The sequence below is a fragment of the Bombina bombina genome, chromosome 2 (assembly GCF_027579735.1).
Source record: "Bombina bombina isolate aBomBom1 chromosome 2, aBomBom1.pri, whole genome shotgun sequence".
Classification (NCBI taxonomy): Eukaryota; Metazoa; Chordata; class Amphibia; order Anura; family Bombinatoridae; genus Bombina; species Bombina bombina.
Genome location: NC_069500.1, coordinates 1,220,047,634 through 1,220,191,812, shown reverse-complemented (window position 1 = coordinate 1,220,191,812; position 144,179 = coordinate 1,220,047,634). Strand labels below are relative to the sequence as shown.

Genomic DNA, 144,179 nt, shown 5'->3' with positions numbered 1-144,179 from the left:
TGCTGTGCATTTCAAATCTGACTTATATGTCCCTTTAAATATACCTCCTCACTGCACAGTGCTCTAGGATATGGAGGTGCTCTCAAAATAAATAGAGTAATAATATATTATGGAAAAACCTCATATACCATAAAGACACAGAAGAGTTGACTGTAGTTTGTGTGTGTTCATGCTGCCGCTACTATTTATAGATACACCTATACATAGTTATTTAATAGCTATGTGTAGGTCTTCCAAATTCCTAACAAGTAACACATGTTTAGAGTGCAGCAAAATAATGCTGACTGAATCACTACACTCTAATTCCTATCTGATGCACTTATATTGTTCTGTACAGTGTTATGGTCACCATAAAGGTTTCTGCACTGAGCCAGTGGTTCTTACACTGTTATACTGTACAGAAAACCTACATTGCATAAGTAGTCTATTTTTATATAACAGTTCAAGCTAAGATCAAATGGTCCTATGATTGAGGTTTTGTAAGATAAAAGGTTCCCAAGCCTGGGTGCTTATTGTGCAGGATTATAATTTACCCTCATTAGTTGTTATGTGTCTAGACCGTTTTGCAAATGAACACTAATTAATTTATACTCTTAGATGTCAGAGACAGTTGCAATACATTACAGCCCTCTCCGGCACTCATGGGGTTAGATTAGACCAGTATGATATATGTGTAGTACATATAAAACCCAATGGAACCCAATTTAAACAACAATTGGAAAATACAGACGTTGTCACACTGTACACGCCAATCAATCAACAAGTCACACAGTACATCACTATGCAAGAGCTGTGTTTGGTATAACCTTGTGTGGTTACCTTAGAATGAGTCTATTCATCTGACCTTTCTGTTGTAGGGGGAAGGGACTGCTCACAGCAGGGGAACTTATCATAGCAAACGTCCAAAGGCAGCTGTATTACACAGGGCAGAGAGGACCACTGCTCCTGGGGGCACATATGGTTCACATACTCACCAGGCTGAACCAGGCAGATGCATGGATAAGACAAAAATATACATATGCTGTAAATGTGAGGCCTTGTTCAGAATTTTCAGCAACACAAGACCACACAGTTCACAGGTTCTGTTTGACTATAACAAACCAATCAACACCTAGTGGAACAAAGAGGTTTTATGTGGGACGACTAGTGCATCACAAGGTCCAACGCCTGCAGCAATCACACATTAAAGTCATTTTTGTGTATCCACAGTATATACCAATGGGTTGCAGTATATCTGAATATATTAAAAGCTTTTAAAACATATTTCACTAGCAAAAGTCATATGTTTTGTTGTATAAATGTGCAATGAAAACGAGTTCCTGCACTGCTATCAATATGCAGAACGTTGCACGGTTAGAGTTCTAAATTGTTCAGTATATACAGTACCTCAACCTCAACTCTCTAATGGTAAAAAATGGCATACTTACAAGAAAAAAAAGCATATTTCATGATAAAAACGTGTTGTAAAATAGTTTATATGTTTAGACAGTGTTCTCCACAGAGCCTTTTTAATGTCTGTGCCACCTGGCAGATTTTACTGACAACTTGGCTAAAATTTAAGCCTATAGTAAGTAGAAATTAGCTAATATAATATTTATAAAAAAATATGCAATTTATTTGAGCTTTTGATAGCTTAAAGTGATGGTAAACTCTCCCCTTTTTAAAAAGAAATCCGGACTGTTAGTGATATTTTAGGTGGAGTTTAAGTCATTAGTTGTAAATAAGTTGCTCTATAACTTTTTAATATAGAAATTATATTAAAATACCCCGCGCTCCGCCATCCACTTCCAAAGAATATTTTTCTGTGAGCAAATGGTCTGAATTGTTATCCAATCAGTGCTCTAGCTACAACAAAAGTGCCATATGGGGAGAGTGCTGATTGGACAACAATTCAAACTGTTAGCTCACACAAAAATTTACTTTGAAGTGGATGGAGGAGCACAGGGTATTTGAATTTCATATCTATATCAAAAATTAAGTTATAGCTCATCTTTGTTACAACTGATTAATTAAACTCCATCTAAAATATCACTAACAGTCTGGATCTGATTTTAAAAATGGGAGAGTTTACCATCAATTTAAGTATAATTTATAAATATCAGAAAATGTTATAATATTATTATTTTCTGTGGAGAATACCATCTATCTATCTATCTATCTATCTATCTATCTATCTATCTATCTATCTATCTCTTGGTGCTCTACAAATAACCAATAATAATAATAATAATAATAATAATAATAATAATTATCAATCTATCTATCTATCTATCTATCTATCTATCTATCTATCTATCTATCTATCTATCATCTATCTATATAATACCAAAAAGAACTGCACTCACTGTTATTTTAAACCAGTGGTTTATTAAATGTAGAGAATGTCCTGAAATGTTACTACCTTTAATGAACCACCAATTTGAAATTCCAGTGGGCGAGGTCCTTCTTGGTATTTTACTGTTTTTTGAACCTGCACTCTGGCAGCGGTGACTTTTTGTGAAATGTGAGTGCAGACCTCACACTAAACTAAACTGTGGTTTAATATTCTTCATTTGATACATAGGAAATATATTATTATTGATACTTATTATTATTATTATTTTTTTTTATATTTTGATTACAGTCCAACAACTAGACATGTTATAATAAGAGAACTGTTTATTTATTAAATTAACATTTTTATCACAACTAATTATTAAATGAAGAAGTTAAGACTTTTTGTCTAATGACTAGAAAACCTGGTTGAAGTTAAGCCACATAAATACACAAACGACCTGCTATGCATGACATATGATTGCCCCAACTTTTTTTTCTTTTCTTATACAAACAAATATAGCAATACCACAACATAGGCCTTAACATGTGTGCCATGATATGTTTGCTTTGGCTTTGGGGTCACACTTCATTTGCTGGGCTCGTTCTCTTGAAACAAAAACTTTATATGAAGAAATGTTAAGCTGGATGTTTTTATAATGCTGTTTTTTTGTGAACACCTTATCTGTTTCTCGTTATAGCTACAGAAGGCTGTAGTAAAACACAAGTTTTCATATGTTTTTCCTATTTCCAGTAAATACTAGCTAAGAGAGAGATCTGAAAAATGATTCCACAGTCACCAGGTAATTACAACCAGGCTCGGTCGCTGTGAAGCTGCTGGGGTGGGGTTTTTTTTGCTGAGCTCTTCTGACTGCACAGTATGGCTTTGGACACCAACCTCCTGAGGTGACACACAAGTAGGGGTCTCCAGATCACATTAAATTCTGACTCTAAACCCAGATATGCTAATCTAATCATGTTAACGCTCAGTGCTTTAAACCCTTCTTGGTTACATCTATCACTCATAATTACCATAGCAATAGGAGCAGGACATTCAGTTAGGTTCTTAACCTGGGGTTGTTTCTGCAATGCCTAACTTTGTTTTACCTGATAAATATATACAAACAAATAATCTTTTTAATCAGTGACAAATAGTGATCTCTGTTGCATCTTGTGCAGCTAAGATCAGGAAGGCTTTAAAGGGACAGTAAATATCTTATGCTTTTAATATAACAAGTTTAGTTTTACTCAGTAAAAAAAATTGCAGTGTACTTTCATTATTTATTTTGTCCACTTTTCATGTATTTTAGCTCTGAATATAGTGGCTTTTCTAATTCTCAGAACGGAAAACACACACTGCAGACTTCTCATACATATCTTTCCCTGTTTTTTTTTTAAATTTCTTTATTTAAAAAAAAGATAAACAGGACAGAAACAATGTACAGATAAACAGGTTGAATAGAATTACTTTTAATAAAAATGAAAATTTAAAAAGATACAATATTCTATTTTCTTAACGTCTTTAAGATACTCCCCCCCCCCTTTTTTTCTTTCATTTGAGGTAAATTATAAGGCATACAAATATTATAAAATAATGAAATAATGCGGATATCATGTGAAATCGTGTTTACAATAAGCATTTCTAAGAAAAACAATCCATGAGTACAATAAAGTAAATAGTATGCCATATTATATAATCGTTCAAAAATAATAAATAAATCTGGAATCGCTTTATAAACCTCCTTTTCATTTCTGTATAAAAGGACCAGTCAACACAGTAGATTTGCATAAACAACAAATGCAAGATAACAAGACAATGCAATAGCACTTAGTCTGAACTTCAAATGAGTAGTAGATTTTTTTCTGACAATATTAAAAGTTATGTATTTTTCCACTCCCCCTGTACCATGTGACAGCCATCAGCCATTCACAAATACATACACGTACCATGTGACAGCCATAAGCCATTCACAAACGCATACACACTTATTCTTGCACATGCTCAGTAGGAACTGGTGACTCAAAAAGTTTAAATATAAAAAGACTGCACATTTTTTTAATGGAAGTAAATTGGAAAGTTGTTTAAAATGGAATGCTCTATCTGAATAATAAAAGTTTAATTTTGATTGAGTGTCCCTTTAAGACAACACAAACAAAAAAAAAGTTTTAACCTCCCTCCCCCTCTCTCTCTAGCCTGACCTACTAATTTCAGAAAGACTCCCCTATCCTGTCGTTTATACTTGTATAGTTCCAATAGCTCTTAATTCCCATTCAGATAATACCTTCATATTGGCAAATGGTTTTAATAGTTGTATTCGTATATTATTAGGTACTGACATTAAATAGCATTCCCATTTCCTTAAGAATCTTTGAATACGATTCTCTCTAGCCTGACCTACTAATTTCAGAAAGACTCCCCTATCCTGTCATTTATACTTGTACTAGTCCTAAAGCCCGTGTACACGGGCCATTTTTTGCAGTACAGCGGTCCCACCCTTACTCTCTCTCTATCCCCCTCTCTTTTTCTCTCTCTTCTCCCCTCTCTTTTGTGCTCTCTCCCCCCTCTCTTTTGTGCTCTCTCCCCCCTCTCTTTTGTGCTCTCTCCCTCCTCTCTTGTGTGCTCTCTTCCCCTCTCTTTTGCTGTCTCTCTCCCTCTCTTTATCCCCCCTCTTCTGCTGCTCTCTCTATCCCCCCTTTTTAGAGCTCCATCTCAGTCTCACTGACTGCAGTCGGCATCTGGCCGCATCTGGCCCCGCACGGCCCAGCCCGCTTCACGCCTAGCCCCGGCCATGCCATGCCCGGCCCGTCCACGCCCCACCCGGTCCCGTCAATGCCGCACCTGGACGGCCACGCCCACTCCACCACACGTGACGCCAGAAGGAGGTCAGTTAGATGGCCAGGTGTGTTTGTCCTCACGCGCAGTCTCTACTGCGCATGACAGCTTCGGACAAACACACTTGGCCTTTTATTATATAGGATAGTTCCAATAGCTCTTAATTCCTATTCAGATAATACCTTCATATTGGCAAATGGTTTTAATAGTTGTATTCGTATATTATTAGGTACTGACATTAAATAGCATTCCCATTTCCTTAAGAATCTTGGAATACATTAGCGTTAACATGAGATCGCGCTTCCATAGGCTCCTATGGGAGCCTCGTTCTGATGTCGTCATAGACCTCGCGCAGTGAAGGGGTAAGTAGAGCAGCAATGGGCAGCACTTATATATATATATATATATATGTGTGTGTGCTGCTATACATATATATTAATGTAAATATATATACTTATATATTTATGTGTTACTATGTGTATATATATATATATATTCCCACAGACCGCAATGCGCAATGTAAAGGCACTTTTTAATGTTTTCTAATACTCCACTCCCCCCAACTTTAAAGCCCCAAACTGCCCAGTGCAGGGTTTTTTTTATTAAAAAAAAAAAAACAACTTGTAATCTAGCTCATACTGTTCTATTATCATTTCATCTTAAATTTATTAAAAGGTGGAAATTTTTTTTTTTTTTTTTTAAATTCTTTTTATTGAAGAGACATAGGAGCAAGACAACATATTCATATGCACTCAGAGTAAGATTACAGAGAACAAGTTACAATCAGAGTTCTAGGTTAAATGCTACATTATAAGCCTCGTTATACAGTATTCGCGTACTTTTGAGAAAGATGAAAGGCACTTATGCATTTAGAGGTACATATAGCTTATTCAGGCATTTTCTTATGTTGCACCCATGGCCCTAAATTTTATAATATCATCAGAACTAAACTAAACTAAATAAAACCCAACTAAGCACTAACATAACACAACTAAACAATAATAAATTAAAATAAAGTAAACTAGTACCTTCTATCACGGGGAGTATATATATATGTCCCCCTTTGAAGCCAATGTGGAAAACCTCCACTTATTTAGAGTTTTAGGGTCACCGTGGATTGCAATACTGTGTAAGTATTAGGTTAAGGTACAATCCTGAGAGTGCTTGCAGGCCTCATACATAAACAGTTTGTAGAGATGGGCTAGTTCTTGTGGGATAAGACCTGATATAATATAGTTATTTATAAGTGAGGATTGGTATTAATAAACGCGGTTCAAAGGGGGGTAAGATGAGATCTATATAAGTATTGAGTATATGTATGTAAGCCAAGTTATATTGTGGTGGAAGTATCTTCTAATACATTAGGTGTCAGAGTACATGACATATCAAAATATTACTTACATTAGACACTTAAAGATGGTTACTCTTACTGCAGGAGAATAAGTAATAGCAAAACAAAAATTAACAGAATACTAAGGCAATACACACGTAAGAACTCCTTCAATCATGAAATTAAAACACAGAGAGTTCAGGGGTACGCCATCCCCATTATGCGTATATGAGGGGGGTCCGCATATAAGCTACCTGGTGCTGCCGGGAAAGCAACCTTATGCCTTTAAATTAATAAGACTATTGATCCTATGAGTTGATATGAGTGTTATTGTGGAGGTGTATCTGAATCTAATAGTAGGTTATACTGCCCAATAGTTTGCTTTTAATAAACAGTGGTCTGATAGTTGGTTAAGGAGGAACAGCTATGTATGACATGTGAGAGCCCAATCTATGTAGCATGAAATAGCCTATAAGAGTTAATTAAAATGGGCACTTGTAAAAACTTTTATTTGCTGGAAAATAGTTGGGAGTAGGATAGGGGACTACTTTATTAGAGATAACCAGGCCATATATGAGTTAACCAGTAGAAGAAATAGGTTGGTTTATATTATTATGTTCAAGTTGAGGCCTGAATTAGTCTTAAGCCAAGCCAGATGAGTTGATGTCAGATTTAATATAATAGGCATAAACTGAGGATAGATTAGGCAGGGATTGCCAATGTTGGCTTATTTTATATCATCAGTGTACACCCATGCATTATCGAAAAGGTCTTTCCAATATTGGTCTGGCATAAATAAGTGCAGCACATGGGGGCTACTCATTCTACAGGGCAGTTCTAGGGAAAGCTGAGCAGATCATAAAGACTCTATTGATATATGCAGAGTTAGCATAATATGAACTTTTGTCAAATAGAAATATGCACACAAATATTCACCCTAGGAGGTCTATCATGTAGGAAAAGTGTGATTGCTTTTGCCCTGTTTACTGTTAGCAGCATAGGAAGTATATTAGCTGTAAATAGTAGGTGTCATACATATTGTGATCTCAATGGTTATTGACTATATCTCATAGCAATCAGCCACGTTTAATTGACCCGATTCATGTCATGTGTAGCAGGGCATGGTGGTAAGCTTAGCAATTCTGAACAGACAGCTGATATGGCAATGAGCAAGAACTAATCTACGGCCATAATAATAACACAATGCAACATCAGTGCAAGATCAAACTCTGGGCAGCGTCTCTGTGTGTCATGGCCCCGAGTTAGAACATATATTAAAACCTCTTGTATACGTAAGTCAAGCCATGGAGTAAATCAGATCCTTCCAGCAGTTGAGTGTCCCAGCTGAATGGGGAGTAAGTGCTGGTGTATGCTTAGAGGAAGCAGAAGCATATACATTGAGAGACATAAGTAATCAAACAGAAATGCAACAAGTGGTAGTTCAGGCAGCCAGCAAGGAAACACCGGCCATTATAAGGCAGAAGGTTCTAAGTAACGTTATACAACATATATGGGGATCAAGCGGCAATAAGTCTCTTAGCAGATATATATTGGATTGTCAGTTATAAGGCAGTTATGCGCTGATTTCAATGGCAGTATGTACAGTTCAGTCCAGGCAAGAGGCACTAGCCAAGGTTCAAATACACTGGTAGGAGTGACATAAGCTAGTGAAAAAAGTTATATGAATGCAATATGGTGGATAGTTAATAAATGCGTTCAAACATGTACAAAGACTATCATCACCACGAGAGCAACAATAGAACATCTTTAAAAATAGCATACTGTTATATGTATTTTCCTTCAAAAGATTCCTCTGCATAGAGACCTCTTTATATATAAAAGCAGCTGCATAAGAAGTATGAATAACCTAGCCAACTCCCATGCGTTCAGAATCCTCTTCAGCATAGTTCAGTGCCGCCTCAGCTGTAATTGCCATTGCGATAGAGACAGAGGCCCTCTTATTATCATGCTCCTCTGCCGAAATAACGGGTAGGTCTGTGGTAGATTGTATAAGGGGACTTGCAGGCAGGTAGTTAATGTCGGCTGAGCACAATGTCGCCTTATCCATAGTTGCTACCATGGTAACATCTGAGGTAAATGCTGCTTCAGCCGTCCCCAAAATATGGTAGTGAGGGGCATTCGGCTCAAGGAGATCCGCCGTCCGTTTATTCAGACCTGACCAAGATTCGTTGTTCTCCTCTAAACAAGGTTCCTGTTCCTCCGTTTTTTCTCTGCATCGCTGAGGAGGTCTTTCCTGTACAGTATCGCAATTGTTGTCAGATAAGACCGCATCTGGTTGGCGCCATTCTGTTGGAGTACATTCAGATCCTGGGGTCTGAATCACAGTTAATAAGTGCTGCGTGGCTTCTTCGAGCCTAGTAAATGCTGGTAATAATAGGTGTTTTAAAGAGAGTACTAGTTCCGCATATTGGTGGTCCTCTGAGGGTGAACTAAACATTCCGTATGCTCAGGCCGCTTCTACATAGAACATCCACTATTTACAAACGCACTTAATATGCTTACTGACTTGCGATGGGGGTAGATGACGGTTACCAGTGCTAGAGATGCCGGATACCAAGTGTATCAAGGCTAGGGTGCACTTGGGCTCTTAGGGTGCAAAGATTTCGCTGAGGCAGTTGAAATAGCCACTTTAAAAACACTTTTTTAATGCTTTCGGCTCCAGAGCTCCTATTCCAAGCTGCTCTCTCCTTAGCCCGCCCACCGGAAGTCCAAAAGGTGGAAATTTTACTTCTTTCCAGGACTTTAGGATTACATTTCTGCCAAGTATAATACTCATCGCTAAATTCTGTTTTAGTACCAAAGTCCAGTCCCTAAGATAGAAAAATTATGTATTTGCTTGATAACTTTATTTTTAATTTGCTAATTTTACAGAGTCAATATCGTATCATAGACCAGTATTGTTTCATTTTTGGGCAACCTATACAACAGTGATTTATATCTGCCACATTCTTCCTGCATTGAGGACAGAATGACGTGCTGTTTTTAGTCAATTTATTTATTAAGATGGGTGTTACATATACCCTATGTAGCAATTTTAAGTGAGATTCTATTCTATCCATCAAGTTTTTTTTTTTAATTTTATATTTTATTTGAGTAAATCAAAATATACATTCACATTATTAATACGTTATAATGCACTAGACAAAAAAAGCAAATCTATTGTTTCTACATCTTTATAGGTACATGATTTCAATATATTAACGTAAAAATAAACTAAGATGAGAATCAACATAACTTTTACTCGCTAAACTAGGATCTCATAGTACCATATTCCTTACTTTTCCTAACTTCTTCATGATGATAAGAGTTTATAAATAACTCATCAAACTCACAACCATATTTCAATTAATCTACCAATAGACTCTAAGAATGCATCATTGACATTACCTTACTATCATCAGTCTTGTGTTATCACAGGAGAGTCCTAGACCCTCATTAAAGGGACACTGAACCCAAAAATGTTCTTACATCATTCAGATAGAGCATGACATTTTAAACAACTCCTATTATCAAATTTTCTTCATTCTTTTGGTATCTTTATTTGAAATGCAAGAATGTAAGTTTAGATGCCGGCCAATTTTTTGGTGAACAACCTGGGTTGTTCTTGCTTATTGGTGGATAAATTCATCCACCAATAAAAAATTGCTGTCCAGAGCAGTGTACCAAAAAAAAGCTTAGATGCATTCTTTTTCAAATAAAGATAGCAAGAGAACGAAGAAAAATTGATAATAAAAGTAAATTAGAAAGTTGCTTAAAATTGTATGCTCTATCTGAATCACGAAAGAAAAAAAATTTGAGTCCAGTGTCCCTTAAACTATGGGTTCTCTTTATGTTCTAATACAATTATAGCAAATCTATATATACTCAAGCTTTCTCTTCAATTAAATTTGAAACATGACATCTTTTTCATGCTTATTAACAAATTTTGTTCAAGTATCAAGTATTCCATCTTGGTACATCCGAAGGGGGGAACAAAAGGAGACGAGAGGGAGAAGAGAGAAAAAAAAATGGAGACCTCCTACCTATTTCTCCATGCCCACTAAGCTGGAAATCTGCCTCTTTCGATATTATAATACATAGTTTGTATTTTTTTAATACATTTTACATATTTGTATTTGCAGCTCTTGTGTATAGGACAATATCACACGCAGTTATTTATAAAAAAAATGCTCAATTTGTTTTTCATTATAATATTTAACGGCATTTTGATGCTGCATCATTGTTGTAAAAATACTAAAGATAGAGCCCTGTTTGTTTTTCCAGTTCCTTAGAATTAAATTCCTACTTACTAAAATCGTGGTGTTTATTAATCTATAGTTCTGTTGAGTACATGAACCTTTCTAAGGAAAATGATATTCTCTAGTGTCAGTTTTGTATTGTTTAAAAAAATCAATTTAACCAAAAATTTACCTTGTTCCAAAATTGAAAGATCTTTGGGCACGGCCAAAAGCAGTGTATTAAATCCGATTGCTCTGCACCACATTTTGCACATAATTCTTTCTTATTATACCACCTACTTAATTTGGACAGGGTGATATATAACATATTCATCAATTTGAAATGGGATTCCCTCCATGAAGAGGATATCCAGGTTTTCTCTACTAACCGGAAACTATCAGTCAGCTGTTCTCTATAAACTCCTGGCACTTTATTATCCATTTTTTGCCAAATTTGCTCATTATAAATATTCCCCTGATACTCCAGCAAGGTCTCATATAAGAATTGTATCGAGTAATTACCATTCGCATATGTTTTAATTACTATCTACTTTCCCTAGAGACCAGTTATTTGCAGAATCTTTGCCCAAACTTGTAATCAAATGTCTTACTTGTAAATATGCAAAAAAATAATAGATTTTGGCAAATCGAATTCTTCCATCACTTCAGTATATAATTTCATAGTTCTGGAACTATTTTTACACAGTTGATGTACCCCTTTAAGACCTTTATGATCCCAAATGTTAAAAAATCCATTCATCAAACCAGGGCTAAAATCTGGATTGTCCAGTAAAGGGTAAGAACTCTGATTTCCTATAATCTGTCTGAATGTCTGCAATTGAATTATATTACTGGGTAGTTTATTACTTGGATAGTGCAATAAAGCCTTCAACATAAATGGTTGGACTAACTTAGATTCTATATCAATAAAAGTAACATAATCTTTTTCTGTTAGCCAATCCACAGCAAATTTAGATAATGTAGCCCAATTATAAAATTTTACATTTGGGAGAGCAAGCCCCCATTTTTTTTAGAGACTGTTAATTTCTGAATAGCAAGCCTCGTTTTTTTCTTATACCATAAAAAATTAGAGCATATTTTATAATAAACCATTATATCCCTAATAGTCAGCAGAATAGGCACATTCTGTAATATGTATAAAAGTTTCAGAAACAGTATAGTTTTGATCAACATTACTCGAGTTGTAAGAGTTATTGGTAAAAACATCCACTTATCTCATTTATTCCTTCACTCTACAAGAAAGTTGGGAAATTTTAATTCATACCAACATTTAGGATTTTTACTTAATTTTATTCCAAGATAGTTTATATACGGAACCTCTCTAAAAGGATGTAGTATCTGTACTACACAAGATAATTTGAAAATCCATAGTAATTCTGATTTTCCAGTATTAACTTTATATCCAGAAAAGGAACTATAAAATTCTATAAGCTGTACCAATTCTGGGATACTCTGCTTTGTGTTACTTAAATATAATAAGATATCGTCTGCATATATGGACAGCACTACATTCCTTTCTCCTAGTTGTATCCCTTCTAACTTGTCACGTAACAAAATTGCTAAAGGTTCAAGAGCCAAATTAAAAAGAAGTGGCGATAGTGTGCATCCCAGTCTGGTACCCCTACCCGAAATAATTTTATCTGAACTTTCTCCATTAACTAGAATGTAAGATGTTAGGTTGGAGTAGATCATAACAATATAGTTGTAAAAATGTCCTATTAAACCAAAGCCTTTCAGTACAGTAAACATATGATCCCATGAGACATAATCAAAAACTTTCTCAGCATCAATAGTATTAGTCAATAAAGCAAGATCTATTTGATCATTTTTTTGTTTTCGATTTTACTTGCATAATAATCTAATACTAACATAGCTTTATGCAAATTTTTAATTGGGCTCTGCCATGACATAAATCCCACCTGATCTATATGTATGATTGGCTCTAAACATTTTTTAAGTCTATCAGCGATAATGGAGGATAACAGTTTGTAATCTTGATTTACAAATTATATAGTTCTGTATGAGGCACAACATTCCGGATCTTTATCTGCTTTATGTATTAAAGTGATGTTTGCAGCTGAAAAATAAGGGGAATTTAAATTGTTAGCTACATAATATTCATTAAATACTTTTGTATTAGCAAGGTCACTCTCAAAGGGAAATCAGCAAAAAAACTGGATACTGAAGATGTGGTATTCAAGCTGTTATAAATACATTTGAAGAATCAGGAGAGGTCAAGGACAAAAAAAGGACTGGAAGGCCAAGAAAACTTTCAAAATCGGATGAGAAGTTTGTCAGAGTTTCTTCTTTGAGAGACCGGAAGAAGTCCAGCAAGGACCTGGCAGCTTCATCGGGATGCCTAGTAACTTGACCCTTCTACAGTCCGAAGAAGCTTGATCAGGAATGGTCTTTGTGGAAGGGTAGCAGCCATGAAACCACTTTTTTGTAAGGGGAACAGGGTGAAAAAGGCTAAGATATGCTAAAGGTCACAAAGATTAGAATGAAGCTTAGTGGAAAGAGTATTATGGAGTTACAAATCCAAATTTGACATTTTTGGGTTTAATCGTCGACAATATGTGAGATGAAGAGTTGGAGAGATATGGAAGAATGAGTGCTTTTGGCCTTCAGTGAAACATGGTGGAGGGTCTGCCTTGGTTTGGGGCTGCATTTCTGCTAATTGTTTTGGCGATGTTGTCAGAATTGATGGGATCATGAACACATAAAAGTACAGACGGCTTTTACTTCATGCCATTCCTTCTGGAAAGTGCCTGATTGGGAATGTATTTATTTTTCAGCGTGATAATGATCCCAAGCACACTGCTAATGTAGTTAAATCATATTTGGAGAGAAAACAGCTGATAAAACACTGACACGTTATGGACTGGCCTCCACAGAGTCCTGACCTGAATATTATAGAGGCAGTATGGGATCACCTGGACAGATAAAGAAATAAAAGTCAACCTAAATCTAAAGAAGAACTCTGGGAAGTGTGAAAGAAGCCTGGTATAATGTACCAAAAGATTACTTCAGAAAACTTCAGGACAGTCTCCCCAAAAGAGTTCAAGATGTGCTTAGTGAGAAGGGAGGTCGCACTAAATAATTACTTTTGCATAAATAATCCATTTTGTTTCTGAAAATAGTTTTTTTTATATTTCGTGTATACACAGTATTTCCTACATTTTCTGTTTGTATCTTGATAAAAAAGTACCAAAAAATAAATATAGATGGTCATTAAAACTTTACTAAATCAACAAATTTAATGGTGTCCTAAGACTTTTGCACAGTTCTGTATATGTACTAAAATAGGAGTTATATATAAAAATCCCCATATACAGAATAATAACGTAAAATGTTTTAAATACACATGATTATAACTTCTATTTTTGTTCCACTTGTATTATGCACAATTAAACCTTTTGTGCTAGATCACAAGTGGAGGCCAAAAATATTTGTGCTATCGAGGCCGCAATCAGAGGGTGAAAGGGGTTACTACCACCAGAGTAGCGTACATTTGCAGGGGCGCAATCTAAGGGCAGGTCAGGTTTAGGAGCAAGTGTACTGGGACTCTGAGGGGGCTGGCACTTAAACGGTTGGATCCTGTTGGATGAATGGTGGACTTGTGGCGTGAGGACCAATCACTTTGGATGGAGCCTGGAGGTAGGTAGGCTAGCCTAGCCACTGTTTCTATATTCTAATAGTTCCACTTTCAACATGTATTCTCACCCCAGTTTATTACTGAAACATATTTTTACTAAAAGAATACATTTCTAACCTATGCCACGGATTAACCTTTTAAGAAATTAATGTTCTGTAGAAAGTATCCCCCAGACCCTCACCCCATACCACCCCAGTACTTCAAACAGCAGAAGCTTTTTTTGTCAATGTCAACTAAATATTCAGACCTGTGACCTGATACAGTTTACAATATGAGATATAATGTGACCGCACCACCCTTTTTAGAAAATATGCTCAGGCACGGGATAAAGTCCGGTCACAGACTATATAATAATAATAAAAATCAAGAATCCCAGCCAATGAGTCTTAGAATAAAGAAGTTTTTATTCTTCAACAAAATATATGATCAGAGTGATCTTTCACACTATGCAATTATAACAAACATCTGGGAAGCATCTGATGTAAGTTCATTCAGATCCACACATACCTACACATACCTACACATATTTGGTGGATGGGGTATGTGTGGATCTGAATGAACTTACATCAGATGCTTCCCCGATGTTTGTTATAATTGCATAGTGTGAAAGATCACTCGGATCATATCTTTTGTTGAAGAATAAAAACTTCTTTATTCTAAGACTCATTGGCTGGGATTCTTGATTTTTTTTTTTTTTTACAGTTTACAATATATTCAGTGTAGTCAGCAGAGCACCCTGATTTGATGTATCTTTAGAAAGGAATTTCTACAGCCTAATTGAGTGTTTCTGTATGTGTAATCTGTTTGTTTGTGTGTCTGTGTGGGTGTTTCTGTGTGAGTGTCTGTGTTTGTTTGAGTTTTTTCTGTTTATGTGTTTGTGTCTGAGTGATTGCTCCTGAGTGTGTGTCTTTGTGAGTGCTTATGTGTTTCTGTGTGTGAGTGTGTCTGGGTGAGTGCTTCTGGGTGCTTCTGTGAGTGTGTGTGAGTGTTTTTGTGTTTGTGCACGGGTGTTACTACCTTAAAGCAACAGCTTGACTGCATTTATGAATAAAGTGGCAGTTCTGAGTGCTATTGTGTGTTAACATTGCTGGAGCACAAGAAATAGAGCTTCTATATTTGCACTAATAATACAAATCCAAAATGATTTTTACTCCCTGAGTGTTAGTCTAGTGATCACTAACATATGCATGTCAGATTACCTGAGTATGCTAAATCCCACATATAATAGACTTCTATGGGTCGCAGGCTAAAATTTAATATGGGTGCGCAAATTCCACAGTGTCATTCTTTCTGTAGTTCTGTGCTAAAATATTTTAATTAAAGTTAAGCACAAAACACTTCACCCATAAATATGTACATGCAGTCAATTTCCATGTTTTCTATGTGTCTAGGGAAATTACAAAGGGCCTGTGTCACCCTTGTTTGTATCTCCATGTGTTTCGTTGAAGGCATGCATTGTGTGGCTGTAGGTTAGGGACCCAGGGAGGAAGAGACCAAATGCTGTAACTAACTCTTCCATTTTGCTTTTAATCTAGCTGTGTGCTTGCAAGAGAGTGCCAGACTTTCTATGTGTTGTGTTAATCATTTTGTTTTGTAATTTTCCCTATGAGCTTTGCACCCAGGCTTGTCTGGGGTTAACTGTCTCCGTCCCTGAAAGCCATGCAGCTATCTGTGAGTGCTGGTGAACACCCAGGGCTGTGAGCTTTGCCGGCTCAAAAGATGTGTACCCAGACCAGTGTGAGAGTGCAATCCATTTCTATTTTTGGTATGTGTCTTGGTAAATTTTGAAGGACGTCTGTCACCCTTGTTTTTATCTCAATGTGTTTGCATTGTTTGGCTCTAGGTTAGGGACCCAACGTGAAGGGCCCTTGTTGTGGTCTTGAGCCTATCAACATTTGGTCATGTATATATAATATACAGTATACAGTATCTCACAAAAGTGAGTACACCCCTCACATTTTTGTAAATATTTTATTATATCTTTTCATGTGACAACACTAAAGAAATGACACTTTGCTACAATGTAAAGTAGTGAGTGTACAGCCTGTATAACAGTGTAAATTTGCTGTCCCCTCAAAATAACTCGCTCCCCCACATTTCGTTTGAGGATGTCCCACATATGCTCAATAGAGTTTAGGTCTGGAGACATGATTGGCCTCCATCACCTTTACCCTCAGCTTCTTTAGCAAGGCAGTGGTCATCTTGGAAGTGTGTTTGGGTCGTTATTATGTTGGAATACTGCCCTGCGTCCCAGTCTCCGAAGGGAGGGGATCATGTTCTGCTTCATTATGTCACAGAACATGTTGGCATTCATGGGTCCCTTAATGAACTGTTGCTCTCCAGTGCCGGAAGCACTGATGCAGGCCCAGACCATGACACTCCCACCACCATGCTTGACTGTAGGAAAGACACACTTGTCTTTGTATTCCTCACCTGGTTGCCGCTTGACACGCTTGACACCATCTGAACCAAATAAGTTTATCTTGGTCTCATCAGACCACAGGACATAGTTCCAGTAATCCATGTCCTTAGTCTGCTTGTCTTTGGCAAACTGTTTGCAGGCTTTCTTGTGCATCATCTGTAGAAGAGGGTTCCTTCTGGGACGACAGCCATGCAGACCAATTTGATGCAGTGTGCGGCGTATGGTCTGAGCACTGACAGGCTGACCCTCCACCCCTTCAACCTCTGCAACAATGCTGGCAGCACTCATATATCTATTTCCCAAAGACAACCTCTGGATATGACGCTGAGCACGTGCACTCAGCTTCTTTGGTCGACCTTTGCGAGGCCTGTCCTGTGAAACTGCTGTATGGTCTTTTCAGATCCTCAGAGAGTACTTTGCCATGAGGTGCCATGTTAAACTTCCAGTGACCAATATGAGAGAGTGTGAGAGCGATAACACCAAATTTAACACACCTGCTCCCCATTCACTCCTGAGACCTTGTAACACTAACGAGTCACATGACACCGGGGAGGGAAAATGGCTAATTGGGCACAATTTGGACATTTCCACTTACGGGTGTACTTACTTTTGTTGCCAACAGTTTAGACATGAATGGCTATGTGTTGAGTTATTTTGAGGGGACAGCAAATGTACACTGTTATACAGGCTGTACACTCACTACTTAAATTGTGGCAAAGTATCATTTCTTCACTGTTGTCAGATGAAAAGATATAATAAAATATTTACAAAAATGTGAGGGCTTTACATCACTTTTGTGAGATACTGTGTATGTATGTGTATATATATATATATATATATATATATATATATATATATATATATATATATATATATATATATATATATATATATATATAAAAATATATATGATACATAAACACAAAGAATCCTATCTTCTATAGACAATATAAACTCAGTGTCATATTTCAGCATTGTCCTTTTAATTAGAAAGCTCTCTCTTGCATTTAAGACATATTTCCTTTCCTTTGCAATTAGGCATCAAGGTTCTGCTCCTATTTGGGTATAAACCTCTCTTTACATTAAATTTCCTAGGGAACACATTTATAATATTAATGGCAACAAATCCAATTTTCACTGTAACACTCCCCTTTTGATTTATCATAAGGGCTCCTTAAGGAACAAATTCACAATAGTAAGTGGTAGTTTATAGACACTTCCACTATTCAGAGTTCCCCTTTACTAAGCAAATCACCTCCATAGGCTACAGGGTTTCCCAGCAAAATCAGAGGGTACTCGCTCCTCAGACCTTGATCCAGTGGGGGTACTTCCAAAGTTGTAATACAACCATCTACTTGCAGGTCATACCGCTCAAGCCCACTTTTTCTAGTACCGGGATAATTATTTCTGCCACTGGTCTGGTTCCCTTTGTATTAAGAGAGGTATAGAGACACCCCCCCCCCAAAAAAAAAAATATAAGCTATTGAGGTCAGGACACAGGTAATTCCAAAAGTGCATTTTACCAGGACCAGTCAACACAGTAGATTTACATAATCAACAAATGCAAGATAACAAGACAATGCAATAGCACTTAGTTGAACTTCAAATGAGTAGCAGATTTTTTTTCTGGCAATTTTAAAAGTTATGTCTATTTCCACTCCGCCTGTACCATGTGACAGTCAATTACAAATGAATACATGCGTATTCTGTGAATTCTTGCACATGCTCAGTAGGAGCTGGTGACTCAAAAAGTTTAAATATAAAAAGACTGTGCACATTTTGTTAATGGAAGTAAATTATAAAGTTGTTTAAAATTGCTGCTCTATCTGAATAATGAAAGTTTAATTTTGACTTAAGTGTCCCTTTAACGCTAGGTGATAACACAAAGGGGGAAGTATGCGACTTCATACAAGAGGACAGACAGCATGTGACCCTAGGGGCTCGATTTTCTAAAGGTCTCTGGACTGATTATTTAAGAATGCTCACAAGTACTGTTTCCCTGGTGGAATTATCTAAAGCCACTTTTTACACTGAAAAAAGAGTCTCACTAAGGTGCGTTTACTGCATTTTAGCATGGGAAGGAGATGCATTTATTACAAAAGTGCACAATGACAATCATAATTTAATAATCATACAAAATGAATAATTGAACCATTCACACATATATACGCAGGAACAAAATGTATTGTTATGGTGCATCAAAATTCAAAACGAAATTGTTCATCAAAAATCTTATTTGCTCAAAAACGTAAAAATGTGTATGTTACGCAGAAATAAATCGTATTAAATATGCACACAGTAAATCTTAATTTATGTAAACTGGGTGTGCAGAAAACACAAAGAAATTCATACTTATAAGTACAAAATACAAAGCATAATTGTTGTTTTATCATAAAATGGGCTAAACATGGGCGTTCAATAGGCGTCTATGAAATTTTCTCTCAAATCCAAGTGTAATTATCTAAACATTTCTGACCTACAGATCTCACTGTTATTTCACACACACTTAAAGGTGGAAAGGTTGTGATAAAATAGGCAAAATACTTAATTCCCTAATAGAAAAACACATGCGTACGAAAACAGAGGCGATTGTAAGATGCTATGCGCAGAAAGTAGCACTATGTGTTAATTTTTTTATGCAGGATTTCATTTTTAATGTGTGCCCCCTGCTTACTGCTAACTTTGCTCTATACAGCGAAGTGTCCCTTTCCAGCATGTTCTATTGTTTTCTATAGGAGACATCTCGACACTCTCAGGGACTGCCCCTTTTTCAAGAAAATTTCAACAGGGCAGCCTGCGAGGGTCAGTGTGAAAAACCACATGAGAACCAGTGATGTTTAGATAATAAGCCCCAATATAAATAAGACATATGACACATGTTCCATTGCTTTCTATAGGAGACATCTTGCCCTCTTAGGGACTGCCCCTTTTTAAAGAAAATTCCACTAGGGCAGCCCCTGCCAGGGTCAGTGTGAAAAACCACGTCAGAACCAGTGATGTTTAGATAATTGGCCCCTATGTAATACGACACATGCAGACCCCAAGAACAGTGCTATTTCAATATGAGTAGCAATAATCCATGCATACTACTTACCTACCCAGGTATAAGGCTCTAGCTGTCTCAGACCAATCCTGCTCTGAATGCAAATCCATCAGAGGAGAGCTCTGCAGGGAGTCATTTAGAAGCTTACATTGCCTGGCTTTGTTATTCTGGGGGAGTGGGACCCTGTTTGAGCTGGTTTACCAAGGCCGGATTTGCCTACCAGGATACCAGGAGATTTCCCGGTGGGCTGCAGCAGCTGGGGCTGGAAAGCTACAATTTAAAGGGGTGATTAATGGATGCATTTGGGTTGTAGGGTGCCTAAATAACAACTATCTGGCACTTTTTTTTAATACAATCTAATAATATAATTCTAAAAAAATATTGGGGGAAGGAGTATCCCAGTAATTGTCTTTGAGAAAAATGGAGCGTGCACATTCTACTGACTGAACGGAAATAGGGCTGGTCTCTGGCCCTGTGGTTTACAAATTGGGGCAGAGGGTGGGACTGGCCCTGACATGGTTCCCAGACACAGCAAGGCAGTAAGAGGCAGAATAGGGCTGGCCTTGCGTCATGCACTAATAATAATGCTGGCAACTGGGCAGGGCTAAGGCAACTAGTTCTGGCCTGCAACTGGCCTTGGCCTACATGGCAAATTAAATGTCCTGTATGCCCTATGCTAAGTTCGGGCCTGCCCATTTAATTGTACGAGAAATCTTTTTTATTGATAACCTGTTTCATAAGTATTGAGTCTATATATATAACTTTAAAACCTTTATTTCCATGTTATTTTCATGTATATTTTTACACAAACTAACAAATGATAATGGTTTACTTGAGGTCTGAAAAGCATTTTACAGTGGTAAATTTGGATTGTGCTCAAGCACAACACTTAACTCATCACCAAATGCAGTGAATGCGCTTATAGAACACTTTGATCTGACTATGAAAATTATACGTGGATCTTAAAAAGATCTGGCTGCGTTAAGATGCTTGATTTAAAATATTTAACCATCCTTATGTAATGAAACTCTAGATTCTATAACGCAAAGGAGTTAAACACAAAGTAGAATTGCCACTCAGGGCCCACTGCTGATCATGAGCAGGACCCGCTGTTGATCCAAACAGCAGCACTAGTCGCACGACTCAGATGTGCAACTACCCTGGCTGACTTAATAGGTGGCAGTTTCTGCTTAGAGCAAACCACGCTCTGTGGGTTCTGAGTGGCAATTCTACTGTGTGTTTAACTCCTTTTCAGGGGATAAACACACAGTAGTGCAGGGTAGATTGTTGTAGCATGTAATGTTTCAACTATTATGGCCTTGGAGATGCCACTGGTAACAAAGCTATCTCTATTAACACTTCATATGAGTGACAACCAGAACCTCAGCATGACCATCAGAGCTCTGTCCCTAAACTGAGCATGTGTGAATACTACATTAATAATGACTTTTTAATATATATAGTATGGTAATATGGTGATTACCAAGCCCCAACTTTCCCACTATTTCCTTTAGAGAGATAAGGTGAAAACTAGATATGTGCATTCATTTTGTTAAGAATGCAAATTATACAAAACGCATATCTGAACAAATGCACCAGCTACATTTAAAGAGAACCGATAAAATGTGTCAGTATTTGTTTGTTTTCTTTACATTACCTATAGGGATGAAATACTTAACTGACTAGCAAGCTAGAGAGCCGCACTAATCTTGACCCTTCTTCTTAAAGTCCCGAGCCATGATAACAGCAGCTGGAGGCTTAGCACGGCCAGAGCGTGCATTAACCCTTTGAGTGCTAAGCACTTTCCCACCTGGGTGCTAAGCACATTTGAGGTTTTTTTTAATTTTACATTTTTAATTTTTTTTTTTTACTTTTTTTTCTTTTATTTCCAGATCCCCAATACTTATACCATTGGAAAGGTTAGGCGATTACCTTTCCAATGCTGGGTCTTGGGGGTCTGTAGCTGCTTAGATGCCTGAGATACAGGCTTCTAAGCAGCATGCCCCCTTTCCCTATAATGTCCATTGTCTTTTTTACATAAAGTTGCGCGGTGACGTCATCACGTCATTACGCGTGATGTCACCACGCAAAACGGGAAGCCCCAGCGATGCCTGTCACTCTACAGGCACGATTGCCGGGGTAGGAGTGGGTGGGAGCCCCCAGATCTCCCTCAAGGTGGGAGAGTGTTAGCGACGGCTCTGAGCCGTCGTTAGCACCTGAGTGAGAAACTCTGCGACAGCTCAGAGCCGTCGTTAGCACTCAAGGGGTTAAAAGAAAAAGTCTTTTCATCACAGGCCCTGAGACCCGCTCTGCTAAGCCTTCTGTTAGCACGTGGCTCTAAGAAGAAGGCTCGGGATAAGTGCGGCTCTCCAGCGCACTAGAACTAAGTTTATAACCCTACATGTGAACTTTTTCACCTGCAGCAAAGGAACGTTTACATTGGTTTAATGAAATCTATTTGTTTTGTATAAAATTAAGCAAATACTGAATAGCGCAGCAGGTTAATATTCAGAGAAACGAAATGAATTTTTTAGCGCTCCACATGTTTAGTGAAAACCAAACTAAATGCCTTGTGTGCTCAATGATCAAATCTGATATAGCGAACTGGATGCCAGAAACTTCCCTGAGAGCCAGCAAATTTGAGACCTGTTAGACGGCCGCCACCGGAAGTCCCTTCAAGAAAATCCATTTTCCAAAAGGAAAACAATACACTGAATTTTATATTCTGAGTAAAAATTTAACAGCATTTTTTGCATGTGAACAATTTCAACTGTGTTAATTTTCCTGTGTAAATTCAATACAAATTTAATTTTTTTCCATAAAATAGGATTTTTTGCAGGACAATTTTGTTACATTTTTTTACAAAATGCCTTTTCATTTCTAAACTTAGTTTATTTCTTTCATATGTTTTATTTTAATGTGACCCATTTTGTAATGTATGTATCTACTTCACATACAGGCAAAACCCTTTTGCAAAGCACACTCTTCTTAGGGTAAAAACTACCTATAAAGTATTTTACCCGAGGCTTCATAATACTGGTAACATTTCAACATTAGAACATTGGGCCCAAATCAGTTAAAAAATAAAAGAGATTTGAGTTTAGTAAGTTTGTAATTCAGTCACACTGGGGTGATTTTCAACTCAGTCACAGTTTGATTTCTTTTTAAACAAGTCGACTTTCAGAAAATAAGTAGACTTTTAACCAATTTGTAGAAGCCCGGTTTAAAGGGGCATAGGAGTCAAAGTTAAACTTTCAGAATTTAGACAGACCCTAACATTTTAAAAATCTTTCCAATGTACTTCTGTTATCGAATTAAAGGGACACCTAAGTCAAAGTTAAACTTTCATGATTCAGATAGAGCACACAATTTTTCCAATTCACTTCCATTATCTAAGTGTGCACAATCTTTATATTTGCATACTTTCTGAGAATTCACAATATATACTTCTATGCATTTTGTGATTGGCTGATGGCTGTCACATGATGCAGTGGGAATAAAAAAATTAAAAGGACACTGAACCCAAATTGTTTTCTTTCGTGATTCAGATAGAGCATGCAATTATAAGCAACTTTCTAATTTACTCCTATTATCAACTTTTCTTCATTCTCTTGGTATCTTTATTTGAAATGCAAGAATGTAAGTTTAGATGCCGGCTCATTTTTAGTGAACAACCTAGGTTGGTCTTGCTGATTGGTGGATAAATACATCCACCAATAAAATGTGCTGTCCAGAGTTCTGAATAAAAAAAAGCTTAGATGCAATTTTAAGCAACTTTCTAGTTTACTCCTATTATCAATTTTTCTTTATTCTCTTGCTATCTTTATTTGACAAAGAAGGCATCTAAGCTTTTTTTTTTTATTCAGAACACTGGACAGCACTTTTTTTTTATTGGTGGATGAATGTATCCACCAATCAGCAAGAGCAACCTAGGTTGTTCACCAAAAATGGGCCAGCATCTAAACTTACATTCTTGCATTTCAAATAAAGATACCAAGAGAATGAAGAAAAGTTGATAAAAGGAGTAAATTAGAAAGTTGCTTAAAATTGCATGCTCTATCTGAATCACGAAAGAAAAAAAATTGGGTTCAGTGTCCCTTTAATTTTTTTATTCCCACTGCATCATGTGACAGCCATCAATCAATCACAAAATGCATAGAATTATATATATGTCATGCTCTATCTGAATCAGGAAAGAAAAAAAAATTGGGTTCAGTGTCCCTTTAACTAACTTTAAAAATTGTCAGAAAGAAATCTGCTACTCATTTGAAAGTTGCATTGTCTTTTTCTGTTTATGCTGTTCTGTGTTTGGTGGTCCTTTATCCTCTTTTCTCTTAGTATCCTTTGTGGAACGGTGGCCTCTTTACATAACTGTATACAATAATTGACTTCTTTATTACAATTCCTACTTACATTTTCTGCCTGTACGTTTAACTCCTGATAAAAGGTTGGTCATATAGACAATTTGTATTTGGACACTTGTACACCACCCTCAGAAAAGCTTATGTGCTTGTCCAACAGTGACTGCAGAGGAACCCTTCCTTGCAGCAGTTGATTATTGGATGGTTGGCACATATGCATCTCTGTGGGCAGTACCAACACGGGGTGAGTGGGGACATAGGTGTCTAACAATTTAGCATGTGTTAAATACATATAGCAGATGGGATTCTGTTTAGAACTAAACTAACTAAGCAGAGCAGTTTATGTTTGGGGGATTTCATGTCTAATTTGTGTGATCATTAGACTACTGCTTAGTAAATTGTCACACACATAACTAGTTTAATACTATTTAATGTTGAATTATACTTTTACATTAACAAGGAATTGTACTTTTACATGGCTGTGTCTCTGCTAGTCATCTAGAAGCATTACGGTATCCTGTTAACATTCCTAACAAGAGACTGTTCATATATTAGCCTCCAATGATTTCCTGAAGGAACATATGGAAGCAATAGTGAGGCTGAGCAGTCACCCAATCTGATGTATTAGTGCAGAACAAACAAAAAGCTGCTGGCTATATTCTAGCCATGGAGAAAAATATTATAGGCTCCCTCTAAGCTGAGCTTATAGATATATCCTGATATTCTCTATGAAATAACAGAAACTTTAAAATATTTGTAGACTTCAATATTGCTCATGAAGTTTTTTTTCTCCAATAGCATCCATCACCAAGAAAGAGAGAGATGAAAGAAAGAAGAGAGAGATGAAAGAAAGAAGAGAGAGAGAGATTAAAGAAAGGAGAGAGAGATGAAAGAAGAGAGAGAGATATATGAAAGAAATAAGAGAGAGAGAGAGAGAGAGAGAGAGAGAGAGAAGAGAGAGAGAGAGATTAAAGAAAGAAGAGAGAGAGATGAAAGGAGAGAGATATATGAAATAAAGAAGAGATAGAGAGATGAAAGAAAGATGAGAGAGAGAGAGAAGAGAGAGAGAGAAGAGAGAGAGAAGAGAGAGAATAAAGAGAGAGGGGGAGAGAGAGGAGATAGAGAAGAAAGAGAGAAAGGGGGGGGGGGGAGAGAGTCTCTATTTGCAATGTCTAGAACTTCTCTTTGCTACAGTATATTGCATGTTTTTCAATTCTCTATTGTAGACAAGGGATTAAAGTTTTCAAACACAATATGTAATTCATGAATTCATTTTAAACTGCAAAACTAGGCAAAATACAGGGGAAGACATTTGCACTCAAAAGTCTTAAATCTATGTATTTCACAACACATGGATATAATCATAATAACCCATTTTCGGGGGGATGGTTTAGTTTAGAAAAGGATCTTTACTTGAGCCAACACTGCCCCCTGCTAGCAAAAGCTGGGAAATACTTGTAACAGCCATTCAAGTCTCAAGGCTGTGAAAATGCAGGACTCGTTCAAACTAGAATAATATAGCAGATTAGCATATACTGAAGAGTAATGATGTGTCTGATCATTAGAATGATGCATTACAGTTTTTCTTTAATTTATAGATTACATAATAACAATAATAATAATATAATTTTTTATTATTATTTTTAATAATAATAAATAATAATAATAATAATAATAATAATAATAATAATAATAATAATAATAATAATTAATAATAAAACATCTAACAAAAAGCATATTGTGTTCTATTAAAAAATAAGCTTTACTGTTTATCAATTCTAAATGTATAATCTGCTATAAAATGTGGTTTTTCTTTGTTGATTATGCCGGAATCTATGACCCCATGAATGTACAAGGATAAAGTGATTTAGGGTTTACAACTTTTTTTTTCATGTTTCTGGAAATATTTATCAGCTTTTTTCTGATATATAACAATCACTTTACGTTGCTTTTCTGCTATTTGGTTTAACAACATTGGAAAATACACCCCAAAAAAACTGCTTACACCACACTGAGATGTTACAGTTTTCTCTTGATTCTAAGGGGTTAAACCTAAGTCTGTGTGTATAAAAGTCTGACCATACTAGAGTTATCTGCACCAAAAAAACTGCAGTACTCTTATTATGAAAGAGTCAGAGGAGGGCTTCATTTCCTGACAGCTATTTACTTTAAGCAGATGATTACTTTTGGAAGGATGGACTACAACACTGAATCAATTACAAGACGCGGGGTTGGAGTCTATTACAGTTGAAACTAGGAGGGAGCTGAAGAGTAAAGTCTGAGGATATATTTTTCTTTTTCTCTGTATATATTTTTTTATTCCATATAACATATACTGGCAAAGGTAAGGGTAACTTATAACATATATTATAGGATCAATAAGTGAAAGTGTTACCTGGTTTATAAAGTATACATTTATTTAAAATCTATTGAATTACATTAGCAGATCATAGTCTTTCTTATATGCCTGAATACTTAGGTATAGGCTGATTATCATAGTGTTATCCTATGCGCATCAGAGCTTTAAGGGTTTATTGGAGATATTTAAAAAAAAATCAAATATATTTAGTGCCTGCATTTTTTTTTTTCCGGTAAAACTTATAACTATAAAAAAAATGTGGTGCTAAATTACAATGCACTGGTGATAGAGAAACTTTAGTAGTGTATTTAGGTCATACATTTATATTGTGGGTATAGGTTAGACTTTGCATTTGGATGGATGAGAAGTTCGAGGAACCACTTTTGCTGATGGAGGAGCCTACTGCTAGAAGATGCTGAGAGAACCGCAGATGGTCATCACCATACACCTTGGATATACAATGGGGGATTGCCTGTTTGGAGACAAGTAGACAGGGTTGGTGCTCTCAGGAAGGACTGGTTGGTTTCTGCCTGAGGGTCCCTGGGATGGGACTTGCTTATGTTTCTCCTTTGGGGCACTCAAGATTTGCCACTAATCACAACCACATTTGGAAGGGGAAGGGTCTCTCATCATTCCTGGATTTCTGGAATTCAGAATTGGAACCGAGGTCTCTCGGAATTTTTGGATTTCTTTTGAATGGATTGAAACACTTTTGCAAACCGTATGATCTTTAGATGAATTTTACTAGAGGGAAGGAATTGGGATTTCTTTTCAACTGAACAAAGGATAATATATTTGGCAAGTAAATAGTGATATTTACTTGGGGTATATTTTATATTCGAAACGGAAATGGAGGTAAGAATATATATTTGTCTTTATCTGTAGGGATGTTACTTTTGTTGTATGTGTGTGTTTATGTATATATATATATATATATATATATATATATATATATATATATATATATATATATATATATATATATATATATATATATATATATATATATATATATATATATATATATATTTACAGTCAGTATAGAACACGTGTTAGTGTAATTTCCTCGCTTTATTGACTTGTTTTCCTTGTCTGGATGAGTTTATAACCCTCATTCCTGAGTCATTTGAGGGGGATTTTATGCTTTGTACATTTCTTTGGACAATGTTGTTCTTTCTCAGCCCTTTTACTTTAACACCACATGTTTGCAACCTATTGCAATGTTGGTTGTTTATAACAATTACCAGGAGTCAAAGGAGAGAAAGGATTAGAACAAACCAGCTCATGAAATAGTCAGTAGATCTCGCGTCCCCTGCGGTGCAACAGAGGAAATCAGTTGCTAAATGGTAATTCTATCAACTCACTATAAATATGTAACAATGGAATGGAAGACCTCAGTAGATACAGCCAGACAGCTAATAGACCAGAGATCCTCCTATCTACAGTTAGAACTGGGTAATTTCTCTTTTATAGATCAACCCTAAGATTTATATTAACATTGGCAGAGGATCTACAGAAAGTAGCCAGAGTTATTGGCTTCTCTAAGATCTTCTGAACAATTTTGGATTCTCTTCCTATGGATGAAGATCCAAATACAATTACAGAACAGCTTGTTTTGTCAAGCACATAGCATAATATAATACATAATGTTACCAGGGAGGAATATGATGTATAACAAACTTATATTTTCAAACACATTTTTTGAATACTTAACTTTTAAAGCTTTATGAGGAATATTGCACTTCCAGGTGTATATGCAACAGTTTGTGCGCTAAGTGTATACGTGTTTATTTGTGTACATATAGAATGTACACACACACACACATATATATATATACACACAGACAGTATATGTATATATATATATATATATATATATATATATGCAACTGAGTGAATAGCATTGTACCACACTTAGGTACCAAGGCATAAATAAATAGATACGTCTAGATAAGGCAAATAAAGGGGTCAGTGACAGTGAGACACAGAACAGGTGTTAATAAAATCATCCTTTGCAGACCACAATGCAATCATTCTGTGTTCCTGCTTTTGGACAATAATAATTTCAGGCAAATATCCATTCACACCTCTCACCCATAGCTTTCTCCTTACACAGCACAGCCTGCCTTGTTCTGCTGCAGAGCCTTGTAGTGTTTTATGGGACTAGGAAGTAAAAACATAGCTGCCCATTGTGAGTTGTTAGCTGAATGAGAGAATAACAAGTTTAGATGAGACAGAAAGTGAAACTGTTTGTGATTAATGTAATATTTGCCAGGGTACTTGTCTCTAAATAACTGAAACCTGTAAACAACTTGTATTGTTTTAGTCTGGCTCTAGAGCTCTCGGTTGATTAAGCTGTAATTATATTCATAATAATGTCTTCATTTGTGGCATTCAGTTATTATGCAGTTCATGTATATTGTTTGCAAAAAACCCTACGAATTTCTTGCTGTTTATTGGTGCAGTTTGATGTTCACTGTAACTTCTAAATGTTTTTTTATATTGAATATTTTCTTATTGCCCCTGGTAAACAACATAACCTCTAAAGAAGTTCAGGCTTTTGTGTTCTTAATTGGAAACATTTTTTCCATATGTAAACACAGTGATACTATCAAAGTTGGCTGTGCAGATTGCCACATAGTGATAGGGTGGGGGACGCCAGAAGCCCCTTATGGAAAACATTATGCAGAAGGTATAATTCATTCCCAAGCACCCCTCCTCCATCCAGATGTGCCCAGAGGTGAGCCCAGCATAAGCACAGATACATTGGTCCTGTCCTTATAAACTCTGCTGAACACGTGTGCATATCCCAATGTTGTCATGTACAGAGGGATAATTAATCAATACATCATTATTCATGTAATCACTGGATGTTATAGATACCATTTCATATGTGTGTGCGTATATATATATATAAATATATATATATATATATATATATATATATATATATATATATATATATATATATATATATATATATATATATATATATATATATATATATATATATATATATATATATATATATAGGTAGATTGATATATATACACACACACACACACACACAACAGTGTCTGATAGAAGTAAGAAAAACAAATTGCTCAGACAGGGTTTGTGCAGTCTGACACAAAGATAAAACAGGCAGATCATTTGGGTGGTGCCTCTATTATGTATTAGATGGATAAAGTTGGAGCCAGAGCTAGGAGATTCCCAAGAGCTTTGAGTAGAAACTTTTTTCTAGTATGTATCTTTGGTGTTTTGGTGACCCCTAGTGGACAAATATATATGTAACTGCACAAAGTTACTGGTACTCCTCTGATAATGAAAGAATTGTAGTAAATGTGTAAGATAGAACCGAACACAAACAACAGTATTGGTAAATAAAAGACCCACACAGAACACCCCCCCCCCCCCAAAAAAAAAAAAACTCACAAAGTTCACCAATTGTAAATAACTTACCGTATTTTTTTTTTGCTTCAGCCATATTCTTATTTTTAATTTCAATTATTATGCAATTATTTTAAAGCTTATTTCTACAATTATGTTGTTATTATTACTATTATTATTATTTTACTAGTAGTAGCAATAATAATACCAATACTACTAATACTACTAATACTGTGAATATGCGTCTTCTATTAGAAATGTATTTTATACTTTGTTACGTGCTCTTTTGAGGTACATTTATTTATATCATGTTCAATATTAGAGGAACCTAAATCATTTAATTTGTATTATTTGTACTTTCTATTATTTTAATTGTAATTATAAATATATATATATTCAGCTTTAACGATTTGCCTGCATTGATTGCAGTTTGCAATGCCAAAATGAATATTTAAAATACTGTATTTATTTTTTTGTTACTATGAAAGTAATACTTAGTATCTCCTGATAAACTTGCTGATCAGCTGAATATAAATCTATTTTTAATTAAAATAATTAATTTACTTTAATCTGATAATGAAATAGATACTACTTTGAACACATCCTTCTATTATCTAATTAATTTGTATCTGTCTGTCTGTCTATCCATTGTATATCTCTATTAAATTGGTATGGATTTAACAATCTTTAAGTATAACTTAACATATTACATTTTTTTTTACTTGAATTACAATTTTACTTTAAAATATTAAACTGCTCTTCAAATAAAATTGAAAATAAGCACCAGGGTACAATATATTCGTTGATTTTACAAATAATTGTACCTTGTTTAATATAAAATGTACATGAGACAATAGCTACAATTTTCTGTATATATTTATTTCATGTTATTTCTTGGCTATTAGATATTTTTATGACTGTTGACTTGTTTCTACGCTAAATTTTGTCTTTACAATATTAATATATATTTTGTCGTTTGGCAACATTTATTTACTGCTCAAATTCAGTAAGTGACATGAAAGGCAATTTAAAGATGATTTATAATATTAAGATGATTTATACTATTAAGATGATTTATAATATTAAGATGATTAATAATATTTCCAGTATATTCTCATGTAAAAAGTTTATCACATTTTCAGTACAAAATCTTTGAATTGATCAGATCTGTAAGTTTTCAACTTTTATTAGTTTGGGAAATAGTTATTAATGTCTGTGTTTCAGGAACACAAATAATTCCTTAATTTTTATAAATACCAACTGGGTCTTGTATGGGGCATCTCTTACCACATTGGGGTATCAACATCGGTTTAATCTTATTTTTATATCTAAAATCTGTTGGGTTGTTTTTTGTTTTGTTTTTTTTTGTGGGGAGGGGGACCCTTTTCACGTTGATATTTTAAGATTTTTTTTCCAGAGTACAAAAAAGAAGTATGAATATGAAATAAAATTTTAAGATTTTACAAATCACTAATTGGTATAAATAAAATAAATAAAGCTGTAGTACAACAAAAAAGAGATTAAATGTAGGCTGTATCATAATATTGCTCTTTTAAATGTGCAGTGGTTTCTATAATATATAGGAAACTATATGTTAGAAAATCAGTAAAAACTGCAGAGATTGATGTGTTGCTTTAGTGTTATTATTTTGATGTAATTGTACTTAGTATGGGCTACAAGCATGTGGTTACTTAAAATGTGTTTGTATCGGAAGTTTACCTTTATTTCTGACACCTAAAGGATAAAGGTTTGAGTTTTTTTCGCTCAAGAACGGACCCTTAAAGGGACAGTCAAGTTAAAATTAAACTTTTATGATTCAGAAAGGGCATGTCATTTTAAATAACTTTCCAATTTACTTTTATTATCAAATTTGCTTTGTTCTTTTGGTATTCTTTGTTGAAATCTAAACATAGGTAGGTCATATGCTAATGTCTAAGCCCTTGAAGGCCACCTCTTATCTTAGTGCATTTTGACTGTTTTTCACAGCTAGACAGTGCTAATTCGTATGTGCCATATAGCTAATCTTGTGCTCACTACCAATGAGTTATTTATGATTCAGCACTGCTTGGTTAAAATGCAAGTCTGAAATAAGGGACATTCTGAGAGGCTTAGATACAAGGTAATCACAGACTATATTAATAAAGCAGCGTTGGTTATTCAAAATTGGGAAATATCTGTAATAAAGGGATTATCTGTTTGGTTCAACAATAACACATTTGGAGTCGACTGTATTGAAATGTTGCATCTTTCAAAGTAGGTACAGTTGTGCAGTTGAAAGGGTAACTGTGACCTCTAGTGGTGAAATAAAGATATTACTGACACGTATTTATTCTTGCTTATTTATATACGGTACTCAAAACCAAACACGAATGTTGTACGTTTAAATGGTTTCTTTATATTTACACAACTTTAAGGTAGGGAACACTATTTTTTAATATACAGAAAGTACATCAATTATAGTTTTATTTGAATGGTACCGCTGAAAGCAATGGATAAAGGATGGGGGAACAGGAGATATGTGACACGTCTACTACAAATGGCCTTGTCATCTGACAACAAACACTAACATAAAAAGATTACCACTAAAGCAGCAGTCATTTTCGTTTAAAACAACTTTTTGCCAGGTTAAATAAATATAAGCATTACAATGTTTAATACATTTGTGTTAGAATTATATTTGTATTAATGATTAACAATAAGTATTATGGCTGGTTTGCATACATAGTTATTGGTGGTGATAAAGGGCGTTATAGGTACATTTATAGATAATGGGATTAATAGTTACAAGATCCGGTTGGCAGTTGTGCATGAGGGGACCACTGAGACTGACCCCTGCCGAGAAGCTGAGTGATAAAGGAGGCAGGAGCTGGCATCCCTTTGAAGTGCATGAGACACCTCTCTCTGATAGGCAGCTATCTCACCACATGTCTGTTTTTACCAAATGTGCTAAACATAGCAATCCCTAGAGCCCTTAACATTTCCAATATGCAGAAGGTTTTCCTTTGTCCTAACCACAGACTCCCAGATATCACTAACAAAGGGACCTTCAGACACTGATAACGTGAAGTCTGGGTATCTGGGGACACAAAACCCAAAAGGCAGCATTAGGTGTCTTTTTATAGCAACTCACGTTTATATCTGTATTTATGTTATATCACATTAGTTTTTATGTTTTCTGCCCAATATCTCTGATGCTCTGATTTACAATTGCATTGCAAGTTTGTAAATGTACCTGTTTAACCAAAATCACATATTTTATAATAATAGTAATTTTAGATCTTCACTCTTACTTACAGTTATTAAACCCTGTACACTTTGCTAACTTGCTAATAATTAAATTATTTGTATCCTATATATAAACATTTCAAATACATAAACAGCTCTTATTTTCAAAGTTTTTTTTTTCTCTCAATGGTTTAACAGCAAACCAAATGCTTCAGTGTGTATTGTAAACTTTATTGTTGTTGATTATTCTGGTTTGGTCATAACTCTGTATATATATATATATATATATATATATATATATATATATATATATATATATATATATATATATATATATATATATATATATATATATATATATACATATACATATACATATACATATATATATAGTATTAGGAAGAAGAAAAACAAGGTACTGCAAACTCTGGTTCCAAAGTGGTTATTTTAATGAACAGTTAGGTGAGATACACAGTCACAGTGTGCAGGGTTGGATCTGACGCGTTTCCCGCATGCTCACATGCGCTTCATCAGAGATATATATATCACACACAAACTATCACTTTCTAGCTATAAAAAAATGTCAAAATGTCAAAAAGACAAGAGGCAGCCTTCTAGGGCTTAAACATTAGCATATGAGCCTACCTAGGTTTAGCTTTCAACAAAGAATATCAAGAGAGCAAGGCTGATTTTATGATAAAAGTAAATTGGAAAGTTATTTGAAATTACATGCCCTATCTGAATAATGAAAGTTCAATTTTGACTAGACTGTCCCTATAAACATACATGATTCAGATAGAGCACACAGTTTTAAAATCTAACTTTCAAATTTGCTTCCATTATCAAATTGTTCAAAGTATTTCTATATGTCCACTTTCTGAGACACCAGCTACTACTGGGCAAGAGTTCACAGTGTATACATATATGAGTCTATGATTGGCTGATGGCTGTCACATGATACAGGGTCAGGCAAATTGAAATACATTTTGAAATTTGTAAAAACAAACAAACAAATGCTCATTTAAAATATACTTGTGATAGCAAATCAGCTGCATTTCTAGCAGAAGCAATCTGATTCAGCTTGGGTTGTGTGAGCTGGTTGCACCCAACTTGCCTTTAATGAAATAGTCTAGTTGGGCATTTTTATCACAAAAACAGATATTTCACCCTGCTTTAAAGAAATACGTATTTGCTAGGTCCATGTGTAATACAATCCATTCAGTGTACTACTGAGACACAAAATATATTGTATTCCTTCTAAAACAAGAGATGTCACAATTTCTTTGGGTTCTTTGAGAAATGCATGTTTGTATCATGAATAAACCACCATTTTATCTTGTGGAGGTTTCTGTTTCTCCTATAGTAGTTTTGTTAGAGTTGTCATCAGGTAATTGAGCATTTATATACAAATACAAGTTTTCTACTAGGTATATAATGGAAAGCACTTACTAAAACACACATATATATACTCAACCTTTCTTCAAAAATTACCCAATTATTTATTTTGTACTATTAAATAAAGCAAAATCTGTAACCTTATTTTTTTTAAAATGCTTCAGATTAAGGTGCAAATTCAGAAATAGTTAAAAAAAAGTAGCCTGGCCTTGTGTTCATGTTTATGTGTATTCCTAAATACAGTAAGATAAAAATGGTTGACCTTTTAATAACCTCATTAATTATGCAATTAGTACTAAAGTTATCATCTGAGGTGTGAGTTTACTTTTCAGTACAAGAGAGATATAGGGGCATATTTATGATTGTGCGAGTGGACATGATCCGATATAGCGTATCATGTCCGCTGCACATCGTTAAATGCCGACAGCATACGCTCTCGGCATTTATCATTGCACCAGCAGTTCTTGTGAACTCCTGGTGCAATACCGCCCCCTGCAGATTCGCGGCCGCTAGCAAGGGGTGTCAATAAACCCGATCGTATTGGATCGGGTTGATTTCTGTCGATTTCTGTCTGCCGCCTCAGAGCAGGTTATGGAGCTGTGGCGGTCTTTAGACCGCTGCTTCATAACTTCTTTTTCCGGCGAGCCTGAAGGCTCGCGCGGAAACAGGGGCATCAAGCTCCATATGGAGCGTGATAAATAGACCCCATAGAGTGTTGTAACCTCATTTCCTCCCCTCTTTTGTTATTCCTGTGAACCCCATTACTTTTAAGCCTAGGAACCCAGCTGTTTGTAGATCACTTTTACAGGAGCTGATTTACAACAGTGCAACTCTGGGCAGGCCCTCTTGTTCCCTATAAATGTTACCTGCATATCATACCTCTGTGTACAGCGCTGCAGAATCTGTTGGCGCACTACAAATAACTTATGATGATAAAAGTGTTTTTCTGTGTTATAGCTGATTATAAAATTATGAAGATGTCTGAAATACTTTAGTGATTATTCTCTATAGAATAATTTCAGGCTAATGCATATATGATCTATGAACAACCTGAGTCAATTATCTAAGTTTACTGTGAATAAAATGGCTGGATCTCTTATAAAAACCAAACCTAAGCCGTTACAGTCAGTGACCCACGCAACTTTCATTGTTACCAGATGTATTACATTTAATTTATTCTCTGTTTTTATCTTATTGCAGGTTTCAGCAGCCATGGTGCATGTTCCAAGGACATCCCTCATTTTGGGATGTATCCTGCTTTTTGGTAAGATCATATGTTTTGATTGTAATAAGCTATATTTTAGTAAGACAATTTAGGTTATAATAAAAAATTAGTAAGAGATATTGTTACGATATTGTTATATAAATGTTTCTTTCTGTATTCACTAGTCCCTATATTATTCTAAACAGATAATTCACTGAAGTTCACTAATAAGGCATCTTAAAATTAGGCCCTGGCACCCTGGATTATAAACCAAAATACACCCCTGGATGCCCCTTCTTACTGCTGGCCACCACTATCTGTATATATATATATATATATATATATATATATATATATATATATATATATATATATATATATACATATTTCATGTTTTTTCTGAATATTCTCTCTCTCTCTTTCTCTCTCTGTATATATATATATATTTATATATATATATAAAATATATTATATATATATATATATATATATATATATATATATATATATATACACAGTATTTACCTATTTCATTTTTTTTATGAATATTCTCTCTCTCTCTCTCTCTCTCTCTCTCTCTCTCTCTCTCTCTCTCTATATATATATATATATAAATGTATATATATATATGTATATATAAATATTTACCTATTTCATGTTTTTTTATGAATATTTTCTTTCTCTCTGTGTATATATATATATATATATATATATATATATATGTATATGTATATATATATATATATATATATATATATATATATATATATATATATATATATTGTTTATCTGTACTTTATTTTCAAAAGTGTATCAGGAATGCCTTGAAAAATTATTTTAAGAATGGCTGGTATACACAATGCTGACATATTGCATATTGTTTTAATCTGTCAACATAACCATTGTTTATAAATATCTATTTGTATAATAGAGTGCAAAATTAATTAATAATGAAAATTGATTGGTAGATGATCTTCACATGAGAGGAAATCTGTAAATGTCTAATTACACATTAATTAGTGCTATACATACTAAATTAATAAATAAAACATTTCAACAAGTTCTAAAAACAAACTAATTTGTAGCTAATTTTATTTGATGTGGTCTTTTCAGTGGTGGAGAGTAGAAGGTATAATATATATAGGTACAATGACCAACTTTTATTTAAAGCCCATCAAGACAGGTTGAGGTAAGAAGCATTTAAGATGGAGAATCTTGTAGTTTTAATAATTTGGGAATTTTAAAACATTGTATAGACTGAATCAGGTCTTTTAATAAGGTAAACATTGTTTAACTAAACACTGAGGTGAGCAGGCCAGTAAACTCTTGTGGGAGTTTATAGAGCAAATCTGAGGTCTCAGTCTGCATTTTAACACTGTGAATAGACGTTTCAATTTTTTGAAATAAGTCCTCAAGTTGAAAAGTCACAAATCTTTTAACTGGGTCATTTGATTCCCTATGTGACGCTCCTGTCATTCATGTTTTTGCATATTTATACAATTAAGTGGCCTGTTAAAGAGGATCAGTTTTTATCCTAAAACTTGAATTTACCTTCCTGAAAACATTTTTCTCTCCTTCATTTGAAAGAGCCAAAGGCATTGTAGTATTCAGCACTCTTCACTGCCCCCCACATGACCACCCATATAGTATTCCTCTGCCAGTTCTGTGATGGGTTAATGTGCTGTGCAGCTGAAAGCTCTGGAGGCAGCAATGCCTTCTGTAAGTTCATACAAAGTAATAATCTAAACTTTATCTTTTGACAGGTTTCTGGAGAAGTCACGCAGAACCTCTCTTACCCGTTATATTCCCTGAACAGGATGAAATGGTTGTGTTGCTTCATTCTGCATTTGAACTTAAATGTACAGGAGAGAGTGAACTGAGCTGGCAGTTCCCAACATTTGAAGATGAAAATATAGAAATCCGAAGTGAAGAAAACAACAGTGGCCTTTTTGTGTCTGTGCTTGAGGTGAAAAATGCATCTGGTACAGACACAGGACTATACACCTGCTATTACAATCACACGCAGACTGAAGAGGATGTTCAAGGCTCTAATATATACATATATGTTCCAGGTTTGTTCATTACTGTTTTATAAGCATGTTTCTACATTCACTTTTTGGCTTTAAAATGATTAGAGTTGGAAATTATTATAATTTTTTTTTTTTTTTTTACAGAAAAACAGCCTGGTGTTTTGTTAGTAAGGGCTATATAGTTGAGTCTCTTACCCTAAATTCCCTGACTGTGACTACTAAATCATAGCTAGAGAAATCAAATAAGAACGTCATGAATCGAACAGGCAATTTGAGAAATTTTGAGCTATTCACTTTTTATATTGTCATTTGGAATAGCTATTTTATAGAAAGCTATATAAACAAGAGGCAACAGCAGTAATCAACCTTCCAGTGAGGGATGGGACAGAGAGAGAGAGTCCAACTCATTTGAAAGGGTGTTTCTGCAGCATCTTTAAATACAATTAACTCTTAGCTGCTTTCCTGAGTGGATTGTAAATTTTATTAAAGGGACATGAAATCACAAATTTTCTTTCATGAGTTAGGTAGAACATATCATTTTAAACAACTTTCCAGTTTACTTCTATGTTCACATTTGCTTCATTCTGTTGGTATCATTTGGTTGAAGGAAGCACTACCGGTTTCTAACTGAACACATGGGTAAAGCCAATGCAATCGGTATATAATATATATAGTTGCAAGAAAAAGTATGTGGAACCCTTTGGAATGATATGGATTTCTGCACAAATTGGTCATAAAATGTGATCTGATCATCATCTAAGTCACAACAATAGACAAATCACAGTCCTGCTTAAACTAATAACACACAAAGAATGAAATGTTGCCATGTTTTTATTGAACACACCATGTAAACATTCACAGTGCAGGTGGAAAAAGTATGTGAACCCTTGGATTTAATAACTGGTTGAACCTCCTTTGGCCGCAATAACTTCAACCAAACGTTTCCTGTAGTTGCAGATCAGACGTGCACAACGGCCAGGAGTATTCTTGACCATTCCTCTTTACAGAACTGTTTCAGTTCAGACAATATTCTTGGGATGTCTGGTGTGAATCGCTTTCTTGAGGGTAATGCCACAGCATCTCAATCGGGTTGAGGTCAGGACTCTGACTGGGCAACTTCAGAAGGCGTATTTTCTTCTGTTTAAGCCATTCTGTTGTTGATTTACTTCTATGATTTGGGTCATTGTTCTGTTGCAACACCCATCTTCTGTTGAGCTTCAGCTGGTAGACAGATGGCCTTAAGTTCTCCTGCAAAATGTCTTGATAAACTTGGGAATTCATTTTTCCTTAGATGATAGCAATCCGTCCAGGCCCTGACGCAGCAAAGCAGCCCCAAACCATGATGGCCCCACCACCATACAGTTGGGATGAGGTTTTGATGTTGGTGTGCTGTGCCTCTTTTTTGCCACACATAGTGTTTTGTGTTTCTTTCCAAACAACTCAACTTTGGTTTTCATCTGTCCACAGAATATTTTGCCAGTACTTGCTGTGGAACATCCAGGGTGCTCTTGTGCAAACTGTAAACGTGCAGCAATGGTTTGTTTCGACAGCAGTGGCTTCCTCTGTGGTATCCTCCCATGAAATCCATTCTTGTTAGTGTTTTACGTATTGTAGATTCGCTAACCAGGGATGTTAGCATTTGCCAGTGACTTTTGTAAGTCTTTAGCTGACACTCTAGGAATTCCTTCTCACCTCATTGAGCAGTCTGCGCTGTGGCTCTTGCAGTCATCTTTACAGGACGGGCCACTTCTAGGGAGAGTAGCAGCAGTGCTGAACTTTCTCCATTCATAGACAATTTGTCTTACCATGGACTGATGAAACAGCAAGGCTTTTGGAGATACTTTTATAACCCTTTCCAGCTTTATGCAAGTCAACAATTCTTAATCGTAGGTATTCTGGAGAGCTCTTTTGTGTGAGGCATCATTCACATCAGACAATGCTTCTTGTAAAAAGCAAACCCAGAACTGGTGTGTGTTTTTTATAGGGGCAGGGCAGCTGTAACCAACACCTCCAATCTCATCTCATTGATTGGGACTCCAGTTGGCTGCCATCTCACTCCAATTAGCTCTTGGAGATATCATTAGTCTAGGGGTTCACATACTTTTTCCACCTGCACTGTGAATGTTTACATGGTGTGTTCAATAAAAACATGGCAACATTTCATTTTTTGTGTGTTATTAGTTTTAAGCAGACTGGTGATTGTCTATTGTTGTGACTTAGATGATGATCAGATCACATGTTATGACCAATTTGTGCAGAAATCCATATCATTCCAAAGGGTTCACATACTTTTTCTTGCAACTGTATATATATTATATATATATATATATATATATATATATATATATATATATATATATATATATATATATATAAAAATATATATATATATATATAATATATATTTTTTGTTGGTGTGTGCACTCTCACCATCTGTCGCCAACCGCCAGGGTGCTGTAAAGATATTTCAGTAGTTTTAGATAGGATAAGCACTCACTGCACTTCAGCCGTCTGTGTTATAAACAATTTTATTAGTGACGTGTCGGGACAAAGGTCAGAGGAAGGGACTGTTTTTTTGTCCCGAAACGTCACTATAAAATTGTTTATAACACAGACGGCTGAAGTCCAGTGAGTGCTTATCCTATCTAAAACTACTATATATATATATATATATATATATATATATATATATATATATATATATATATGCAGCCACCAATCAGCAGCTAGAATCTAGGTTCTTTGCTGCACCTGAGCTTTCCTAGATAAATTAAATAATTAAAATGGAAAGTTGTTTAAAGGGACAGTCCTACATTAAAATTGTTATTGTGTAAAAAGATAGATAACCCCTTTACTACCCATTCCCCAGCTTTGCACAACCAACAGTGATATATTAATATACTTTATAACATTTAAACCTCTGAATGTCTGCCTGTTTCTAAGCCACTATATAACAAAGGTGTGCAGCGAGCTGCACCGGGTATATCACATAGGGGATTGAAAGGCAAATGAATTACCTTGGTTTAGGCGCAGTTGGCGTCTCGTCCCTACATGCAAACTTACCTCCTCCCAGACCTCACGTTCTCTTCTGTGAAGGTTGTGGGCTGTGTGGAGTCAAAACAAAAGAAACAGCAAATAACTCCTGAGTAAAAGTAAGAGAGTTCAACTTGGACACAACAGAGTGATCCCAAGAATTACCATGCACAGCCTATGCATCTTGCTGACCGCTATGTGAGTTTCCATATTTTACTATTTTCAAATAAATTATGAACTTTAACTGACTAGGCTGTGCATGGGTAATTCTTGGGATCCACAATGCTGTGTTTAAGTTGAACTCTCTTACTTTTACTCAGGAGTTATTTGCTTTTTCTTTTCTAAGCCACTATAGACAGCCTGTTATCACATGCTTTTTTATTTGTTTTTTACAACAGGAGACTGCTAGTTCAGTGGGCCATATATATAACACTAGTGCTCACACCCGAGGAGTTTATTTAAGTTTCAGCACAACACAGTACTAAATGCAAGTCAATAGATAATAAATGAAAAGTCATGTGATCAGGGTGCTGTCAGAAGATGCTTAGATACAAGGTAATCACTGAAAGTAAAAAGTATATTAATATAACTGTGTTGGTTATGCAAAGCTGGGGAATGGGTAAAAAGGGATTATATATATTTTAAAACAATAAAAATTCTATTGTAGACTGTCCCTTTTAAACTGAATGCCTCTTTCTAAATCATGAATGTCTAAATTATGACCTTACTAATCCCTTTAAGATTGTCACTATTATAACAAAATCATAAATAGTTTATAATCCAGACTAAAAGGAATTTACATTATTTTAGCCACTTATAGGAAAATGGGTATAACAATTTATACAGTGATTTATGTGTATCTGCATCAGAAAGTTTAGCTAATGCTGTCGAACTCGAGTTCCATATAAGATATTTTGTATTTTCTATCATATAATTGTAGCTTCCTGTCAAGGTTCCTTTAAAAATAATCTGCAGATCATTTTTGAATTATTGTGACATGATCTAGACACATTATTTTTCTATTTCACAGATTCGGCTATGGTCTTTAATCCCCTCTTCGAGGTTTGAGAACCTGATTTTTGTAGAAGAAGATGATACAGCCATTGTCCCATGTCGTACCACAGACCCTAATACCCAGGTGACTTTAAAAATGCTTACGACTCCAGGATAGTAAGTGCATCATATGACAACAAGAATGGCTTTGAAGGAAACTTGCCACCAGACACATACATTTGTGAGGCAGTGATTAACGGGATGGTGTTCGTCACACATCCATTCATCCTGCAAACAGGAAAGGTAATTTGTCTTTCTCTCCCCATGTTAAAAAAAATGTAATCTATATAGGATTAGAGTACAAGATCTAACATTACCAAAGAAGTAACATCCAAGGTCCCACTATTAGTCTGTTGGCTGCCAACTAATGCTGCATCACACTGGTTTCCAACAAAATAATGATTTCATACTTTATAGTATCCCAATTTGGTGACCTTCGGTTAAATCTTATCTCTGTGTTTAGTAACCTTTAATCATAATGTGTATTTATGAACTACAGTGATTATTTATTTTATTACATAATTTTTACACATGAAGGTATCGCTCCGTAGATAATTTTGTTACGTGACTTTGGTTCAAATATTAACCTATCAATGCTTTGTTTTTATTAGTTTTAGCTTCAAAGGAGCTATCTGTAAAAATGAAGGCTTCGAAGAACAGGTGTTAAAAGCTGGAGAAATGATTGTTGTATCCTGGTATTGTTCTGGATAATGAAGTGGTTTGACTTGCTGTGACCTATCCAGAAAACAATTATGTGCCAGTAAATAAGTCCACTGCTGTACTTGGTTTGTCACATCTAGAAGTGTAGTGCAGATCTTTCTTTCTAAATCCTTTCTTTGTATGTATAAAACTTGCACGCATGAGATTACCAAACCATGGTTTTTAAGGTTTTATTTAAAACTGAACACTTCAGGAAATTTTTTTTTTTATTATTTCCAATATATGTATGATTTACTTCTTTAAATATCTTCATTCTGGGCAAGACAAATAATAAACCTAGGTAGGCTGATAGGAACTTAGAAGTGTGCACGTGTCTATAGCAGTCAATGGCAGCAGTGTTAAGAAAGTGCACTCTTGTGAATCGTTATAACATTTCATTTTGGATTTGATGTCCCTTTATATAGTCCTGTCCAGGATGGAGATATTGAAAGAAGAGAACCATACTATGATAATTGGAGAGAAATAAAATGATTATTTCTTTCATGTAATTAACAAGAGTCCATGAGCTAGTGACGTATGGGATATACATTCCTACCAGGAGGGGGCAAAGTTTCCCAAACCTCAAAATGCCTATAAATACACCCCTCACCACACCCACAAATCAGTTTTACAAACTTTGCCTCCGATGGAGGTGGTGAAGTAAGTTTGTGCTAGATTCTACGTTGATATGCGCTCCGCAGCAAGTTGGAGCCCGGTTTTCCTCTCAGCGTGCAGTGAATGTCAGAGGGATGTGAGGAGAGTATTGCCTATTTGAATGCAGTGATCTCCTTCTACCGGGGTCTATTTCATAGGTTCTCCTGTTATCGGTCGTAGAGATTCATCTCTTACCTCCCTTTTCAGATCGACGATATACTCTTATATTTACCATTTCCTCTACTGATTTCTCGTTTCAGTACTGGTTTGGCTTTCTACAAACATGTAGATGAGTGTCCTGGGGTAAGTAAGTCTTATTTTCTGTGACACTCCAAGCTATGGTTGGGCACTTTATTTATAAAGTTCTAAATATATGTATTCAAACATTTATTTGCCTTGACTCAGAATGTTCAACTTTCCTTATTTTCCCAGACAGTCAGTTTCATATTTGGGATAATGCATTTTAATTTAACATATTTTACCTTAAAATTGACTTTTTCCCTGTGGGCTGTTAGGCTCGCGGGGGCTGAAAATGCTTCATTTTATTGCGTCATTTTTGGCGCGGGACTTTTTTGGCGCAAAAATTCTATTTCCGTTTCCGGCGTCATACGTGTCGCCGGAAGTTGCGTCATTCTTTGGACGTTATTTTGCGCCAAAAATGTCGGCGTTCCGGATGTGGCGTCATTTTGGCGCCAAAAGCATTTAGGCGCCAAATAATGTGGGCGTCTTTTTTTGGCGCTAAAAAAATTTGGGCGTCATTTTTGTCTCCACATTATTTAAGTCTCATTATTTATTGCTTCTGGTTGCTAGAAGCTTGTTCACTGGCATTTTTTTCCCATTCCTGAAACTGTCATTTAAGGAATTTGATCAATTTTGCTTTATATGTTGTTTTTTTTCTTTTACATATTGCAAGATGTTCCACGTTGCAACTGAGTCAGAAGTTACTACAGGAAAATCACTGCACAGTGCTGGAGCTACCAAGCTAAGTCTGCTATAAAACTTTTGGTATCTGTTTCTCCAGCTGTATTTGTATTGCATGTCATGTCAAACTTATTAATGCAGATAAAATTTCCTTTAGTACTGTTACATTACCTGTTGCTGTTCCGTCAACATCTATTTTTCAGAGTGTTCCTGATAACATAAGAGATTTTATTTATTTTAAATCCATTAAGAAGGCTATGTCTGTTATTTCTCCTTCTAGTATACATAAAAGTCTTTTAAAACTCTCTTTTTTTCAGATGAATTTTTAAATGAACATCATCATTTTTGATGCTGATAAATCTTTGTATTTGTCCAAGATGGAATTTATTCGTTCTTTTCTTAAAGAAGTGTTATTTGCATTAGAAATAGAGGATTCTGGTCCTCTTGATACTAAATGTAAACGTTTAAATAAGGTAGTTATTCCAGAAAGTGTTTTATCTCCCTGATGCTATTTCTGAAGTAATTTCCAGGGAATGGAATAATTTTGGGTAATTTATTTACTCCTTCTAGACGTTTAAGCAATTTATATCCTGTGCCATCTGACAGATTAGAGTTTTTTTGGGACAAAAATCCCTAAGGTTATGGGGCTGTCTCTACTCCTGCTATGTACTACTATTCCTATGGCAGGATAGTACTTCATTTAAGGATCCTTTAGATAGGAAAATTGAATCCTTTCTAAGAAAAGCTTACTTATGTTCAGGTAATCTTCTTAGACCTGCTATATTTTTAGCGGATGTTGCTGCAGCTTCAACTTTTTGGTTAGAAGCTTTAGCGCAACAAGTAACAGATCATAATTTTATAGCATTATTATTATTTTATAAACATGCTAATAATTTTATTGGTGATACCATCTTTTGATATCATTAGAGTTGATGTCAGGTATATGTCTCTAGCTATTTTAGCTAGAAAAGCTTTATGGATTAAACTTGGAATACTGACATGTCTTCTAAGTCAACTTTGCTTCCCCTTTCTTTCCAGGGTAAATAATCATTTCGTTCCTTTCCTCACAACAAGGAACAAAAGCCTGATCCTTCATCCTCAGGAGCGGTATCAGTTTGGAAACTATTTCCAGTTTGGGAATATATCCGAGCTTTATAGAAACCTATAGCCAGCCTCCTAAGTACCTATGAAGGTGCGGCCCTTATTCCAGCTCAGCTGGTATGGGGCAGATTACGTTTTCTTCAAAGAAATTTGGATCAATTCCGTTCTTAATCTCTGGTTTCAGAAACATTGTTTCAGAAAGGTACAGAATTGGCTTCAAGTTAAGGCCTCCTGCTAAGAGATTCTTTTCTTCCCCGTGTCCCAGTTAACACAGCAAGGCTCAGCATTTCTGAAAGGTGTTTCAGATCTAGAGTTGGCTGGAGTATTTATACCAGTTCCAGTTCTGGAACAGGGGCTGGGGTTTTATTTTATCTCTTCATTGTACCAAAGAAGGTCAATTCCTTCAGACCAGTTCTGGATCTATCATTATTGAATCGTTATGTTAGGATACCAACATTCAAGATGGTTACTGTAGGACTATCCTGCCTTTTGTTTAGCAAGGGCATTATATGTCTACAATAGATTTACAGGATGTGTATCTGCATATTCCGATTCATCCAGATTACTTTTAGTGTCTGAGATTCTCTTTTTAGACAAGCATTACCAGTTTTGTGGCTCTACCGTTTGGGCCTAGCCTCAGTTCCAAAGAATTTTTTTCAAAGGTTCTCGGTGCCCTTCTTTCTCTATTCAGAGAATAGAGTGTTGGTATTTCCTTATTTGGACGATATCTTGGTACTTGCTCAGTCTTCTCATTTTCGTAGAATCTCATACGAATCGACTTGTGTTGTTTCTTCCAAGTTCATGGTTGGAGGATCAATTTACCAATCAGTTCATTGATTCCTCAGACAAGGGTAACCTTTTTAGGTTTCTAGATAAATTCAGTGTCTATGACTCTGTCCTTGTCAGTCAAGAGAAGTTTATCATTGATATCAGCTTGTCAAAACCTTCAGTCACAATCATTCCCTTTGGTAGCCTTATGCATGGAATGTTGGGGTCTTAGGACTGCCGCATCACATGCGATCTCCTTTGCTCGTTTTTACATGCGATCTCTTCAGCTCTGTATGCTGAACCAATGGTGCAGGGATTACTCAAAGATATCTCAATTAATATCTTTAAACCGATTTTATGACACTCTCTGACATGGTGGACAGATCACCATCGTTTAGTTCAGGGGCTTCTTTGTTCTTCCGACCTGGACTATAATCTCAACAGATGCTAGTTTTACAGGTTGGGGAGCTGTATGGGGGTATCTGACGGCACAAGGGGTTTGGGAATCTCAGGAGGTGAGATTTCCGATCAATATTTTGGAACTCCGTGCAATTTTCAGAGCTCTTCAGTCCTTGGCCTCTTCCGAAGAGAGAGTTGTTCATATTTGTTTTCAGATAAGACAATGTCACATCTGTGGCATACATCAATCATCAAGGAGGGACTCACAGTCCTCTGGCCATGAAAGAAGTATCTCGAATTTTGGTTTGGGCGGAATCCAGCTCCTGTCTAATCTCTGCGGTTTATATCCCAGTATGGACAATTGGTAAAGCGGATTATCTCAGTCGCCAAACGTTGCATCCGGGCGAATGGTCTCTTCACCCAGAGGTATTTCTTCAGATTGTTCAAATGTGGGAACTTCCAGAAATAGATCTGATGGCTTCTCATCTAAACAAGAAACTTCCCAGGTATCTGTCCAGATACCTGGGATCCTCAGGCGGAGGCAGTGGATGCATTTTCACTTCCTTGGAAGTATCATCCTGCCTATATCTTTCCGCCTCTAGTTCTTCTTCCAAGAGTAATCTCCAAGATTCTGAAGGAATGCTCGTTTGTTCTGCTGGTAGCTCCGCATGGCCTCACAGGTTTTGGTATGAGGATCTTGTCCGGATGGCCTTTTGCCGAGCCGTGTACTCTTCCGTTAAGACCAGACCTTTTGTCTCAAGGTCCTTTTTTCCATCAGGATCTGAAATCCTTAAATTTAAAGGTATGGAGATTGAACGCTTGATTCTTGGTCAAAGAGGTTTCTCTGACTCTGTGATTAATACTATGTTACAGGCTCGTAAATCTGTATCCAGAGAGATATATTATAGAGTCTGGAAGACTTATATTTCTTGGTGTCTTTCTCATCATTTTTCTTGGCATTTTTTTTAGAATACCGAGAATATTACAATTTCCTTCAGGATGGTTTAGATAAGGGTTTGTCCGCAAGTTCCTTGAAAGGTCAAATCTCTGCTCTTTCTGTTCTTTTTCAACAGAAAGGTTGCTATTCTTCCTGATATTCATTGTTTTGTACAAGCTTTGGTTCGTATAAGCCTGTCATTAAGTCAATTTCTCCTCCTTGGAGTTTGAATTTGGTTCTGGGAGCTCTTCAAGCTCCTCCGTTTGAACCTATGCATTCATTGGACATTAAATTACTTTCTTGGAAAGTTTTGTTCCTTTTGGCCATCTCTTCTGCTAGAAGAGTTTCTGAATTTTCTGCTCTTTCGTGTGAGTCTCCTTTTCTGATTTTTCATCAGGATAAGGCGGTGTTGCGAACTTCTTTTGAATTTTTACCTAAAGTTGTGAATTCCAACAACATTAGTAGAGAAATTGTGGTTCCTTCATTATGTCCTAATCCTAAGAATTCTAAGGAGAAATCATTGCATTCTTTGGATGTTGTTAGAGCTTTGAAATATTATGTTGAAGCTACGAAATCTTTCCGTAAGACTTCTAGTCTATTTGTTATCTTTTCCGGTTCTAGGAAAGGCCAGAAAGCTTCTGCCATTTCTTTGGCATCTTGGTTGAAATCTTTAATTCATCTTGCCTATGTTGAGTCGGGTAAAATTCCGCCTCAGAGAATTACAGCTCATTCTACTAGGTCAGTATCTACTTCCTGGGCGTTTAGGAATGAAGCTTCGGTTGACCAGATCTGCAAAGCAGCAACTTGGTCCCTCTTTGCATACTTTTACTAAATTCTACCATTTTGATGTCTTTTCTTCTTCTGAAGCAGTTTTTGGTAGAACAGTTCTTCAGGCAGCGATTTCAGTTTTGAATCTTCTGCTTATGTTTTTTGTTAAACTTTATTTTGGGTGTGGATTATTTTCAGCAGGAATTGGCTGTCTTTATTTTATCCCTCCCTCTCTAGTGACTCTTGTGTGGAAAGATCCACATCTTGGGTAGTCATTATCCCATACGTCACTAGCTCATGGACTCTTGTTAATTACATGAAAGAAAAACATAATTTATGTAAGAACTTACCTGATAAATTCATTTCTTTTCATATTAACAAGAGTCCATGAGGCCCACCCTTTTTTTGTGGTGGTTATGATTTTTTTGTATAAAGCACAATTATTCCAATTCCTTATTTTATATGCTTCGCACTTTTTTTCTTATCACCCCACTTCTTGGCTATTCGTTAAACTGATTTGTGGGTGTGGTGAGGGGTGTATTTATAGGCATTTTGAGGTTTGGGAAACTTTGCCCTCCTGGTAGAATGTATATCCCATACGTCACTAGCTCATGGACTCTTGTTAATATGAAAGAAATGAATTTATCAGGTAAGTTCTTACATAAATTATGTTTTTTGTTTAATTTTCATGAAGTGTTTCAAATTGTTTAAAATTTCATGCACTATTATCCAATCCATTAAGACTATTTGTTTACGTTTATTGTCGCCTTTAATATCATTACTGTAAATCATTCTTTTAATTTAGCTATCAGTAGTTTTATCAGATTGTCTGCCTTAGATTTCTTAGTCAAATTCTTTGTAAATTTATTAACTGTCGAGCAGACATGAATCGCTATAATCGAATCATGTCCGCTCGACATCGCTAAATGCTGACAGCATATGCTATCGGCATTTGTCATTGCACAGGCATTTCTAGTTAAATGCTTGTGCAAATGCCACCCCCCCCCCCACTCACTGGTGGCCAATCAGCCGCTAGCATGGGGCTGTCAGATCATCTTGATCGATCAGAAAGATTTTAATCCTCCACCTAAAAGGAATTTCACCTTTATTGGAGAGCTACAATTATAAAACATATTTTTAAAAAATGCAACAATTCTGTAAGAATTAATTTTCAATTTGCAATCTGTATTGACGACTACTGTACAAGAATATGTCAAAAAAGGATTCTTTACCATCATTTTTTCATCTTCTCTGAAGACTTTTTTTTGCCGTAATATGATCATTTTGAAATAACATTTATTTTATTTACAGAATGGTGTTGTGAGGTACAAGTTGAGGAGTTTAAAGTACCATTCCAGAAACTTGTATATACTTTGACAATCCCCAAATTGTTACAGTGAATGACTCCGGGGATTATGAGTGTGCAGTAAAACAGCCAAACCAAGATACAAGCGATGTAAAGAGGATTACCATTACAGTTTATGGTAAGAATCACTGTCCAAAAGCTTCTTATCTTTAAAGGACAGTGAAACACAATTTTTCTCTCTTCATGATCAGACAGAGCAGTCAATTTTAAGCAACTTTTCTAATTTAGGTCCTATTATCATTTTTTCTTTGTTCTCTTCCTATCTTTATTTAAAAGCAGAATGTAAGCTTAGGACCGACCCATTTTTTGGTGCAGGTCCCTGGTTAGCCCTTTGCTGATTGATGGCTAATTGTATTTCTAACATGTTTAAATGAAGCATGACAGACATTTGTTGAGTTTAAGGTCCCTTTAATGCTTTTTTTACGTCTTGATTGAAGTTATGGTCAAGTACAGGTGGCCTTGCACTCTCTACTTGATAATGCACAGTCATGGGGTTCACGGTTATCTCACTACACTTTGGAACACAAACGGGTCTTTTCAGTTTAGCACTTTAAACTTCATGAATCATTATTCTGTAACTGTGTTTACTTTTATTATTAACTATTTATTTTACACTGTATACTGTTTTGAATACTTTATATATTTACAATTTTTAAGAGGCAATTAGTTTATTTCTCTGTAAATCTACATTAGCTTTAAGGACATGGAAACTGAAATCAAATGTTTTTCATGGTTGTAACTCGTGATTGAGCTTGCACAAATATGCCCTCTTTCATTGGCTCAACAGATGTTTTCATCTACCTCTATTAGTGCATTGCTTGTTTTGAAGGGATTTTAAAGAGGCATGATTTTTTATCCATCATTCAGACAGAAAATGCAATTTTAAATAGTGTTCCAATTTAGTTATATTATCTAATTTGTTTTGTTCACTTTGTATCCTTGTGTTGAAAAGTTATACCTAGGTAGGCTCAGAAGCTGCAGACTGATGGCTGCACATATATGCCTCTTGCCATTGCCATGACTTGTAGCTAGCTCCATATTGAATTACTGTTTCCTTCTACAAAGGAAACAAAGAGAACAAATCAAGTTAGATAATAGTAAGTAAATTGAAAGTTGTTTAAAATTGTATGTTTCTATCTGAATAATGAATTGTTGGTTTCCATGACTCTTTAGCTATGTGATCAATCCCTTTATAGAGAATAAATACATACAAATAAAAGGTAATAGCAATGTGAAATAAATGTGATAAAATAATAAAAAATGAAGACTAACAAAAGTGTACTAAATACTCATAAAAAGTTCTTTATAAGGATATGTGTGTAATTTTCGAAATCTTCGATCTTCTATTTTCCTTTGATCCTCATATAGAAAGAGAGAAAGAAATGCCACATAGCGTGATTTTCTGTGATTATTCAAGATGCAGAATGCGTGTTACAATGCTTACTCACATGAGATGGAGCTATAGCCCTAGCTCAGGTTTATGCGCACACCCGGTATTATACTGTTGGGTAAACAGTTGCTTGAGCCGGATTTAGGTAAAAAGATTTATTAAAATACAAATGTAAAAAGCGTCACAAGGGCTGCAAGAAAGCACCCAATATACATAGGGTTGGCCAATACAATTAAGTTAGTTTTGCTCACATTGAGCTTATACACAGTACTAAAACTTAGGTCAGGAGTGCAGAAACTTAACCACACAACCTTTCCATTCAGAGTCCAGCATAATGTTGCTCTCCTTACTGTGTGCAGAAATCTTGGAAAGACGCCAAGGGTAGAGAAACAATGTATCCGACGTACTTTTCGCAAAGGAGCCTTTTCAAGGAATGGTGTGCGCATGTCTGAAAGTCTTATTTAAGTGGTTTCTGATTTATTGAGCCGGATATCCGGTATTGAGTCCTCCATTTTGGAAGTGGGCATATTTCTGATTATCCCTTCTTATCCCGCCGTTACTTGTGCACAGTAATCGTAATTATTATTTCTATATATATGAGTTAAGGGCAATAGTGATTTTATCTCCAATTAACATTTATAAACATCCTAACTATAAGACAATTTTCGCTAGCAGGTCTAATACATAGCGTATCATTCTATGACATTTGAGAATTCTTGTGTGACATATCGGTTTTAGATCACATATTCATCACTTGTACTCTCATACTATTTATTCATAACAAGGATATACATGTTTTGAACTAAACATCACAACAAATTTGCCTTTAAAACATATCTACATAGTATCTATAGAGATTAAATTTCCCACAACTAGTACTATTTGGTAACTTTTCTCAGGCTATATGAAGCAGTGTGTTCTATTCAATCAGACACAGAGGTTTATATCAGGATATCGATAATTTTTATATTATCTGATTTCACTATAAAGAAATAAAATGCTGGGGGAATTTTCTGATAATAGGGACTGAGTTATATCTTTATTTTTATAAGAAGTATGTAACTCAAAAATCCTTGTTAAGGCCGTTCGGTATGAAACTATCCATAATGTGGATCCATTTCATCTCAAGCCGACCCAATGATTTTGTACATCACCTCCTCTCCAGCTATATTCTACCCTTTCTAATACCAAGGAAGTCAAGATCTTCTATTCTCCTATTGTGTAATTCTATCGAAATGTGCTGATAATGAGTGTTTTTGGAGGCCTTTTTCTATGTTGTAAATATGTTCATTTAGTCTGACTTCAGAAGCCTAGAGGGTGCGACCAATGTAAATTAAATTGTCACGAGCATCTTAGTAGATATATTATCGTTCTTACTGTTACATGTAATGAACTGATTAATATCATAAGTTTTTATTGCCATCAACAGAATGAATAAGTTACAAACTCTTGGTCCCTTTTTCATTTTCTGCAAGCATTACAAAACTGACACCTTCTGAAGGCCTGCTTGTGAGACGATAACCAGTTAACATAGGGTTTATTCTTTCCACTTTTGTAATATTATGTGAAAGTTGTAATTTTAAATTAGGTACCTTTTTAAAGATTATATTTGGTTTATCCTCTATAATTTCTGACATACTAGGTCTCTAAAGAGAATACCCCAATGTTTTGTATAATGTCTCTAACTTCTTTACTCTGAGTACTATGTTGTAGAATGAGTCTACTTGCTGTTTTTGTGTTATTTAATGCCGATATTTCTTTATCTCTTTGTTTGTAATGTAATAATTCTTTCCTATCTAGTTTTGCAACTTCCTCTATTTTTTCCTCTAAGAATGGCTTTAGGATAGTTTTTTTTCTTAAATCTATTCTTTTAACACTTTCGCTTGAGTCTGAAATACAGTGTTTCGTCTTTACAGTTTGCGTCTCAGACGAACGAATTGCCCCTTTGGTATATTCCTTAAGCCATGTTTCCTGATGACAGCTGTCAAGACTGATAGTAATTATTCCCACATCGATACTTTTAAAAAAATTTTTTGTTTTCAGTGTATTGGTCCTCTATGTAGATTCCAAATCGAGGAATTCTACCTTAGTTTTACTATGGGTCCATGTTAATACTATGTTGAACTCATTGTTTGCCAGATATTGTTTAAATTCGTCCAACTGACCTACTGTTTCCTGGACCAAATCAGGAACAGGTCGTCTATGTAACGACGATAGGACACCAGATATTGCGCCCAGGGGGAATTATGGATGTAGATGTTTTCCCAAATAGCCATATATAAATTGGCGAAGGCTGGCGCAATCTGTGCCCATCGCCGTTCCACTAATCTGAAGATAATAGTCATTGGTTAAACCAGAAAATAGTTGTCTCAAGGATAATCCTAATTCCCTCCAAAAAAAAATGTAATTGGTTTAGGGTCAAGGGTAGTGTCTTCTCTAAGATGTTTTTGTACTGATCTAATACCTAACTCTTTATCTATGATGTATAGAGAGATGTTACATCTCCAGTTACTAATAGCCAATCTTTATTCCATTTGATGTGTTCAAGATCATTTAATATACTAATTGTATCTTTTAAGTACGATTTTGTATTTTGACATATGTTTGTAAGAAACGTATCTATAAAGGCTGATAAATTGCTAGGTATGTGAATTGATCCCAGACACGATAGGGTCTTCCTGGCGGTTTTTTTGATCCTTATGGATCTTGGGGAAGTGTAAGTAGAAATTTGCAGTTTAGGGAATTTGTATATATATATTGATATTCTTTCTTATTTAGAATACTTTCTTTTAGCCCTTCTTTTAAATATTTTCAATTCTTTTCTTGAAGCTAAATGTAGGATTAGAATCTAGTTTTTTGTATGTGTTTGTGTCGTTCAAACTGTCTAAGGACATTCCTCATTATATTTTTCTTGTCCATAATGACTGTGCCTCCGCCCTTATCGGCCGGGCTTCACCACTATCTCGTTGTTACTTTTGTAATTCTTTTAATGCTACTTGTTCTTCCTTGGTTAAATTCGATGTATAATTTGTTTTTAAATGTTTAATGTCCCTGTGTACTAATTCCAAGAAGGTCTCCATTGGAGCTGATTTGTAATTATGGTGGGGTTAAACATCGATATGTTTTTAACGTCTGCATGTCTATATTTGTTAATTTCAGGTAATCTCTCTGTTATAAATGGACTGTTCAAAAAATACTTTTTAATACATAGGTTCCTTATAAACTTTTGTATTCCTATGTACGTATCGAATTTATTAATCCTGTAGGCTCGGGGCAAAGTTTAGTCCCCTATTTTAGGACTGAGGTCTGTGCTTCTGTTAATGTTATTGTAGATAAATTAAAAAATCCCTTTACACTTGTTATCATCTTATTTGTATTTTCTATAGTAGATTTTGGTTTACTGGATTTATTATTGTCAGTGTTCTACTCTTGTCCCATATTTTCTTCTCCTTTTGTTGAATAGGTCTGAATCTGTTCGATTGTATCTTCTTTTTCCTGCCTCTAAAAAAACCTCCTCATCCTCTTCTGAGGTTGTATCTATTTAGGGTGTCAAATCTGTTATGTGTAGGGGATATCCTCCTGATAGTATACCCTCTGTTTTTTGAAGGGATTTCTGGGTTGTTGCCAGTCATAATCATCCTTCTTATATTGTTCTGTCTGAAAGAAAGTTCCCTTTGTGTTGTATGTATTGCCACCCCCTATTTCATACTGGTGGTTATTGCCCTTATTACCCTGTCTTGGATCTCTCTCATTATTGTATGAGGAGTAATTTTCTCGTCTCCCTGTTTGCCACAGTGTTTTGATGTATCTATTCCTATTGCTATTATTGTACATCGCTCTATTGTTGTGTCTTGGTTTTGTTTTCATTATATTGGCTGTCTATTTAGTTCTGTTATTATCGTTAAAATTAATAGCTCGGGAGTTTTTCGTTTTAAAATTCCTTTCTTTCCTCTCTTTGTAATCATCATGATCTCTAAAGGTATTTTCTTCTCTTGTGTTTTTTATCTCTTTTTTCAGAGATTCTAAGTTTTCAGCTATTTTCTGTGACAATTCCTTCATAATTTTTATTGCTCATATGAGGAATAATTTTTTGTTCTAACATATTAATTTCTTCATTTACTGCATCCAAAAGTTTCTTTCTTTCATTGATGATTAAATTCATCAATTTCTTAGTACATTCTTCAAGAATATGATTCCATTTAGTTATAAACATCAGATTATCTTGTCCAAAGGTTGGATTTTTAAAAATCCGTAAGCCTCTAGGTGTAATTTGTTCTTTTAAATATTTTTCTAGAGTAACTATTTCTAGGTGGTATTTGATTTCTTTAGACATCTGTTTCTCTACTTCCCTTAATAGATTTTCTAAGCTCTCATTAGTAGTGTCAGAATTGTCAAAGAAATCATCGGCACCTGATGTAGTTGTGCGTCTATTAAGAAATAGAGACATCTCTGGTCTTTATTTTATCTAGATGCGAAATAAGTCTAGATCTAAAAATTTAGCAAATATAATTATTTGCTAATATTAATAGAACTTATCCTAACAGAGTGCTTCTTAAATTTCAAATTTTTTTATCTGCTCGTATTAGTATTTGTTTCAGAGTTGGTATATAAAAGACAACTTCAATTGTGTCAGTCTTCCTATCTATTCATATAGCTACGGGTGATGAGTGTTATAAACAATTTTTGTAAATAAGTGACTAAACGTGTTTTTAATTTATATATGAGTTCATATGAACTAAATATGCTAGAAAAAACCTTTATGCATATAATTAAGTGCTAAAAAACAACCTAGGATTAGGTGCTGTAAAGATATATCAACCAACTGTTCAGTTTCTAACAATAAAAGTATTGTGCACCGTGTGAACAGTATCATATAGTGAAAACAATTACCTACTATAAAACAATCCCGGAGTTCTCTACTGAGTACTAAATTATTCAAAATACATAAAGTGCTACGTAAATTAGATATGTCTTAAAACATCTATCTATACGATTTATAAAAAAGGTTCTGTGCACTGGCTAAGAAACGGTATCAAATACAAAAAATGAAAATAAATACCATGATATCACAAGAATGAAACAAAATGTGAAATAAATGTGATAAAATAATAAAAAATGAAGACTAACAAAAGTGTACTAAATACTCATAAAAAGTTCTTTATAAGGATATGTGTGTAATTTTCGAAATCTTCGATCTTCTATTTTCCTTTGATCCTCATATAGAAAGAGAGAAAGAAATGCCACATAGCGTGATTCTGTGATTATTCAAGATGCAGAATGCGTGTTTACAAATGCTTACTCACATGAGATGGAGCTATAGCCTAGCTCAGGTTTATGCGCACACCCGGTATTATACTGTTGGGTAAACAGTTGCTTGAGCCGGATTTAGGTAAAAAGATTTATTAAAATACAAATGTAAAAAGCGTCACAAGGGCGATGTCGATGTGAATAATTATATCAGTCTTGACAGCTGTCATCAGAAACATTGGTTAAGGAATATACCAAAGGGGCAATTCGTTCGTCTGAGACGCAACTGTAAAGACGAAACTGTATTTCAGACTCAAGCGAAAGTGTTAAAAGATAGATTTAAAGAAAAAAACTATCCTAAAGCCTTCTTAGAGGAAAAAATAGAGGAAGTTGCAAAACTAGATAGGAAAGAATTATTACATTACAAACAAAGAGATAAAGAAATATCGGCATTAAATAACACAAAAACAGCAAGTAGACTCATTCTACAACATAGTACTCAGAGTAAAGAAGTTAGAGACATTATACAAAAACATTGGGGTATTCTCTTTAGAGACCCTAGTATGTCAGAAATTATAGAGGATAAGCCAAATATAATCTTTAAAAAGGTACCTAATTTAAAATTACAACTTTCACATAATATTACAAAAGTGGAAAGAATAAACCCTAATGTTAACTGGTTATCGTCTCCACAAGCAGGCTTCAGAAGGTGTCAGTTTTGTAATGCTTGCAAGAAAATGAAAAAGGGACCAAGAGTTTGTAACATATTTCATTCTGTTGATGGCAATAAAACTTATGATATTAATCAGTTCATTACATGTAACAGTAAGAACGTAATATATCTACTAAGATGCTCGTGCAATTTAATTTACATTGGTCGCACCTCTAGGCTTCTGAAAGTCAGACTAAATGAACATATTTACAACATAGAAAAAGGCCTCCAAAAACACTCATTATCAGCACATTTCGATAGAATACACAATAGGAGAATAGAAGATCTTGACTTCCTTGGTATTAGGAAGGTAGAATATAGCTGGAGAGGAGGTGATGTACAAAATCAATTGGGTCGGCTTGAGATGAAATGGATCCACATTATGGATAGTTTCATACCGAACGGCCTTAACAAGGATTTTGAGTTACATCACTTCTTATAAAAATAAAGATATAACTCAGTCCCTATTATCAGAAAATTCCCCCAGCATTTTATATCTTTATAGTGAAATCAGATAATATAAAAATTATCGATATCCTGATAAAACTCTGTGTCTGATTGAATAGAACACACTGCTTCATATAGCCTGAGAAAGTTACCAAATAGTACTAGTTGTGGGAAATTTAATCTATATAGATACTATGTAGATATGTTTTAAAGGCAAATTTGTTGTGATGTTTAGTTCAAACATGTATATCCTTGTTATGAATAAATAGTATGAGAGTACAAGTGATGAATAATGTGATCTAAACCGATATGTCACACAAGAATTCTCAAATGTCATAGAATGATACGCTATGTATTAGACCTGCTAGCGAAAATTGTCTTATAGTTAGGGTGTTTATAAATGTTAATTGAGATAAAATCACTATTGCCCTTAACTCATATATATAGAAATAATAATTACGATTCCTGTGCACAAGTAACGGCGGGATAAGAAGGGATAATCAGAAATATGCCCACTTCCAAAATGGAGGACTCAATACCGGATATCCGGCTCAATAAATCAGAAACACTTAAATAAGACTTTCAGACATGCGCACACCATTCCTTGAAAAAGCTCCTTTGCGAAACGTACGTCGGATACATTGTTTCTTACCCTTGGCGTCTTTCCAAGATTCTGCACACCAGTAAGGAGAGCAACATATGCTGGACTCTGAATGGAAAGGTTGTGTGGTTAAGTTTCTGCACTCCTGACCTAAGTTTCTAGTACTGTGTATAAGCTCAATGTGAGCAACTACTTAATTGTATTGCCAACCCTATGTATATTTGGTGCTTCTTGCAGCCCTTGTGACGCTTTTTACATTTGTATTTTAATAAATCTTTTTACCTAAATCCGGCTCAAGCAACTGTTTACCCAACAGTATAATACCGGGTGTGCGCATAAACCTGAGCTAGGCTATAGCTCCATCTCATGTGAGTAAGCATTTGTAAACACGCATTCTGCATCTTGAATAATCACAGAATCACGCTATGTGGCATTTCTTTCTCTCTTTCTATATGAGGATCAAAGGAAAATAGAAGATCGAAGATTTCGAAAATTACACACATATCCTTATAAAGAACTTTTTATGAGTATTTAGTACACTTTTGTTAGTCTTCATTTTTTATTATTTTATCACATTTATTTCACATTTTGTTTCATTCTTGTGATATCATGGTATTTATTTTCAAAAGTAATAGCAATGCCCTAATGCATTTCTTTTTGCACTTTTAACCTATATAAAAGCCACATCACCTTTATTATTATTTGTAACTCTTTTAGATAAAGGATTTATTAATCTGGACCCTAAATTTGGAACAGTGGAATTTGCCACTCTCCATGAGGTGAAAAGTTTCACAGTAGACATGAATGCGTACCCAGCCCCAAAGGTTTTCTGGCTGAAAGACAACCTGACCCTCAGCGAAAACATGACCGAGATTACCACAAGCACTTCCAGAATTCACGAAGCCAAGTGAGTAAAATATCAAGAAGAAGAATTGACTATAGATATTTCTGATGTTTTTTTTTACAGAAAGACTCATTTAAAAGGAACCAGGTAATTCAGTCTATTGTATTGTATAGACATTACTAAGTAAATGTGCATTTAATGCAAAAAAATGCACTTATAGTATTCAACTGTCCATCATGCTACGCTCTCACAGTGCTACATGGGCTTTTTTGTGATCATACTTAAAAGTCAAAATTAAACTTTCACAATTCAGATAGATTACACAGTTTTAAACCACTTTTAATTAACTTCTATTATCTTAAAATGCACAATATTTTTATATACACACTTTCTGAGACACCAGCTCCTACTGAGCATGTGCAAGATTCATAGGATATACTTATATGCATTTTGTGATTGGCTGATAGCTGTCACATGATGCATTAGGAAAGAAAATGTAACTAACTTTGGCATTTGTCAGAAAGAAATCTACTACTCATTTGAGATTCAAACCAAGTTCTTTTGCATTGTCTCTTTATTATGCATTTATTTATTGTGCTATTCTATTGTGTTAAGTGGTCCTTTAAATGTATATTGTCCATGTGTAATAGGTATGTAGAGGTGAGCAGTGCATAGGCCCTGCTCACCTATACAGGGAAAAATACAATTTAAAACCGTTTTAAACAGATAAAACATATATTTATAAGCAGTATAATGAATCAGTTAAGTTCTTAATTGAACTGTGTTACTGTTTATTATTTACCTATCAATTACCAATGCCCTTTTATACAGAGCACCTTTTATTTTAGATCCCATTAAGTAATTTTGTAATATTATTAGTGCAAACATTTTTGCATGGGATTATTCCAATAGTTTGAGATATCATGTATGACCAGAGATATAGATAGGTTATGAAAAGACATGGGGCTATAGCCCCAAACAAATCTCAATGGCTCCTAATTACATTTCACCCCACTGGCTAACTGATTTGCAATAAGCGCAAAGATTTGCTTAATGGTGAATGTACAGCCTTTCTCACCATATGATTTTAGGGAAGTTACACACAATTTAATTATATAAGATATTTATTGATTTATTTAGCATTACATTTTTTTTTTTGCAGATTCCAAAGTAAACTGAATCTCATACGAGCTAAGGAAGAGGACAGCGGACTCTATACCCTTGTAGCACAAAATGACGCAGAAATAAAAACCTTCTCATTTGAACTTTACATTAAAGGTAAATCTACATTTTTACCATAACAAAATACATAATAATCTTTAATAACAAAAATCAGTATGTACTTGAATTAGCATTTATAATAGTACAGCCATATATATACACACACACACACACATATATATATTTATTGTAATGAGACTCTAAATTGCTGGAAATCAATCAGCTACCTAGCAACGTATTAACCTTTTCTGAATTTGTAGTTCCTGCTGTGATTTTGGAATTGGTTGATGATCACCACGGCTCATCGGGCAAACAGACTGTAGGCTGCTTGGCTAAAGGAATGCCAGTCCCTGATCTCGAATGGCTTGTTTGCAAGGATATTAAAAGGTGACAGTTTCAGTTGATTATTAATTCTTCAGACCATAAGAGATCTATTGTCCAGTTGTATTTTTGGTTGTGTAGTGTGATCATAATTTTAAAGGTTTCATTTGTTTTCTAGGTGTAACAATGATACTTCATGGACCATACTTGGTGCCAATGGCTCTGAAATCAATATGGGGACACACAAGTTTGAAGTAAACACAGTAGAAAGCCAAGTGACCTTCAAGAAAGTGGAAGAGACCTTAGCCATCCGATGTATTGCAAAAAATGATCTTGGCTTTGCTGCACGAGAGCTGAAACTAGTTGCACCCAGTAAGTTAAATATTAGGTTGGTCTTTAGCCAATAAATTATAATAATTATTATTTTTAATTTATGAAGTGTCTAAATTATTCTGCAGCACCACATAATAGTTATAATGAAAAAGACAATGTAGCTATAAGTACAGAAATATACAAATTATATTGTAATTTATATTATAATATGCACCTGTTACAAACACATTAGCTATAAACAAGAACAGCAATCTAGCTTAGCGTACATAACAAAAATAGTGACATGTTTAAGGCTTATGATAAACATTACTTAATGTGCCAGATTACACTTTTTTATTTTTTGCACTCTAAGTTTTTAAGTTGCTTTATATGGTATATGTTGATGCGTGTGGCATTTTATACGTTGCTCCTTTTTTGTCTTTAGCGTTACGTTCTGAGCTAACAGTGGCAGCAGCAGTTCTGGTTTTGCTGGTGATTGTCATCATATCACTCATTGTTCTTGTCATTATATGGAAGCAGGTAAATAAATTATCCCTTTGTGTACTTTATGATTGATCCATAGGGTAAATAATCATTAAATTAGCACTGTGGAACCTGTTGGTGCTCTACAAATAACTGATAATAATTCAATTGTGTGTCTTTTGCAGAAACCAAGGTATGAAATAAGATGGCGAGTCATTGAGTCCATTAGCCCAGATGGTCATGAATATATCTATGTAGACCCAATGCAATTGCCATATGATTCAAGATGGGAATTTCAAAGGGATGGATTAGTTCTTGGTAAGGAATATTTATAATTACCACTGTTTGGGTTATTAGTGCCTGTGTGTACATATTGTGTTGCTACTGCCCTCTCTGACTTCCGATGGGTAAATGTCACCTCCATCATAACATTTTATGTAGCAGCATTGTATCCTTGCTATACTGTAGCCTGGAACATGTTCTACTCTATATTTTGTTAGCTGATCTCAGCCTCAATGATTTTTATTCAAGATTTGAGCAGTATCTGGTAAATATATACAAATGATAATGTGAGAGCTCTCAGGAAAGTTACTGTTTTCTAACAGATCATGTCACTCTTGGCTTTGCCTTAATTTGTATTGGGTGTTACTATGTGGTTTTTATAATCTAATATACTATTTACAATCATTTGACCCCCTGAACAGATGTTATATTAATACCCCTAGCCTTTTCACCCTATGTAAACTCCAGGGAAGACGGGATATGCCTGTTACCATACTGTAATCAGCTGTACAGATTAGCCAAATAGGAGGAAAAAAGATCAGCACTCCTAAACATTTAATAACTAAAGAGCACTTACAACACTTTCATAAAATATCAGTGTTTTGGTTCACTAAAAAACAATGGGACACAAACAACTTTAAGATGACTATTTTAATGTTGACAAAGTTAGATGCTATCTATTGGTGCTAGACGGGAAATAACTCAATTTATAATATACAGGTCGAATACTTGGATCTGGTGCATTTGGCAAAGTAGTTGAAGGTACTGCGTATGGACTAAGTCGATCCCAGCCTGTGATGAAAGTAGCCGTAAAAATGCTCAAGCGTAAGTAAAAATATTTTATTTTTCTGCCGTTTTATTATTTAAAAATGTCAATCCTTGGTATTATCGCACATATTCAAGTAATACTCTTTGAAAGAAAATAAATTAGAGACCAACTTACAAGATATCACCAAAATAGCTACTTAGTCCATATTTGCAAATGAATGTTATGTTTGTGATTGTCTTGTCACACAACACGAAAATGATTCACAGATGCAGATGCAGTCTACTGTTACCCTGAATATAACTCAAGTGAAAGCTGAGCGAATATTATTATAGGGTAGTCATTATGTATTAGTGACATCACCCAAGTTTTTTTTTTTTTAATGATGAGAAGTTTAAGGATTGTGCGTTTATTTCTCAAAAACATTTTTTTTAATCAACAGCCACTGCTAGAACAAGTGAAAAACAAGCTTTAATGTCTGAACTAAAAATTATGACTCATCTTGGAGCTCATTTGAACATCGTGAATCTATTGGGAGCGTGTACGAAATCAGGTATGTTTGTTATGGTTACGTTCACAGGTTATTTGATCAAGGGAATGTACACTAGTTAGCTTATATATGCATTAAGTGCTCATGTTTTCTATTTAATTCATTAGGGCCTATTTACATCATTACTGAGTACTGCTTCTATGGAGACCTGGTGAATTACTTACACAAAAATAGGGATAACTTTCAGACACGGCACCCAGAGAAACCGAATAAGGACGTGGACATCTTTGGATTTAACCCTGTTGATGAGAGCACACGGAGGTAGGAAGAAAGTCTAATCTTTGGTTAAATGGAGAGTAAACCACTTGCTTGAATTTACTGCATTCCATTTTGTTAGAAAAAATCCCAACTAAGATTAAAATGTATAGATTGTGCAGCTGGAGTGTTAATCCGTATTTTCAAATATCCTTTCTGGTAGCCAAAGACTTCAAGGATACTCAACATTTTTTGTCATCCATATTATTATTATTATACTTTATTTATGAAGCGCCAACATATTCCGCAGCGCTGTCCATGGGTGCAATTCATTTAAATAAAACAATGATATAAAACTTATAAGAAACAGGGCAACATTTTACAAACACATACAGGAGGAATTGAGGGCCCTATTCCCGTGGGAACTTACAATCTAGAAGATGATCTATATGAAAGAAAAGCATAAAAACGTGATGATTTTGTTTATTATTTGTATAAAAAGAAAGAAAGAAAAAGCTCTTTAAATTGAAATTGAAATTAATAAAGATTTATCACAGTTCAAAATGTAAGAGTGTTGGTATTCTGTATTCAAATGGCCTCTCATGGGGGAAAAGTAAAATTTTCACATTTAAAGGGATAGTATACTATAATATTTGCTTTCCCTTAATTTATTTCCAAATACTTGTTATACCAGCTGCATAGTATAGAATGTATGAGAAAATGCATTTTCAGGTTTATTTGTGCATATAAAATTGCTGGTTTTGTGCTTTGAAACCACAGCCTATTGAATTGGGTTGAGCTTGGAGGTAAAATGAGATCTCATTATGTTATCACTTTGTGTACACACACTTGCTTCCTTATCTTATATCTGTATTGTAAACCAAAACCCAATACTTAGAGAGAACAATGGCAAATTAACATTTTACTAGTTATCTCTTCTACACCCCACTGGGAGTGTAATATCTTCTGCTTGCTCTATTTACATAGCCATGGCTTAAGTCCAGAAACTTTCAGTGTAGGTTGGGATCCCACAGACTAAACTAGCTATCTCAAATGTCGAAATAATCGTAAATGAGCTACTTGTAAACAATTTAATACACTCCAGCAGGTTAAAGTGGATCATTAAGAACAAATTAAAGAGAGAGAACATGTTTTGGTAAATTGTCCCTTTAACCCCTTGAGTGTTAACGATGGCTCGGAGCCGTCGCAGAGTTTCCCACTCTGGTGCTAACGGCTCAGAGCTGTCTCTAGCACTCTCCCACCATGAGGGAGATCTGGGGGCTCCCACCCTCTCCTACCCCGGCGATTGGGCCTGCATAGTGACAGGCATCACTGGGACTTCACGTTTTGCGCTGTGATGTCACGCGCAATGACGTGATAACATCACCACGCAACTTTAATAAAAATTTACAATACAAAGTATAGGGAAAGGGGGCATGTTGCTTAGATTACCTTTGGAAAGGTAATCATCTAACATTTCCAATGGCGTAAGTCTTGGGGATCTGGAAAACAAAATACAAAAGTTAAAAAAATAAATAATTAAAAAAAAAAAAAAAAACTTAAATCACCTTAGCACGCAGGTGTAAAAATGCTTAGCACTAAAAAAGGTTAAATTACAGGAAAAGGGGGCACAATAAATAATGAAAATGCTTTGCACGTCTTTTGGACTATGCATAATTATCATTTTCAGAAGTTTACATTTTGAATTAAATTCATCACTATCCATTAAAAAGTGATTAGAAAACCTGGCTATCACATGGGTTTCAAGTCACACTGCATATACACCAGTCAGTCATATTCATTGATGAAGTTTAACACCAGTATTCCAATACAACAAAAAAATCTTGAGCAGCTTTTCAGATGGTTTCTGTCATTTTCTATTTCAACAACCTTGACCAATCAGAAAACCTATATTAGCCTGTTTTTAATGTTTTTTTTTTAATATTAATAATATTAAAATGTAATGTTTAAAATCTATTTGAATGTGTAGTGAATAGTATATAATTATATATGTAATCTGGGACTGGTACATTATTAAGTGTGTAACATGCCTAATGCAGAATGTATTTTTACTGTAGCTATGTCATTCTATCATTCGAAAACAACGGTGACTACATGGATATGAAGCAAGCTGATACCACCCAATATGTCCCAATGCTTGAAATGAAAGAGGCCTCAAAATATTCTGATATTCAGAGATCTTTGTATGACAGGCCTGCATCATACAAGAAGAAGCCAATGTCAGGTAAACAGAACTATATTATGGTTTTGTAGTTTTATAACATGCTGCAATGTACCAGGCAATATGAACTTTAAAAGCTGTATAATTAGATTAGTGCATTACATTGCAATTTTTTTCCCAGCAGATTCATTTAAAGGACCAGTCAACACAGTAGATTTGCATAATCAGCAAATGCAAGATAACAAGACAATGCAATAGCACTTAGGGGCCAAATTATCAAGCTCCAAATGGAGCTTGATGCCCCTGTTTCCGCGCAAGCCTTCAGACTCGCCGGAAACAGAAGTTATGAAGCAGTGGTCTTAAGACCGCTGCTCCATTACTTGTCCGCCTGCTTTGAGGCAGCGGACAGAAATCAACCCGATCAAATACGATCTGGTTAATTGACACCCCCTGCTAGCGGCCGATTGGCCGTGAATCTGCAGGGGGCGGTATTGCACAAGCAGTTCACAAGAGCTGCTTGTGTAATGATAAATGCCGACAGCATTTGCTGTCGGTATATATCGATGTGCGGCGGACATGATACGCTACTTCGTATCATGTCTGCTCGCACTATGATAAAGTGGCCCCTTAGTCTGAACTTCAAATGAGTAGATTTTTTTCTGACAATTTTAAGTTATGTCTATTTCTACTCCCCCTGTACCATGTGACAGCCATCAGCCAATCACAAATGCATACACGTACCATGTGACAGCCATCAGCCAATCACAGATGCATACACGTACCATGTGACAGCCATCATGCATACACGCTTATTCTGTAAATATTTGCACATGCTCAGTAGGAGCTGGTAACTCGAAAAGTTTAAATATAAAAAGACTGTGCACATTTTGTTAATGGAAACAAATTGGAAAGTTGTTTAAAATTGCATGCTCTATCTAAATAATGAAACTTTAATTTTGACTTGAGTGTCCCTTTAATAAGGCTATATTACTGGATAAACTGGACTTTTTAGAGATTCCTGTAGCCAGTCTGCCAGTTAATTTGCCCAGTGTACATTTGATCCTTTTAATATCTTTTGATACACAATTTTCTAGTGCTTTTTTGTTGCTTTTACAGTAGTGTATACTGAATCTCTGAGTCTTAAACAAAAGTTAAAATAAAAAAAAAACAGATTCACAGTTCTTCCTATATTTTTTCAATGGACATGAAAGTGATGTATTAACTTTGTATGTGCTCCCTCAAGGCAAAGTGCACTTGGGGGACTGCTGTCATATGGAATAATAGCTTGAGTACTATGATGTTTTAGTTGTTGGCTGATGACTGCTAGAAAAGGGGTGCGTTTTTTAAACTATACATGCAGAACATCCATATTTTAAATGCCTGTCTGTACTGCAGTCCTTATTGACAACTGGAAGTTGTCAAATTAATGCATCACTCCAATTTACCTGTTATCTGTCTCTTCCAATTTTTGGTATTATGTAAATAAACTGTAGCTATATTTTTCAATAATTACAATTTCAGTATTTTCATCACTTTTTAAACCACTTATTATAGCCTATATTCATTAATACTTGAGATACTGGTGAAATTGCTATGTCAGAAGTAATTGTCAAACTCAGACACTGAAAATGGTGTAAATCCTACAATATGCTAATAAGATCAACATGCTTTTTGACTTGCTGGACCCTTAAATATTGTTGAACATCCTTATTTCAAATTAAGATATATTTGCTGAATTTGTATTTTAAAATGTACTTCGCTTATATTGACACTACTTTTTTTCTCTGTAAAATTTAATTTTTTTTTTCTTTTCTCAAATCTAGAAGTGAAAAATATTCTCTCTGATGATGGTTTTGAGGGCCTCACACTGCTGGATTTGCTAAGCTTCACTTACCAGGTCGCACGTGGAATGGAATTCTTAGCATCTAAGAATGTAAGCACAGACCAATAAATGAATGCGTTAGCTCTATAAATGCATCCTTCGTCAGTCTGTCACTCACTGGTGATTTATCGTCTTTCTCTATACAGTGTGTGCATCGGGATTTGGCTGCTAGAAATGTTCTTCTCGCTCAAGGCAAGATTGTGAAGATCTGTGATTTTGGTCTGGCCAGAGACATAATGCATGATTCCAACTATGTTTCAAAAGGCAGTGTACGTATCAGTTCTGCCTTATATTCTATTGAATAATTATTTAGGAAGACTAATACTTTTGTGACAGTTATTATTCATTCTAAGTTCCAAACCTTGACGTTTATAAGAACTCATCCATTCAGTTGGGGTTAAAGGTGTTCTCTGTCCATTTAAATCACCTACACTGTTCAAAAGATCAGTCTTGTTGCAAACTGCTTATGTACAGTATTGCCATAATATGATATGATAATTTAGATCAGGTAGGACCAAAAGGTAGTCTTTACTTGCTGACCAGTATCAGCAGAGGTTGATAGTATAGGCTCAAGCTAAAAGAACTGAAAACTGAGTTTTGAAATCATATTCTGCACCACTACAGTGGCCTCAATTTAAAAAAAAAAAAGAAAATAGGTGATTCAACACAATAATAATCCTTCTGTTATATGAAGCTCAATTTGGCATGCAAACCCAGATTTTCTTACACATAGCACATGTATAAGTATATCACACTGACACATTTCACAAAAGTATAGGCACCAATGATTTAGATCACCTGCTTTTTTCGTGAACCTCTTGGTCAGTACTCAATGTTGATTAGTGTGGGGCTTTTGAAAGTTTGGAGAGTTGTGTTTAAATATAATCAACTGATTTGTTTTTGGATTGTACATTAGACAACAATAATAATACTAGTTCCACTTAACTATATTTAATACTATTTAAACATTTAATAATAAGAATACTTACTATGTTCTTATTCCCCAAGTATCCTTATGTTAAACCAGAGACAACTGACTGTGTTTGTTATCTACAGACATTCCTTCCAGTGAAGTGGATGGCACCTGAGAGCATATTTGATAACCTATATACAACTCTAAGTGACGTATGGTCATTTGGTATTCTGCTCTGGGAAATCTTTTCACTTGGTAAGTGTACTTTAACTATTGAAAAAATAAAATAAAATCCAGTATTATACCAGTTGTAACCTTGTTCCTCTCTATATAACAATCTCTATTTCACAAAGGTTTGTACACCACAAAATCAACACCCTGCGCTTGTACCTGTCTAGTGCATTAGCATATGCACAAGAACATACGCATATAGAAACACAGATTTTGACACCAGATAACAGCCAAAAGTTCCTATAGTATAGTCTACTCGTATTTTATCAGCTTAATATGCTCTGAGATCAGCACCTAGTGTGTTTTAAACATCCTAATCTCCATGTTAAAGGTGTGTTACACTAGTATGCCATCTTATATTGTCCGTTCAACTGGAGATATAGGATGAATCAAGGAACTCCTTAAGTGGGGTGGGATTGGACTGTATGTATTTTTTTTACTCATTCAAATAATAAAATAAAAATGTTTCCCTTAACATTTGTTTTACTATTCCAATGTTTCTATAAAAATGTTAACATTTCAATATCAAATCTAACATTAAATAAACTTATTGTGAAGTCTATGGGAATAAGTACTTAAATGTTACATTTGACAAAGGCAGGATTAATATTCCAATGTCACATTTTACATTCTTTAAGTATGAACTAATTCAGCCAAAAGTGGTTATCTATAATTAATGTGCTGAAACATCTGCCATCCTCCTCAAAGGAACTGTAAAGTCAAAATTCAACTTAAATGGATTGAATAGAGCATGACATATTAAAAGAAATATGCAATTTACTTCTGTTATCAATTTGGCTGTTTTTATTCTATTTTAAAAATAAAATTAGTTAAAAATAGTAATCCTAGTTAAGCTCAGGAGCGTGCAAGTGTCTTTAGCCATGTGACAACAGGCTTTACAACTATGTTTATAGCAATGATATACATAGTTGCAAATATTTTTGCCATATAATTCTAGATGGTACCAGGAGAACAAAGCACATTTTACAACATAAATACATTTATAATCCATCATATATTTTAAGGAGCAAGTTTTAAATGTATAAAAAAGATATTTTTGTGGGTGTATAAAACTGTCATATGAAGTATAGAGTGCTTGCATTCATATATACAACCCAGGCATATTTTACATTACAGGGACGATAAAACAAATCCTAGTCAAGATGTACAATATTAACTTTAAAACTCCCTATTTGTTGATTCATGTATAAGAGCGTACAGGATTAAACCACATCACAGAAGAAATGTTTAAACCTGTATTCCTTTAAACATTATATATCATAAGATGTTAGTAATTCTATATCAATTTCACAAGGAATGCATCTAAAATTTGATATATCATAAACGTTTGCTCTTATTTTACTTTGTATCTGCTGTACCTAAATTGTATTAGCATTTGGGTGTAACTACTAGCAATGCGAGTATTCCGATCACTCACGTTCCTCACCAGTCTGTTCCTGTATGTTGTTGAGCTTATAAAAAGCTATAGATAATGTAGAAAGAAATCAGACCCACACAAAGCAAGAATCACATCTGACACTTACCATTCTGTCCTCAGGAGGCACACCATACCCAGGGATGGTTGTAGATTCTTCGTTTTACAACAAGATTAAGAGTGGCTACAGAATGGCAAAGCCTGACCATGCGACCCATGAAATGTAAGTAGTGGGTTTTTACAGAAACATCCTGTACCATTTTATCTTTATAATTCCGTTATTTCCTACCAACAAACAGTGGCCTAAAGTCCAATATTTCTTTTATTCCCTTTATTAAATCATATTCAAAAATATTTAGCAATCATATGGGCATCCATGTCAGTCTGCTACATATTGGCCACACATTGGTGTGGTTAGCATATTTTATAGACACTATTGATAAGTCTACCAACGTTTGCATTACTTTCACAAAAGGGTAACATCCGGAATGTTTTTTTTTTTTCTTTTTTGCAATGTAATCAATGTCCAATAAACCAATAAATGCCAGATATCATCACAGACAGGTTAAGACACAGGCTACAGCGATTTATTTTTTAGCTTTCTGGATGAAATTATATATTGATATAATGATGTACAGAGGATATGTATCAATATGTATTATAAGCAATAATGATCAACACTTTCTTTATCAAAACAGTTAATACATAAATAAATACAAATAAATGTAATAAAACATCAAAGTACAAATTTCAAACATGAGGACATTCATTTTGATGACTTAAAAAGTAATAAAAAAGGAAGCTGATAAATCTTATTCAGATAGTTTAAGTGTCAGATAAATTGTCTGGTTCCATCTGATAGGGAAAAAAACAGTGTTTAAGAGCTTGGAAAAAAGGAAAGATTTACAGGTATTCAAAATCCATTATTAACTGTTATTTATTGATTTATTTTTTTGGTGGATTCATATAAGGGTTATATCACACCACAATGTTAAACATTGACATGATCTGAAAATTGGGCATATTGTACTGGCTCTATAATGCCTTCTTGGTCCACAATAAAATGTACAAAAACATGATCGTCTAGATAAGCATAACATTTCTTGAGTAGTTATGGTGCCTTTGGAATTGACTGAGCTAAATAACAATTGTCTTTCAAAAACTTTCGGCTAGATTACGAGTCTTGCGTTAGCCTTAAAAAGCAGAGTTGAGGGGTCCCAACGCTGCTTTTTAATGCCCGCTGGTATTACGAGTCAGGCAGGAGAGGGTCTACCGCTCAATTTTTTTCTGCGGTCTTAGCTTACCGCAAATCCCCTTACGTCAATTGCGTATTCTATCTTTTTAATGGGATTTTCCTAACGCCGGTATTACGATCGCCTGAAAAAGTGAGCAGTAGACCCTCTCCTGGCAAGACTCCTACTACATATAAAAGTCAGTAGTTAAGAGTTTTATGGGCTAAAGCCGTAACATAAAACTCTTAACTAAAGTGCTAAAAAGTACACTAACACCCATAAACTACCTATTAACCCCTAAACCGAGGCCCCCCCACATCGCAAACACTTAACTAAAATGTTTAACCCCTAATCTGCCGACCGGACATCGCCGCCACTTTAATTAATGTATTAACGCCTAAACCGCCGCACTCCCGCCTCGCAAACACTAGTTAAATTTTATTAACCCCTAATCTGCCATCCCTAACATTGCCGACACCTACCTACATTTATTAACGCCTAATCTGCCGACCCCAACGTCGCCGCTACTATATTAAATTTATTAACCCCTAAATCTAAATCTAACCCTAACCTTAACCCCCCCAACTTAAATATAATTTAAATAAAACAAAATTAAATTACTACAATTAAATAAATGAATCCTATTTAAAACTAAATACTTAACTATAAAATAAACCCTAAGATAGCTACAATATAATTAATAATTGTGTAGCCATCTTAGGGTTTATTTTTATTTTACAGGCAACTTTATATTTATTTTAACTAGGTACAATAGTTATTAAATAGTTATTAACTATTTAATAACTACCTAGCTAAAATAAGTACAAAAGTACCTGTAAAATAAACCCTAACCTAAGTTACAATTACACCTAACACTACACTATAATTAAACTAATTACCTAAACTACCTACAATTAATTACAATTAAATTAAATAAACTAAATTACGAAAAAAAACTAAATTACAGAAAATAAAAAAAGAATTACACGAATTTTAAACTAATTACACCTAATCTAATCCCCCTAATAAAATAAAAAAGCCCCCCAAAATAATAAAATTCCCTGCCCTATACTAAATTACAAATAGCCCTTAACAGGGCCTTTTGCAGGGGCATTGCCCCAAAGTAATCAGCTCTTTCACCTGTAAAAAAAAAATACAATACCCCCCCAACATTAAAACCCACCACCCACACACCCAACCCTACTCTAAAACCCACCCAATCCCCCCTTAAAAAAACCTAACACTACCCCCTTGAAGATCACCCTACCTTGAGACGTCTTCACTCAGCCAGGCACAAGTGGTCCTCCAGAGGGTCTGAAGTCTTCATCCTATCCGGCCAGAAGAGGACCTCCAGACCAGCAGAAGTCTTCATCCAGGCGGCATCTTTTTCTATCTTCATCCTTCCGGAGCGGAGCGGGTCCATCTTCAAGACATCCGACGTGGAGCATCCTCTTCATCCGACGGCCGATGACTGAATGACTGGTCCTTTAAGTGACGTCATCCAAGATGGCGTCCCTTGAATTCCCTTGATCCAATCAGCCAATAGGATTGAGCTTGCATTCTATTGGCTGTTCCAATCAGCCAATAGCATGCGAGGTCAATCCTATTGGCTGATTGCATCAGACAATAGGATTTTTCCTACCTTAATTCCGATTGGCTGATAGGATTCTATCAGCCAATCGGAATTCAAGGGACACCATCTTGGATGACGTCACTTAAAGGACCAGTCATTCAGTCGTCGGCCGTCGGATGAAGAGGATGCTCCGCGTTGGATGTCTTGAAGATGGACCCGCTCCGCTCCGGAAGGATGAAGATAGAAGATGCTGCCTGGATGAAGACTTCTGCCGGTCTGGAGGTCCTCTTCTGGCCGGATAGGATGAAGACTTCAGACCCTCTGGAGGACCACTTGTGCCCAGCTGGGTGAAGACGTCTCAAGGTAGGGTGATCTTCAAGGGGGTAGTGTTAGGTTTTTTTAAGGGGGATTGGGTGGGTTTTAGAGTAGGGTTGGGTGTGTGGGTGGTGGGTTTTAATGTTGGGGGGTATTGTATTTTTTTTTTTACAGGTGAAAGAGCTGATTACTTTGGGGAAATGCCCCGCAAAAGGCCCTTTAAAGGGCTATTTGTAATTTAGTATAGGGTATGGAATTTTATTATTTTGGGGGGCTTTTTTATTTTATTAGGGGGGTTAGATTAGGTGTAATTAGTTTAAAATTCTTGTAATTCTTTTTTTATTTTCTGTAATTTAGTGGGTTTTTTTCTCGTAATTTAGTTTATTTAATTTAATTGTAATTAATTGTAGGTAGTTTAGGTAATTAGTTTAATTTAGTGTAGTGTTAGGTGTAATTGTAACTTAGGTTAGGGTTTATTTTACAGGTAAATTTGTATTTATTTTAACTAGGAAGTTATTAAATAGTTAATAACTATTTAATAACTATTGTACCTAGTTAAAATAAATACAAAGTTGCCTGTAAAATAAATATAAATCCTAAGCTAGCTACAATGTAACTATTAGTTATATTGTAGCTAGCTTAGGGTTTATTTAATAGGTAAGTATTTAGTTTTAAATAGGAATAATTTATTTAATTGTAGTAAATTTATTTAGATGTATTTAAATTATATTTAAGTTAGAGGGTGTTAGGGTTAGACTTAGGTTTAGGGGTTAATAAATTTATTATAGTGGCGGCGACGTTGGGGTTAATAACTATAATGTAGGTGTCGTCGATGTTGGGGGCAGTAGATTAGGGGTTCATAATTATAATGTAGGTGGCGGTGGTGTCCGGAGCGGCAGATTTGGGGTTAATAATATATTGTAGGTGTCAGCGATAGCGGGGGCGGCATATTAGTGGTTAATAAGTGTAAGATTAGGGGTGTTTAGACTCTGGGTTCATGTTGGGGTGTTAGATGCATACATAAAATTAATTTCCCCATAGGAAACAATGGGGCTGCGTTAGGAGCTGAACACTGCTTTTTTGCAGGTGTAAGGTTTTTTTCAGCCAGCTCAGCCCCATTGTTTCCTATGGGGAAATCGTGCACGAGCACGTTTTGCCAGTTTACCGCTATCGCAAGCAACGCTGGTATTACAGTGAGATGTGGAGCTAAATTTTGCTCAACGCTCACTTTTCTGAGGCTAACGCCGGCTTTCAGAAAACCTGTAATACCAGCGTTGGCTTAAGTGAGCAGTAAGAAAAAAAGGCTCATTAGCCCCGCACAGCCTTATTGACAAAAACTCGTAATCTAGCCGTTTATGTCCACATTTATTTTTTGTGAAATATTGTTAGACAAATTGTTTTTAATATCGTTGGTGTGGTAGTAATAATAAGAATAATTTTGTTTATTTTTTTACATATAGTTATGACATTATGGTGAAGTGCTGGAACAGTGAACCAGAAAAAAGGCCGTCATTCTACCATCTGAGTGAAATAGCTGAAAGCCTCCTTCCTGGGGAATACAAAAAGGTATAAAATATTTTATATTTTATGGCATATGTTTATGTAATTGTTAAGTATACATATTCTACATATTTTTATTGAAATCTTATTCAAGGTGAAGTAATAATAAAAAAATCTTTTAGGATGAAAATAAGTAAATGTATTATTAAAATTAAATAAAAACAGGTTTTATTCTCTAACGTAGAGAGTTTTTTTTATGCCTAGACAATCTTCAATATTCACATTTAACAACATATTTTTTTTATAAAATAAACTTTTTTAGTTTTTTTTTAATTCAATTTTAAATTTGGTGCCCCCCTTGCAGTGCTATGAGACGATTCTTCATGACTTCCTTAAAAGTGACCACCCAGCTGTCACTCGTATGAGAAGTGATAGTGACAATTCATACATCGGAGTGACTTACAAGAATGAAAACAAAATGAAGGACAGAGAGAGTGGCTTTGATGAGCAAAGACTCAGTGCTGACAGTGGTTATATTATTCCCCTTCCTGACATCGACCCTGTTTCAGATGATGAGTCGGGCAAAAGAAACAGACACAGGTAAAAATAAATAAATAATAAAATAAAAGTTTTTTTTTAAATGGAGACTTTTGACAAAATTTTTTTGACAAATTTTAAATTAAAAATTTAAACCAAACAATTAATACATTTATATTAATCTTCAGTACATATAGAGGAACTGCAGCAATAGATACATTGGTTAGTTTTTCTCTCTTGTGTATTTTGCTGTTATATTTTTTTCTCTGCCCAAAAATAAATTAATTTTAATGTTAACATATTTTGGTTTTTTTAGCTCTCAGACCTCAGAGGAAAGTGCAATTGAGACTGGTTCCAGCAGTTCCACATTCATTAAGCGAGGAGATGAGACTATTGAAGACATTGAGATGATGGATGATATTGGAATAGATTCCTCAGATCTTGTGGAAGACAGTTTCCTGTAAGACATCACAGAAGTATTTTTGCAAATAACTTCATAAAACAATAAGGGAAATTCCGGTGAAACTAAGGATTTCAATTTTTCATTTGGAAAACCACTTTTTATTGCATTAGACTAAAAGACGGTGAAATGATTGCCTTGCCAACTTAATGGTACTTTTTAGGACTTATTGAGTACCTCCATCACAACTGTCAACTGGAATTAATGGTTGTGACAAAGACCAATGTTTTAAGCTACTCCTCTCAGAACGTTTTTATCAAGCGGTACCTTGTAGCATCTCATACATGCACATTTTTTTTTATTTTTTTACATATGTGAATGAACGTCAATAGTAGCTCGTGTTTTCAAGGGCATTCATGAATACGAAGAACTGTAATCATACTGCAGCTGAATTTCATCATTGTAATTATGTAAATACAAAGAAATGATGTAAACATATTATTTGGACATACAGAGATGAGACCACTCCAGAGTTTTGTGTACGTCATAAGATTGGTTGCTGTTAAAACAATCATCAAACCCACTTAAAACCACTTTTGAAGGATTTAAGACTTATGGAAATGAAAATATTTTAATGAAACTTATAAAACAAGACTGCAAATACCTAGTTATAGGATATTGTCTCTGCTTTACTATATCATTATAAATGTTACTTTTAATGTAAGTAATTCCATATTAACATTAATACTAAACATTTTGATAACCTGGTATAGTACATTCAGATGAATTTTATGGATTATATGAACTAACAAGGATTTTTGCCGTGCATTTTTTTCCGTGGACCAATGCAGACAAGTGATTATAGTATAATACTGCTGATATTGTTCACAATCGATACATAATGACCACTGCAAGATATTTGAGATGAAACTGTGTTGTTGGAATGGATTGTGAAGAATTTTGCATAGTCAAATCTTAGTGCAAATATTCCTAATAACTAACAACTAATAGACAATTAACACAAAATACTCACAACATATTTATCAAGAACCAGTGGCTAAGTTTTTATTGATTAGTATGTCCATTTACTTTTTTTTGAAGAGTACTTGATATGGTATAAATGTGTATTGTTCTAATGATTAATTGAATTAACCACATGGAAAAAATAGTTGATGAGGTTAATTGCATAGGCAGAAACTACATGTTGTAATTTATGGCAAATGCTTCATTTTTATTTTGTACCAATTTCTGTTGGAAACAAATGTTATCACCCATGAAAAATCTGATCAATGTTTGTAACAACATTTCCAGCGACTTTTTCTGGAGTTTTGAAGTGGAAGTGGTTGATTTTACAAACAAAATAGAATTATAGTAAAATACTGGCTTAACTTGCACAACTCAAAGTCTCTATAATATGAACTGGAAAATGGTTCCATAAAGATAACCAAACCTCAGTCGATGGACCAAATCTAATAGATGCTTATATATATTTTTACATCTATAGTAGAAACACAATTTTAAAAAATTGTATAGTGGCTTTTTATTCTTTGCCACTATAATTTTAAGAATTTCTTGATTGTAAAAAAGAAAATCTCCCAGTTCTCATCTCTAAGATATAATCGGTTTTCTTAAAAAAAACCAGTATATTTTTAAACAACAATATAGTCTTTATTAATTGTGGTCTGTAAAAATAGTCCTAATACCTGATGAAGGACGTAAGCTATGATGATGTTATACATCGATTTGTATATTTTATTACTATATAGTCCTTAAATACTGCCAAACATTTATGTTACGCTGTATCACTGCCTTTGTTTATATTTGTTTTGACTGTGATGTACCCCACAGATGCGTTAACTTTTGCACTTTTAAATGTCCAAAATTATATTTTAGAATAATAAAAAAACTATGTTTCTAACATGGACTTATGACTTCCTCATGAATGTAAAGGTAAAATATATTATAGTGATCATGATTCTTATTTTATCTTAAAATTTATTTCCACTTTATGGAACAAGGAGGACTTAAACAGCCTGATACCTCAAAATAATTTAGTCTTTTTGGGGACATTTTGGTTTAGAATATAGTTCTCCATATCTCAAATCTTGGAGAACTACAACTTGGGTAAACTTAACTTTAAATGATATAAGTTTGTCACCTTTTGTTCTTCTGCAGTTTCTGTGCATATCAGATCTGTATGCCTGAGAACCAGCTGATACAACATAACATTTTTAATAATTCTACTTTTATGAAGCATTACATCAAAATATAGACTATTTGTCTGAAATATGATAATTGATCCAGTAATCATAGGGGCCTATCAATCAAGCTCCGAAAGGAGATTGACGGCCCATGTTTCTGGCAAGTCTTCAGACTCGCCAGAAACAGCAGTTATGAAGCAGCGGTCACAAAGACCGCTGCTCCATAACCCTGACCGCCTGCTCTGAGCAGGCGGACAGGAATTGCAACAATTCAACCCGATCGAGTACGATCGGGTTGATTGACACCCCCTGCTGGGGCCCCATTGGCTGCGAGTCTGCAGGGGGCGGCGTTGCACCAGCAGCTCTTGTGAGCTGCTGGTGCAATGCTGAATACGGAGAGTGTATTGCTCTCCATATTCAGCGAGGTCTGGCGGACCTGATCCGCACTGTCGGATCAGGTCCGCCAGACTTTGTTAAATAGGGGCCATAGTCTCCACTCTTCTGGGATATGATTTTTCAGGTTCTTTGAAGAACAAACTTGAACTTTGGCATTAATACTCTCTGTAGCAATCTATTAGACACGTGGCTGTTTAAAGGGATAGGAAAGTCAAAATGAAACTTGCATGATTCAGATAGACCATGTAATTTTATGACACTTTTAAATTCCCTTCTATTTTCAAATGTTCTTCATTCACTTGGTATCCCTTGTTGAAAAAGAATACACACATATCCTAGTGGGAGCTAGATGCTGATTGGTGCCTGCACACATTTGTCTATTGTGATTGGCTGACTAGATGTGTTCAGCTAGCAGCCAGTAGTGCAATGCTGTTCCTTCAGCAAATGATAACAAGAGAATGAAACAAATTTCGTAATAGAAACAAATTGGTAAGTTGTCAAAAAAATTATGGGCCAGATTACAAGTGGAGCGCTTTCATTAGGGGGACCATATTGCCACTTTAAAAAGGAACACATATGAAAATATGTCAAGGCTGTTTTCAGGGCTGTTTAAAGAAATGTTTTGTATAAGAACCCTGACATATGTATTTTTCATATGTGTCCATTTCTAAAGCGGCAATATGGTCACCCTAGGCCTTTCATAAAAGTGATATTTGCGCTCCACTTTGTAATACAAGCATGCTAATGTGACCTTGCGTTCGCATTGCTGGGAAACATTGCGCTCATGAGAGTGCGCTTCCATAGATCCTCGTTCTGATGCCATCAGAGACGGCATCAGAACTTCAGCACAGTAAAGTGGGTAAGTAGCGCAGCATGTTTAAATATATGTATATACATATATATGTATATGATTATAAGTACACACATTAACACACACGCATATATATATATATATATATATATATGTATATAAGCATATAAGCATATACATATACTGGGAACACACAGTTCCCATAGACCGCAATGTAAAGGCACTTTTCAGTGCTATTTTTTTTTTCTAACATTCTACTCCACACCAACTTTATCCCCGAAATACTGCCTAGTGCAGTAATTTTATTAAAAAATAAAGATGCTGCCACAACAGTATTTTGGGGGCATTTGGGGTAGATTTATAAAATTAACCAGAGATCTGATCTCTGGTTAATTTTATAAGTGCTAATTGCTATCGGGAGCCTGTGGTAGCAATAACCAGCTACTTGTAATGGCTGATTAATTATCGCAAACCCGCAAACGGGCAGATTTGTTATCTCCACTTGTAATCTAGCACTGTCTGTTCTATCTGAATCATAAAAGAATATTTTTGGGTTTCCTTTCTCTTTAAATCAGTTAAATATTCAATATATCTTGAATATGTGGTTGTCTTAATTTTGTGTATTTATTTATGTATTAATCATTTTTGGGGTTTCTGCAGACCTACAGCAATAATATATGATGCCAATGTTATTGAAAGATGGCAGCTAATTGTTCCACTTACTGCCTAGTGTATTAGACTGAAGGCTTTTGAAAAATATTAAATCTATCTAGATTTCTATGATTAACAATGTAAAGGGGCAGTAAACACTTTCGGCTAGATTTAGAGTTTTGTCGGTAACGACCCGCGTAGCTAAAGCTGGCTTTTTTCTGGCCGCACCTTTAAAATAACTCTGGTATTGAGAGTCCACAGAATGGCTGCGTTAGGCTGCAAAAAAGGAGCGTAGAGCATATTTAACGCAACTTCAACTCTCGATACCAGAGTTGCTTACGGACGCGGTCAGCCTCAAAAACGTGCTCGTGCACGATTCCCCCATAGAAAACAATGGGGCTGTTTGAGCTGAAAAAAAACCTAACACCTGCAAAAAAGCCGCGTTCAGCTCCTAACGCAGCCCCATTGTTTCCTATGGGGAAACACTTCCTACGTCTGCACCTAACACTCTAACATGTACCCCCGAGTCTAAACACCCCTAACCTTACACTTATTAACCCCTATTCTGCCGCCCCCGCTATCACTGACCCCTGCATATTATTACCCCTAATCTGCCGCTCCGTAAACCGCCGCTACTTACATTATCCCTATGTACCCCTAATCTGCTGTCCCTTACACCGCCGACCCCTATATTATATTTATTAACCCCTAATCTGCTGCCCACAACGTCGCCTCCACCTGCCTACACTTATTAACCCCTAATCTGCCGACCGGACCGCACTGCTATTATAATAAAGTTATTAACCCCTAATCCGCCTCACTAACCCTATAATAAATAGTATTAACCCCTAATCTGCCCTCCCTAACATCGCCGACACCTAACTTCAAACATTAACCCCTAATCTGCCGACTGGAGCTCACCGCTATTCTAATAAATGTATTAACCCCTAAAGCTAAGTCTAACCCTAACACTAACACCCCCCTAAGTTAAATATAATTTAAATCTAACAAAATTAATTAACTCTTATTAAATAAATTATTCCTATTTAAAGCTAAATACTTACCTGTAAAATAAATCCTAATATAGCTACAATATCAATTATAATTATATAATAGCTATTTTAGGATTTATATTTATTTTACAGGTAACTTTGTATTTATTTTAACCAGGTACAATAGCTATTAAATAGTTAAGAACTATTTAATAGCTAAAATAGTTAAAATAATTACAAAATTACCTGTAAAATAAATCCAAACCTAAGTTACAATTAAACCTAACACTACACTATCAATAAATTATTTAAATACAATATCTACAAATAAATACAATGAAATAAACTAACTAAAGTACAAAAAAGAAAAAAGAACTAAACAATTTTAAACTAATTACACCTACTCTAAGCCCCCTAATAAAATAACAAAGCCCCCCAAAATAAAAAAAAAGCCCTTTAAATGACGTCATCCAAGATGGCGTCCCTCGATTTCCGATTGGCTGATAGGATTCTATCAGCCAATCGGAATTAAGGTAGGAATATTCTGATTGGCTGATGGAATCAGCCAATCAGATTGAGCTCGCATTCTATTGGCTGTTCCGACCAGCCAATAGAATGCGAGCTCAATCTGATTGGCTGATCGGATCAGCCAATCGGATTGAACTTGATTCTGATTGGCTGAGTCCATCAGCCAATCAGAATTTTCCTACCTTAATTCCGATTGGCTGATAGAATCCTATCAGCCAATCGGAATTCGAGGGACGCCATCTTGGAGGACGTCCCTTAAAGGAACCGTCATTCGTCGGGAAGTCGTCGTCGGAAGAAGATGGGTCCGCGGTGGAGGTCTTCAAGATGGAGCCGGTCCTCATCGGATGAAGATAGAAGATGCCGCTTGGAAGAAGATGGTTGCCGGTCCGGATCTACTCTTCTTCCCGGATAGGATGAAGACTTTGGAGCCTCTTCTGGACTTCTTCAGCCGTCGGATGATGGATGTCTAGCCCCCGCTTGGGCTTAGATGAAGATATCGGAGCCAGGACGGATCGGTGTGATACCCGGTGAGGTGAAGACAAGTGTTAGGTTTATTTAAGGGGGGTTTGGGTTAGATTAGGGGTATGTGGGTGGTGGGTTGTAATGTTGGGGGGGGGGTATTGTATGTGTTTTTTTACAGGAAAAAGAGCTGAATTTCTTGGGGCATGCCCCGCAAAGGGCCCTATTCAGGGCTGGTAAGGTAAAAGAGCTTTGAACTTTTGTAATTTAGAATAGGATAGGGCATTTTTTTTTTTTTTTCCTTTTTCAAAAAGCTTTATTGTATAATTCAAGAATACAATTTCTTACAGCAAAATAATAGTAGCAAAGTATAACATCGATATTCAATATAAAACAATAGTCTCATACATATCTTTTCACAAAGCTGCCTTAAACCGTTCTGTCCTGCACTCATGGCATTTTTTTTTTTTTTTTTTTTTTTAATTAGCCCGCCCTTAACTATCCCTTCACTTCCCTCCCTATTCCAGGGCCTGATTACTTCTCTGTGTCTCCCAACAAACCGGGCCCTACACATTGTAATTTTGCCCATTGTTCCAGCGTTGGTATGTTGTCAACCTAGATGTATTCTGTTCCCTGTGCCCCCGGCTATGTCCGTGTCCCCTGACTTAGTTGTATTGTCCCTACTACGCTTTCTGTCTTGTCATCCTAGTGAAATCCCAGGTGACTGTCACATGTGGCTCTGTCCTTCACGCAGAGCTGGGGGGTAAGCGGGTGTTACTAGGTCCATTCATGAGGAGATTAGCGTCTATGAGCGGAGGGGGAGGGGGGGGAGGGGGGGGTGCCGTCTCTCCATTAGTGTAATTTTTAGATTACTAATGTTTGCTCCATATTTGCAGCATTATTTCATGCGTCTCTGCAGTGCCGTTCCTAATATGGTGGTATCTCTCTAGTTGTAACAGCAAGTCTACTTGCCTTACCCATTCTTGTAGGGTGGGGGATGCAGCAGTTTTCCAGCGTCTGGGAATTAGAACTTTTGCACTATTCAGCAGAGTCAATAGCAGTTTTTTCCTCGCTCTGCATTTAATTTTGGGCAGCCCTGCGTATAGAAGTATTATTTTTGGGTCTCTGGGAATAATGATCTCTAGAGTTCCGCAAATGCATGCGAGGACGTCCGTCCAGAATTGCTGGAGTTTAGGACATTCCCACCACACATGTAGAACAGTGCCCTCCATCTCGCAGCCTCTCCAACATTTACCCGAGGTATTCGGATACAATCTTTTTAATCTGCTTGGGGTGAGATACCACCTGGTGAGAAACTTGAAATTAGTTTCTTGTATCTGTGCTGATATGGAGGCGGTCTTATTATTAAGGAATGTGTTTTTCCATGTTTTTACATTTATTTCCTCTCCTAATTCCTTCTCCCAAGTTGTGGTGTATGTTGGTAGGCTTCCTGAGTCATTTTGTCGTAATTTCTTATAGATAATGGATATCAGGTGTGAGCGTGTCTGTCCGGCATAGCAAAGTTGTTCAAATTCTGTCAATTCACGGAGCAGTGAGTTTTTGTCTTTGTGTGTCGATATGAAATGGGAGATCTGGGCATAGGATAGCCAGTTTAAGTGTGTTTCCGTGTCCCTAACGTCTTCCCATTTTTTGATTTTGTGTTGTTGAGTCAGTCTTGAGATTGTGTTCTGCCCTACCTGTTTCCCCTGGGCTGTGTATTTCCTTGTTATGCCCAATGCGAGGGCTGGGTTGTCCATGTATGGGGTCATGGGGGACGTCGGTGAGGATATCCGTGAGGATATCCGTGAGGGTATTTCACCGCCAAATGCGATCAAATTAAAAAAAACGTTAATTTTTTCACAATTTTAGGTTTCTCACTGAAATTATTTACAAACAGCTTGTGCAATTATGGCACAAATGGTTGTAAATGCTTCTCTGGGATGCCCTTTGTTCAGAAATAGCAGACATATATGACTTTGGCGTTGCTTTTTGGTAATTAGAAAGTCGCTAAATGCTGCTGCGCATCACACGTGTATTATGGCTAGCAGTGAATGGGGTTAATTAGGTAGTGTGTAGGGAGCTTGCAGGGTTAATTTTAGCTTTAGTGTAGAGTTCAGCCTCCCACCTGACACATCCCACCCCCTGATCCCTCCCAAACAGCTCCCTTCCCTCCCCCACCCCACTATTGTCCCCGCCATCTTAAGTACTGGCAGAAAGTCTGCCAGTACTAAAATAAAAGATTTTTTTTTTTTTTAAAAGAAAAAAAAAAAAAAAGCATATTTACATATGCTGTGTTTAGGATCCCCCCTTAGCCCCCAACCTCCCTGATCCCCCCCAAAACAGCTCTCTAAGCCTCCCCCTCTGCCTTATTGGGGGCCATCTTGGGTACTGGCAGCTGTCTGCCAGTACCCATTTTGCACAATCAAATGTTTATTTCTTTTTTATTTTTTTTATTTTTTCTGTAGTGTAGCTTCCCCCCCCCCCCCCCACGGACCAACCCCCACCACCTAAATAACGAATAAGGTTTTTTTTTAAAAATTACTGGTCCCACTTTTATTTTGGGACACATTTTTTTCTGTAGTGCAGCGGTCCCCACCCGGTCCCTGCCCCGGCGCGCGCCCGCACGCGCCCCCCTCGTGCACGTGCGCGCGCCCCCGCGCGCCCCCGCGCGCCCCCGGACTTGCACGCCCACGATCCCGCCCCCCTCCACATGACCAGGGCCATCGATGGCCGCCACCCACCTCCCACACCGGCTCCCACCCACCAACGATACCGGCCATCGATGTCCGGTGCAGAGAGGGCCACAGAGTGGCTCTCTCTGCATCGGATGGCCATCTAAGGTTATTGCAGGATGCCTCCATATCGAGGCATCACTGCAGTAACCGGAAAGCAGCTGGAAGCGAGCAGGATCGCTTCCAGCTGCTTTCCACACCGAGGACGTGCAGGGTACGTTCTCAGGCATTAACTGCCTTTTTTCTGAGGACGTACCCTGCACGTCCTCGGTCATTAAGGGGTTAATGACTTGTTTGCTGCAATTGTTTATCAGTTGTCCAACTTTACCTACCACATTACTTATTTGGAGGAGCCAGTCTGACTCTGGACTTGTTTTTGGAAACAATCGGTTTACCATTGTCATCGTGTTAACAAAATCTCTCTAGTTTGCTTCAGCGGAAATGATACGATAATTATAACAAACTGATTTCTACAATATACCTTTTCAATTTTAGAAATGGAAAACCCATCATTTTCATAGCTGAATTAAAGGAAAAGGGGGGCATGATTAAAGTACATTACAAGGTTTTACCTAATTAAACATTTTATATTACAATATCAGTGGTTTATGTCCCTTTAAACATTTCAAACACAGTGAAAGGAGTACATAAAAGTAACCTCCTTGACCTGACTTTTTACAAACTAAACAAAAACAATAAGGGCTGATGCTGTATCTGGGAGTTCCAACCCCCTAGTAATACTTACTTAACTTACTAAGATAACAATAACCACACGGACACAGAGAGTTGGGTATAAGACCATATCATGGTCATGTTTATTAACAATTGAATAAACCTGACTTCAACGGAAGTCGACTATATATATTTAACTCGTGGCGGCATTCGAGGCCTAGTAAAAATAGTACTGTTAGCTCCATATGACCAGAGGTCGCAGCCAGATGCTATGGAATTTTGCGAAGTGCCAAAGGGGGGCTGCAAAATGTGGCTCCACCCCATTCTGGTGAGACAAAGCCTTCCAGCAATGACGCCATAACTGGTTAACCTATTAACCAACTAGTAAGAAGGGTTGGGTGGGAGGGAAACTTTCTCCTTTGAAAATCCCAGAAGAAGAGGCCAGATTCTTTCAGAACTCTCCTTATAAATGGTAAGGCTAAGACCTCCCCTTACCTTGCAACATTGTTGCCACTACACTACACTGGGATTTTCACTAGCTTGTCATGCTCATCCCTTAACTCCATTACAGGAGACTTCGCTACCCTACATTCCCCTAAGGGCTGATGCTGTATCTGGTAGTTCCAACCCCCTACTAATACTTAACTTACTAATATAACAATAACCACATGGATACAGAGAGTTGGGTATAAGACCATATCATGGTCATGTTTATTAACAATTGAATAAACCTGACTTCAATGAAAGTCGACTATATATATTTAACTCGTGGCGGCATTCAAGGCCTAGTAAAAATAGTACCGTTAGCTCCATATGACCAGAGGTCGCAGCCAGATGTTATGGAATTTTGCGAAGTGCCAAAGGGGGGCCGCAAAACGTGGCTCCACCCTATTCCGTCTAGGAGGCTCAGATGTCCTAAAGGATCTTCAGCCAGCAGACCCACGGGGCCCCCCAGGTCATGACCTGAGGACATCACCCGCCCATTAGCCCAACTGTCACCTCTGCAGACTCTGCCCTCAGATGTTTTATGGCTACCACCTCCCGCCACAAGAGACAGGCTAACTACGAAAGACGGACTCTTGCCGCCACAAGCTAGATATGGGTAACCAAGGCCCTTCTGAGGTCCGACATGAATATCACCAGCCCCTCATCAGAGAGATGGACGCCGTCTGGGCGATATAGCCCCTTCTTATCAGCTGAGATCTGATCATGCCAGACCACAAAACCGCCTACAGCCACCACTGCTCTATCCAACTCTCTGTTCACCTTCTTCCTAACCCTGTAAGCTGTCCTAGGTGTGGGGAAGAATCTCCAACGCAACCGGGGGATTATGTTGGACCAAGCCAACCTTACCCCCGGGAATGTTGTGCAAATCCAACCTACATCATTGCCCCCCATGTGGAGGAGAATAATATGGGGCTGCCCTCATCTGTGTCTGGCATCTTGAAGGAGGGCCGGCAAACCATTCCACTGTAAGCCTCTACGACCCAACCATCTACCGAGGCCTTCAACACCGATAGCCCCAATTGCTGCTCGTCAGAATGAGAGAGAGCCCTCAGGGTCGCCCAGTGCACGTATGAGTGCTCTACGATCCAAATTTGAGTAGGGCCCATGGCCACACCTAAAATGGATTACAAATGATTAAGAAACTTAAAACGTAAAACACACCAGCTGCAACGGTCAATGCGTGCAGTCAGGCGAACAGGTCCCCTCCCCCTTATGCCTCCGCAGGGGTGCGCACGTAAAGCTTATAACACTGGGACTTCCACCTACCCAATCTTTGAATGCGCTCGGCCCTCCAACCTAGCGCCGCTGCGCTGGTGGCAGCTCCTATGATTCTGCATTCCCCCATGCCCGCCAAAAGCACCACTTTTTTAAGAACTGCTGCGAACTGGTACCGGGATAAGTTAGACCCGTCAGCGTGTACCAGGAAATGCGCTGGGCCGCGCGTGCGCTACATACGCCTTAGTCAACAATACTGGGCAGGCTCCTGAGACTGAAGGGGTCAGGGTCACCCAGGCCCCCTTTCCTTCTTGGTCCATCTTGGAATGGGGAATAAATAACAGCAGGTTATCCCCAGCCCATTTGATGTGGGTCACTTATATTCCAGTCCTAACTAACTGCTTAGAGGCAGCTACCAACTCCCCCGGTCTCAGGGCATCAAAAAAATGCCAAAGAAAATGCGCACTGAAACAGCTCCCTTTCGCTAAGATTAATGCATACATCTACCAGGTCCTCGAGCAGTTTAGTTAAGCTGCACAAGGTCACCGGTTCACGGGCGTCTCCCATCCTACCTTCCTATCTGCCCCAGCCTTTAACTACCTGCCTCACCATAAAGCCTTTCGTGACATTAGGGTAGTCTAGCAGGTTGCAGAAAAATGAAATGGCTGTTATCTTATTAGCTATAGCTCCTTTAGAGATCCCTTTCCTATTCCAGCCAGCGAGCCATTCCAAGAACAGGTTTCTAGAAGCCCCCTCAACTACGGCACCGCGCTCAAGGCAATATCCTACCCACTCACCCCAGTGCTGCGAGTAGGCCTTCCAGGTGTTCGGTGCCAACAATGCCTGCACTAGGTGCCCGACAGAGTTCCATGCCCCGCCAACTGCCAAACAGAAGGGGGACAAGGTAAGCCAGATGCTGCTGCACTGGGAGCCAATCTACGGAACTGCTCCCTTTGAAACCTAGATAGTGCATCCGCCAATGTGTTATTAACCCCAGGGATGTGTCTCGCTGTAAATTGGATGTTGTATTGTAAGCATCTAAGCACCAGCTGACGCAAATACCTAACAACTACTGGCGAGGAAGCGGACAATCTATTAATTGCGAAAGCAGTGTCTATCTCAATGCCTAGGTACGTAAGCCTCATACAGGGGCCCTGCGTCTTGTCCTCGGCGAGTGGTACACCAAATCTTGCAATTAGGCCCCTCATTACTGCCATCAGGCGATCGCATTCCCGTGAATCCGCGCTGCCCACCAGCAAGAAATCGTCGAGGTAGTGTGCCACGACGCCGCCACCAGCCTCCGTCACGACCCCCCAATGCAAAAATGTGCTAAATTCTTCGAAATAGGCACATGAAAGCGAGCAACCCATGGGTAGGCATTTGTCTACATAGTAGCGCCCTTCGAATTTACACCCCATCAATCTAAACAATTTCGGGTGTATGGGAAGCAAACGAAATGTAGCCTCGATGTCCATTTTGGCCAGCAGCGCGCCCGGCCCCACTGCTGTAGCCAACTGTAAGGCCTGATCGAAGGACTGGTAAGACACCGAGCTGATCATCGGGTCAATCGCGTCATTTACTGACCCGCCCTTTGGATACGACAAATGCTGTATCAGGCGGAACTTCCCCGGGTCCTTTTTAGGGACCAACCCCAGCGGTGAAATAACCAGCTCGTGAATGGGAGGCATATCAAATGGACCCGCAAACCTCCCTAGGGCAATTTCTTTGTCCAATTTTGCCCTCACCTCCCCTGGCATCTCATAGGCCGACTTCAAATTCCTGTGTGAGGAGGACCCAACTACTGCACTCATTGTTGGAATCTGGAAGCCCTCTCCAATCCCCTCTAGAAGCCGGCCCGCGGCCTCCCTATCCGGGTAGGCCGCTAACCAGGGCCTAATTGCGTCCAGCCTCAGGGGTGTTGGAGCTCTTCTGCCCAGCGCCCCCTTTGTGGGCTCCGTGATTGGCTCCACCCACTTTCCTTTTAGGGCAGTCAGAGCCTGGATGCTGTCCACCGCAGTACATGCAGGCATGATGAAAGGAGCAGGAAAACCCTTTATCGCACTGCTTCTCATTGTAACGCCAACACTCCCTGCGACGCCGCTTGACCAGGCCCTGCGGCTTCAAGGGCCCTGATCACACTGGCAATCCCCCTCCCTTCTCGGGGACAAATAGGGACCATAAGTCCAAATCCTTCACCCCGAAATTAAGGACAGGGTTTCCTACCACTTTCCTTCTGAATTCGCTATCATATGCCTCCACATGCCTTCCCCAAACCTGTTATAAATACACTCAATAGTATCTTCGTATTTTATAACGTCTACCGCAGCCTCTAGTCTCTGTTCTATGTAGCAAGAAGAGAAAACATGGAAGCACCGCCTCCATTCATCAAAAGTATCCGGACGCTGTATCTTTTTCGGACCGGTACCATCCTCGCTACGCTCCTTATCCCGCTGTGCTTCTAGCGACAGCTCAAACATGTTCACATACTTGTGACCCCTAATCTTCTGCACAGTCTTGGCCTTCAAATGCACGTGAAGGCAGTGAATTTTGCAAGGGTATGAATCACCCTGCATAGCCACCTTTATTGCACTAACAGCAGTATCCTGCGCATGTACTCCACTCCCTGCTCCTGCAACCCTGCTCAGGGAGGGCGATGAGCCACCCTGCCCTGCTAACAGCTGTGAATGCACCTCACCTCCTAGCCTTGTACTCTGATTCCGCTCTGCGACCAATAGCTTCAGCATCCTAAACATGCGCCGCTGTCCCTTGCTATTGAGCCCTAGCTTTCTACCCCCATCAGAATCTGAATCAGTGCTGGAGTCAGTGATAAGTGTGTGTGACATTTTTAATAAAGATTTCTCACCAGCTGCAGAGGTAGAGGGAGCCACTGCTGCTCCTGATGTTCCTTCTCCTGCCAGGACTGCTGTCAATGTGCCCGCCACGCCAGACGTCTCTGCCACTGGTGCTGAAGCCATGGAGCCCTGAAAAAAAGAAGCAAACAAGAGGGGAGTATCTAGGCCTGCCACGTGCGCCCCTTGTCCGCTGCCGCGGGTGGAGTAGAAGTACTTGGGCCAGCGCTGTTATAACCCCACTCATAAGCTCAGCATCATCAGCCTCATCCCACTCATTCACTGCTCCTATCTGGCTATTCTGCGCCCCAGTACTGCGCATTGGCTCTGCGCTTATTCCCTGTGCCACCCCAGCATTCATTCTGGTTTCTGCCACATGCGCTCTTGCTTTATTCACATATGCCACATTCTGTTCACCCAGGTTTGGTCTTTGTTACCCCATTTGAGCACCACGAACACTCACATAGCTTGGCCTTCCATACTTAGCCCCTCTGAGTCTCCCCGCTGGCAAGCCACACCCCCTATGCACTACCGCTTTTCTGGCACCCATCTCTTATGTTGCAGAGTGATGAGCAGCGGAGCTGGCCTGCCCGGATACTCCCCACTCACCTGTGGTAAGTACTCGGCTTGGCCTCTTGCGTGTCCCTGCTGTCCTCCTCGCCGCTCCCTGCGTGTCACCACCGGAAGTGACGTCACACGCAGCAGACGTTAAACTAGAAGTGGGATCGGCCGACGCTAGGCTGCAACCGGAGCCCGCACTTGGAGTAGCAGGCTCCGTCTGAGCCACCAATGAATTTCTGGTCTGACTGGAGGGCGGAGGGTAGGTGGGAGTAGGCCCCACAACCATAATGACAGGAGCGGAAACCGGGGGCAAAACCGCAGCAGTGAGAGTCTTAAACAGGCCTACTACAGCTGCAGCAGCCTCCTGGGACATGCCAGAGGCCGTACGGGCCCCTAAACCAGCCTCCATTGCCCTTTCAAGATTAGCAACAGCCCCCCCCACCTGCTGCATCAGCAACCATCACAGTATCAGGCCCAGCGGATCCAGCCGCAGGAGTTGGCTGTATAGGTGGGGTAGCATGTAAGGGAGGGATGGCAGAGGATACAGGCCTGTTTTTAACCGGAGTTGGTGGCACCACATCCTCAGCTTCTTCCTCTATTGCAGGTGCAGTATTGCGCAAGGACCTCCCTGACGTCTCTCTAAAACGAAGAGGTACTGCAGCACTTCTCCTGGAACGGGACATCTTCACTAGAAGGATGGCACAGAAACTTTCTCCTTTGAAAATCCCAGAAGAAGAGGCCAGATTCTTCCAGAACTCTCCATATAAATTGCAACATTGTTGCCACTACACTACACTGGAATTTTCACTAGCCTGTCATGCTCATCCCTTAACTCCATTACAGGAGACTTCGCTACCCTACATTCCCCTTCATGAAATGTATCCAGGCAAGGAGGTGATTTGTTTATGAGCTCCTCATGGGCAATCATTTCTTGCCTTGGAAGCTTGAGAGGACAAGTTTTGTGTCAAGTGAAGTTGCCTTCAAAAACATTTCTCCAACTCCTTCAATCTCTTTGTTCCCGGACACTTGAAGGGACAGAGAACACCCTGTAATTACCAGACATTTTTGTTGTGTTGCTATAGAAAAACGTATCAGCCAAGTTAATGTTAATGTTTTTAAAACAAATTCACATCCGTTTTACTGCAGTTATTTTTCCCTTGCCAAACTCTACTCACCATTTACCTCATTTGGAAGAGCCAATCTGAGGCTAGATTACAAGTGCAATGCTAATTTATCACAAGCCCGTAAATAGGCAAATTCACCCCTTTACGGAGCGTGCGATAAATAACCAGCCTTAATAAGTGACTGGTTATGCTACCGTGAGCTTGCGGTAACAATTAGCGGTCCCAAAATCTATGGATAGTTTTCAAAATGTGCCCCAATTGCCCCCAAATTAAAGGGACAGTCTACACCAGAATTTTTTATTGTTTTAAAATATAGATAATCCCTTTATTACCCATTCCCTAGTTTTGCACAGCCAACATGGTTATATTAATATACTTTTTACCTATGTGATTACCTTGTATCTAAGCCTCTACAGACTGCCCCCTTATTTCAGTTCTTTTGACAGACTTGCATTTTATCCAATCAGTTCTTACTCCTAAGTAATTCCACGTGCACGAGCACAGTGTTAGCTATATGATTCACATGAACTAACACCCTCTAGTGGTGAAAAATTGTCAAAATGCATTTAGCTTAGAGGTGGCCTTCAAGGTCTAAGAAATTAGCATATGAACCTCCTAGGTTTAGCTTTCAACTAAGAATACCAAAAGAACAAAGCAAATTAACAAAGTAAATTGGAAAGTTGTTTAAAATCACATGTCCTATCTGAATCATGAAAGTTTATTTTGGACTAGACTGTCCCTTTAAGTGTGAAGTTTGTTTTTTAAAATAAAAAATTGTAGCATCTTTTTTTTTCTTTCTTTTTTTAAAACTGCGTGAAGAAGTTATGAGGGGTTAAAGTTTGCAGTTGTGGGGTGTTTGAAAGAAATGGCTCTGAAAAGTGCCTTTACATTGCGGTCTATGGGAACTGTGTGTTCCCTGTAAATATACTGTATATGTATATACACATATTAACGCATAAATATATATACATATATATTTACAGTATAAAGTCCTTATACTGCCCCAGTGACAGGACTCAAGTACCCAGTATATATATATATATATATATATATATATATATATATATATAGTAACTGCAGGGTGTATGTGTGTATGTGGTGCTCTTGTCTTTCAGGTTAGTTATGTACATACAACACACAGTAATACACATAACACACTGCCCTCACCTTGTACAAGAATGTGTTAAGGTAACTGGCATAGTGTGTGTGTGTGTATGTATGTATGTGTGTGTATGTATATATATATATATATATATATATATATATGTATATATATATATATATATATATATATATATATATATATATATATATATACACATACACACACAATAAAATGGGCGGGCCATCTGAGGGGCGGGGCTAGCGCTCCCCCATCTTCAAAAGTCACCAGCCGCCACTGCAGTTACCACAATGCTTCTATCATCATGGCCTAAGAGGGAAAGAAAAGATTAAATGACAAGAGAAAACAGTAAAAAAAAAAAGAATTATATAAAACCAGCAAAAGGAATGATACTCATCTGACTGCGCTGAGCAGCAAAGAAAGAGGAGGAATGTTTGGACATTTTTCACTGTATGTTGCTGTTTTGCTGAGTTCAGTAAAGAGTGTAAAAAAATATGTAGTCTCCTACATTGTAATAAAATCCCTGATCTCTCTGCAGCTTTTTACTCATTCAAAGGGACCTATATTGTCCCCACTAGCTAGATGATAACAAGCAGACACAAATAGCTTTGTGAGTTATTCAAAACCGAGTTTACTTTTGTGATTCGCTTATAAAACTGCAATGCAATCAAATAAGACTGGAATTACAATGTGCATGTACATTTGTTAGTTTGTAAATACATACAATAAGAGCTTATATCAAATCTCACAACAAATATATAGCAGTGCAATCCGCAACCTAAGAAAATATATTATAACTTTGGCAAATAATAAAGTAACTTACAAGCATATGTGTATCTATAGGAAACGCGTTGAAGAAGCAGCACTTCAATACTTCTTATCATTAAGATGACTTTCGTAGACTGAAAACAAACACTTTTTTAACAAGATGCAGACTTTATTAACAAAACGCAGGATTTCACTTCCTGCTTCACCCCGAGGAATAAACTGCAATTATAATAAACAACCACTAGATGTCTTCAACTATACTATTTCATGGCAAAACAGGAGTCATGCATTTAAAGGAATGCTAGTTAAAGGGCCAGTAAACCTAGCAAATAATGTTATATAATTCTGCACATAGTGAAGAATTATATAACATTAGCTTAGCGCCAGGTTTCTAAAGCAAATTGTTAGATAGATATTTAGCAAAGAAGACAGAACGCCGCTTCTGGCTCTACTGAACGGGTCTGTTTTCTTCTCCTAAGTGCATCTGGGCATGCTGTCTAATCACAGCCGGCCCGATTGCGCTATTAAAATCAATGTTGCTAGCTCCCGCTACCAGACCAGAGCGGGAGCGAGCTACATTGATTTTAATAGCGCGATCGGGTGCACTGTGACTAGACTTAGCAGAAGAAAACAGACCTGCTCAGTAGAGCCAGGAGCGGCATTCTGTTTCCTTTGCTAAATTTCTATCTAACAATTTGCTTTAGAAACCTGGCGCTAAGCTAATGTTATTTAATTCTGCACTATTATGTTTGCATACAAAAGATAAAGTTAATCCATTTTTAATTAAGATAAAGTGCACAAGTGGTTGTGAGATTTGAGTTTGTTAGTTAAAGGGACATAAAAAAGAAAATGATCTAATATGATAGAGCATTTTATTATTGTACTATTGCTGGCATATATTTATGTGTTTAACCGCTGCAAAGGTATTAAACATGAGGCTCTTATGATACTTTACAGCTTACATCTCGAATATTGTTTACAGTTCTACAAGGTTTAATGTCACATGGATATAAATAAACTAGAACCTGATAAAAGGAAGTCAAATAAACTTTGCACTGTGTACCCCCCACTTCTAAAACAGTGCAAGGAAAGTGTACAAATTTAATTTTACAAATATGGTGACAGGGTTTTCAAGATGGCCGTCACAGTGTGGCTCCATGGGAAAACCTGCCACCATATTTGTACAGGAAAGCTGTGCAAGTACATATCTTCTGGTGTGGACTAACCAATGGAAAGGAGGATTCACAATTACAGGATTCACAATGAAATCAGCTCTTCCTGCTGATTTCAAACAGCCATAAAAGGCACTGGGGCCCAGTTCAGTTTATTTATGCTTCTACATCCATTTTATATTACCTAAAATAAGTCTAATTATATATGAAAAAAGACTACAGTTCTATATATATTACATGCAGTGTTGAAATTACTGTATTTAAATTTTATATCTTGGGGAGAAAACAGTTGTTATTCCTCCCACCTAACAATTATAGAGACAGTAAAGTAAAAGAAGCCCCGGAAGGAATGAATTGAGAGCAGGGGCATGTGACCACACTACAGGCCAATAGCAGTGGGTTGCTAGGCAGTATTTTGAGGAGGAGGAGCGAGTATAAATATTGAGGGTTGTGAGGCGGAAGCCATCATCAGTTCCCTTGTGAAGCGGGAAAAGCTGACAGGCAGAATGGAGAGCGTGAGCCTTTTGCTGGAACAGGTAAGGACCTTGGTAGCGGAGAAGGGTGTTACCTGGCCGGTGCGGTCGGCCGGTGAGGCGGACGAAGCCGCCGGTGCGGCTTAGTCCGGATGACAGGAGGGGAGCTTTGGGTCAAGGGAGGCCTGATACGGCCAGAGGGGGAGGTAGCGGAAAGTCGGGAGGCAAGAGAAGGGCTATGGAGGAGCTGCACACCTCTCCAGTGTCAGCAGGGAGTAGGAGGGGAACACTGAGGCCTAGGTTGCTGGGGACGAGCGTAGGCAGCGGGGAGGGGGGAGTAATGGTGACGCATGAGGTTTGTTCGGGGAGCAGGGAGGATGCGGTGGCAGTCGCCAGGAGCGGTATAAGTAAACAGGGGGTTGAGAGGGGGGGGGATGGCTCGGTCTTTGAGGGGGCTAGTGTGAATAGAAGGAGAGGGGGGGAGGGGATGTGTGGGAATGTGAGAAACGGTAGGGGCGTTGGAGGAGCAGGTGTAAACTTAGGGAGCAGTGAGGGGAGGGATAGGGAAACTGTAGGTGCTGTGTGTGGCAGCGGAGGAATTGGAGGGAACATGAGGGAGAATAGTGGACGTTGTTTGGGCAGGGGAAGAGGAGGTATTGGGAAGGGGCAAGCTAAGGGGAGAGGAAAAAAGGGAAAAGAGGTAGGTGGAGGAAGGGGAGCTGAGGCGAACAGGGCTGGCAGGCATAGTGCAGGGGGAATATCAAGTGGGATTGGAGAGGCCGTTGAGGTTTTGGTACAGGATATAAGGGAAAGGGATAGGGTTACAGGGGGTAGGGGGGATGGGGAGAATAGGGGTACAGAGACAGAGAGGGGCAGGGAGAACAGGAGTGGGGGTAAAAGGACTGAGAAAAGGAATAATGTGGAAGTGAATGATTGTGTTTCAGAACCGGAGGAGTCCGACGGCGTCCCGGTGGAAAGGCCGGGGTTGCCTGCAGTGCAGTCTTCATTACAGGAGCTGGAGGAGGACGTCCTGTGGATGAATGAATCTTACAGTGACTTCGCTGGTGAAGAATTGCAATTGGGACAGCAGTCGGAACCGGAGAGTTCGGCACAGGTAGGAGAGATGGCTACTTTAATGCAGCTGCTCAATTCTCTGGTGCCTGGGGGGGACAAGTAAATCAGAGTGAGGAAAAAATTGGGGGAATGAGGGAAGAACGAGAGAGGGGCAGGGGAAGAGAGAAGGAAGACACTAGGAGGCAGAGACATCATGTTAATCATTCTCCACAGAGATCAGGTGGAGGTTCAGGTGGACAGAGCAGAAGGGACAGGAGCAGGAGCAGAGGGGCACGGCGGAGGGAGAGATCACGGACGCCAAGGATAGACTACAGGGAGCGGGAAAGGCATACGTCCCCCACATGGGGCAGGCGGGATAGAGATCGAGAACATACACGTAGAAGGGAAATCTCTATGTCTTATAACATTGATGATAGGGGGAGAAGGTCTGCAGGTGACAGGGCGGAAAGGAGAAGAGAGGATACAATAGTGGTGCAGGAGCCTGTGTCAAGGCCGCCAGGTGAGACGGTGGGTTCCCTGCAGGGGGGGACAGAAAAGGAAGAGTCGGGGGGAGTGTATGAGACGGTGATGAAAGGTCTGAAGGAGCTGGTGGCTCAATTAGAAGACAAAAGGAATGTTGGGGGTGATGTGGGGACAGCAGCGGGAGCATGGGTACCGGCAGTGAAGGGGTTAGTGTACCGGTGGTTGGAACCCCTTCGGGGAGTGGGGTAGATAAAGGAGGGTCGGTGCCGGTTAAAAGCGGTGAAGTGTTAATTGTGGCGGATCAAGCCTTGCGTAGGCCTTGCTTGTGCTCAGTTGGACCACTTGGGATCCATCTGAGTAAAGAGGTTAAAGAAAAGATATGGAAACGTGAGTTTGTAGAGATCTTTTCATTGTTGCCGTTGGACCACTTTATTGAGATAAAGGAAGATCCAAAAGGGGAACAGGGCAAAAAGGAAGAGGTGGAGAGAAAGAAAAAGTGGAGGAAATTACCAAAAACTTTTTCAAACTGGACGAGGGCCTTTTGCATACTAGCCAGCGTGATCGGGGAGAAATTCCCCGAGCAGAGCTCGACTATGTTTTGCTATTTTGATGAAATATCAGGGGCTCAGAGGACATATGGGGGTCTTGCCTGGTGGCGGTACGATGAACAGTTCCGCCAGAGGCTGGCGGTACGACCAGAGATGCGGTGGGACGACAGGGAGATGGGGGTGTGGTTGGAGTTAATGACTCCTTTGAGGGGGCAGTCCTTTCGGAGTGGAGGAATGGGGGCTAGTGGAACGACCGTGGGGGCCACATCGATGGCAATTAAAAAAGGCCTCTGCTTCCAGTTTAATGAAGGGGTGTGTAGGTTCGGAGGGGCATGCAAATACAAGCACGAGTGCTCAGGATGCGGAGGTGCGCACTCTGGGGCAAAATGTTTCCGGAAAGGAAAAGGGAATGGAAAAGGAGGTGAGGGTGCTGCTACGGGCTCGGACCCCGGTGAGGGTAAGAGAGATGGCCCCATGGCTAAGTCAATACGGTAAGACAAAGGGTAGAGCGGGGGATGCGGAGCTGTTACTGACGGGCTTCAGTTCTGGATTTCGTATCCCGTTCGAGGGTTCAATGGGATCGGGAGTCCCTGGGAATTTAAAATCGGCTGAGCAATTCCCAGAGGTGGTTCAAGTTAAATTGGAAAAGGAGGTTGCATTGGGGAGAATGGCGGGCCCCTTCAAGGACCCTCCATTCCCGAATTTGAGGGTGTCCCCACTTGGGGTGGTCCCAAAGAAGACGGAGGGTCAATTTAGAATGATTCACCACCTGTCTCATCCTAAGGGCGCGTCTGTTAACGATGGGATTGACCCGTCTTTGACGGCAGTACATTACGCTTCATTTGATAAGGCGGTGAGTGTGGTCAGGAGAGCGGGGATTGGAGCATTGTTGGCAAAGGTGGACGTGGAGGCAGCCTTTCGGCTTTTACCAGTCCATCCGGTGTGTCATCATTTATTGGGTTGCCAATTTCAAGGGGGAATTTTCACGTGATCTGTGTTTACCCATGGGATGCTCCATATCCTGTGCGTATTTTCGAAAAATTAGTACATTTGTGGAATGGGTGGTGAAGAAATAGGCGGGGCAGGTCATCGATGTTCCATTATTTGGATGATTACCCTGTTTGTGGGGGGAAGCTGGTTCCTGGAGTTGTGAAATGTTGTAGAAAACATTTGTTTGAAGTGGCTGAGCAATTCGGGGAAAGACGGAAGGGCGGTGACTAAGTTGAGTTTTCTGGGGATCCAGATTGACTCAGTCTTGATGGAGAGTGCTCGTTACCTTGGGAAAAGGTGGTAGATCTGAGAATGATCATAACTGGGATGCTTGGGAATGCGGAAAGTGTCGTTGCGAGAAGTTCAATCGCTACTGGGCAAGCTTAATTTTGCCTGTCGGGCTGATCCCAGTGGAGGGTTTTTGGAAGGCGTCTGGCATTGGCCCTACGGTTGGGGTGAAGGAACCACACCACAGGATGCCGGCTTTCAAAGGATTGAAGGAGGATCTAAGAGTGTGGTTGATTTTTCTGGAGGAGTTCAATGGGTGGTCGCTCATTCAGGAAGGGGCCGGTATCTGATGAGATGTTGCACCGTATACACAGATGCTTCAGGAGCACACTGGCTTTGGGGCATATTTTGATGGCATATGTGCGTGGATACATGGCCTGAGGAATGGAAGGAAACAAGGTCTAACAAGAACCTTGGTGTTTCTAGAATTGTTTCCGTTGGTGGTGGCTGTGATGGTTTGGAATGGTGAGCTGAGGGGACAGGAAGGTGACTTTCCACTCTGACAATCTGGGAGTGGTATTTGCGATTAATAAGTTGACAGCGAAGTCGAGGCCCGGTGATTCGGCTTCTCCCGAGTGTTTTGTCCTGGAATGCTTGAGGGGGGAATGTGTTTTTTCGGGCGGTGCATGTACCCGGGAAGCAAAATGTGATTGGCTGACTCTCTTTCCCCGGTTACAGTGGCAGAAGTTTCGGGGAAGCAGCCCCGGAGGCGAAGTTGGATGGGGAAGAATGCCCAAGGGCTTTGTGGCAGATGGACTTCCTTAAAGGATTGAAATTGGCGAGACGGGGCTTTAGCCCAGAGTACGTTAAGAGCTTACGTGCCAGTATGGAAACGGTCGGTTTGCTAGACTGCACAGGATGGGATCAGGCTGTCAAAAGAGGATTGGGTGTGGTACTACTGGTTGATTGGGTGCAGGAATGGAAAGAGGCGAAGATGTCAAAATCCATGGTGAATCGTCAGGTGGCAGCGTTAGCCTTTCTGTTTAAGCTGATGGGATGGGTGTCGATTTAACAAAGGAGTTTTTGGGTAAAATTGGCGGTGAGAGGTGTTTGTAGAGGTGGAGCTAAGGGGGACAAAAGACGTTCCACTTGTATTTGGTTTACTATTAAAGATAGTTGGGGCTTTGGAGGAGGTGGTGCAATTCTAAGTTTGAGTATTACTTGTTCCGGGTTGGCTTTTGTTCTTAGCCTTTTTCGGGGCTTTTAGAGTTGTTGGAATTGGTTGGGGCTAATAGAAAGGACAATGGCCGGTATCGGGTTTAGTGATGTGGTGATATCAAGGGAGGAAGTGTCCATTTGGCTTAGAAATCTAAAACAGATCAGGAGGGTATGGGCCGCTTAATCAAGTTATTTGCTATCGGGGGTGTTTGTTGCCCAGTAGTTCACTGGTGGATTATCTTTAGGATCAGGCCTAGTGGTGAGGGCCCTCTTTTGAGGCGCGAGGGATGGAGGAGCATTGTCAAAATATCAGTTTGTGTGGCGGTACTTAAAAAGGGCTTTGTCCGTGGCTGGGGTGAACCCAAAGACTTTGGAGGCCATTCGTTTTAGGATAGGCGCGGCAACTGAGGCGCATGAATTGGGTTTGAGTGAGGAAGTTGTGAAAAAGGTGGGGAAGGTGGAACGTCGGGGGTGTTTTAAACGTTATGTTCGTCCTAACATGATAGTATAGTTTTGTTTTTCTAAACAGGTCCAGTTCAGTGTTGGAAGTTGGACATTCTTTCATTTACTGGGCGAGAAAAGCTGCCAGCAACAAAGGAAGGAGGAATCCAGTTGGGTCTTCCTCGGGAACCAGGTTGGGGTAAAGTGGTTTGGGGTAAGAGGTCCTCAAATGGGATGGGGTAGTGAGTACAGTGAGTAAGTTTGCAGGCTGTACAAGCCTCCTGACATTTTGGTGTTACACACTGGAGGAAATGAACTTAGGTTTATGGCTCAAAAAGATTTGATTGACACAGTTGAAGGGTGGCATGCGTAGGTATGAAGGTTTTTGTTCCTGAAGGTGTTAATTGTGTGGTCTGAAATTGAGACAAGGTTGGAATGGCGCTCAGCTTGGGATGTCAGGAGGCTGGATTTATCCAGAAGAAAGGTTAACAGGACTATCTATCAGGTTTTGTTGCTCAGTTTGGGGGGTTTTGGCATTCGCCATGTTGAATTCGAAGGGGAATCAGGCAGATGCTTTTTATTAAGGATGGGGTGCATCTCCAATGAAATGGGGTTGCACTTATTTAATTTTAACCTAAAAGAAGGGGGTACAGAAGGCCTTAGCCGGTTGGTGGGTGTCCGACGGTAGGTCCGGTCTGTGGAGGGTGCTGGCCTTATCAGGCGAGTTTTATGTGGTAATGGTACCTCAATCGGACGATGGGGAGAGTTTAAGAAAAGGGGGCGTGCCTGGCAACAGCCAGTGGAAGGCACGTGTGGTGGATGATGGACAGCACCCCAGAGTTTTTTTGTAACCACATTGGTTACGTTGGTTGTGTTATTTGTAAACACTTGTTTGTTTAATAAATGCGGGCTGCGGCCTTTGTACCCAAAACTTTGTCATGTCTGGTTTATTGATTCACCAAGAAGAGTGCCGAATGTGTGTGTCAAAGAAGCCCCGGAAGGAATGAATTGAGAGCAGGGGCATGTGACCACACTCAGGCCAATAGCAGTGGGTTGCTAGGCAGTATTTTGAGAGGAGGAGCGAGTATAAATATTGAGGGTTGTGAGGGCGGAAGCCAGCATTCAGTTCCCCTTGTGAAGCGGGGAAAAGCTCCCTCCCTCCCTGTTTTAAGAATTTGGAAGTCGCAGCTAAGGGCGGGTGCTGGCCTTATCAGGCGAGTTTTATGTGGTAATGGTACCTCATCGGACGATGGGGAGAGTTAAGAAAAGGGGGGCGTGCCTGGCAACAGCCAGTGGAAGGGCACGTGTGGTGGATGATGGACAGCACCCCAGAGTTTTTTGTAACCACATTGGTTAGGTGGGTTGTGTTATTTGTAAACACTTGTTTGTTTAATAAATGCGGGCTGCGGCCTTTTGTACCCAAAACTTTGTCATGTCCTGGTTATTGATTCAACAAGAAGAGTGCCGAATGGTGTGTGTCCAATCTACATTCATTTCTTGGCTTCACCACTAGGTAGCAACATAGTAGCACACACATGCATTACTCTTCATACTCCTTCTCTTTTCTCTCTCTTGCACAAATTAACATTAAATAAATGTATGTTTAAATTATGTAATTATCGCTTTGATAGCCGAAAAATGTTATAATCTTAAAAAGTAATACACGGACAACATCCAACTACTTTATAATGACACATGGTTGTCATTTTTTTTGGGTGTGGGGACCACTGTATATACCGTATGTGTCTATTATATGTATAAAATGCAAGTGGTGTTATTATTATTACCATTATTATCTATTTGTAGATCCCCATCAGATTCTGCATTACTAGTACCAGGGGTTTTCAAAGTCTTAGGCCGTGGAACCTCCCCTCTATTGAAAGTTACAAGACAGTGCCCCCCCCCCCCATAATATGTATTCACTATATATTTTCTCTTTAAAGAAATTTGTAATATTTATTTACATTTTCATTTGGGGAATTTACATCCGATCCCAGGGTTCAAAACACAACTCTCAAGAGCTGATTCTGCCTCAACCAAAAATAGTGCTCCCTGTGCTAAATGCAAGTTACAACAAATGCAACTGCGGTTTCTGAGCAATTTAGCCCTCAGTGCCTTTCTTCCACCTTCTGTCCTTTTCCCTTATTCCACCACAAATGACAAGTGACATTATTGTCTCTTAAAAAACTATTCTATGTTTTGCCAGTTAGCTGCTTGTGGTTTCCATAGGATAATGTGAAGCATCCTTGCTCTCGTGCCTCTCCTATATACTCTTGTGCCTCCCCTTATATGCTCTCACCCCTCCCTTTATATTCTCTCTTGCCTCCCCTTATATGCTACTCACCCCTCCCCTTGTATGCTCTCAACCCCTCCCCTTATATGCTCTTGTGCCTCCCCCTTATATGCTCTCACCCCCTCCCCTTGGTATGCTCTTGTGCCTCCCCTTATATGCTCTCACCCCTCCCCCTTATATGCTCTCACCCCTCACCCTTATATGCTTTCACCCCCTCCCCTTATATGCTCTCACCCCTCCCTTTATATGCTCTCTTGCCCTCCCCTTATATGCTCTCACCCCACCCCTTGTATGCTCTCACCCCCTCCCCTTATAGGCTCTCCGTACCTCCCCCTTATATGCTCTCACCACCTTCCCCTTATATGCTCTCACCCCTCCCCCTTATATGCTCTCTTGCCTCCCCTTATATGCTCTCACCCCTCCCTTTATATGCTCTCTTGCCTCCCCTTATATGCTCTCACCCCTCCCCCTTGTATGCTCTCACCCCTCCCCTTGTATGCTCTCACACCCCTCCCCTTATATGCTCTCGTTCCTCCCCCTTATATGCTCTCCTGCCTCCCCTTTATATGCTCTCACCCCTCCCTTTATATGTCTCTCACCCCTTCCCCTTTATATGCTCTCACCCCTCCCCTTATATGCTCTCACCCCTCCCCTTATATGCTCTCGTTCCTCCCCTTATATGCTCTCCTGCCTCCCCTTATATGCTCTCACCCCTCCCTTTATATTCTCTCTTGCCTCCCCTTATATGCTCTCACCCCCTCCCCTTGTATGCTCTCACCCCTCCCCTTATATGCTCTTGTGCCTCCCCTTATATGCTCTCACCCCCTCCCCCTTGTATGCTACTTGTGCCTCCCCTTATATGCTCTCACCCCTCCCCTTATATGCTCTCACCCCTCCCCTTATATGCTTTCACCCCTCCCCTTATATGCTCTCACCCCCTCCCTTTATATGCTCTCTTGCCTCCCCCTTATATGCTCTCACCACCACCCCCTTGTATGCTCTCACCCCTCCCCTTATAGGCTCTCGTACCTCCCCTTATATGCTCTCACCCTTCCCCTTATATGCTCTCACCCCTCCCCTTATATGCTCTCTTGCCTCCCCTTATATGCTCTCACCCCTCCCCTTATATGCTCTCTTGCCTCCCCTTATATGCTCTCACCCCTCCCCTTGTATGCTCTCACCCCTCCCCTTGTATGCTCTCACCCCTCCCCTTATATGCTCTCGTTCCTCCCCTTATATGCTCTCACTGCCTCCCCTTATATGCTCTCACCCCTCCCTTTATATGCTCTCACCCCTCCCCCTTATATGCTCTCACCCCTCCCCTTATATGCTCTCACCCCTCCCCTTGTATGCTCTCACCCCTCCCCTTATATGCTCTCGTTCCTCCCCCTTATATGCTCTCACCCCCTCCCCTTATATGCTCTCGTTCCTCCCCTTATATGCTCTCACCCGTCCCCCTTATAATACTCTCGTTCCTCCCCGTATATGCTCTCACCCCTCCCCTTTATATGCTCTCACCCCTCCCCTTGTATGCTCTTGTGCCTCCCCTTATATGCTCTCACCCCTCCCCTTATATGCTTTCACCCCTCCCCTTATATGCTCTCATGCCCTCCCCTTATATGCATTCACCCCTCCCCTTATATGCTCTCGTGCCTCCCCTTATATGCTCTCACCCCTCCCCTTATATGCTCTTGTGCCTCCCCTTATATGCTCTCACCCCTCCCCCTTATATGCTCTCGTGCCTCCCCTTATATGCTTTCACCCCTCCCCTATATGCTCTCGTGCCTCCCTCTTATGTGCTCTTGTACCTCCCCCTTATATGCTCTCGTTGCCCTCCCCATTATATGCTCTCACCCCTCCCCTTATATGCTCTCATGCCTCCCCCTTATATGCCTCTCACCCCTCCCCTTATATGCTCTCGTGCTTCCCTTATATGCTCTCACCCCTCCCCTTATATGCTCTCGTGCCTCCCCCTTATATGCTCTCACCCCTCCCCCCTTATATGCTCTCGTGCCTCCCCTTATATGCTCTCACCCCTCCCCCTTATATGCTCTCACCCCTCCCCTTATATGCTCTCACCCCTCCCCTTATATGCTCTCGTGCTTCCCCTTATATGCTCTCACCCCTCCCCTTATATGCTCTCGTGCTTCCCCCTTATATGCTCTCACCCCTCCCCCTTATATGCTCTTGTGCCTCCCCTTATATGCATTTCACCCCCTGCACTTATATGCTCTTGCTCCTTCCTTATATGCTCTCACCCCCCCTTATATACTCTTGCGCTCAGCCTTATATACCTCTCGCTACACCTTGAAAACCTCTGCTATAGACATAGGTGCAATATACAATGGTAACATTTCTAAGAGGCACTAATAGACCAGATGAAATTGGAAGAGAACCTGTGAAGTTGCCAAGTGGTGTAGGTCACCTTGCATGAAGGTGATTTACAGGACAACACAAAAGTGTTTTATTTGATTTTATAGTATTATGGATTGAGGTTTATAAAACAGGGCAGAGATAACGAGAAAAAGGAATGCTGCAGGTTATAAATATTGCATTCAAATTATCAGGCATTTCAAAGGTTGCAGTGAAAATGTCAGGAATTTAATGAAGTGTCAATTGCTAATCTCACACATGCACTGATTTGCAATTAATTTTCAGCCATTTTTGATAGCCATGAAAACCCAAATGTAACCCCTCTACCTTATCCTAACCCGGGTCCTAGACCTAACCTTTAACTGAGTCAATTCAAATTAGAACATTCCATTTGCAATACTTGAAATACTGTAACATTTTAAATACATTTCAACCTGAGCCATTTGGTCCTTCAACATTTAAAAGGTTACTAGAATCATATAGTAGAACTCACCCACAGATAGTTGCTTTTCCCAAGCTATTATTTTTTTAACCTTTCAAACCCATAGAACCATGCACAAATGTCATATTTTAAACATATAATGCTACTCAAATACTCTCTGCATATGCCTGAGTCAACAAATACAACATAAGTACATTATAGATTATCTTCTTCATAAGACTCCTTTCTATATTTGCATTTTTATGGAAATCAGCTCTCTAAATGCTCCTCTCCCACATTGCCATGTACTGAATTTATGCTATCATATGTTAGCAAACAACTAAAATTACACAATACCTGTGGGGACTGAAAAAAGAACAATAATCACAATAATTAGTAAAACAGGTCTTAGAGATGATACTACAGTACAGTGAGTTTTAGTTCCACTTTTTCTGTGTAATTAAAGGGATACTAAACCCCTCATTTTTTTCTTTCATGATTCAGATAGAGCATCGCAATTTTAAGCAACTTTCTAATTTACTCCTATTATCAAATTTTCTTTGTTCTCATGTTATCTTGATTTGAAAAAGCAGTAATAAAGTTTAGGAGCGGCCCATTTTTAGTTCAGCACCTTGGTAGAGCTTGCTGATTGGTTTGCTACATTTAGCCACAAATCAGCAAGTGCTACCCATGTGCTGAACAAAAAAATGGTCTGGCTCTAAAGCTTACAGTACTGCTTTTTCAATTCAAGATAGCAAGAGTACAAAGAAAAAATTGATAATAGGAGTAAATTAGAAAGGTGATTAAAATCTCATGCTCTATTGAATCATGAAATTAAAAAAATGGGTTTAGTATCCCTTTAATACAAGTCCTGTGTGAATAAGTCAAACTGTACAACTTATAGAAGCATTTTTTAATTTGTTTGCATCTCTGTGTTTAACACCTCTATTGGAAGTTTAAGCCACCAAATCCACCATCCTTTCTGTAAAAAAACAGCTTCCTCACATTTCTCCTGAATGAATCTTCTCACCCACTAACTCAAAGGGTCAGTGTAGTGCAAATTAAACTTTCATTATTCCAGATAGGGTATACAATTTTAAAACAAATTTCCAGTTTACTTTTATCCATCAAATTGCTTTGTTTCTCTTGGTATTCTTTGTTGAAAGCTAAACCCTAGATAGGCTCACATGCTAATTTCTAAACCTTTGAAGGCCACCTCTTATCTCAGTGCACTTTGACAGTTTTCACAGCTAGACAGTACTAGTTAATGTGTGCCATATAGATAACATTGTGCTCACACCCGTGAAGTTATTTATTACTAGTCTATCAAAAGATCTGAGATAAGGGGGCTGTCTGCAGAGGCTTAGGTACAAGGTAATCACAGAGTTAAAAAGTATATTAATATAACAGTGTAGGTTATGCAAAACTGGGGAATGTCTAATAAAGGGATTAGCTATCTTTTTAAATATTAAAAAAATCCTGTAATAGACCTTTTCTTTTTAGATTGTGACCCCTTGTTTGGAATTTCTTTTTTTGTGGAAATGCTTTCACTTTCCACTTTATTAAATTCATTCATATATTTGAAAGTTTCTAGCATGTCACCTCTTTCCCGTCTCGCCACTAAACTATTCTTGATTACATATCAGAGTCTCTTTGTACATTTTGGGCTAGATTACAAGTGGAGTGCTAAATTATTGTGGGCCCACAAACGGGCAAATTACAAGTGGCGAAATAGAGGGCATTATAGTTTTTTATTTAAAAAAAAGTAATTTTTTTACAATAAAAAAACAACTGCACTGGGCAATTTTTTGAGGTCTAAAGTTGGTGGTGGGGTGTGGGGTAGGATGTTAGAAATAAAAATGGCACTGAAAAGTTGCCTTTACATTACGGTCTATGGGAACTGTGTGTTCCCAGTAAATATATATGTATATGACAATAGTCATATATATTTAAGTGTTAATATGTGTATATACACATATTAACACTTAAATCTATATTTATATAAGCATATACATTTAAAAATATGCTGCCACTCGCTGCGCTACTTATCCCCTTCGCTGCGCAACTGTTCTGATGCCGTCTTTGACTTCATCAGAACGAGGCTCCCATTGGAGCCTATGGAAAGCACGCTCTCGAGGTCGTGTTCGCATTGCACCTAACTTGTAATACCAGCTCAAATTAGCGTGTGCTGGTATTATAAAGTGGGATCGCAAATATCGCTTCAGTGTTATTGTTTAAAATGATAGATAACTCCCTTTATTACCCTTTCCCCAGTTCTGCATAACCAACATTGTAATATTAATATATGTTTTACCCTCTATGAATACCTGTACTCTAAGCCACTGCTGAGTGCCCCTTATCTCAGTGCTTTTTTACAATCTGGAATTTTAGCCAATCAGTGCTGGTTCTTGTATAACCCCTTATCATTCTCCACGGGAGTGAATCACAATGTCTTGCTGTTGTGCAATATTTTAAAAGCACTAAGGTAAGGGGTAGAATGCTGGACTTAGAAACAGGGCATACTTTAGAGGTTTTAAAGTATATTAATATAAACATGTAAATAAAAAAATCAAGTAGCCCTGTTCCTTAATAATACCATTTTAGTAGCCCTCTTTTTGAAAGTTTCTAGTGTATTTATATCCTTCTGGTGATATGGTTCTCCATAACTGTACACAATATTCCAGATGAGGCCTTAACCCCCATAACAATCAGTGCCGTACCCTGTACGACGCTAGTCATTATGCCCCTAAGGACCCAGCTGTAGTCCTGGGCTTCTCTCTGCCGCAATATCGCCTCAAAATAGCGAGATTGGGCTATTTCTGCATGCCCCATGAGTGGGGCACTGCAGAAATAGATTTGCAGAGTTATCGATGCAGAGAGGGCCACTCTGTGGTCCTCTCTGTATCGCACCAGCGGTGGTGCCGATTGTTGGTGGGTGGGAGTGTAATAAGGGAGGTGGGTGGGTGGCCCATTGCTGGAAGAGGCAGGAGAAGGGCGGAGGTGGGTGAGACCGATACGCCAAGCAACACGTTATGGAAAAAAAAAAGTACCGGTAAGTGAGGGGAAGGGGGGAGGAAGGGCAATGAGGGGGATCCTATGTGGGATCCATTGAGGGAAAGGGATCTGGGAGGGGGAGGGAGTAGGGAAATGAGGGGGGGTAGCTACACTACAGTAAAAAGGGTACTTTATTATTATTATTTTTTTTAAATTGCCCTAATTTGCTGCAAACTGTATACTGGCAGACAGCTGCCAGTACCTAAGATGGCAGCAAATAGGTAGAGGGGGGAGGGTTAGAGAGCTGTTTGTGGGGGATCAGGGAGGTTGGGGGTAAGGGGGGATAATAAACTATACTATATATATATAATATATAATTATATATATATATATATATATATATATATATATATATAAATAAATTTTAAAAACAGCCTTTTATTTTAGGTACTGCAGACTTTCTTCCAGTACTTAAGATGGTGGTGCCCTTTTGTTTTGATGCGAGAGGGAAGAGAGCTGTTTGAGAGGGGTCAGGGAGGGATCAGGGGGTGGGATGAGTCAGGTGGGAGGCTGATCTCTACACTAAATCTAAAATTAACCCTACATGCTACCCAATTAACCCCTTCACTGCTGTGCATAATAGTGTGGTGAGAGCAGCAGCATTTAGCAGCCTTCTAATTACCAAAAAGCAATGCCAAAAGCCATATATGTCTGCTATTTCTGAACAAAGGGGATCCCAGAGAAGCATTTACAGCCATCTGTGCCATAATTGCACAAGCTGTTTGTGAATCATTTCAGTGAGAAACCTAAAATTGTTAAAAAAAATTAACGATTTTTTTTATATTGATCGCATTTGGCGGTGAAATGGTGGCATGAAATATACCAAAATAAGCCTAGATCAATACTTTTGGGTTGTCTACTAATATATATATATATATATAATATTATATATATATATATATATTAATATATATATATATATATTTGATAGGTAATATAAAAAAGGCGCTATTTCTGTTTAATGGTAGTGATGGTAAAAATGCTAAAAAATGCTCTGGTCTTTTGGGGAAGTTTTTGCCTAAAATGCCCCGGTCCCTTTAAAGGGTTAAGTAGTAATCTGTAAAGTGGATTAAGAACCTTACTATTTCTGCTGCTAATACCTTTAACAATACAACCAAGTGTTCGACTGGCCTTACTGGCCGTACCAACTGCACTGCCTACCACATTTTAAATCAACTGAAATAATAATTCTTAAAGGGACAGTCAAGTCCAAAAAAAACTTTCATGTTTCAAATAGGGCATGTAATTTTAAACAACTTTCCAATTTACTTTTATCACCAATTTTGCATTGTTCTCTTGGTATTCTTAGTTGAAAGCTAAACCTACGAGGTTCATATGGTAATTTCCTTAGACCTTGAAGGCCGCCTCTAATCTAAATACATTTTGATAGTTTTTCACCACATTAGTTTTTCACCACATTAGTTCACGTGTTTCATATAGATAACATTGAGCTCATGCACGTGAATTTACCATGGAGACAGCTCTGATTGGCTAAAATGCAAGACTGTCTAAAGAACTGAAATAAGGGGGCAGTCTGCTGAGGCTTAAATACAAGGTAATTACATAAGGTAAACGTTTATAATTATAACTGTGTTGGTTATGCAAAACTGGAGAATTGGTAATTAAGGGATTATCTATCTTTAAAAACAACAACAATTCTAGTGTTGACTGTCCCTTTCCTCTTTAGTTGAGACTAATTGGCCTTTGGGTTTTTGGATCCTATATGCATATTTTGCTGTTGGTAATATTACATTTTTAGATCCCATTTATTTGCCTCAGTCCTCCAGTTTTTTTTAAGTATTAATCCTTATTTGATCCCACCCCTCCTGGAACATGAACGCTGTTACAAATTTTTTGTATCATCAGCAAACAAGCACACTTTCCCTTGGAGCCCCCTACCATAATCACTGATTAACATGTTTAAACAAAACAGGCGTAAGAACTGACCCTTGGGGAACAGCACTAGTAACTGATCCCTCATTTAAATGTACTACATTAATGAAACCCTCTGCCTTCTATCTTAAAGGGATAGGAAAATCAAAATTAAAGTTACATGATTCAGATAGAGCATGTCATTTTAAGACCCTTTTAAATTCACTTTTATTTTAAATTTACTTGGCTCCCAGTAATGCACTGTTGCTCCTTCAGCAAAGGATACCAAGAGAATGGAGCAAATTTGATACCTAGAAATAAGTTGAAAAGTTGTTTAAAATTGCATGTTCTATCTGAATTGTGAAAGTAAAAAATTGGGCTACATGCCTCTTTAAGCCAACTTAACAATCTGAGCGTGTTGTACTCCAAGTTTGTTGTGTGGGACAGTGTCAAATGCTTTGCTAAACTCTCAATATGTTACATTTACGTATGTAATATAGTATCTGGGAAATCAACGGCTAGATTACGAGTTTGTGCGTTAGGCTGAAAAAGCAGCGTTAACAGATCCTAACGCTGCTTTTTCACTACCGCTGCTATTACGAGTCTTGCAGGTTTAGGGGCACCGCACCACTTCTTTGGTCTTACGCAAAACGACTTACGTAAACTTCGTAAATTCTTTTTTCTATGGGACTTCCATAGCGCTGATATTACGAGTCTGTCCTGGGAGGCCAAAAAGGTGAGCGGTACACCCTCTACCTCCAAGATCCCTAACGCATTTAAAAGTCAGTAGTTAAGAGTTTTTACACTACAAACACCGTAGCATACAAACTCATAACTAAAGTGCCTAAAAATACACTAACACCCATAAACTACCTATTAACCCCTAAACCGAGGCCCTCCCGCATCACAAACACTAAAATACAATTTTTAACCCCTAATCTGCCGCTCCGGACATCGCCGCAACAATAATAAACATATTAACCCCCTAAACCGCACGCACTCCCACATCGCAAACACTATTTAAATATTATTAACCCCCTAATCTGCCGTCCCTAACATTGCCGCCACCTACCTACATTTATTAACCCCTAATCTGCCGCCCCCCAAACGTCGCCGCCACTATAGCTTAAATGTATTAACCCCCTAAACCTAACCCTAACACCTAACCCTAACACCCCCTAACTTAAATATAATTACAATAAATCTATAATAAAATTACTATCATTAATTAAATAATTCCTATTTTAAAACTAAATACTTACCTATAAAATAAACCCTAAGCTAGCTACAATATAACTAATAGTTACATTGTAGCTATTTTAGGATTTACTTTTTATTTTACAGGCAAGTTTGTAATTATTTTAACTAGGTACAATAGTTATTAAATAGTTATTAACTATCTTAATAACTACCTAGTTAAAAATAAATACAAAAGTACCTGTAAAAATAAAACCTAACCTAAGTTAACAATAACACCTAACCTAACCCTACAATTAAATAAATTAACTAAATTAAAAACAATTAAATAAATTAAAGGGACACTGAACCCAAATGTTTTCCTTTCGTGATTCAGCATGGAATTTTAAGCAACTTTTCTAATTTACTTCTATTATCAAAATGTTCTTAATTCTCTTGTGTATCTATATTTGAAATGCAAGAATGTAAGTTTAGACTGCCGTCACATTTTTGGTGAACACCACTGTGTTGTTCCTTGCTGATTGGTGGGTAAATTCACTACCAATAAACAAGTGCTTTCCATGGTTCTGAACCCCAAACATAGCTTAGATGCCTTCTTTTTTCAAATAAATAAAGCAAGAGAACAAAGAAAAATGATAATAGGAGTAAATTAGAAAGTTGCTTCAAATTTGCTATGCTCTATCTGAATCAAGAATAAATAAATAGGGTTCAATAGCCCTTTAAAAGGGTCTTTTGCGGGGCATAGCCTCAAAGAAATCAGCTCTTTTACCTTTAAAAAAAAATACAAACAACCCCCCCAACAGTAAAACCCACCACCCACACAACCAACCCCCCCAAATAAAATACTATCTTTAAAAACCTAAGCTCCCCAATTGCCCTAAAAAGGGCATTTGGATGGGCATTGCCCTTTAAAAGGGCAGTTAGCCCTATTGCAGGCCCAAACCCTACACCTAAAATAAACCCACCCAATAGCACCCTTAAAAAAACCTAACACTAAGCCCCTGAAGATCGATTTACAGTTCTGAAGACGGACATTCCATCCTCAAGGGAAGCGGCAGAAGTCTTCATCCAAGCCGGGCCGAAGTCCTCAACGAAGCCGGGAGAAGTCTTCATCCAAGCCAGGCGAAGTGGTCCTCCAGACGGGAAGAAGTCTTCATCCAGACCGGCATCTTCTATCTTCATCCATCCGACGCGGAGCGGGTCCATCTTCAAGACATCCGACGTAGAGCATTCTCTTCATCCGGGGTACTTCTTACTGAATGAAGGTTCCTTTAATGAACGTCATCCAAGATTGGCGTCCCTTAGATTCCGATTGGCTAATAGAATTCTATCAGCCAATCGGAATTAAGGTAGAAAAATACTATTGGCTGATGCAATCCATCCAATAGGATTGAAGTTCAAATCCTATTGCTGATCCAATCAGCCAATAGTATTGAGCTGGCATTCTATTGGCTGATTGGAACAGCCAATAGAATGCAAGCTCAATCCTATTGGCTGAATGCATCAGCCAATAGGTTTTTTTCTACCTTAATTCCGATTGGCTGATAGATTTCTATCAGCCAATCGGAATCTAAGGAACGTCATCTTGGATGACGTCACTTAAAGGTACCTTCATTCAGTAAGAAGACTCCGGATGAAGAGGATGCTCCGCGTCGAATGTCTTGAAGATGGACCCGCTCCGCGCCAGATGAATGAAGATAGAAGATGCCGTCTGGATGAAGATTTCTGCCCGTCTGGAGGACCACTTCGCCCGGCTTGGATGAAGACTTCTCCTGGCTTCATTGAGGACTTCGGCCCGGCTTGGATGAAGACTTCTGCCGCTTCCTTGAGGATGGATGTCCGGTCTTCAGAACTGTAAGTCGATCTTCAGGGGCTTAGTGTTAGGTTTTTTTAAGGGTGTATTGGGTGGGTTTTATTTTTTTAGTTAGGGTTTGGGCCTGCAATAGAGCTAACTGCCTTTTTAAGGGCAATGCCCCATTCCAAATGCCCCTTTTCAGGGCAATGGGGGAGCTTAGGCTTTATAAGATAGTATTTTATTTGGGTGGCTTGGGTTGTGGTGGGTTGTGGGGTTTTACTGCTGGCGGGTTGTTTGTATTTTTTTTAAAAGGTAAAAGAGCTTGATTTCCTTTTGGGGCAATGCCCCATCAAAAGGCCCTTTTAAGGGGCTATTGATAGTTTAGTTTAGGCTAGGGGTTTTTTTTTATTATGGGGGAGCTTTTTTATATTTTGATAGGGCTATTAGATTAGGGTGTAAATAGTTTAAATATCTTGTAATTTGTTTATTATTTTCTGTAATTTAGTGTTGTTTTTTTTTTGTACTTTAGCTCATTTATTTTAATTTATTTAATTGTTTTTAATTTAGTTAATTTATTTATTGTAGGGTTAGTTAGGGTGTTATTGTAACTTAGGGTTAGTTTTTATTTACAGGTACTTTTGCATTTATTTTAGCTAGGTAGTTATTAAATAGTTAATAACTATTGTACCTAGTTAAAATAAAATACAAACTTGCCTGTAAAATAAAAATAAACCCTAAGATTAGCCTACAATGTAACTATTAGTTATATTGTAGCTAGCTTAGGGTTTATTTTATAGGTAAGTATTTAGTTTTAAAAAGGAATAATTTAGTTTTCATGATAGTAATTTTTATTTAGATTTATTTAAATTATATTTAAGTTAGGGGGGGTTAGGGCTAGATTTAGGTTTAGGGGTTAATAAATTTAATATTGTGGCGGCGACGTTGGGGGGTGGCAGATTAGGGGTTAATAAGTGTAGTTAGGTTGCGGCGACATTGGGGAGGGAGATTAGGGGGTTAATAAATATAATGTAGGTGTCGGCGATGCAGGGGGCAGCAGATTCGGGGTTCATAAGTATAATGTAGGTGGGCCGGCGGTGTCCGGAGCGGCATATTAGGGGTTAATAAGAATAATGTAGGTGGCGGCGATGTCGGGCAGCAGATTAGTGGGTTAATAAGTGTAGTTAGGATGTGGCGACATTGGGGGAGTGAGATTAGGGGTTAATAAATCATAAGTAAGGTGTCGGTGGTGTTGGGGGCAGCGATTAGGGGTTCATAAGTATAAGCTGTAGGTGGCGGCGGTGTCCGGAGCGGCATATTAGGGGTTAATAAGAATAATGTAGGGTAGTCAGTGAATGTCGGGGCAGCAGATTAGGGGTTAATAAGTGTAGTTAGGTTGCAGCGACATTGGGGGAGTGAGATTAGGGGTTAATAAATATAATGTAGGTGGTTGGCGATGTTGGGGGGCAGCAGATTAGGGGTTCATAAGTATAATGTAGGTGGGTGGCGGTGTCTGGAGCTGCAGATTAGGGGTTAATAAGAATAATGTAGGCTGTTGGCGATGTCGGGGACGGCAGATTAGGGGTTACTAAGTGTAAGATTAGGGGGTTTTTAGACTCCCCCCCCCAGGTGTTCATGGTGTAGAGTGTTAGGTGTAGACATAAAATGTAATTTCCCATAGGAATCAATGGGGCTGCGTTACTGAGTTTTACGCTGCTTTTTTTGCAGGTGTTAGACTTTTTCTCAGCCGGCTCTCCCCATTGATTCCTATGGGGAAATTGTGCACAAGCACGTGCGACCAGCTCACCGCTGACTTAAGCAGCGCTGGTATTGGAGTGCGGTAAGGAGCAGAATTTTGCTCAACGCTCACTTCTTGTCTTTTAACGCCGGGTTTGTAAAAACCTGTAATACCAGCACTGTAGGTAAGTGAGCGGTGACACAAAACTGGTCGTAAGCACTGCATAGCCTCTAACGCAAAACTCGTAATCTAGCCGCAAGTTTGCCAAAAAAAGGACCTTTTAAAAATGGTTTCACAGCAGATCATCGCTTGGAATTCCACAAATCAACGTGCAAGCAAATACTATGTGGCCATTTAAGTTAGGGGCCCAATCCTCTAAAGCTCTCTGCTCTAAGAAGTCTCTTCCGTACTGTAAGCTTCCTCAAGAATTTTAGAAGGTCACATTTTAGCTAGAGAGCTGTTTATCTAGATATGTAGGTTCTGCGTTGTGAGAGACGCATACATTACAAAATAATGCTGAAGAAAGCCCTGAAAGACTCTGTGTGATTTGCTGGGGAGTTGTTTTTAACATCAAGCCCTCGTTATTTTTCATCAATCACAAAAAAATAGCTAATGGGGAAGTAAGCTGTACAAAATAAGTATTCTGCTCATGTTAATAGATAACAAGCTTTAATGCTAATAATAAGTATATGGGATTTCTCTCCATGCTGAAATGTTTGATAATTGGACCATTAGATTCAATTATAATACTATTTTTTTTTTTTTTTTTTAAATACTAAAAATATTTTATTTTTAATAGGCAGCATTCTCACTTAATAGTCTCAGACCTTCTTAACCATTACACAATGTCACAGTTTGGGAGCCATGGCTGATATTCTTCCTGTAGCTCCCTAAGATCCAGTTTGCTATGGGTCACAAAGCATAACTCAGCTTTGACTTTTACTTGCCCAATCCCAGTCAAGTCCCCACACAGCTTTGTCCACTCCCCGGTGCAACTTTGCCCCTTAAGTAATGTGATTTTGCTCCCAGCTTGCAGTTATTTCACTTCCAGATCTCCCTGACTAAGCCCATAGCTTCCCCATGTCAGGTAGCCTAGGGTAAATGTTGGGACGTATGTAGTCATGTAAATTTATGACATTCACATTAACTCTGCTTAACTATGTAAATAACACTTACAATTTTATATTATATATAGGTTGTGTAGAAGTTTTTATAGTTTACAATTTGAAATATTTGTAGTAAAAGCAGTTTGCTGAAAAGCTGAAGAGCGGTACAAGAATGAGTGTCTGCAGGCAACAGGGAAGGATGGTAGAGGTTCCTTGCGAGTTAAGGCTGCGTTTCTACAAATGGAGTTAAGGAATTTGGTCAAAATTAATGGTATCCTCTATGCTGACCATCCATCATGCAATACCATCAGGGAGGCACCTGCTTGTGCAATGCCGCCCCCTACAGATTCGTGGCCAATCGGCCGCTAGCAGGGGGTGTCAATCAACCCAATCATATAGAATCGTGCAGAGTGAAGGCCGCAGCCTCAGAGGCAGCAGACAAATTATGGAGCAGCGGTCTTAAGACTGCTGCTTCATAACTGTTATTCCCGCGAGCCCGAAGGTTCGCGTGGAAACAAGGGGTTGTTAAATCTAGCCCTATATTTATTTCTATATATATTCATATAGATATATAGCTATATATATATACATTTTACAAAAAAAAAAAAATATATATATAGAAGTATATATTTTCAAATAAAAATAACATGAAGAAAATAGGTATTTCAAGTATTTCTAAGACACCTTTGCTTTAGTACGTTTGGCTAGTGCACCTTCAGGTTATCTCTCGAGTAACCTTTTTACTTTCAAACTTGTAATTCCAGCGCTATTGATTTACCTTGAACGCAGTTGGCACTCAAAAGCGCTAAAAATCTATTGCTCCCCTTCTAGGCCAAAATTTTGAAAAACAAAAAACAAAACAAAAAAAACAGTTTGTCAGTTCTTTTAAAAAAACAAAAGTGAGAAGTCAAAAACATAGATTACAAAACAGACCACAGTGTTTTTTCTTAAGAAAAATGCTGTTAAATTAACTAACGGCACAACCTGGTTTACTGGTTAATTGATGGCTGTCACTGTAAAGTATGTGATGGATTTTTATGCTTTTAAGCAAAAAAAAAAAAAACTTTCTGCAATGAACCAAAAAAATATTCATTGTTCAAAGAGTAAACCTTCATCATATTTAATTACGTTATTTTTGAAACTGAAATAAAATAATAGTAAAACTGAATACACTTTTTGCATGCAACTTCAAAAGTACCTTTTATTGCCACCAGGTGGGGGTATAACATTACACAACTGTATTTGAATCACGCCATACAAAATATAAAAACAATATTCCTTGTCACACAGAGAAAACTAATCCTTTGTAACTAAAATAAAAATAGTAAATGTAACAATGGTAATGGCTGACTTTAGTCATTAAAGGTATCATCTCAATATTTTGTATTAGAAATATATTTAGCTCCTTATCACCTTAACTATCCATGAATCTATTTGTGTTCAATAAACTATTTTATAAAGCATTTGATAAGTGATTTGGAAAAACTGTAACATACGTTAAAGGAACCAGTCAACACATTAGATTTGCATAATCAACAAATGCAAGATAACAAGACAAGCAATAGCACTTAGTCTGAACTTCAAATGAGTAGTAGATTTTTTTTTATAACAAATGTCAAAGTTATGTATATTTCCACTCCCCTTGTACCATGTGATAGCAATCAGCCAATCACAAATGCATATACGTATAGTCTGTGAATTCTTGCACATGCTCAGTAGGATCTGGTGACTCAAAAATTGTAAATATAAAAGAATGTGCACATTTTTTTTAATGGAAGTAAATTGGAAATTTGTTTAAAATTACATGCTGTATCTGAATCATGAAAATTTAATTTAACCTGAGTGTCCCTTTAAATATGTTGCAAATGCAAAGTGTTAACATTTTTTAAGCAAATGTATTTCCTATGCACGTGTAACTAATATATTAAATATGGGTATATGAAGGGGCTTAATGGTGCAATAAAAAACGGGTGACGATCCAAGTGCTTAATGTGGGACTTATAACAAATTTGCTGGCAACATTAGGGTTGCCAGAGATCCAGTATATAAAAGGATATGAAACCCCAAATTTTTCTTTGATGATTCAGATAGAACATGGAATTTTAAACAACTTTCTAATTTACTTCTATTATAAATATTTCTTTGTTCTCTTGGTAACCTTGGTTGAAAAGCAGCAACGTACGCTTAAGAGCCTGCCCATTTCCGGGGCACTATGGCAGCGGTTTTGCAAGAATGTTATCCATTGCAAGAGCACTAGATGGCTGCACTATTTCCTGCCATGTAGTTCTCCAGATGCCTACCTAGGTATTGCTTTAATATCATGGGAACAAAGTGAATTTGATGATAGAAGTAAATTAGAAACTTTTTTTTTATAAATTGTATGTTCTGTCTGAATCACAAAAGAAACATTTTGGGTTTTCGTATCCTTTTAACGGCGCAGTCTGGTGAAATCACTGCTCTTTATTTTCAAATGGGAACCATGATGGTTCGTGCTACTGGGCAAATGGGTTCAAATCACTGGTATGTGTGTTACCAACAGCCAAAGAGGTAAATATGGTGTGTGCTACTGGGCAAATGGGTTCAAATCACTGGTATGTGTGTTACCACAAGCCAAAGAGGTAAATATGGTGTGTGCTACTGGGCAAATGGGTTCAAATCACTGGTATGTGTGTTACCAACAGCCAAAGAGGTAAATATGGTGTGTGCTACTGGGCAAATGGGTTCAAATCACTGGTATGTGTGTTACCAACCGTCAAAGAGGTAAAGTATCTGATTTGTGTATTACTGGCAGGGGATAAAATCACTGCTTAGTTGTGCAGATTATATTTGTCTCATTCAAGTGTGGGGAGTAAGGTAAAGCTTTGGAAAGAGACCATTGTGTGACACAATCTGTGTTCCAGTGTTTCTGGGATAAGGAGGTGAGAATTTTTGCTGGCAATGGCCCACAGTGTGTTGAGGACAGTGCCATAAATGATGGTCTGGGCTGCAGGTGCATCATTCACGGAGTTGAGCTTGCCACATATGGGGTTGGGCAGAGTCAGGGTATGTCCTAGGTAGTCACTTCAAACTGGGATATTTGCCCTGACTGTAGATGGAGATTTTGTTTAGCATGATCATATTTTATTTATATTCAAGTCTAAAGGTTTGATTGAAACTTTGATTCTTTCTTTAAACTGAGCATGAACAAGAACTGATTTGTTTTATTTCATGAATCAGATAGATCATATCATTTCTTTCATACAGGGGGTGAGAGTCCACTATCCATTACTCCTGGGTATTACTCTTCTCTACCACTAGGAGTAGGCAAAGATTCCCAAACCCTAAGAGTCCTATAATACCGCTCCCACCTCACACATACCTCAGTCTTTACTTTGCCTCCACTGGAGGTGGTTGAAGAATGAAGATGTGCATTTGATTCTTCAGAGAGAAGGGTTTTCAGTCTATATTAAGCCCTGGTTTCCCCTCAGAATACAGTGCTTGTCAGAGGGATGTATATAGGGTATGGTTTGTGATTCTTTTTTCACCTCATGGGAAATTTTTCATAAACCTTCCATAATTAGTCACAGGGACTTGTCTTTTGCCTCGCTTTATGGATCTACAATATACTCTTATTTCTTACCCTCTGCTGTTATGTTTCAGTACTGGTTTGGCTGTCTTCTGCATTTCTGCTGGTGGACAAGTTTCTATTGATAAGTATCATTTATAAAACATTTTAGACACTCTATAGCTATGTTATGGGCACTTTTGCCTTGCTGTTTTCTGCACGTCAGCTTTCTCTGCACTCTTAGTTTAAATTTTGCGCATTGGCCTTTAGGTTTATATGCACCATGGTTGCACATGGTGGGTTAACGCACGTTCGTCCTCGACTATGCGCAAGTTGGGTTTTTGATGCACTAAAATTCCTTTTAGCTGTTAGTTTTTTTCACACGTTATTTCTTTCTGATGACCGTTATCTGCTTTCGGATGGTATGTTTATGCCTCCTGCTTTGTTTTGCAGTTCAGCCTAGTGCACATTTTTACCTGTGAGTTTATTTAAAAAGCTACTTAGGAGGAGGGTAAGTGATTTCCATTCCTCAAGAGATTTTTAAAGGGGGTTATAGTGTTTATTGCATTGCTTTGCCATATGTTATAATGGAGTAGTCTGATTTTGTCCCTAAATCTACCCAAGAAACTCAGTCCCCTGAACACCTTTCTACCATTAGTAGGTGTGCTTACTGTAAAAAAGCTGAAGTGTCTTCTCCAGCTCATTTATGTGACTCATGTTTAGAATTATTAATATAATCAGACAAACCTAATGCTGTTTCTTTGGGTATTAATGCACATTCTGTTTGTTCATTACAGGAGAATATTGACATAGTTTCACCTACAGTGAAAATTGTTATCAAGGCTGCAGCTTCTGTTGCACTGGCTGCTCTCCAGCCTTCAAACAATTGTAAAAGGTCAGTTCAGATTTGACCTTCTACAAGTTCTATGTGCCCTAAGACCAGGGATACTGTTTTCGTCACATGGTGAAATTTCCTCTGGTGATGAGGAATCTTCAACTAATGTTGAACCTGATAGTTCCTCTTTTTGGTTTAAAGTTGAATATATTCGTTTTATTTTAAAGGAGGTCTTAATTACTTTAGGGGTTAAAGATCATAAAGGTTCTGACGATAAGCCTTGTAATTGTTTAAATTCAGGTTTTAAGACTGTTATTAAATCTCTTGAGGTTTCCCCCTATTCCTGATGCTGTCTCTGACATGATTTATAAGGAATGGTCTAAGCCAGGTAACTAATTTACTTCTTCTGCAAGTTTTAAAAAATGATATCCTTTACCTGCTACTAATATTGTTTTGTGGGAAATAGTTGCTATGGTTGATGGGGCCATTTCCACTCTGGCTAAGTGTACTCCTTTTCCTTTGGAAGACAGAATATCTTTTAAAGACCATTTAGATAGATAATTAGAGTATTTTCATAGAAGGGCCTTTTTACATGCAGGCTATTTGCTCAGGTCAGCTATTTCTATTGCAGATGTGGCTGCTTCTTCTACTTACTGGTTGTCTAGTCTTTGTCTTTCAGAACAGTATTCTGATCACTCTGCTAGTGCAAATCATTTGGGTTTACTCAAGAATGCCAATTCTTTTATTTGTGATGCTGTATTTGATAGTATGAAGACTAATGTCCAAAGCAAGTCTTTGGCAGTCCTTGCCAGGAGAGCCTTATGCCTTAAATGACACTGATATGGTGTCAATTTCCAGATTATTATTTCTTTCCTTTCAGGGAAAGAAATTGTTCGGTTCTGATTTAGATTCTATAATATCTACTGTTACTGAAGGTGAAGGGGCTTTCCTCCTCAGGACAGGAAGTCTAGAGGGAAATCTAAAGCTGCTATTCATTTTCATTCCTTTTGTCAGAATAAGGAACAAAAAGTTGACTCCTCTGCTCAAAAGAAAGACAACTCTGGTTCAGTCTGGAGACCTAGTGCTAAATGGAACAAGTCAAAGCAGGCTAAGAAATCTATCAATACTACCAAAACTGCATGAAGGTGTGACCCCCGATCCAGAGGTTCTGGTAGGGGGCAGATTAAAGGGACAGTCAACACCAAAAAATGTATTGTTTAAAAAGATAGATAATGCCCTTACTACCCATTCCCCAGCTTTACACAACCAATATGGGTATATTAACATACTTTATAACATTTAAACCTCTAAATTTATGCCTGTTTCTAAGCCACTACAGACAGCCTCTTATCACATATTTTTTATTAGTGTTTCACAACAAGACAAGTCTAGTTCATGTGGGCCATATAGATAACATTGTGCTCTCTCCCGGGAGTTGTGGCTGACACTGCACTAATTGGCTAAAATGCAAGTCAACATATAATAAATAAACATCCATGTGATCAGGGGGCTGTCAGATACAAGGTAATCACAGAGGCTAAAAGTGTATAACCATGTTGACTGTGCAAAACTGGGGGATGGGTAATAACGGGATTATCTATCTTTTTGAACAAAAACATTTTTTTTTAGTTGACTGTCCCTTTAACCCCCTTAACAACCAGCGTCATACCCTGTACATAAGAAAGAGACAGTCCCTGCGAGTGGCGAGATGGCTCCTATTAAAAGTAATGGAGCTTGCTGAATAGGGATACCTTGCTCCTTAGAGCAAAGTTAGCAGGGGGCACACTTTAAAAATTATATCCTGCAGTCAATATAAATCACATTACGCTGCTTTCTACATATAGCGTCTTACATTTGCCTATATTTTCATATGCATCATGTTTCTTTAAACATTTTCCAGGTGAACTGGTACTTGAATAATGAAAAAAACAAAACAAAAACAAAAAGGTTTTCTAAGGTCCAAGTTCTTGGGGGGATTCGAGGAATATCACAAGAGGGCTATTACATTATTATTGAATACATTGGAATATGTTCTACATCTCAATTATTATCTTATATTGAATGGGCTTTATAGAATACCAGAAATCTGAGACTAGAGAGACAGTTAGTGAATCTAATCTAGTGACCATTACAAAAGGCTTGGTTCCAGTAGCATGTAGTTGCCAATATGTAATGTCACTGTAATCTCATAAGCAGAACAAATTGATCTAATTAACATTAAAAATTATCCACAGCACACTTGCCAGGCTGGGAAAAAAAAATCCCCAGCAAATTCTCTGATGCAATATGTAACTCAAATTGCTTGGTTACCCATCATGCAAATGTGTAATGAATATATTTCACAATATGCCGCAATATTAGCCCCACAGAACTAATCAGCCCAATAAGACTATCTATATAGTTTGAAAACAGATTTCTTTTTGTGGAAGTACAACACACTAAAATCTGTGCAAATACAGATCTTAGTGTGTTTCACTTTCACGAGAATAAATCCATTTCCAAAACGAGCCAATTGCCATGAGTGGCAGTCTTTTTCTGCATTTGACAGTGAACGAAACTGTTAAATGCACGTCTTCTTGTGTGCCTGCTTATTAAAGACTAAAGCCTCATGTACTGTTTTCTTATACAAAACATTTCTGCCTGTAAAATCAAAGAATAGTACATATATTTACGGCTGGCTATAAGACTAATGTGTGTAGCTTTTAATCTCACTGTGTTATACAATCACAAGTAATAAATCAATCTCAAGCAAAAAAAGACAGTGTGGTTGAGCAATTCTTCACTATTCATTTACTATACATAGATGTTCATATTTTACACATGGCTGAGAATTTCCACTAGTCCATTAGTCCTCTAGTAGTAAGTAATTTTGATATATTTAACACTTAGGGGACTAGTAACTTTTTCTCTACTGACTATTATATTTTCCCTCACTGCCATCTGTAGCCTGAACTGATCCATAACCCCCCCTTCCCAATCATCATCTTGCTATCACTAGTTTAGTATTTTTTTCATCAAGAGTAAGTACAAATGATAACAGAAGTGAAAATTAAAGTATCTTAAAATTGCATGATGTAGCTACATCATTCAAGTCTAATTTTGGCCTATTCCTTTAAGGAAGCTAAATCTAAATATTAGGTGATGAAGAAGTAAGTAGCAAGGCGTTAAACTTTTATCAGGTATAGTCATAAGATGGTAGTAAAGTGTATAGGTTCTAAATGCAAGGCACTATACAATAAACACAGTTTGGTAATCATGCAGGTTTAGATGTAGGCATTCAGGCAGGTACAGATTAAACTTTAAGCAGTGTGCAATTAGCACAGTCCTGTGATCAGGCAGGGTCATATACAAGCATGTAGGCAAGTATGGGTACAGGTCTTACTAGATGTCAGGTTAGAGCATAAAGGATTAAATATGGAGCAATATAACTGCCACTTATGGAAAAAAAAACCATGGTCTAATCCTCCCTACATGGTTCCTTAAAGAACATTAAGTACAGTATAATACCATAATCAACAAATTCATAATAAAAAAGGCAATGCAATTACCCTCAATATACTCAATATCCTACCTTGCAACCCCCATTACTTCCCATAATTAAAAGGGCTTTAAAAAAAAAAAAAAAAACTTAAATAATGTCAAACATTAACAATTAGCAACAATAACAAGTCTTATTTTTCCTGGTCCTCAAAATGTTCTGCTACTTTTAATCAGGTTAGTGGATGGGCAATGGTAACGATCAAAATTGAGCAGTTCCACTCTGTTGATTAGAATGTAGAATTTGGAATGGGTGACTTTGACAGTGAATTCTTTCTACCTTTATCCTTATTAGCCAGGACTGGGTAAATTGTTTATAAACATAGGGAAAGCAAGAAGAAGGCTTGTGGTATGGACACTCACAATGATTCTGTTGCTGCTTGCAAAAAAACCAAAAAGCTGAAGATTGGAGACCCTTGAAATGGACTTCAGGAAATGTAAGTTTATTTTAATTGTATGGGTATTTGTATGTTGATTTTGTTTAGCAAGGAATTGTTTTATTTTTGTATAATTTAGGAATGTTTGATATCAGGGTTTAGTTGTTATGGTGCAGGGGATAAAATGAGAGGGTTATTTAGCTGGCGACTCGTGAGGAGATCTTATAAGATTGTACCTTGTATATCATTATTTGGGTCATGGTGGGGGTGAATTGCAGTTTTGATATTAGTGGTTTGTGATTGGATCAGCCATTAAAACTGAGTAAATGATACAGTTAGGGCAGTTAGGGAGATCAGATCTGCCAAGGATATTTGCCAAGGTACTATTGCAATTAGTAAAGCATGGTTGTGGGGGATTCAGTTTACCGTTAGAGGTTTTTGCAGAAGGGGGCAGGATTACAGGTTTATTAATAGTGGTGTCCAGAACCACAATTGGCATTAATATCAGTCTGACCTGGTGAGCCACAGTTCATATTTATTGTTTTGGAATAGTCATGTAGCTCCAAGAACTCTATAAAAACCTGTGAATAAGCCAATTATCATATTCTAGTTGTGTTCAAATGTTATAGTCTAAAAGTTTTTATTAACGTGAACTGAACATACATAAATGTATAACTTTACTTAAAAGCTCCACAAATACTCATGTTATCATGGTTTATGCTACTTTAAGAGGTCATAACTTTTATTTACAAAAAAATAAAAAAGGACCAACTAACTAAAACCTATTTGCTAATTTCATCATCTTAGATAAAGATTGTATTCTGGCTGTTCTTTTATTACACACCCATTCCAGAGATCCTAAGTGTCTTTCATGCTCTGGGATATTTAAAACCTAGGACTTCTGTCCTGCCGCTCAGTCCTTCCTTTCACCATTTGCCATGCTGAAATTGACCGTGTACAACAGTGATTACTCTTCCAGCGCCTGATATTCAAAACCTCACCATTCAGGCGAGATATTCTAATAATTGTCGACCTCAATGATTTTGTTTGATTTCTCTCCATGCCGGTAAGGTTTTGAATATTAGGCACCCATGATGCCTTCCTGGCATATACAGTAAGCCTGCTCCCAGAAACCCATTCACAGACCATGCACAAAAAGCATTTAAATAAGCCATCTAAAATCTTTCCAGAATTAGATTTTTCAATAGGTATAGAAGATAAATATGATTTTTATGCATCATCTTCCCTTTAGAAGTAGAAATCAGAATTGCAACACTACAGTATTCCAGGAACCGCAATTGTTTTATTATTTTATACTGTTACAGTTATTTCCTTGTGACCAGACAATTTCCGTTGTGATGTATGAGAAATGTTAAATATTAGTACACCATAAAATAAATTCAACATTTTAATACAAGCAACAATTCCACTCATGTTTGTGTGAATCTGTTAAACATCCAGGAAGGAAGTCTAAGTTCTGTTACGAATCAAGGATACACTTCTGAAACATATACAGTGCATGTTAGGTGACATCAAACCTCCAGTTACTATGAACTACAATCAGGGTTGCCACTTTTAACAGCGAGAAAACTGGACAGTAAGACAGTTTTTAATTAGTTTTCCAGCAACACTAACAAATATATTTATGGGGCTGTAAACATTATTAAACATTTGTTCACTGTTGATTAGTACAGTTATTACTAATGCCTGTTTTTTAACAAAAGAATAGTTGGTACTGATTTATTGTGTCCATTGCAATTAAAGGAGATCTTGAATTTCCCTTAAAGAAATAGTTTGAGCCCAGATGAATAAATTGTTTTGATTGGCCAATTGGAGATTTGTTTCTATACATTTTATTAATATGCTGTGGCCATACTGTCAAAAAAGTTAACTATAAGATTTCTTTCTAAAAAGACAATTACTTCTACAGTGCTACCATGATAAGTTTGCACTATGTGAAATTAATTTTAAGATCATATGAGATAGTAGTTATTTTATTATAATTTAAACTTAATAAATAAATATACCCATAGTTTTGCTTTTATCTATATATAAAAAACAATGACATATAAATTAACAGACATATGGGATTATTTGTCATTGCGATTTAATCACTTGACTGTCACTCAAGTGCACACTGTCACCTAGATTACGAGTTTTGCGTTAGAGGCTGTGCGGTGCTAACAAGCAGTTTTCACTCACCGCTCACTTACCAGCAGTGCTGGTATTACGAGTTTGAGGAAAACCCGTTGTTAAATGGCAAGAAGTGAGCATTTTTGCTCATTACCGCACTTCAATACCAGCGCTGATTAAGTCAGCGTTGAGCTGGTTGTACGTGCTTGTGCACAATTTCCCCATAGGAGTCAACGGGGAGAGCCGGCTGAAAAAAGTCTAACACCTGCAAAAAAGCAGCGTAAAACTCCTTAACGCAGCCCCATTGATTCCTATGGGGAAATAAAATGTATGTCTACACCTAACACCCTAACATGAACCCCGAGTTTAATCACCCCTAATCTTATACTTATTAACCCTAATCTGCCACCCCCCCCATCGTCGACACCTACATTATATTTATCAACCCCTAATCTGCCGCCCTCAATGTCGCCACCACCTACCTACACTTATTAACCCCCTAATCTGCCGCCCCCAACGTTGCCACCACTATAATAAACCTATTAACCCCTAAACCGCCACACTCCCGCCTCGCAAACATTAGTTAAATATTATTAACCCCTAATCTGCCATCCCTAACATAGCCGCCGCCTACCTACAAGTTATTAACCCCTAAACCTAAGTCTAACCCTAAACCTAACACCCCCTAATTTAAATATAATTTAAATAAATCTAAAAAAATATACTAATAGTTACATTGTAGCTAGCTTAGGTTTTATTTTTATTTTACTGGCAAGTTTGTATTTATTTTAACTAGGTAAAATATTTATTAAATAGTTATTAACTATTTAATAACTACCTGGCTAAAATAAATACAAAAGTACCTGTAAAATAAAACCTAACACTACACTATAATTAAATAAATTACATAAATTAAAAACAATTAAATAAATTAAATTAAATTAGCTAAAGTACAACCCCCCCACTAAATTACAGAAAATAATAAACAAATTACAGAAATTTAAACTAATTACACCTAATCTAATAGCCCTATTAAAATAATAATTCTATCAGCCAATCGGAATTATGGTAAAAAAAATCCTATTGGCTAAGGCAATCAGCCAATAGGATTGAAGTTCAATCCTATTGGCTGATCCAATCAGCCAATAGAATGCGAGCTCAATCCTATTGGCTGATTGGATCAGCCAATAGGATTGAACTTCAATCCTATTGGCTGATTGCATCAGCCAATAGGACTTTTTCTACCTAATTCTGATTGGCTGATAGAATTCTATCAGCCAATCGAAATCTAAGGGACGCCATCTTGGATGACATTTCTTAAAGGTACCTTCATTCTGTGTTAGTCGTCGGATGAAGAGGATGCTCCGCGTCGGATGTCTTGAAGATGGACCCGCTCCGCGCCGGCTGGATGAAGATGGAAGATGCCGTCTGGATGAAGACTTCTGCCCGTCTGGAGGACCACTTCTGCCCGGCTTGGATGAAGACTTCTGCCCATCTGGAGGACCACTTCGCCCGGCTTGGATGAACACGTCTTCCCGTAAATCGATCTTCAAGGGGTTAGTGTTAGGTTTTTTAAGGGTGTATTGGGTGGGTTTTATTTTGTAGGTTAGGGACTTTGGGTGGCAAAAGAGCTAACTGCCCTTTTAAGGGCAATGTCCATCCAAATGCCCTTTTCAGGGATATGGGGAGCTTAGGTTTTTTTAGATAGTATTTTATTTGGGGGGTTGGTTGCGTGGGTGGTGGGTTTTACTGTTGGGGGGGTTGTTTGTATTTTTTTTTACAGGTAAAAGGGCTGATTACTTTGGGGCAATGCCACGCAAAAGGCCCTTTTAAGGGCTATTGATAGTTTAGTTTGGGCTAGGGTTTTTTTATTTTGGGGGGGAGCTTTTTAATTTTAATAGGGCTATTAGATTAGGTGTAATTAGATTAAATTTCTGTAATTTGTTTATTATTTTCTGTAATTTAGTGGGGGGTTTTTGTACTTTAGATAATTTAATTTAATTTAGCTAATTGTATGTAATTTATTTAATTGTATTTAATTTAGTAAATTTATTTAATTATAGTGTAGTGTTAGGTGTAATTGTAACTTAGGTTAGGTTTTATTTTACAGGTAAATTTGTATTTATTTTAGCTAGGTAGTTATTAAATAGTTAATAACTATTTAATAACTATTCTACCTAGTTAAAATAAATACAAACTTGCCTGTAAAATTAAAAAAAAAATCCTAGGGTTTATTTTACAGGTAAGTATTTAGTTTTAAATAGGAATAATTTTTAATGATAGGAATTTTTAGTTAGATTTCTTTTAATTATATTTAAGTTAGGAGGTGTTAGGGTTAGGGTTAGACTTAGATTTAGGGGTTAATAACTTTAATATAGTGGTGGCGACATTGGGGCAGCAGATTAGGGGTTAATAATATTTTACTAGTGTTTGCGAGGCGGGAGTGCAGTGGTTTAGGGGTTAATATATTTATTATAGTGGCGGTGAGGTCCGGTTTTTTTCATCAGATTAGGGGTTAAAATATTTCTTTTAGTGTTTGCGATGTGGGAGGGCCTCGGTTTAGGGGTTAATATGTAGTTTATGGGTGTTAGTGTACTTTTTAGCACTTTAGTTAAGAGTTTTATGCTACGGCTTTGTAGTGTAAAACTCTTAACTACTGACTTTAAATGCGGTACCCGTCTTGACAGGAGAGGGTCTACTGCTCACTTTTTGGCAGACTCGTAATACCGGCGCTATGCAAGTCCCATTGAAAAAAGAGGATACGCAATTTACGTAAGTGGATTTGCGGTATTGTCAAGTCTGGCCAAAAAAAGTGAGCGGTACACCTGTACCTGCAAGACTCGTAATACCAGCGGGCGTTAAAAAGCAGCATTAGGACCGGCTAACGCTGCTTTTTAAGCCTAACTCAAAACTCGTTATGTAGCCGTGTGTTTGTTTTTGTTTGATTTTTTGTTTTGTTTTTGTTTAACCAGTATACTTTTCTATATGCTCCAATATTGTCTCTGGGGATATGTAGAAAATGCTGATTTTGCAACAAAATTTGAACAAATATCAAACTATATATTACAGTTAAAAAACAAACAAACATTATGATGGGGTAAAATAGAGTAATTTGTATTCTAACTATTTAATTATATCACTAAATTCCCACAATCTTGCTGAAACTGCCGGATGGTGTTTAAGGGACCAGGTTCTTAAATTCAGATTGCTCACTTTCAATGACCTTTAAAAAAATCTGCCATATTTTCTTGTGCAATGCATGGGAAATGTTGCCTATTTCTATTCCCATACTGGTTTCACATAGGGCCCATTTCTCTAAAGCTCTCTAGCCTTGCGAGATGTTTTAAGAAGCCTCTTCAGTATTACAAGTCCCCTTAGGGAATGCACTAAATGCAATTTTTACCTTGAGAAATGAGTATCTTATCAGGCGAATTCCCTACATTGCATAATAGTGCTCAATACAATAAGCTGATGATTTATCTGAATGCAGGCCAATGTTTGAGAATCTGGCCCATAGTGTGCATTATTATTAATATACTTTTTACCTCTGTGATTTCCTTGTATCTAACCCTCTGCAGACTGCTCCGTTATCTCAGTGCTATTTACAAACCTGCATTTTATCTAATAAGTACTGCTTCATAAATAACTTCACATTGTTGAGTACAATGTTATCTAGATGGCACACTTGAACCAGCACTGTCTGGCTGTGAAAAGCTAATAAAATGCACTCAGATAAGAGGCAGCCTGCAAAGGATTAGAAACAGTCAGAAATTTAGAGGTTTAAAGGTCAAAAAGTATATTAATAGAACAAAGTTGGTTGTTCAAAACTGGGGTATGGGTAGTAAGGATGTTATATATCTTTTTAAACAATAAAAGACCACTAGTCCTTGAATTATTGCAAGCAATTAATATTATTATCATTTTTTTCTATAGCGCCACAAAATTCCGTATCACTAGGTACAGTGATAGGGGTATACAATGAAAAGGGTTTGTGATAAGATACAAAAACATAACTGACTAACCAATCTAGTAGAGAAGGAAGAGGGCCCTGTTTCAGAGAGCTTACAGTCTACAGGTTGAGGGTATAGAGACATAAGGTTTGGGGTAGCTTATCACGTGGATTGTAGTTGCAGCAGTGAGTCAAGGCAGTTCAAGATTTATTTTGGGTAGGATGAAAAACAGAAGAGAGATGGTAACGCCTCTCTAAGTAGTTGTGTTTTCAAGGAATGTCTGAAGCTATACAAGGTTGGAGACAGTCTGATGGAATGGGGTAGAGAGTTCCAGAGGACAGGAGCAGCACATGAGAAGTCTTGGAGGCGGGAGAGTGATGTTGAGATAATAGAAATTGAGCGACGTTAAAAAAAGGGGGGGGGGGGGGAGGTTTGTTCACCTAAAAAATGTAAAGAACGAGAAGGTGCAACCTGGAAACAAATGCAGTAATACATGTAACAACAGAGAAGTGAATGAACCACAATGCAGTAATATATGTAACAGCAGAGAAGTGAATGAACCACAATTAGGAACATTCAAAAGACAAGGTAACAGTACTCTAATCGTCGTATAAAATATTCACAAGGACATAGTAGATTAATGCAAAATATGTTTATGTCATCACCAATATATAAAAATTGGACATACCAGACAGACAGACAAACAAACACATGGACCCCTCACAATATAAGCAAAGTAAGCCAGCTTGTAATAGTTCATATGGTGCACCATAAAAGCAAATGTCCAGCACTGATATGCCAAATTACTGGTAAGTTATAATAATGTACCCCAACAAGTAGGAAGATGCCAAGAATAAATGGTCTTTTCCATATGTAAGTATAGAAACCAGGCTACTCCTTTACCTCTGAGGTGGCGGACTACAATCATCCCGATCAGATATGATTGGAATTATTGACACCCCATGCTAGCGGCTGCAATGTGCAGGGGGTGGCATTGCAAAAGCATTTCACCAGAAATGCTTGTGCAATGATAAATGCTGACAGCGTATGCTGTCTGCATTTATCGATGTTGGGGTGGACGTGGTTTGATACAGAGAATCATGTCTGTCCACCATATAATAAATCAGCCCCAATGTCTGAGTTTTGGCCCGTTAAACAAAGCACAAGCTATTTAGTATGAGCATAGAGATTTGTAAATCCTTTCACTCAAGTGTAAACAATTTCCAGTCAGTTGATCTCCACTTGTGTTGACAAATAACTGAGCTTCCTGGGATAAGTTTTGTCATCCTCTCTTGGCTCCAAGTATAAGAAATTCTTAGTCAAGGTGTCAAATGTGTCTCTTTTGGTTAATAAATATATTTATTTTTCGGTACAGGATAACAATTTTTATCTTGTGAAGACATGAGAGGTGGGAAACTGTTAGCAAATGTTTCAGCTCACACAATTGTCCCGTGGAGTGTCTGTCTACTTGATTAGAACACTAGATCCTAGGTAGCTTTTAAATGTGTTCAGTCAGATAAAGCAGTTGTTAGAGTGTAGAGGAAGTCTTTTGAAGATAGATCTTACAATTTTTTTGTTTGCTTCTGTGGCCATGTGTGCATTTTTTAATTTAGTGTTTAGGTTATTTGAAATAAAATATTTTCCCTGTGCACACAACTCAACGCATGCTTGAATATATCAGGAAATATGCCAGTCGTAGGTTAAAAAAGATGATTAGGGCAGGGTTTATAGAAACTGAGAGTGAGGGAAGGAGTTGTGAAGAAATAGGGTCAAGAGGACAGGTTTGAGATGAGCTGAAGATAGGAGTATAGAGACTTCTTCCTCTGTTACAGGAGAAAAGTAGCAGAGGGTTTTACTAATAGAAGGGGTGTGTAGGAGGACTGGGTGAGGGAGAGATGTTTTTTGTAATTGTGTTAATTTTTGAAGTGATCAGCAATAACATATGATTGTCTTGTAAAACAAAAGTATTGCAGAGACCCTGAGGGTTGAAAAAAAAAAAAATTGGCCATCACCAACATCAGATAATTATGTGTTGAACATGTAAAACCGTGCAATTTCCATTTTTTAATTGAAATTTAAACCATAGAACAAATAAACACTTTGAAATAAAACTTAAATCATTAAATTATGTTTAACAATATTCAGTCTAAAGTTTTCACTCATGCATATAGAAAGAGAAGCGCTCTACCAAGTACGAACAACAGCTCAGTAGCTTGTTATATGGTAAGTTACCACCTTGGAGCAGTCTCTTTTAGCGCAATTGTGCTTTTCTCAGAGAAGAACTTTCCTGAAGTATAACAGTATGATCCCGCCTAGTAAGGTCAGTCCAGCCCTGAAATACCAGGCAATCCTAATTTGAATAAGGAACATGACAACCCCAGACAATCGTTTTGGCCTTCGTTGGGCTTCATCAATGAGGTGCAGCCATACATCTAAGCACAAAGGGTAAGGAGTCCACGTCTGCTTTCCCCATCACCCTTAGGGAGACTTCCCCAGGGTCATAATTCAAATTCACACAGAAAGTTTTACATAGCAACATAGTAGATGAGGTTGAAAAAAGACAGAATTTCATCCAGTTCAACCTATACAAGTCTTAAAAAACGTACAATAAAAGTTCCAGTTGAGCTTGAATGAATCCCATTATAAAAGTGACCCATTCAACACAAGCAATCATATCCCTGAATTTTGTTTCTAGCCAGAAATGTGTCTAAACATTTTAAATGCATCTAAGGTATTGGCATTTACTACCTCTTTAGGTAATGAGTTCCACAATTTGATTTATCTTATAGTGAAAAAACGTTTATGTTGCAGGAGATTAAATTTCTTTTCCTCCGGCCTTAAATTGTGACCTCTTGTCACAAACAATTTTCTTGGAATAAACATAGCTTCTGCCATTTCTGTATATTGGCCTTGAATATATTTATATAAAGTAATCGTCACCTCTCAAGCGCCTTTTTTTCTAGAGAAAACAGACCCAGTTTGGCTAACCTCTCCGAATAGCTTAAATTCTGGCACTGTATCAAACTCCTTTGCAAAATCCAAGTATATAACATCAACAGATTCCCCTTTATATATAATGTATATATCAGCATGGTTTTATGAGAAATAGATAATGTTAAACTGATCTATTTAGATTCTACAAGGAAGTAAGTATAAATATATATCAAAAAAGGACATTAACAAATATTGGATTTTTTTCCTGTCAGCAATGATTTGTCCAAAAACTGAAAATGACCAGCATGTGTAAAAGCACCCCCCATAAATATCCCCTTGCCTATCACTTTCAATGCATTGACTACAATTATACCCGAATCTTAGTTTATTTAAAAAGAAATTTAAAAATAAATATAATCAGCCTTCTGTTCCAAACATTGATGACATTTGTTGTATACTCATAAGATATTGAATACAAGCTGCTACCTAAAAAATGAAATAACAAGAACACAATTAAAATTATTTTGAAGGAATCTGGGTATTTGAACAATATCATAGTCCTCACTTTCTGAGAAAACATAAATAGCCTTACACAAGATTTTCAAAGCTGCATAATCAGTATGAATGGAAAGATTCTATCGAAATATAATTATTAGTTAAAAATATGAGATGCTGGATCAGAAAGCAGAGACAGGATATGAAAAAATGGAATACATGCATAAAACACATACATAATATTGATACTGTATCTTCTGTAGAAAAGAAAAAAATACATTCCTTCATAATAGATGTACTAAGATAAAGCCTATAAACCCAATGATCTGCTATAGATTGTTTTTCTCTTCATTGAGAATACAGACATATTTCTTTATAAGTAATTTTTTTTTCTTTTTTTTTTTTTTTCTTGCTCAACCGATTTAATAAAACGAATTAGCAATATCATGGACTGGCTAAAGTATTATTATTATTCTGTTAAGATGTACCTTTTGTTTCACTAGTATGTGAGATTTAGACTTTAACGTAGAAACATTAGATGGTTCATTGAACTATTTGACATTCATCCAGTTGTTAACAATAACTCATCATTGACAAAATCTGAAATAGTCACAAACTGTTATTATCTGATCACATGACCTAAGTAATTACTGTGGTTTGGAAAAGCCATTCTTCAGCAGGATATAACCAGAGCTTGACCCCTGTTATTTGCTGTTTCCTTCATTATCCTGGTTTTAAACATCTGCGATTATTTTGGATGCAGTTTTCTTCTCTAGTTTGCTGGTTTGATGATAGTTTACCTAGAAAGCAGATTAGTATTATCAGTCCAAACCTCAAAATGAATTATTTTCTGTTGATATTTTCTTACAATATATATGGAAACCTACATATCTTTTAATTTCCTTATTAATCTTTATTAAAGGAATATGGAATGATTGCTTTAAAGGGAAATTGCATTCAAAATTTTATTTACCATAAACAATGATATTAATTTAAAATTAAACGTTTGCAACAGAGGCGTGACAAAGGCAAAGTCTGTGACATGCCCCCCACCCCTTACTTGAATACATATAATTGTCACCATCTCAGTATATAGTCAGGTATATTACCCAATAACAAAGTGTATTGTGAGAGTTACTTCCTTTCAAGAAAATTACACATTATCTAGTGAAAATTAGTTTGTTTATATTCTTTTGTATTTGTAATTAAATGTAATATACACATACACACAGATACATACATACACACACACACACACACACACACACACATACATACATACACATATACATACACATATAAAAAAACATGCGCACATAGGCGTAAATTACAAGTGGCACAATATCATTAACTTGCGCTCATATTAAAAGTTGATTCACATATTATGCAAACTTTTTCAGAGATCGCAATCAAATTCAACTTGCCGGCAAGAAATTTGTATGCTTATCTCCAGATTAGGAGTTATTTTAGTCAGAAATGCCACCTACTGTATATGACAATGATTGGGATTTGCAGGAAATAGAATCTGGTATTAAACTATATAAAGGAGGAATACGATCGATTGCAGTCTGATATAATTTATTAATGGCTAAACTAGGGGCTAACCATTTAGATAAGCTTAAAGGATATCTAAATACGTTTTTTCCCCAGTTACAGATACAGGATATACAAAAGTGCTTTAGTAATCAACCACGGTTATTTCTAGCTGGAAGGAATTGCAGTTTAAATTACTGAATAACAACTATTTAACCCCTGAAATAATAAATAATGGACTATAGTAACTCAACCATGTAAATGCTATAAATGCAAGGCAGAGAGCGCTGATATTAGGCATTGCTTGTGGAATTGTCTGAGAATTAAACAGTACTCGGGGAAAGTGAACTACTGGCTGAACAAATTTGTATGTACTAAAATCTCTCTTTCTCCATTGAATGTCTTTCTACTCTATGAGGACTGTGAGTATAAAGGGGACAAACTCCTGATCAATATGACTATTATGGCAGCACAAAAAATAATATTTAAAAAATGGAAATCTGCTGAGGCTCCTAACCTTACAGAGCTAGTAAACACTATGAAAACGCAACTGTCTATTGAGTTACTTGATATTAAACCCCTGACAGAAAAACGATTAAAGATTTGTTTTTTCTAAATGGATGAATATAATTAGGGAATGGTCCCTAACAGCATAGATTCAATTTGTTTGTCCTCTCCGGAATGCCCCAGAGTTTATATTATTTATACTAATTTTTTTTCTCCCACAACAGTGGGGGAACGGGGGATAATAATGATAAGCAGGTGGAAGCCCTTTATAGGGGAAGGATTAGTCTAGTGGGGGGTGGTGCTCCCCTCCTTTTTTTTTGTTTGTCTTATCTTTGTTTTTGTTTTGTTTATGGTGTGTTTCTGCTCCTTTTTTTTTGTTTTTTTGTTATTCCAAGGTGGTATGCGACCTCTAGAGTTAATGAGGCTAAAAGTATAATCGAGGCTGTAAATCGTGAATTAATAAGTGATATCAAATCTCAAGCATGTATGTTAGGTTGCATAGAGGTATATAAAAGTGTCAATGTATTGATGTCTAAGAGATGATGGAGCTGCGTCTCCAAGCAAGATGTATGTTATAGGTTATATTATATTATATATATTTTTTTCCCTTTATGTATTGACTGACAATCAATAAAAGTGACTTTATTAAATAAATAAATTAACCCTCTGAGTGCTAATGACGGCTCTGAGCCATCACAGAGTTTCCCACTCGGTGCTAATGACGGCTCAGAGCCGTCACTAGCACTCTCCCACCTTGAGGGAAATATGGGGGCTCCCACCCGCTCCTACCCCATTGTGCCTGTAGAGTGACAGACATCGCTGTGGTTTCCCGTTTTGCGTGGTGACGTCACACGCAATAACGTGATGACGTCACCGCGCAACTTTATTTATACTTAACAATGTTAAGTATAGGAGCAGGGGGCATGTATGTATCTCAGACATCTAAGTAGCTACAGACCCCAAAGACCCACCATTGGAAAGGTAATCGCCTAACATTTCCAACAGTGTAAGTCTTGAGGGTCAGAAAAAAATTAAAAAAAAAGTTTAAAAAAAAATTGTTAAAAAAAAAAACATTAAAAAATCTTAGCACCCAGGTGGGAAAGTGCTTAGCACTCAAAGGGTTAAACTTAAATGGATTGGATAGAGTACAACATTTTAAACAACTTTGCAATTTTCTATTATCAGTTTTGCTTATTTCACTTTGTATCCTTTGTTAACGAGTAGTCCTAGGTGAGCTCAGGATAGGGGGGCACGGAGCAACAGACTTGCCAAGTCCTCAGCACAATCACAAATTTCAAAAGACTCCAGCCACCATGATAGTTAAAAGACCTTTATTTTCTTATCCTGGGTCCCAACATACATACGCCAACATATTTATGAGTAGTTTTGAGGAACATTTTGTATACTCAAATATAAATTTTCAAACATATGGTATCTCCTGGTGGAGATTTATCGATGATGTGTTTGGCGTATGGGGGGGCGAAGTTGCGAGCCTGTTAACATTTATAGAAGATCTTAATTGTTCAGTGAATGGATTGAAATTCAGTCTCAACATGAGTGAAGTAGGAGTGCAGTACTTGGATACTTATGTCTATAAGGATAAGGGGTTTTTGGGTACTGACCTGTACACGAAAAAAAACGATAAGAATAATTTGTTGCAATATGGCAGTTGCCACCCAGAAAGCGTGTTCAGAGCAATACCCAAGAGCCAGTTCACCAGAGTGAAGAGGATTGTCTCAGATGATAGTAAGTGTAAACAGAGATTGAAAGAAATGGCCAATAAGTTTATTTCTAGGAACTACCCAGAAAAATTAGTAATCGAACAGCTTGTGAATGTTGAGGAAGGTCTAGGACAGACCCAAAAACAAACAGACAAAAGAAATGGGAACAACATGATATTTACAACACAGCATAATAGGTTGAGTGGAAAGATTGCAGGTATCCTAAAAAAACATTGGCACATCATCAGGGAATGCAACCCACAGGTGGAAGATTTCAAACAAGAACCAATGATTGCCTATAAGAGAAATAAAAGGATTAGGGATCTGATTACACACACTGACATTGGCCCTGGAAAGAGAAGTATACAACCAACAATAGGTAGTAGTAATAATGGCTGCTATCCATGTTTAAATTGTAGCCACTGTAGCTCGATGGTAAAAGGTAAATATTTTTACCATCCTACTAGTGGTAGGAAATTTACAATAAATAAACACTTCACATGCAGAGCAACATATGCTATTTACATGATTAAATGTCCGTGTGGATTTATCTACATTGGCGAGACCTGCAGAGAGGTAAGGGAGAGGATAACGTAACACAAATCAAATATCAGGTGTAATAATAAGGAAGCACCAGTGTCCTCTCACTTCCTCTCTGCAGGACATAGCATTAGTCAGCTCAGATTCTTAGTTATAGACCAGGTGATGAAACCAAGGAGGGGGGGGGCGACAGAGAGCATCTCCTAAAAGTGAGGGAGATGTTCTGGATTCACAAACTAGATTGCCTTATCCCCAAGGGTCTTAATAAGGACTTTGATTGGAGTTTATTTTACTAGGGAAAATTACACATGGATGGGTTAGGATTGTATACAAATTTGAATTAACCATAGGCATATGAAATGGTTGGTAAATAGCAGGTCACACAATGGTAGAATAAAAAGATCAAGAATTGAAATAAAATAAAATGGAATAATAATTTTTTCCCAAAGAAATATATTCTGCAAAAGAATAAAATTTGGATTGATGTAAATATACTCTGTAAACTGTGTAGACATTGAGAATGTTTGGATTTTATGCTCCTCTTTTAACATTGTATATAGGTTTTATGTTTATATTTTTAATGGTATACATACTGTTCACCCATTCTATTGAAAAGCAAAGAGACACCAAAAATAAAGAGAGGTGTACTATATATTACAACCACTAAATGTCACTATTGCAGTTGCAATACATGTTTTTCATACAATGGGTTAATGAACAGTTGATGAATAATTAACAGGTGAGGGTATAAAAAGCAGGAACCTGTATAATTAAGATGTACATGACTAAGAGCCACATTGGCTTGAAACCTCCTACCTCCTGGACAGCATCCATTTTAGATTAATTTGGAAGCTGCTTTCTTAGTGGGAGGAGGGACAGTGTAGCTGCTGCTGATTTAATAGGGAAATCGATAGCTAGGCTAGTGTATTCAGTGTCCACTACAATCCTGAAGGACTCATCTGATCTCTGCTGTAAGGACAGCACCCCAAAAAGCCCTTTTTAGGGCTAGAACATCAGTCTGCTTTTTTTTTTTTCCTGTGTAATCTAATTGCAGTTGCCTGCCTACCAGCGTGTGTGTCAGGCTCACAGCGTATACTGTGCCCACTTGCCCAGTGCCACCACTCATATCTGGTGTAACAGTAGTGTACATTTAAAAAAAAAAAAAAAAACACTTTTTTTGACTGTGAAATAATAGCAGTCAGTTTCCTTCACACGTGTGCATTTCAGTGCCTGCTTGCCAGGGCACAGTGTCACCCCAGTGCAACTCATATCTGGTGTAACAGTAGTGTACATTTAAAAAAACAACACTTTTTTGACTGTGAAATAATAGCAGTCAGTTTCCTTCACACGTGTGCGTTTCAGTGCCTGCCTGCCAGGGCACAGTGTCACCCCAGTGCAACTCATATCTGGTGTAACAGTAGTGTACATTTAAAAAAAACAACACTTTTTTGACTGTGAAATAATAGCAGTCAGTTTTCTTCAAACGTGTGTGTTTCAGTGCCTGCCTGCCAGGGCATAGTGTCACCCCAGTGCAACTCATATCTGGTGTAACAGTAGTGTACATTTAAAAAACAACAACACTTTTTTGACTGTGAAATAATAGCAGTCAGTTTCCTTCACACGTGTGCGTTTCAGTGCCTGCCTGCCAGGGCACAGTGTCACCCCAGTGCAACTCATATCTGGTGTAACAGTAGTGTACATTTAAAAAAAACAAAACACTTTTTTGACTGTGAAATAATAGCAGTCAGTTTCCTTCACACATGTGCGTTTCAGTGCCTGCCTGCCAGGGCACAGTGTCACCCCAGTGCAACTCATATCTGGTGTAACAGTAGTGTACATTTAAAAAAACAACACTTTTTTGACTGTGAAATAATAACAGTCAGTTTCCTTCACACGTGTGCGTTTCAGTGTCTGCCTGCCAGGGCACAGTGTCACCCCAGTGCAACTCATATCTGGTGTAACAGTAGTGTACATTTAAAAACAACAACACTTTTTTAACTGTGAAATAATAGCAGTCAGTTTCCTTCACACGTGTGCATTTCAGTGCCTGCCTGCCAGGGCACAGTGTCACCCCAGTGCAACTCATATCTGGTGTAATAGTAGTGTACATTTAAAAAAAACAACACTTTTTTGACTGTGAAATAATAGCAGTCAGTTTCCTTCAAACGTGTGCGTTTCAGTGCCTGTCTGCCAGGGCACAGTGTCACCCCAGTGCAAATCATATCTGGTGTAACAGTAGTGTACATTTAAAAACAACAACACTTTTTTGACTGTGAAATAATAGCAGTCAGTTTCCTTCACACGTGTGCATTTCAATGCCTGATTGCCAGGGAACAGTGTCACCCCAGTGCAACTCATATCTGGTGTAACAGTAGTGTACATTTAAAAAAACAACACTTTTTTGACTGTGAAATAATAGCAGTCAGTTTCCTTCACACTTGTGCGTTTCAGTGCCTGCCTGCCAGGGCACAGTGTCACCCCAGTGCAACTCATATCTGGTGTAACAGTAGTGTACATTTAAAAAAAAAACAACACTTTTTTGACTGTGAAATAATAGCAGTCAATTTCCTTCACACGTGTGCGTTTCAGTGCCTGCCTGCCAGGGCACAGTGTCACCCCAGTGCAACTCATATCTGGTGTAACAGTAGTGTACATTTAAAAAACAACAACACTTTTTTGACTGTGAAATAATAGCAGTCAGTTTCCTTCACACGTGTGCGTTTCAGTGCCTGCCTGCCTGCCAGGGCACAGTGTCACCCCAGTGCAACTCATATCTGGTGTAACAGTAGTGTACATTTAAAAAACAACAACACTTTTTTGACTGTGAAATAATAGCAGTCAGTTTCCTTCACACGTGTGCGTTTCAGTGCCTGCCTGCCTGCCTGCCAGGGCACAGTGTCACCCCAGTGCAACTCATATCTGGTGTAACAGTAGTGTACATTTAAAAAAAACAACACTTTTTTGACTGTGAAATAATAGCAGTCAGTTTCCTTCACACGTGTGCGTTTCAGTGCCTGCCTGCCAGGGCACAGTGTCAGCCCAGTGCAACTCATATCTGGTGTAACAGTAGTGTACATTTAAAAAACAACAACACTTTTTTAACTGTGAAATAATAGCAGTCAGTTTCCTTCACACGTGTGCGTTTCAGTGCCTGCTTGCCAGGGCACAGTGTCACCCCGTTGCAACTCATATCTGGTGTAACAGTAGTGTACATTTAAAAAAACAAAACACTTTTTTGACTGTGAAATAATAGCAGTCAGTTTCCTTCACACGTGTGCGTTTCAGTGCCTGCCTGCCAGGGCACAGTGTCACCCCAGTGCAACTCATATCTGGTGTAACAGTAGTGTACATTTAAAAAACAACAACACTTTTTTAACTGTGAAATAATAGCAGTCAGTTTCCTTCACACGTGTGCGTTTCAGTGCCTGCCTGCCAGGGCACAGTGTCACCCCAGTGCAACTCATATCTGGTGTAACAGTAGTGTACATTTAAAAAAAAAAAAAACACTTTTTTGACTGTGAAATAATAGCAGTCAGTTTCCTTCACACGTGTGCATTTCAGTGCCTGCCTGCCAGGGCACAGTGTCACCCCAGTGCAACTCATATCTGGTGTAACAGTAGTGTACATTTAAAAAAAACAACACTTTTTTGACTGTGAAATAATAGCAGTCAGTTTCCTTCACACGTGTGCGTTTCAGTGCCTGCCTGCCAGGGCACAGTGTCACCCCAGTGCAACTCATATCTGGTGTAACAGTAGTGTACATTTTAAAAAAACAACACTTTTTTTGACTGTGAAATAATAGCAGTCAGTTTCCTTCACACGTGTGCGTTTCAGTGCCTGCCTGCCAGGGCACAGTGTCACCTCAGTGCAACTCATATCTGGTGTAACAGTAGTCTACATTTAAAAAAAAAAAATACAATTTTGACTGTAATAGATTGAATAGCAGTTAGTTGTCTTCAAGCGTGTGTGTCAGGCCTACAGCGTCTACTCTGCCAACTTCTGCCAATGCACAGTGTCACTCATATCTGTTGTCACAGTAGCTTGCACGCATTGTACCACTAATTGAAAAAAAATGTCAGGTAGAGGCAGGCCACCCCGCAGGGGCCGTCGTGGTCGTGGTGCTGTGATTCCCTTTGGCCTTAGAATAATGCCCAGTGTTCAGAGGCCATGTACCCCGAACTCGAACAGTTCTGAGGACATAGTTGACTGGCTAACACAGGACACCCAATCTTCTACAGCTTCTGCTCTGAACCTTGATGCACCATCCTCCTCCAGCTTAGCTTCAGGCACCTCTCAAGTTACCAGTCGCCCGCCTGCCGCCACCACCAACACTAGCACCACAGCCGCTTCACTTGATCTGTCAGAGGAGTTATTTACACATCAGTTGGAAGAAATGAGTGATAGTGATGCGCAACCATTATTGCCAGAGGATGTAGATAACAGGGATATGTCTCAGTCAGGCAGCATTACACACATGGACGTACGGTGTGATGATGATGATGTTGTACCCGCTGCTGCTTCCTTTGCTGAGTTGTCAGATTCAAGTGAAGCGGTTGATGATGACAATGCATCCGTGGATGTCACGTGGGTGCCCGCTAGAAGAGAAGAAGAAGAGGGGGAAAGTTCAGATGGAAAAAAAGAAGGCGCCACAATAGTGCATTATCACTGGTAAAATGCAATTTCCCCTCTTCCACTCAGTACTACTTACGAGAAAAAAAGCACTTGATAAGTGCCACAGTGGCACTTATCAAGTGCTTTTTTTCTCGTAAGTAGTACTGAGTGGAAGAGGGGAAATTGCATTTTACCAGTAATAATGCACTATTGTGGTGCCTTCTTTTTTTCCTTATTTTGACACTGCAGATTTTGATACCAACAAACTCTCTAAAGAAGTTGCAGGCCACTCGTCCAGAGGAACCAAGAATCTTACCCTCCAATATTGGTCACCAAGTCATCTGAAGATCTAATCGACTCAGGATTGGACTTATCTCTGCATTAGAGACATCAGCACGAACTTACACGCTTACGCCTAGATTTAGAGTTTTGTCGGTAACGACCCGCGTAGCTAACACTGGCTTTTTTCCCCCTGCACCTTTTAAATACCGCTGGTATTTAGAGTTCACAGAATGGCTGCGTTTTCAGTGCGTTAGGCTCCAAAAAGGGAGCGTAGAGCATAATTTACCGCCACTGCAATACCAGCGGTGCTTACGGACGCGGCCAGCTTCAAAAATGTGCTCGTGCACGATTCCCCCATAGAAAACAATGGGGCATTTTGAGCTGAAAAAAAACCTAACACCTGCAAAAAAGCAGCGTTCAGCTCCTAACGCAGCCCCATTGTTTCCTATGGGGAAACACTTCCTAAGTCTGCACCTAACACCCTAACATGTACCCCGAGTCTAAGGGGGTTTAGGTTAGATTAGGGGTATGTGGGTGGTGGGTTTTAATGTTGGGGGGTTGTATTTTTCTTTTACAGGCAAAAGAGCAGTTTTTTTTGGGGTATGCCCCACAAAAGGCCCTTTTAAGGGCTGGTAAGGTAAAAGAGCTTTGAACTTTTTTAATTTAGAATAGGGTAGGGCATTTTTTATTTTGGGGGGCTTTGTTATTTTATTAGGGGGCTTAGAGTAGGTGTAATTAGTTTAAAATTGTTGTAATATTTTTCTAATGTTTGTAAATATTTTTTTATTTTTTGTAACTTAGTTCTTTTTTATTTTTTATACTTTAGTTAGTTTATTTAATTGTATTTATTTGTAGGTATTGTATTTAAGTAATTTATTGATAGTGTAGTGTTAGGTTTAATTGTAGATAATTGTAGGTATTTTATTTAATTAATTTATTGATAGTGTAGTGTTAGGTTTAATTGTAACTTAGGTTAGGATTTATTTTACAGGTAATTTTGTAATTATTTTAACTAGGTAGCTATTAAATAGTAAAAAACTATTTAATAGCTATTGTATCTGGTTAAAATAAATACAAAGTTACCTGTAAAATAAATATTAATCCTAAAATAGCTACAATATAATTATTATTTATATTGTAGCTATATTAGGGTTTATTTTACAGGTAAGTATTTAGCTTTAAATAGGAATAATTTATTTAATAAGAGTTAATTTATTTCGTTAGATTTAAATTATATTTAACTTAGGGGGGTGTTAGGGTTTGGGTTAGACTTAGCTTTAGGGGTTAATAAATTTATTAGAGTATCAGCGAGGTCCGGTCGGCATATTAGGGGTTAATACTTGAAGTTAAGTGTCGGCGATGTTAGGGAGGGAAGATTAGGGGTTAATACTATTTATTATAGGGTTATTGAGGCGGGAGTGAGGCGGATTAGGGGTTAATAACTTTATTATAGTAGCGGTGAGGTCCGGTCGGCAGATTAGGGGTTAATAATTGTAGGTAGGTGGCGGCGACGTTGGGGGCGGCAGATTAGGGGTTAATAAATATAATATAGGGGTCGGCGGTGTTAGGGGCAGCAGATTAGGGGTACATAAGTATAACGTAGGTGGCGGCGGTGTGCGGTCGGCAGATTAGGGGTTAAAAAAATTTATTAGAGTGGCGGCGATGTGGGGGGGGCCTCGGTTTAGGGGTACATAGGTAGTTTATGGGTGTTAGTGTACTTTAGAGCCCAGTAGTTAAGAGCTTTATGAACCGGCGTTAGCCCAAAAAGCTCTTAACTACTGACTTTTTTCTGCGGCTGGAGTTTTGTCGTTAGATTTCTAACGCTCACTTCAGCCACGACTCTAAATACCGGCATTAGAAAGATCCCATTGAAAAGATAGGATACGCAAATGGCGTAGGGGGATCTGCGGTATTGAAAAGTCACGGCTGGAAAGTGAGCGTTAGACCCTTACCTACACGACTCTAAATACAAGCGGTAGCCCAAAACCAGCGTTAGGAGCCTCTAACGCTGGTTTTGACGGCTAACGCCAAACTCTAAATCTAGCCGTTT

At 37.8% G+C, this 144,179-nt stretch overlaps 1 protein-coding gene across 1 annotated transcript; it reads left to right on the top strand.

The window, feature by feature from the left end:
• The first annotated feature begins 26,408 nt into the window (after positions 1–26,408).
• PDGFRA (platelet derived growth factor receptor alpha) lies at positions 26,409–77,013 on the top strand. Its single transcript, XM_053700263.1, is given in 26 exon segments — positions 26,409–26,560; positions 35,786–35,849; positions 37,553–37,861; positions 39,130–39,137; positions 41,883–41,991; positions 41,994–42,148; positions 42,323–42,344; positions 49,464–49,540; positions 49,543–49,636; positions 58,633–58,822; positions 59,922–60,037; positions 60,241–60,367; positions 60,480–60,673; positions 61,059–61,153; positions 61,282–61,414; positions 62,099–62,203; positions 62,587–62,697; positions 62,802–62,955; positions 64,968–65,134; positions 66,895–67,004; positions 67,100–67,222; positions 68,010–68,121; positions 69,656–69,755; positions 74,113–74,218; positions 74,517–74,752; positions 75,006–77,013. Coding segments are annotated over 25 exon segments (3,153 nt in total). The 5' UTR covers positions 26,409–26,560; positions 35,786–35,797; the 3' UTR covers positions 75,154–77,013.
• Positions 77,014–144,179: the final 67,166 nt, after the last annotated feature.